The 144,179-nt window shown below is 37.1% G+C and overlaps 1 long non-coding RNA gene across 2 annotated transcripts; it reads right to left on the reverse strand.

The window, feature by feature from the left end:
* Positions 1-18,227: 18,227 nt before the first annotated feature.
* On the reverse strand, positions 18,228-83,193 carry LOC141585052 (uncharacterized). 2 transcript variants are annotated; one of them, XR_012518322.1, is made up of 6 exons: positions 82,854-83,193; positions 75,863-76,042; positions 58,078-58,238; positions 57,731-57,891; positions 44,341-44,452; positions 18,228-22,332 (listed from the first exon to the last, which is right to left on the reverse strand). It is a non-coding gene; the product is annotated as an uncharacterized LOC141585052 (long non-coding RNA). The 2 variants fall into 2 exon arrangements; XR_012518321.1 differs by having other exon boundaries at positions 18,228-22,337.
* Between the last annotated feature and the right edge of the window lie 60,986 nt (positions 83,194-144,179).

Here is a 144,179-nt window from a genome sequence, read left to right on the forward strand (position 1 = left end):
ATCCTTACATTTTCAGCAGTAAGAATGCTGGAGTCCTCCTATCTGGTCTCCATGCAACTAGTCTTGGTTGTTCTGAGACTACCTTCTGCCTAGAAGCCAGACAATTCTTCCAAAATGCTAATCAGTGCACCTTAGTTTCTTTCTTAGACTTAGTCCTATTGCATTCAGCAGGATGGCCAACAATGATGTACAAAGAATGTCCTGAGCTATCTCATGCTTATGTCTCAAGCTCCATCTTGTACATCTTGATAGCTCAAGTCTCTATCCCTGCTGAAATACTTGTGATTCTTTTTTAATTATTATTATTTTGTTGCTGTTGTTGAGACAGAGTCTTGCTCTGTCTTCTAGGTTGGAGTACAATGGCACGATCTCAGCTCACTGTAACATCTGCCTCCTGGATTTGAACCATTCTCCTGCCTCAGCCTCCCAAGTAGATGGGACTACAGGCGCATGCCACCACACTCAGCTAATTTTTGTATTTTACTTGAGATGAGGTCTCACCATGTTGGCCAGGCTGGTCTCAAACTCCTGACCTCAAGTGATCCGCCTGCCTCAGCCTTTCAAAGTGCTGAGGTTACAGTCAGGAGCCACAGCTCCTGGACTACTTGTGATTCTTATACAAACACATGTTGTTTCACTTATTTGTGTCTAGGTAGAGCTGCTCCCTCTCATTTCCCATTGGGTAAACTCTAACTCTGATCTGTCCTGCATAGGAATGGCCACGCAACCATCATACAAATGGTTCTGCTCTTAGAGCCTCCTGTTATGACACTTTGTGGTCTCACTTATCCCTTCATCCCTCCCACTGCCCTGCAAGGCTTCTGTTTGCTTGTCTTTTTCCTCCTGACTCTTCCGGCACGGTAGAAACCATGAGGAGACCTTAATATTCCTATCCTCAAGAGGTTCGGGGCACTTTGCATGCAGCAGGTTCAAACATAGGATATTTGATGTAAATTGAAGAAATAGTGAAGTACATATCTATTTTACTGGGGGTGAAAAAAAGTGTTTTGAGGGATAGTCCATTCCTATTATTTTCAAAACATAACTACTAAATTAAAAATAAATAATTTGTGCTTTAAAAAAGGATATCCGCTTTCTTCAGACGTTCACATTGAACACTATACTGAGATTCGGGAAAGATTTAAGCAGTTTCATAGTCACTAGGGGTCACTCTTATAATTTTGAATCTTGCAAACCTATGTAGGTTATTTTCCTTAGAAAGATTTAATTTCAACGCTCCCCTGGCCCTGACTCATACATAGAAATATTCCAGTAAAGATACCTGATGGGCGTGTCTGCCACCTAAATTACCTAAAAGCTTTGTTTACTTTTTTGGTTATTAACCATCCTCAGAATGGTGTTGTTTCATGTGTTGAAGAGAAGCAGCAAGGTAAAGTGAAAACCTGATAGTCAAAGAACTTATTAATGAAAATTTTCATAATATTTCATCAGTTATATTCTCACTAGAAAATTTCATGTTAGTATTCTTACGTTAATGGTTACAGACTTTTCAGAAGGTTATGGAGAGCCTTGCTCTTGTAATGTGTGGATGAGCTTCCTGTGAATGCACCGCTAAATTACCTGCAGAAATGCAGAGACACTTGGCTTTTCTAACCACCGAGTGTCATCTCAGCAGGATTCTTAATCACAAATATGCTGAAAGAAAACCAACAGGCATTTGCAAATGACAGGAGAGCAGCAAAAAGAGAAACAAATCTCTTTTTAACTGTGCTATAATCATCTTTATTCTTGTACCCACTCCCAATCCTTCCAAGTAATTAGTACGTGGCAATCGATCATGGCTCTTCAGGCAGGCACCAGTTCCGGTGTATGGTGTTTGATTCACATCTCCCAGGAGCAAGAATTAAGGAGTTAGGAAAAGACAGGACAGGCAGGAAGTGGGGTAGAATAGATAGAAGGCTCAGAACGAACAAATTTACCCCTTTACCTGCCATCTGCAGCCAGATGACCAGGTGCCTAGAGTGTGTTCTCAGTAGTAATAGGTTTGGATGAAGAAGGAAAAATTTGCCTTTAAGAAATAAGTTTGAGCATATAAGAAGATTGAGAAAAATGACCATAGGCTTTAAAGCCAGACTATCGGGTTGGAACTCTATCTCAGCTACTCAAAAGCAATATAGCTATAAGAAATTTGTAAGCTTAAAATTTTCCACTTTTATAATGGGAGAATGATAAGGACAAAATACACACACACATCTATACATATATATACAAGTATATACATATGTGTATATGTATATGTGTATATATGCTTGTGTGTGTGTGTGTGTGTGTATCTCCAAGTCTAATTCCTGACCAAAAACGTTGATGATCAAAAAGACTTCCTTTCTTTTTCTGCTCTTTTTTTATCTCTCTAATAAAAAGTCAGCAAATATTGACCTAATGTACGAATGGCGGACAAGAATGGATATTTGAAAATTGGATCTATTCCAGAGTGTTTAGTTGCCATAATACTATGGAAAAACCTAATTTCCACACATTCAATCCCTTTGAAAGGCATCATAAACCATTTATTGATTTTTAAAAAGAGAAATAAGAAGAAAAATGTTCCAATTTAATATGAAGTCAGGCCATCCAATTACAGTTACAGACTTGAGCAATGGGTCTGCCAGACCCTCTAGGTGGGCTCAGCTGTACTGAACAACAACAACAAAAAAAACAAAAAGGAAAACTCACAAATTGGAAGCTCTTCAATTCAAAGATAGGGGAAAACCTAAAGATCTTAAGCCTGAAGAAGAGATGATTATTGCGTGCCCTAATACTGGTCTCTGCTGGTTCCGAATGCCTCATGCTAGGGTTAACTTTGTGTCCAGCCACATGTATTCTATAGCCTCCAACTATAGACACTAGGAAGAACATTGTGCTGAAAGCCACAAAGCACAGATAGGGGTAAAAATTTTAGTAGCCAACATAGAGAGCAGCTTCAGCGAGAAATTCAAGGAATTGTGCTTATTATACTTCTAAGGCATTTACCTAAGAAGTGTTTAAAAACACTAGTGCTCTTAATCTTTATGATCCAAAAAGATAAACATTCTATCTGGGAAATCCAATTTTTGTATATCTTTCACCAATCTTAAGGATTTTGAACAAGCAATGCTGCCATTTTTGAAGTGGATATCACAGTGCTTCTGTGGATAGAGAGGCATAGAGCTCTGTGATGGACATGACTTTGCATGTACAGAGATCTGATATTGTCTACATCACTAATCTCTAAGATGACTTTCCTATTGTCTAAAATTGGATAATAGCACCTCCTTCTCAGATGTTTGGTAGAGATTAAAAAGCAAACCAAATGAAAATGCATTTAGATGTCAGTACAATGCCTAAAATATTGGAAGCACTAAATAAATAGCAGCTACTATTATTAATAGTATAACAATTATCAATATTATAAAACAAACAATTTTTTTTTCTGCTGTAGTTTGTTTCATGAGGAATTGCAGAGATTTATCTATCTACTCTGCTTGCAATTCTAGTAGCTGCCACTATCAGCAGGACAAGGGTCATACCATGCCTGGCCTCATTTTCCTTTGTACTATTTGAAAGTATTTGCAAAAAAAAAGTTATAAATCAATTATTTTTAGTTCACATGGAGGATATAAACAAGGGGCTCCCTGTATTTCAACATAGCTGTTGTCTCTAGAAACAAAAGAACAGACAAGATGATCTGCAAGATTCTTTAGAATCTAGAGGTCTTAACTTCCCAGTCATTTGAATTTCTTCAAATGATGCATACTCTGCACAATGCTCTTGGCTGAGTGAATGGAGTGTCTCCAGTTAGTGCCAAAAAAAGAAATGTCTTTCCATAAAGTTAGAGCAAAAGCACAAACAAAGCAATTTCCTTATTCCTAATTTTCATTCTTGATGTGATGCGAAACTGACCTCATGAACAAACTGAGCTGCATATTTATCATTTGAAAAGAATTTGAAATGGCCTATAATTCACTTCAAATATCCATATCATATCTCAGTTTCTGGTTTGTTTTTGTATAATTATATATCTTCACATGTGTCTACATATATCCTAACAACCCTGGTTAAAATATAACCAAAGAGAAGACAATTATTATATTTTTCGTTGAAAATATCTTGATGAAAATTATCATCATAGTATATTGGGGCAAAACCTCATCTCAATGAGGCAGATAAATTTATGACAGGTAAGAAGTTTTTGAAAGGAAAATGTAAGCACCAACAATTGACTTTTCCCAAGTCATTAATCCATTAAGCTATTCATCTGTGCTTTTTGTTCATTGATTATAGTAGAGGACCCATTATTGACCATACTACATGTTAGATATACATGTAGGGACATAATGTGTGTAGGACGTAGTCAATGAATGTAATACATTCCCATTTCAGAGGAGGAGATATTCATGCTCTCAGGCAGTTGTTTGCCTAGTTCTATAAGGAATGCTTTAAGAGATGCCTGCAGCAGGTACACAAGAGGAGCCCAAAAGATGAGGAAAAATCCCCTGGTTGTTATCAGTAAGGTACAAAATTTTAAAAATAGGTGTTATTTCAGTTATATCTTCAAATAGGTATAGTTACTCATCAGATAAAAAAAATTGCACTGGGCTGATCTTGGCTGTAGTTTTGTTAAATATTATTTGATCAGAATAATGAAATTCACTTTAATTTTTATGGGCAGTTTTTGTCTTCTTACTATTCTGATACATTTGGAAATAAATCAGAATAATGTAATTACAGAAATGAAATGAAAGACACTATATTGTTAAAGCTAAAATATAATCACTAACATTATTGAGGAGCTTACTATGTACTGAGAATGACATCAAATGTTCTGCATACAAGCATCTCATTAAGCTGGTTCAAGATAATATGAGAGGCAATAGCAATTCCTATTTTATAGATGAGGAAATTAAAGCTCAGAAAGGTAAGTACCTTTCCCAGAGTTACATCTGATTGAGACTCAAATCAGGGATTTCTGATTTTTAAATGTTTGTTCCTAACAGTTATGACATACAACATTTCCCTATTACCCAGCCCAGCATTACTCAGAGTGTGAAACACTGAGCAGCAGTAGCAGCATTAGCTAGGAATATGTTAGAGCTGAAGAATCAAAGGTTCCACCCCAGTTCGTCAGAAAAAGAATCTGGATTTAACCCAGATCCTAGGTTGTTCATATGCATAATAATGTTTGTGAAACATTGGTTTAGTCTACTCCCTACTACTATAAACGCAATACAAATTATTGTTTGCCTCCTGCTTCAAGAGCAAGAAAACTATTTTATGTGGCAGTTTCTTCCACTTGCTAACTTGCTAAGGAAGCCTGTCTACCTGTAGCAGAAACAAGATGCCCTACCTGTAGTGAGTATACTTTCCTTTTGGCAAAATGGGACATGCATTCCACAGCTCTTTCATGTGTCAAACCTTCACCTATGTGGTTCCAAATGTGAATACATAGAAGCTCTTTTATTCTTCATGTTCATCTAATTACCTCAATTTCTTTTATTTTAATGATGTCATGTGTACCCCTCATTTTTGTGGTTCCTCATTTATGGGCCAATTGTAAATCAACATTGTCCCTCTTAAAAAAAAAAAAACTTATGCAATGAACTAATGCAGATGTGTTCTCCCTGAGAGCAAATACAGTTAAACAATCACTTTCTGTGATGTGAATGTAACACCAACATCTACAGCATCTCATGAAGCCAGTGATCAGCTCAAATGCCAGATGCTATTTCCAGATACCAAAACCAATCATCTCCATGTTATCTCTATTTATGGCCAGATTTGAAGACGGCCCCATGCATACCCCTTCACATTTTGCCAGGGTGTAGGAAATCATATATCTGAAAGTCAGTCTTTCTTGAAAACTCCAGTAATTTTCTTCCCTGAGAGCTTCAGACATTTGGACAATCACTGAGTAATTACAAATTTTCATTGTGAGTCATTTAGGCAGGACTAGCAGGATTCATAAATGTAGGAAAGATCTACCTTTCACATGTCCTTTAAAAAATGTTAGCTGAGCATCTAGGCCCTAGGGAAGCAAGCATGAGTAAGAGGCCTTGCTTATGGGAGGACACAAACTGGAGAAAGAGAAACAGGTAAGTAAGAAGATTATCATCATAAAAAGATTGTGCACATTTCTAAGGGGAATAAATGATGAATTGCCTAGTGGAGGAGAAAGAGGCTTCACAGAGAAATGGCATTTGAGCTGTCATATAAGGATGATTTTGCTAGTCAAAGAAAACAGAAGCCATTCCAGGTAGAGGACCAGGTTGTGAATAGGCAGAGAAAAAAATAACATTATGATAGAATATTTAGAGAATAGTGAAGAGTCTAGTAAGTTGGATTTAGGAGAAGGGAGAGTAAAAGCTACAATTTATTGCCAAGTAATATTTTAAGGAGTCCTTGTACAGTAGACCATGTATTGGGAATTGTATTCTTTACACACAGGGGAATCATGAAAGCTTCTTTTTAAATAGAGGGTATTACAATCTCATTTATGATTGGAAGTAAAACTCTGCTGGTAAGTTGGACAATAGATTTGAAAGGAGAGAAACTGAAGGTTGAAAAGGGCTCACTGGAGGTTGGAACCATAGTCCATAAAAGAGTTGGTGAAAGTGTTGTCTGATCAATGCTTGTAAAATGTATCATCCAGATATAAATGGCCAAAACACATTAACAATAAGAAAAGCTTTGCCAACACAGCTGTTTGACTCCTAAACAAAACAAATGCTTAAAGCTCCTGGAAATTATAATAGAATTAATTTCAGCTCCCTAACAGTAGGGAAAAATCCTCAAGCACATTTTCTGCTGAGCGTTTCACTGGATGAACGAACCAGAAAGCCTGAGTACATATTGTTAATGAAATGTATAAATATTCTACCCATTCAGAAGAAATCTGTACTGTAAATCCAAGGGTAGAAAAAAACAGCTTTGAGAATAAACACTAAACGAGAGGAAAGTCAGATCATATTCAGAAAGAAATATAAACACATAAACCCCTGTGTATTATAACCAAGCAATCACTTAACCAGCAGGGAGGGAAAGTTTATAAACCCAACAATCTCACTGGGGTTTTTGAGGATTCTAAATGCAACTCAAATTACTTTACAATTTCCAATATGTTTTCCCACCCAGTGTCTCATTTAATCCACACACCTCTAAAAGATTGCTGCTATTGTCCACATTTAACAGGATGAGAAAAATTTACATTCTGAAAAGTTGAATAACATATTTAATTTTCAAGTCTCTGTGGTATAACAAAGACAGAAACAAAGGCTTCCCTTAGCGTAAACCACAGAAATTGCCAATTGTTAGGTTAAAATGTTTAAATATTGGTAACAATGTATGGTTCAATCTAATAGATTCCAAGTACAGTGCTCTAAGATTATCAATCAACATGTAATTTTATTCTGGTTCCATGATTGAGAAGGCAAATTAATTCAAAATATCAATTGAAATGTCAAGTAAAATGGTTCTAGATCTCATTTCAGCTGCTCAGGAAACTGGTTCATACTTGTCACTGAAATGCATACTAAACTTAAAGAATATATATTTACAAACCTTCCTTTCTCTTATTTTTCTGAGTGTCCATGAATAGTCTCATTACTCATAGATTATCATCTCTATAATATTGCAGTTTAAAAGATAATATGTTAAAGTCATATTATGTGTGATAATATACATAGCTATTTGTACATGTAAAGCACATATAACTATTCTATGCTTTGTTCCAGTTCAAAATATCCTTTTTATTAACATGTAGCATTTTATGAGTTCCTTTTTACTTCCAGGTTTCTGGAAGTTAAAAAAAAAAAAAAGTCGATCAGTAACATAATTTGTAAAGATGAGCCTAGGTCCTATAAATCATGATAGCTTATGATAAAAAGTGATATAAGATCCCTTGCAGGGAGGACCCAATCAAGAACTTGTTGAATCATGTCCTTCTGCTTATAAGGTGAAGGCCACAGATTTCTAAGAACCTTAATTTGTTATTTGTTTCTAACTGAAAGAATGTGCCTACAACGGGTACAAAGAATTCTCATTATCTGAACTTCCATCTCAGCCCTTGAGGAAGTTTGCTCCACTAGTGACCTTTAACTGGTTTGTTTCCTTAGCTCACTTTCTAGTGGCTGCATATGGTGACCAAAGCTATCCACATGGGCATACAGCCTTTGCAAAGCACTTAAGTAGACCCAATCCAGTATCCACTGAATATGTGCATTTACAGCATCAATCAAAGATCAATCAGATGCAAAAGGCAAAGCAACCCATCTTGAAACAATTCTGAATATAAAGAGGGAGTATATTTATGTTGAACTGAAATACAGCACCAGTAATTAATAGGCCTTTGGTTTCCAAAAATTTCAAATAAAAATGTCTCTTCCTGTTTCACCTGGCATCAAGTATTCTACACTGGTCTTATCCCCCCAGACTAAAATCTGCACCAGCTCTATCATCTGTTCCTTATATGATATACCGTGACTTCTCTCAATAACCTGACATTTTCGTCTGATATTCCCATGTGATTTTAAACATAGTAATCAGGAATGCCTTTCTTCTCACCTAAAGTAATAACCAAACTATGTTGCTCTCCCACTTAAAAGCCAAAATTATTTTTGAGTCACCTTGAGAATAAAGGATGAAATCTTGCCTGTCACATTTAATGCCCATGATGTTATATGTCATAGTACCCCGTGACATTGCACCTCTGCAGAAAAGCCTTGTTTTCTTGCTTCTTCTGGCTTTCCGCAGGCTGTGTTTTTCCCTTTTCTCATAGAGAAGCCCTTACAAAACTCAACTCAGGTCACCTCTTTGAATAAGTCTTTCTTTATTGACTGAGGGTCAGGTAGGGGCTGTTCCAGTGTCTTTCACCCTCTCCACTCCTGCTACTTACCATACAGTAATGCATTTGGAAGTTTCTTTCTCTGTCTTCCTCCCAAACATGCACAAATGGATTATGACTCTGAGGGTGGACACTGTCTCTTCATCTCATGTTCGTTAAGTAAACAACTTAAAACTAACACAGCTTAGCAGTTGGGGAGTGACAAAGACTACATACATAGAGCAGACTTTAATGGGCTGTAGACTGTAAATACTTGGATCTTAAAATGGTTCGATTGATTAACAATCCCAGTCTACTGGGCCAACTCATTCACCAGGTTGGACATGGGTAACCCTCTTGCAAAAAAAAAAAAAAAAATTGCTTAAAAACCCAAAAGGTGATTTTTTGTTAGGAGTTACTGCTCAGAGAGGGGATGTGTTATGGTTCCATGACTAGAGAGTTGTCATTTCCCATCTCTGAGCTCCCACACAGTCTTAGTCCTTACTACTAAAATACATACATACACACACACACACACACACACACACACACACACTTACTTCAAAGCCATGCTTAAAACTGGAAGAAATAAAGCTCTGTTGAAGATAAGCAAATGATATTCTGCTTTCTTTTCCTTTTTATTTTTACCTGACAATGTCAGGGTGATCTTAACTCTCAGGATTTTAAACAGTTTGAATGCACTTCTTAAATACCCAGCCAACAAGACAAAACGTGAGACTTCAGTTCAGGAGGAAAATGGTTATTCTCTGAATAGGATTAGGGTGGCTTCCAGTGAGATGGCAATTTGATCACGGAACAGCAAAGTCAGAGAAAGTGTGTTTAGAGGAACTTCAAGAAACAGAGGAAACTAAAAGCTTCCTTATTCTGAACCAAAGGATGACAACAGAAGCCATCCCTAAAAGGTGAAAAGATTTATAAATAAGTATATAGTAGCCCTGTGCAGAATCTCTAAGATTTTCCAGCCCCACTCCCCTACCTAAATACTAATTTGTCATGGAATTCAAAATCCTTCATAAACTGGCCCCTTCTTAACTCCAAGTCAACTGATGTAGGTGTGATTTAAAAATGTAAGGATATGCAGATTCACACCCAGAGATTCTATTTTAATTGGTCTCAAATGGGACTTGGGCATGGACATTTTTTAAAGCTCCTAGCTGATTCTAATGCTTTTCCAAAATTGAGAGATTATGCCACAGCCTCAGCTCAACTCTGTCTTTTGCTAGTAACATAAATAGCAGTGTTTTTAATGTAGCATTTAGATGTGATATTTACCTTTATTAAATGATTTGCTTGAATATAAATGACACTTGTGTCTGTCACCTGATACTGGCTCTATACTAACTGCTGCTTTAAGTCACTAGGCAGCCTCAAGAAATAATAAATAATAATAATTATAGACAATGTTGATTGATGTCCTGTTCTAAGCACTTTAAAAGTAATAATTCTTTTAGTCTTTAAAATAAGCTGACTTAACTACTCTTATCGTCTCATTTACGTTTTACAGATAAGGAAACAGAGGCTCAGAAAAGTTGGAATACTTGACTTATGACCACAGAGTTAATAAAAGAGAAGATTGTGCCCTATGAAAACCAGCAATTCACATTGACACTTGTTCAGAATGATTTGATAATCACTCAGTACATTAGGAGATAGAAAGGCAGGTCCAAGACTGTAGGCAGTGGTGTTAACAAACCTGGTTTAAACTCGACTCTGTGGCTTACCAGATGTGTGCCCTTCCATAAAATATCTCAACTCTTTGACTTTCATTTTCCTTATTTGTTTAAATGGGGATTTCAATGGTTTCAACCTCACGGTGAGTTTACTAAGACCATAAATACCTAAATAACTTAGCAATAGAGACTCATAGAGTTCAATGGCAGAAGAAGAATTAAAACCTAGACATTTTGATTTATAATTTCATTTCCTTTTTAGTATAGTATCTATTATTTGAGAGCCAGGTTAGAAGTACCTCTAGTACTTAAGTAAAAAACAAATATCTTCTAACTGTGTGAACATAAGACCCAGTACCGATAACATACCAATTATCTGTAGGTGGTTAGCTTAGGTGCTTAAACTAGTTAATGAATTAACTAAAAACTCGACGGGGATCCTCTTTGTTAGTACTTTTTTTCCTTTTTTTTTTTTTTTTTTTTTTTGGAAAAACACATGGAGACTGCCAGTGACCTATCAATCTGCAGATCCCGACATGAGATTTTGCAGCTTTTAAGGCCAAGAACCCCTCTAGGGTCAGATAGATGTTTCTTCCTGCTTTACACTGCATGCCACTACATAAGGATTTGAGTCATTACCATGACCACGAGGAGACCCAATTCTAGCTTCTGTGCTTTCTGATTGACCCCCTTTCTGCATTATAAGCACTTGGTCTTCATTATGTTCTGGAAAGCAATGAACCACAGACATTACAAGGAGACTTATAAAGGGGACATATGGTTTATGTGTAACCTCATCTATAGCTCCATTCACCTGCAGGGCATCTGCTCTGAAACTACAGTGTGTAGCCAAATAGTAACTTCATATAAAAGCCAAAACCAATTATCTTATTTTATTAAGCTTGGGACATTTCACTTTTGTCTGAATGAGATAATTTGGCATTCAGTACTTCAATGTGCTAGTAGAACTTGGTCTTATTGAAAATAAATTGAAATTCTATTTTTCTGTATTATACAAAACACGCTGCTCTTCATCGAGGCAACCTGCCATTGATTTTCTAACTATGTTTTCAATATATCCAATTCATGATCTGAAAATTAAAATATTATTTACCTTATGAAGAATTTACATATCTACTGATAGCTAATATAATTATCTCTAATCCTAGTACTATTCTGTATGGTCCTTCAATTGTCACAGAAAATCCATGAGATAGCATAATCATACTCATTTTCAGAGAAGTAATCTAAGCAGGGGAGGGAAAAAAAAGTTGCCTAACTCACACAGCTAAAATTCCTTTAACCACTGGACTACTTTAGCTTTCTCATAATGGTCTCGCTGTCAATATGAAACATAAACTATTTCTTTATCGTTTGTATTTCAGACAGATAGAGTCAATAGAATTGGTATGGACTTGTTAGGCTATCTGAGATGTTAAAGAGTTTGGGGATGCTCATAAGTGATTTACATGAGTGTGCTAACTGGAAATAACCAACTTCTTAGAAATAATCATTGAGGAAATGATGAAACCAGAATTCTAGCACCCCAGATCAGGACACTGCTATTTAGGCTTTGCTGAAAACTTGCTTTGCCACGAGACATTCACTTAAACCCACAGCTTTTTCTTCCTATACCAAATACAGAAAATAATCCCTGTCATTCATATCTTCAGAGGTGTGAAAGACCAGTTGAAATATTTACTGTTTCTTCAAGATGTGCTCTGTGGGGCTCTGGAATTGCAGAAGGGGTCTGAGAGCAGGCAGTGCCTTGCCTACAATCTCTCTGCTCCAACCAGTACAGTGACACTTCTAATTCTTTAACATTTTGGTGAATAAAGGCGCGAATAAAAAAGCAGTTCTAAAAATAATTGTTTTGAAGCTAACAAATAAGCTTCAAAATAATTGAGATGGTGCTTGTGAAAACATGCTTTATGGTTTACAATAAGTAATGGATATCTTTTTTACTCTTAGGTGTTAGCATAAAATGTGATCCAGGTTTTTATTCATAGAGAAGCATTAATGTCATAGAAAAAGCACTGATTTTGATATGACAGAGAATGCTGCTAGGCTTCTGTGAAACAGAATGAATATATGTCTTATATATTATATCATCATCACTATTATTATAAGAAATTGGCTCATGTGATTAGGGATGCTAAAAAGTCCCAAGATCTGTAGACTTGAGACTTTAAAAAATGTGGATGTTTCAGTTCAAGATAGAAGACAGGAAATACCTGATGTAGTCTGACAAGAGGGTTTCCATTTTTTTAGAAATGGGATCTTGCTATGTTGCCCAGGAAGACTTGAACCCCTGGGTTCCACAAGTAATCCTCCTGTCTCACCTTCCCCAGTAGCTTGAACTAAAATACACTGGGCTCCAAAGGGCCTTCTTACTTATGGGAGGGTGATAGAATTTGGATATTTGTCCTTTTGGAATCTTATGTTGAATTTTGATCCCCAGCATTGGAAGTGGGGCCTAGTGGAAACTGTTCGGATCAAGGGTCAGATCCTTCATGCACAGCTTTGTGCTGAGTGCTGAGTTCTCACTCTATTAGTTCCTATGATAACTGATGCTTAAAAAGAGCCTAGCACCTTATGTTGAATGGAATTTCTATTTCTAGGTCCTTGAGGAATCCCCACACTGTCTTCCACAGTGGTTGAACTAATTTATACTCCAACCAACAGTGTAAAAGTGTTCCTATTTCTCCCCATCCTCTCCAGCATCTGTTGTCTCCAGATTTTTTTAATAATCACCATTCTAACTGGCATGAGATGGTATCTCAATGTGGTTTTGATTTTCATTTCTCTAATGACCAGTGATGATGAGCACTTTTTCACGTTTGTTGACCTCATAAATGTCTTCTTTTGAAAAGTGTCTGTTTACATCCTTCACCCACTTTTGAATGGGTTTGTTTGTTTTTTTCTTGTAAATCTGTTTTAGTTCTTTGTAGATTCTGGATATTAGCCTTTTGTCAGATGGGTAGATTGCAGAAATTTTTTTCCCATTCTATTAGTTGCCAGTTCATGCTAATGATTGTTTCTTTTGCTGTGCAGAAGCTCTGGAGTTTAATTAGATTTCATTTGTCTATTTTGGTTTTTGTTACCATTGCTTTTGGTGTTTTGATCATGAAGTCTTGCCTATGCTTATGTCCTGCATGGTTTTGCCCAGATTTTCTTCTAGGGTTTTTATGGTGTTAGGTCTTATGTTTAAGTCTTTAATCCATCTAGAGTTAATTTTAGTGTAAGGTGTCAGGAAGGGGTCCAGTTTCTGCTTTCTGCACATGACTAGCCAGTTTTCCCAACATCATTTATTAAACAGGGAATCCTTTCCCCATTGTTTGTTTTTCTCAGGTTTGTCAAAGATCAGATGGTTGTTGATGTGTGGCATTGCCTCCAAGGCCTCTGTTCTGTTCCATTGAACTATATCTCTGTTTTGGTACCAGTACTATGCTGTTTTGATTACTTTCCTTGTAGTATAGTTTGAAGTCAGGTAGCATGATGCCTCCAGCTTTGTTCTTTTTGCTTAGAATTGGCTTGGCTATGTGGGCTTTCTTTTGGTTCCATATGAAGTTTAAGGTAATTTTTTTCCAGTTCTTTGAAGAGGGTCATTGGTAGCTTGATGGGGATAGCATTGAATCTATAAATTACTTTGGGCAGTATGGTCATTTTCACAATATTGATTCTTTCTAACCACGAGCATGGAATGTTTTTTCCATTTGTTTGTGTTCTCTTTTATTTCCTTGAGCAGTAGCTTGTAGTTCTCATTGAAGAGGTCCTTCTTTACAGCAACACAGAAAGGAGTAAGACAGAAAGTCAACATTTTTTTCTTTTTTTCTATTCAGACCTTTAGCTGAGAGGATGAGCCTGTCTACATTGGGGAGAGCAATCTGCTTTATTCAGTCTAACAATTCAAATGTTGATTTCATCCAGAAGGATCCTCACAGATATACACAGAATAATGTTTGACTAAATGTTGGCCACCCCATGGCTCAGTCAAGCTGATGCATAAAATTAACCATCACAGCTTTCTATTCTGCCACTTCCTAAAAGGAACTGGATAAATCACTTAAACTATTTAATCATTAACACAATGAAGATAAGAAATCATACAATGTAGGGCTATTTGGAGAATTAATTGTGACATTGTCTATGAAGTGTCTTTAGTATATGAATTATATATGTTTTTATTCTGCATCCTTTCAAATAAATGCCCCTTCATCTGTAAAGTGGGAATCATCTTTGCCACATCTACATATCATAAAAGATAATAAATGTGAAAGAATAAAGGATGACATAGGAAGACTTATAGCCTGAGTAAGATCATCTATAAAGAGAGTCTTAGTTCTCATGTTTCCCTACTCTGGGGACAATAGGCATGTCATAAATATTCTGTAACACATATGCACACATAGAAACACTACACAAAGTTTCCCATGTTAGTGGGCATCACAGTTCAGGCTTCCCATAGAATAGTGCTATGATGTCCATCCACCATTTTGTCAGATGCACATTGTATTTTCAAACCAAAAAACATATATATGTATATGTATATGTATATGTACATATACATATATAAAATAATCTATATATAATAAATATATATTTAAAATAATCTATTCTCAACTATCTGCACTGTAAATTTGTTGCATCCATATGTTTAATCCATACCATTTTTTGTCCACACTTGCAATTAATTTAGAAAAATATATTAGTTATCATTTAACATATAATAAATTGTGCAGAGTTAATAGCTTCAAATAATACACATTGATTAGCTCACAGTGTGGAGCAGGAATTTTGGTATGATTGGCTGCTTCCTCTGTGTGACTGCAGTCAGGGTGTTAGCAGTGATCTTCTGAAGGCTTAACTAGGGATGGATCCATTCCCAAACTCCCTTAGGTTGTTGATAGAATTTATCATTTATGAAAATAAGACCGAGGTACCCAGATCTTAATTAGCTTTCTTATAAATCACTTTCAGTCTTTAGAGGGCTTCGCAGTTCCCTGCTAAAGGTTCTCTTTAAAGACAGCTCATAATATTGCAGCTTGCTTCTACAGTGCTCTTAAGAGAGTAAAAAAAAATCTAATGTAGGTCTTCAAAGAAGATTGTGTCTCTTATAATATAAGGTAATCATGAAGCGACATCCCATGACCTTTGCTGTATAATGTAACATAATGGAAGGAATGACATTCCATCTCCTTTGCAATATTCTATAGCTTAGGAACAAGTCCTATCACCACTCCATGGGAGGAGACAGCACAGTCCCTTCTACTCTGAATACCAGAAGTCAGGAATAACTGGCAATTCTTTCAGGGTCTGCCCTGAACAGAAACAAACAGAAATATATGCAGCTCTTACAAATAATGTGGGATGGACTTTATTTTTAAACTAATATTTGTTAATAGATATGATTTTCTTCAAATACGTTAACAACATGTTCAGAGAACCTATTTACTAATGTAGACGTTTAGAGGAGGTTCTATTTCTCATAGTGGCACAAATATAATTTTAATTGCCACTTCAAAATATGAATTTATATACATACACATATATATTCAGTTCCAGCAAAAGTTGAAACATTCAAAAAATAATGTGGTGAATTCTTAAAGACACTATGTTCTCCCAGTGCTGATATACACTTCGGCACAGACTCTCTGATTCAAGCATGCTTACCAACTACATGGAGTACAAGCACTGTATATTTCTTTTATGGAAAATTCAATTTCCCTATAGGAAAATAAAGCATTTGTTCTTTTTTTTAAAAAAAAAAAATCTCAGCACTATTTTTTAAAATTACTCTTTGTACATGCAGCTGACATGCAATTTTACCCTAAAATATGACGTATTTGAGGAACACTGCTCCCCTAATGAAAATAATGATAATTTAGATTAGGTGGAAGGTATAGTATTTATACATTTTTTGCTTTCCTCTTTGTGTTTTTCTGGGTGGCCTTAATTTTTTGGCAATAAGCTTTTTTATTTAAAAACACAGGAAAGTAATTATCTTTAAGTCATTGTATTGTTAGATACAAAGTATTTAAAGGCAGGAAAAACATGTTATCCATTCGCACAGCTGTTAAAAAAAAAAAAAAAAAAAAAACACATTTGGTACTGCTGACCAGTTTACATGCAGACTGTAAGGCAGACAATGTTAATATGGACTTATAACCATGCCAACAGGCCTGTGTCCAGCACAGTTTTTGAGGTTCCCTTGTTGCTGGGTCAGTAATGTTAGAGATGACTGTGTCTGAGTCATAAACCACATAGTGACATATAATCCAAATTGAGAAAGCGAAAAGGAATCCTCCAGTGTACATCACAGTCTAAAATGAAAATAATGAAACTCTCTTTGAAAATACTGGACATTTAAAAATGTATTTCTCAATCTCTTTCCCAGAAATACTAAATCCCACTGTTTTCAATCAAATACATGGAAACCCTAAACCAGAATTTGACTGTGTAGTTACAATCTTCCAGCATTGACATTTCCAGGACTCTATTTGCTTTCTCCTCCTTTGTTACTTTAATTTGTTACTATTGCCAGAAATGTAAGTGGGACACATTCAGAAACAAACAATAAACTTTGTACATGAATAAACCCTTAATTACTAACTGGGAGAGATTGCTTGGGGAAAGCTGAACTGGACAGAAAATATAGAATTGTTATAAAGAGCATTTACAGGTGCTGGATGTCACTTGTATACACGTGCGATAAAACCACACTTGGAAGAGTCATAGATCCTGTGTTGACATTGGATTTGAATTATGAAGGCATGGGAGATGAATATTTGATTCTCTAATAGGGTTCTTCTGCACTTATCAACTTCGTAGATAACATATGATCACACACACAAATTCACACACACATGAGAACATAGACACACAGTTTACAACATCTTTATTGGAAACATATTCATGGTATAAGAGGGACATTTATAATTGGTCTCTATATGTTAAATATAAGGAAATATTAAACAATGATATCTTCAGTGAAATAAGTAGAAATTTATTATTTTATAAAATATATACCACAGATAGCTGATATATTCAACTTTGAAATCTAAATTTCTTTAAATCAATCATTTTGGCTTTAAATTGTTTTGAAACATTTATGTACTTGGTGATTTACTAAATACAAATTGTTAATTTAAGTTAAAACCACCTTGATTATTGTGACCATCTTCATAGATATCAATTGCTGAAGAGTGGCCAGTTACTTGCTCTGTAGAAAAATGACCCCTAATTATACTATTTATTTATATAGTTTTTTGTAGTTACATCCTTACTGTTATTTGCAAAACTTTCGTTTCTTTTTCCTTAATGTCATAGTCTCTTGCTTCTAATTTAATGTTTCTAATATTCCTTTTGAAAGAAAACCAGTCCATCCATTTAAGGTAAAGAATCAGAGAAAATAGGCCGGGCGCGGTGGCTCAAGCTTGTAATCCCAGCACTTTGGGAGGCCGAGGCGGGTGGATCACGAGGTCAAGAGATCAAGACCGTCCTGGCCAACATGGTGAAACCCCGTCTCTACTAAAAATACAAAAAATTAGCTGGGCATGGTGGCACGTGCCTATAATCCCAGCTACTCAGGAGGCTGAGGCAGGAGAATTGCCCGAACCTGGGAGGCGGAGGTTGCGGAGAGCCGAGATCGTGCAATTGCACTCCAGCCTGGGTAACAAGAGCGAAACTCCGTCTCAAAAAAAAAAAAAAAAAAAAAAAAAAAAAAGAATCAGAGAAAATAAAATAACATAATGGCTAGAAAGTCATGTAATGTATAAGCTTAATTAACCTTAATCAATATATGCCTTTGCCTTAGTATTAAGTGCTTTTTTCATCTTCATAATTTTTAGACAAATATATATCCGAAAAGTTATTATACATATCTTTTAAAACATAGTATCTTTATGAGATATAATTCATGTAATATAAAATTCACACATTTACATCATACAATTCAGTGGAGTGGCTTTTGTTTGTTTGTTTGTTTGTTTTCGTATATTCACAGCCTTGTACAAATATCACCACAATCAGTTTTCTGACATTTCATTACCCTTAAAACAATCCATACCCATTATCAGCCAGTGTCAATTTATCTTAGAAGCCCTCAGCCCTAGGCAACTTTTGTTTCTATAGATTTGTCTAATCCAAACATTTTATATAAATTGAATAATAAAATAAGTGAGGTGTGTGTGATTATCTTCTTTCATTTAACAATATCTCCACGTTGTGGCATATATCATTAATTTATTCCGTTTAATTATCAACATTCTGTTGAATGGATATACCAAGTTTTGTTTATCCATTCACTGATTAAAGGGCATTGGGGAAGTTTCTACTTTTTGACAATTATGAATAATGCTGCTGTAAGTATTTGAATATATGTTTTTGCATGAACATATCTTTTTCACTTCTTTTGGGTATATACCTAGGAGTGAAACTGTTGGGTCACAAGATAACCACATGTATAAAACTTTTGAGGAACTACCAGATGGTTTTCCAAAGTCGATGTACCATTTTATATTTGCACAACAGTGTTTGAGGATTTCAATGTCTCCACGTTCTTGTCAATACTAATACTTTTATTTTTGGTTATAGCAGTCTTCATGTATATGAAGTAGTGTCTTATTTTTATTTATTTATTTTTATTTATTTATTTATTTATTTCCCTGATAGCTAACGTTGTTGGTGAGAAACACATTCACCTGTCCAAACCCAAAGAATGGACTTACTGGCATGAAGGAGAGTGAGAGTAAGACTTTAATGGTGGTCTTTCAAGATCAGGTGTCTGGCAAGCAGGCATACCCATTTCCTTTTCAACAAGCAATTTATCCCCTAATGTGCAAGTCCCTCCCCCAGTTCCTCATAGGCTGAGTACTACAGGGTTACAATCTTCCCGGAGGATGCCTGGGTTCCATTATCTCATAAAATTACATCTGGTCCCCTTCCCCACTTGAAGTTTCAATTTCCCAATGGCAACAATTTCCCAATGGCAAAACTCATTCTTTTTATGGATTAGAACCCCTCCCTTTTTCTCTTTCCCCTGTGACTTTTATGACTCTTATCGCTCTTCCCAGATGTCTGTACTATGTGGCTTGTCACGTCCGCAAGGGAGCAGCCTCTTCTTGCCTGGGCCTGTTTTCTGAAAATGGACCACTTAAAAAGTACTTCTTACAGTATGGACCATACTTTTTAATGACCTCATCGGTCTTTTGTATTCTGTCTTTGAAGAAATATCTACTCAGATCGTTTGACAATAGGTGTCCAAAATCTTGTGAAGTATCTTCTACCTATTATCCTCTACTATCCTCTACCTAGGTGCACCTCCACAATTTTCTATTTCCTTTTGTAAAATAAAGTCATATTATTCAATATTTAAAAATTGTAAACTGTTGATATTTGTTTCTTTTTGATTTAATGATGATATTTAGCATTAATGTTTTTTGAGAGAGAAAAATAATGCTTGTATATAATTTGGGGGAAAAATCATTCAACACTTATGTTAGGCAAAAGTGATAACCAAAGCAGTAAGACAACTCTTTAATTCAACCTTTATAAATGGTAGCTTTTAAAGATGCTTCAATAGCCTCATTCTATTTACAGAAAAGAAATAATTTCTAGAAATTTAATCCTGAAATAAACAAAGAAATTGCAATTTTGTACATAATAGTGAAGAACTGTAAGTGGATAAAATTTCAGCAATAGGATTTGGACTAACGGGCTTATAGTATAGCCGAATAAAAGAATAAACTTTATATAGCAACTGATGTTCGTATTTTCCATCAAATGGCAGGTTTGCACAGAATGATGCTATTTTATGTGTAAATATACTTATATATTCATGTACACATGCAGTTGTCCCTTGGGATCCATGAGGGATTTGTTCCAGGATCCTTGTGGAATATATAATCAGCAGATGTTCAAGTCCCTTATATAAAATGACATAGTGTTTGCATATAACCTACACGTATCTTTCTGTATATTTTAAATCACCTCTAGATTACTTATACTACCTAATACAATGTAAATACCATGTAAATATTTGTCATATTGTATTTTTATTTATATTACTTTTTACTGTTCTATAATTTCATTTTTAATATTTTAAATTCTCGATTGAATCAGTGTATGTGAAACCCATGGTCAACTGTCTAACATACACATTTGACCCTCCATGTGTTTTTCATGAATATATGTACATATGTTATATATACGTGGCATATAATGGCACACATTCTTAAGTATACAGTGAATCACTGTATATGTAAGATATATACAGTAATCACGTATACAGTGATGTGGTTACAGGTGTTTTTCTTTTCCTTTATACTTTTCTATGCTTTGCAATATTTTCCAGACAAAATGGTTCTTATTATTTAAAATTTGGGAATGCAACTCAAATTTACCTCATTGGCCTTATGCAAAATAGTATAAATTCCACAGGAGAGAGTAAAATCTTTTTAGCCAATTCCGTGTAGAAGAGTCAAGATGTAGTCCAGAAGTTGTACATGCAGGATTCAAAATTATAGTTTACGTTTAGTTGTATATTGGATTTGAATAATCAGTGAGTGTTGCTGCCAGATTAACCAACAATATCAGCATCAATTTAGTTGAACAATTATTTTAAAGTTGAATGGTTTGGAGTAAATCTTAGTAATAAGAATACTGTGTATGTTATTTCCAGTCATGTCTCAGTTGTAATTGTGTCAGGCAACAAAGACAGTCCATTCCAGATACACTTAAAGCAAGTAATGCTTTATTCGATCTAGTGTCTCATTCCCAGGAAGAGTCTCTATAAATGGTGAGCAGAAATCTAATTTCTTATACTGCTAGTGTTCACCAACTTCACTGACCTTAATCATGCTTCAGGGTCCTCTCAGACATTAGATGAAACATGGAAAAATCTAGCATGTACTGCAAAAGGATAGGGACGTGTGCTTTACTCACAACTGCTCCCATTTTCCCAGATGACTAGCACAAAGCCTAGCATGGGGTTTCTCAAGCTTACTACTACAAACCTTCTGGGTCAGATAATTCTTTGTTTACGGGGTAAGTGGGGCTGACCTGTGTACTGTAGGAGGTTCCAAGCAGCGTTCTTGGCCTCTATCCACTGAATGCCAGTAGTACTGTCCCAGATCCAACAACCAAAAATGTCTCCAGACTTAGCCAAATTTCCTAAGTTGTAAATCATACTTATTTGAGAACCACTGACTCAGAACATTATAAAACCTAATAAACACTTAAAAATAAGTGTTTTAAATTTAAATTGAGCAAATGCATAATTATTCATATCTATTTTTCAGTTGTTGTTATTACTTCTGAATCAGACCTTCTTTTTTCACAATTACTACAATGCATCTTTATTATATATCTTGACAATATATTTTTCCCAAGTAGACCAGATATAAGACTGGGTCTGATATTATGTCCAACGGTAAGACAACATTTCTGCCTACCTTATACTGAGCTTTTAGATGGTATCTTTGCCAGTTTTTAATTTTATTGATCAGCTGAGTTCAATATAAAGTGAAGGAAACATTAGAAAGCTACTTGATGATTTTTGCCTGGCAAACACTGCTGCCCTGACCATGAGTGTCCACGTGTATAGAAACAAAATCCCATGTGTGTCTGGCTTTTCCATTTCTTCATGCATATAAAACTTTCTGTCATCTCTTCCGTGGCATTTTGTCTGGTTTCTTTCATGTTTTGAAATTCACAAGATTAGTTTTAATGCATCAATGAGCTGCACATGCAAAGCTGCTTCACACATGTGCATCACGTTAGCTGCATGGTAACTGAAGACATTTCTTCTGGCAACGTGTCATCTTACTGTTCTGGTGGGAAAGACCATAATTACAGCAGGAATACAATAAAAATCTGGTCAGATTGACATGAAATGGACACCTCTTCCTTGGGAACAAGCCAACATTTCCCACCTATGAGTAATCATCCTTAAACCCTGGTTGATCTTTAGCAGCTGTTATTTGGCCTCATAATCCTACACCACTTGGTGTTGCTTATTAGATCAAGGCTTCACTATTAGTTTTCTTTCTTCTTCTTTTTTAATATGGTCAGATAAATAGCCAAGACAATCTCTGTCAGTGGCTAGACCAACGTCATGAAATCAAGAGATGATGTGAAACAGCCATTTTGTATTATGTGAACTGGATAAACAGAAAAGGTGGTTTTTGTGAGAAAAAAAAAATAAGCAGATTTTCAGAAGGAGCAGAAAAAACACACGGGGAGAGATTGAAGCTTTTCTTCCAGTTTATAATCCCAAACTCTTTTGGAAATCCTAAATTTACCTGAGAAATGCAAAATCCTCAGAATTGATTTCCACTTTTTTTTTTTTTTGTTAAGTCAGTGTGATAGGCAGAAAAAATGACCCACAGAATTGTTTGTCACCTAATCCTGAAGCCCGTGAATGTATTACCTTATATCACAAAAAGAATTTTGTTGATGTGATCAAGGATAATGATCTTGAAATGGGAGATTACCCTGGAATATTGGACTAGACAAATCTAAATAAATGAGTTCTTAAAAACAAATAATAATTCAGAACTTTTTTTTTTTTTTCTGGCTCTGTCACCAGGCTGGAGTGCAACAGCTTAATCTCAGCTCACTGCAATCTCTGCCTCCTGGGTTCAAGCCTCAGCCCCTCAAGTAGCTGGGATTACAGGCACGCACCACCATGCCTGGCTAATTTTTTGTATTTTAGTAGAGACGCGGTTTTACCATGTTGGCCAGGATGGTCTAAATCTCCTGACCTTATGATCTTCCCACCTTGGCTTCCCAAAGTGCTGGGATTACAGGAGTGAGCCAAGGCACCTGGCCTATTTAGAACCTTTAAAGGACACTTGGTTAAAGAGAGCTGCAATTATGAATGGAGGGGCAGAGAGGCTATGTGAGGACTTTGATCTGGCATTGTAGACTTTGAAGATGGAGAAAGGAGACCATGAATCAAGGAATGTGGGCAGCTTCTAAAATCCACAAAAGGTAGGAAATGAGTCTTTCCAAAACCCGAGAAAGGATAGGATACATCCCTGATGACACCTCCATTTTAGCCTAGTGAGGCCTGTGTCACATTTTCCACCTAAAGACTTGTAGGATAATAAATTCGGATAGCTTAAGCAACTATATTAGTGGTAATTTGTTACACGATAATACAGTTAAATTGCATTTACTTCTGCTTTGTAAAAATAAAAATAAATAAGAGTCAGCAGTTAAGTATTTAATTTAGGCTCCAGAAAGCCAAAATATCCTCTCTGCAACTTAATTGAAAGAAGATTTTCCATCCTGGGCTGTGACTTTTGCTTGCAATGAAGGAAATACTTGCCCTGAAAAACAATCTATATCACCCTTGGTGAATACTATGGTGCAGCAGATGAATTTTTTAAAACAGTCCATCAGAGATGTTCTACTTTAACCTCATGCTATTGTCTGAATGTTTGAATCCCTTAAAGTGTGTATGTTGAAATTATTTTAGATACTAGGAGGTAGGGCTTTTGGAGAACTGATTAGTTGATGAGGGCAGCATCCTTATAATTGGGATTAGTGTCCTTATAAAATAAATGAAAAAGAGCTAGCTAGCCCCTTCCATATGTGAAGAGAGGATAAGAAGGTACCATATATGCAAAAACACTGAATCTGCTGGTGCTTTGATCTTTGACTTCTCAGCCTTCACAACACAACAGCCAGCCTTTGATATCTTCTTATAGCAGCACAAACTGACTGAGATACCTCAGAACTCAGAAATACGATGAACTACCACTTCCACCACTTCCATGGCTGTGTATGTTACACAGCACAAGTGATTCAGTTAGACGGATTATCTAAATTTCAATTACTTTTGCACCAACCCAATAATTGCATAGATGGTTAAAAATAGGACATTTTATCTGGCTAATGATAGAAGGAGAAACCAGAGAAATTAAGTTTTAGATGACACACTGTTCCTGATTGGAAGATGACACAGGCCTTCTGAAGAGACCTGGGGATGGCCTCTAGAGTCAATGAGAGGCCACGGCTTGAAATCTCCCAAGGACACGGGGACCTTCCAACTACAACAAAGTATTCTGTCAACAACCTGAATGAACATGAAAATGAACTTTTTCTTCAAGAGTCCAGCCCTGCACATCCCTTGATCTCAGCCTCCTGAGACCTTCATTAGAGAACCCAGTTGAGCTCACATGGACTTCTGACCTGAGAAATGTGAGAAAAGTGTAAGTTGCTTTAAACTGACAAATAGATGATAATTTGGAATGTGGCCATAAAAAACAAATACAGAGATTTTTTCTTAAAAACTAAAACCCAGTTCTATTTCTGGCTCCCCTACTTACTAACAATAGAAGTCATTAAGACTGTTAATAACTGTTTTATTTCTTTTAAGCACACATATCATGGAACTTCCCTACACACTCCGAAATTAAGTGTGATCAGTGGCTTACCTTGAAAAAGTCAATGTCAATAGAAGTGATTTGTATCAATCCACTAAGATTTTGTGCGCAGTTGTTAGCAAAATGAGCCTTTTCTGGCTGAGGTACCACCTATGTGAACTTAGATAATTACCCTCTTCCTCTGTCCCTCTACCTCCTCTTCCTTTTTTTTTTCTTATTGATCATCATTAATTTTATGACAATAATAATTATTATTATTGTTATAGAAATTTCCATTTTATAGCAGTTACTGAGCTATTATGTGGTCAGTAAAGGGCTCGTAAAGTATGTTAATTCTAACATAATGGTGAAGATCATGAGTTTTGGAGCCAATTTGACTTAGTGGATAAAAACGAAAACCCCAAAAACTTTGCTCTTCCAACCGTAAGTTCTTTCTTCTGTGCATCAGTTTTTCTGTTATTCAAAAAGAGATAATAGCACTTTCTTCATAGGGTTGTGGGAGGACAAAAAATAAACGTACACATGTAAAATGCTTAGAATACTGCCTGTCACAATCATTGTGTCATGAAGAGCCATTCTTAATATGGTCTAATATATTTTTCATACTTACCCTATAAAGTTGTTTTAAGTATTATCTCCATAAGTTTCACACCAACCCTATAAAGTTGTTCCAAGTATTATCTCCATAAGTTAAGTATTATCGGTGTTTTACAGGCACAGAAACTGAAACTCAAAAAGTTTAATATTTTGCCCAAAGTTATCCTAGTCACTCTGATTCCAAAGTCCATGCTGATAACAATTTTCTCATTGGTTCTACTTGCCTCTGCCCTTAAGAGTCAATCAATTCCTTTTTTCTCAAGACAGCAGTAAGGCTTTCACTATGTTGTATCTTTATGTCAGGATGAAATCTCCTAAGTTTCTTCACAGATCTATTATCTGTCATAACCTGAGCACAACTGCCCATCCCCCTCACCAGTTTGCTACTTCCCAGCACAAACTAAGTTATCATAGCATGACAAGATGGGCTCTATAACATGTGTTTTAATTATAGAGGAGAGTTTAAAATTACCTCTTTATTACTTTTGTTTCTCTATAAATGGGAAAATATTTGCAGACTTGTTAGAATAACCAAAAAGGTGTTATTGAAGATATCAGAAACCCTGAATTCTAACCTAGGCTCTGTCACCACCGGCTATGTGACCAGGGACAAGCCAATTAACTTCTCCAATCCCAAGTTTTCTTATTCATCAAAAGAGGGGGTTGAATCAATAGGATATGTTTCACATCCTCTGAGACAATATGCAATGTGCTTATTGAAAGCTTTGCTTTAGTTCGTAGGTGGAGGTGGCTCATGAGAACCTAATTGGGGAAGATGCTCAGTTTTGTGCTGTGCTGGAATCAATAGTACCAGAAGGAAGAGGGCATGTAAACAAGAGCCTACTGTGCTTATTTTCCTAACAAAATATCCCAGAGTGTGAGAATTCAGAGAATTGAGCTCTGCTAGCAATCAATAAAACATGAATGCATCTTTCCGAATGCATTTTTCTCATCCCCCTCAGGTTCCCTGTAATGAGGAGATAATGAGCTCTAGACATAGCCAGGGGTGCCTGGGAGCTTCTTCTAACATCCACTTTGTTAGAGAAACTTTCGCAGCTGAAAGGCAAAATATTTTCAAGGGATATTCTGCCAACTGTGTCACGCCCTGACTTTAATATCATGATATTTTCTCAAGAATGTAAAGGTACCTACAGGGGTCTCTCTAATGGGTACTACTCAGCTGGTGCTAGGGAAAATAAGTTTTTCTGTTGCTTCATTATTTGCTTTTTAATCAAATTTGTGAAAAATATTTATTAGATAACTACAGGTCTCAACTATATAAAGCAAAGCCCTGATATCACTGTTATATCTCACATATATTTCTGACATTTCTTACTCTTCCTGCTTCTTTGAAGGACTTTTGAGACAGAGCGTCCCTTTCCTATTGCTTAGTATTTCCAACGACTACTGTATCTCAGGCATTTTATATGACTACAGTTGAAGAATATCCACAGTTCCCTGCCTGTCCTAACACAAACACATAGGTCTAGGGCAGTAAAAATATTTCATCTATTTTCTCAACATTAATCAACTCTGGCTGTCTGGAAAAAGTAAGAAGAAGAAGAAGAATGCCAGGGCAGCCACAGATCTCAGGAGGTCTTGAGACTACACTTGGTTAGTGATAATTTCCAATGTTCAAAGAGAAAGACCCATTATGTTCAACATTTACTATTGAAAAAATTTTCCTGAGTGCAACAGGGAGGAGGATGGAGATGAGGGTGTTTTGTGCAGAATATCAAAATAATATATATGGGGAAAAAACAGAAGTTGGAGACAAGTTAAATGATACATTTTTATGGTCACCTGTAGAGGCAGATGAACTCACACCCAAAATTTAAACCCAAGAGGGTTTAAAAGGTTTATTACTTACATAATTAAAAGGCTTATTACTTATATAATTTAAATCTCTGGGAAGAATGGGACAGTACTTTCAGGAAGGTTAAAATATGGCCTGAGATAGCAAGGAAAGAAAACTGGTTTTTGTAACCCAGGGTTCCTGGATTTTGGGGTATGTACTGTGAAAAAGTTCTCATTTGTAATGTTTGAACTTTGAGTTCTTGTTGTTTCAAAAAGTGCCTGGAAGAAACTCAGCCTGAGAAAAAACAAAAACAAAAACAAAAAAAAAAAAAACTTGTTGGATCCAGAGATGCCTGAGTTGGAGATGAATCATGGTGAAGTTTCCTCACTGCCATACTAAAAACACCTCTCTGAGAGGAGCTTATCTGCTATTTCCTGTACACATGACGTATGTAGGGGCATGATTAGTGATTGTATCTGCTCTGCATTTACTACACCTCTACATACAATGACTCAACTAAACAGCCTAATGAAAGCTCTATTTTCTCTGTTGTTCAAGGCAGCACTGCTTTAAGGGACTATTCCTGGTGGGTGCCCATTTTACTCTTTGCAAATAACGCAATCTCCTTATTAAATCCTCCTTGGTTGTGGTCATCGGATTGTCACAGGAAGCAAGCAATTAAATTGACCCTTTGTGTAGGTAACAGTTTGGGTTTTTATTATTAAAGGTTAGGGTCCCACAGTGAGAGGTCCAGGTGGGCAGGGATTTGCACAGTTTTAATTTCCTGTGGGGGCCAAACGAGGAAAGCTTTTTTATGTTTTTTCAGATGTGGAGCACGAGCAGGTGAGTCTAAGAGCTGTCCATAGTCCAACAACAAGAAATAGAATCAGACTTCTCATTCCTACTTCCTTAGATGCAATTTTAAATTGAAATAAGGTCAGAGGTCAGAGCGCATAGGTTCAAATCTCAGCTTAACCATTTATAAGCTTTTGACCTAATGAAATGCACTTGACTAAATCCCAGCTGATTTTCTTTCTCTGTCAAATGGAGTCAATGTTACTATCCATGCATAAGATGGCAGAAGATTAACAGAGATGTTGCCCTCAAGCTTTTGGTACTGGATTATAGTAAATGTATAGCCCATCGTTACCTCACCATTGCCTTTCTACTGCTACTGTTTTGACTACAAGTACCTCTTTCCACTGCTATTTTATCTAACTTTTCTTTATAGGATAAAATTCAAGATCTGCCTTTTTTTTCTGTGTATTTGTCCCCAGATCTGACTTTGGATTGTTCAGATGGGTTTTAAGATCTGGATTGACAATCCTATTACTAGTAAGAGAGGAAAAAGGAAGAAACTGATCAGGAAGCCAGGTTGGGTCCTCAGTTTTAGAGTAGGTCCTTGGTTAAATTCTTTCAAGTGAAAGAATAGCCTGAAAAATCAAACTGTAGGCACAGATAAGGGAACTTCCTCAGGAAGCTTGCCTAAGACATCCCCACAAGCACATAGATAAGAAAGGCTACACAGGAGATTTGCCCACGTATACCCACAATGGAAAATTTTGTCCCCTGATGCAGGCACAGTAAGGGGAACAAAGCAACATGGAGTATCTCAAGCTAAGAGCCCACATGCGCACTAGGAAGACGGGGTGGAACTACCAGAAATGTATGCCTTATGCAAATAAGATGACCAACCCCCTATGAATTTCTTATAAAAGCCTCTGTATCCAAACTGTGAAACAAAAACCCATTTTCTGGAACCCTTGTCTGTGAGAGAGAGCTATTCTTTTTCTTTCACCTATAAAATTTCTACTCTAAACCTCAACCTTTGTGTATCCACGTCTCTAATATCCTTGGCCCTGAGACAATGAACCTCTGGTATTGCCCAGACAACAAGTCTGCTTCACTAAGTATATACCCAAAGGAATATGTGTCATTCTAACATAAAGATACATGCACATGTATGTTCAATACAGCACTATTTAGAAGAGCAAAGACATGGAATCAATGCAAATGCTCATCAATGGTAGATTAGATAAAGAAAATCATATATACCATGAACTACTATGTTGTCATAAAAAAGAATGAGATTATGTCCTTTTCAACAGTATGGATGGAACTGGAGGCCATTATTCTAAGCAAACTAATGCAGGAACAGAAAACCAAGCATCACATGTTCTTACTTATGATGATGAGATGATGAGAAAACATGCACACAAAGAAAATAACAGACACCAGGGTCTACTTGAGGGTGCAGGGTGGGAGAAGGGAGAGGACTGAAAAACTACCTATCAGCTACTATGCTTATTACCTGGGTAACAAAATAATCTGCATATCAGCCCCCCATGACATGTAATATACCTGTATAACAAATCTGCACATGTACTCCTGAACCTAAAATCGAAGTTAAAAAAAATCAGGGCTGGATATTCTTACTCCCAATGGCTATGTCGACCTCAGCACTGTCAGAACACTGTGAGATCCGGACTTGTTAACATCTGACTTCTTGTAGCATATTCCTTCCTGGAAAGTGGAGCAGCCTGGTATGATACATGGTAAGGGCAGGTCCTTGTTTACTTGCTGTATTTTGCTAATTAGATTTGAACAAAATATACTCCCTCTTCTCACAGAGCATCTGTGACCGAAATTTCATGATATTTTAGCTGATGAGAAACAATTTCTCAACTGCAAATCCTAGAAGAAGTTTACCTGCAAATAAGTCCTTTATTCAGATTCAACACTGTTTTTGGTTCAGACATATTTTATCATTTAGTCTCACTTATTTTATTTTTAATTATATATAACAATTGTCTTTTCCCTAAATATGTTCTCAGAGTCAGAAAATTAGGACCTTATGTAGGGGTATTTTTTTCACCTTGGATTCCCTAATGCATTTTGTTTATGCTTCCTTTAAGGCAGAAATTCATATATGTGTTTGTCTGTATGGATGATCACTGAACAATATCAAACAATTAGTGTTCCGTGGTTATCTGTTGAACAAGTAACTTTCTGGCTGTTCCCTAGGAGCTTCTGATATGGTGATTTTTAGAATGAGGCTTAGGACACAGGATTTTAACAAGCACTCAAGGATAATCATAAAACACTGGCCTATTCCCCATAGGTTTTAAGTTATGTGAGATTTATGTTTTCTTCAACACTACAAGAACCAAGGTGTTCTGTACCCAGTGAAATCCCTAGTGGTGAGTTTGCATTCTTATGCTTATTGAGATTTTCTGGAGTAAAATAATAATCATCATCATAGCAATAGTTATAATTCATTATGTTTACTATATATTTTATTCTTTTGGCATATTACTAAACCTTACAGTAAACTCTAGTCCAGAATGTATGATCTCAAGGTTAGAGATTTGGAAACTGAGGCTAGGTGTAAGGTGGTAAGTGCCTCAGTTCATGGAGTTGAAAAATAGCTGAATCCATCTTCATATCCATGTCTCTCCGACAGCCAAACCCCTGTGACTTGTGAAGTGGATTGGACATATTTATCCAGCCACTGCTGCTTGCCCTAGTTAACATTCTCCTTGAATGACCTACAAGATCTTTAACTTATCAGTGGCTTAAGTGTCTCTGATGCTCCCGTTTAAAAATCGCAATACCCACATAAATAATTCAAGCAAACAACTTGATATAGTGGAGTGCATTAGGGCTAAAATAACCCTCCCCTTTCGACTAGTTTAGAAAACCATCATCATTTTCTAGAAATACTCTCTGGGCTTCATGTGGTGCATGGTACATTGAATTTGTTAGCATTTTGCCAGCTCTGCCATTCAAAAGAAAAAAAGAATCACTCTAGAATCACTGCAAAATCAGCGTAAATGCAGATTTAATTGGCTTTGCCTCACAAATAACCTTCTTCATGCCAGCTTTATTGCCACAGTTGGAGAAGAGCCTAACTTTGTCATCAATATACCCGCTATGCCTATTAAAAATATTCACAGTGAAAATCCAAGAGGTGTTTACTGAAAGGCTAAAGTCTGCATGAGTTGTTTTTAAACTGAATTTTTTATCCCATCAAAGGTTTATCTTCATAGATAAAAAGATGGACAGATTGATAGAGAGATCAATGCGGTTTATCTCTAACATCAACTCATAGCAACCCCTTTCTCTGATCATGCCTCCAAGTTACATTGCTCATCTCTGCGGACACCAAACATACCAAGGCCATTCCAGCCTTTGGCCTTTGCTCACATTATTGCCTGTTTGAGGGCCCCCTCCCTATCTTCATGTGGCTGACTTCTGTTCATCATTTACACCTTTGACTAAATGCCACCTGTTTACCAAAGTAATTTCTAGAATCCTATCTGGCAGGGTATACTCTTTGTTCGTTTTCATCTCTGTTCCTCATTTGTTTCATTTATGGCAAGGGTTGGCAAATTCTTTCTGCAAAAAGCCAGGTAAGAATAGTTTAGGGTTCACAGGCCCTAAGGTATCTATCACACTCCTTCAACTCTATTGCCATAAACTAAAAGCAGTCACAGACAATACGTAAACAAAGACCATGGCTGTGTAGCAATATCATTTTATTCACAAAACAGGAAGCTGGTAGGATTCTGCAAGCAGAGGTAACTGGGTGACTTTCTGGTTCATAATACTTGTTACAAATCATGGTTGGAATATTTACATTATTTTATACCTCTTTATTGTCATAATACTCATTAGAATAACAACTTCAGGAAGACAGGAGGCAGAGTGTAGTTGCACTTCATCATATTGCAATTGTACACAGTAGATGCTCAATAAATATTTATTTAAAGGAGAATATATTAGTTCAGAGGTATTTTGGTTTAATATTTAGCCATAATGATCCTTCATATCCTGCAGAATAAAGTCCTAGGTAATTATCATTAACACATACTTCAACAAACTCTCAACCTAGTACGGTGTGAGTTTGTGTGTGTGTGTGTGTGTGCGCGTGTTTGTGTGTGCACTTTAAGGCATGGTGTCACTCTGTCACTCAGACTGTACAGTGGTGCAATCACGGCTCACTGCATCCTCTACTTCCTGGGCTCCAGGAATTCTCCTGCCTCAGCCTCCTGAGTCGTTAGGACTACAGGTATACACCACCACACCAAGCTAATTTATTATTTTTGTAGAGGCTGGGTCTCACTATGTTGCCCAGACTGGTCTTTAACTCCTGGCCTCAAGCAATCCTCTTGCCTTGGCCTCACAAAGTTCTGGAATTGCAGGTTTGAGCCACTCTGCCTGGACACAATTTTTAGTTTCAGGACTCACTATCTCTTTTCCTATTACAAGACAAAAGCTGTAGCTTAGTCATGCATTCATTCTTTCATTTAGCATTAGTATTTCATGTCCAATAAAAAATACACTATAGACTGTGTTAGACACTGGGCTAAAATGGCACATGAACTAGACACAGCCACTTACTTGTGGAGTTTAAAGTCTGATGTTGTCTCAAAATACACGGGTGTTCACTTCTCCATGTTTTGCATCTGTTCGGCATGATTTCCTGTTTCTGTAAGTCTCTGCTCTCAGATTCCATGAGTAGTTGCCCAATGGTATATCTCAACTTAATTGAATAATCCTCTGACTCTCTCTCAGATCATCCCTCCATTCTCTATATTCCTGTAACACTCAGTTCCTTTTGACTTCTCATTGAGTCATAGCCACTTCTCTAAGGACCTGCCTCCTTCATTTCACAATGATTTTTGGTAAGCCCAAGGAAATAAGTGATACAAGTCTGACATTCTTCTTTGTACCATCAAGGTCAAGTTCAATGCCTGGAGTACAGAAAGTACCAAATAAATATTTGAAGGATGGGCTAGTTTTTACATTCTACCCAAAGATTTAAGTAGTGCCAAGTATTTGTGGGCTGAATTTAGAAGAATTTAACTTGAATCCAATAAAAAATTTCTGTGTTTGGATTATTATCAAGTATCTTTTTCTAAGAGTCAAATATCTTTGAGTTAAAAATCTTCAAATACTAAATGGTTTCAGACACTATCTTTTATATATTTTTTAAAATGACATAGTATTCTAAAGCCAGGATTTTAACTGGAGCAACAAGTGGAGACTTGACCCAAGGTAAAAAATTTAATAAGGAAAAAATTATATATGATGCTTTCCAGTACTGAAACTGACCTGGTGCCATGTTCTCTGGTACAGAAATAGGCCATGCTAATTTTATTTCAAATACATTATATTATAAATTTTTCTGCATAGAATCAAAAATTCCACTGATTCTCTTGATGTATCTATTTGAAGATTTAAATTCTAAACATGCAAAAACATAAAACTTTTAAAAGTCAAAATGATCCTTTAGAAAAGCCATAAAATAATAATTCCACATAATGGCTTTGAAATATTTTTGCTGAAAAGCTGTCAGATCTGTACAAAATAAGAACCCTGGACCTATGCAAATCATCTCAGCTTTAGAATATAAAATACTTCACAAAGAAAATGACAGGATTTCAGAGAAAGCACAGGTTGGTTTTCAAAGCAAATAAGAGAAGGGTTATATGCTACAAGAGCCTTCTGAAAAGGAGAAGTTTTTATGTATACTCACTAAATTTGTAGCAAAGCACCCCAGAAAGACAAGTATTTTAAAGCAAGTGGCAGGGTTGAAATTTTTCTAACTTTCCTTTATCTATTTTCACTTTTCCCAGAACATATGTTTCACAATAGTTTTATTAGCAAGTGGAGAAGACGTCACTGTCCAAAATCTGTGGTGTGATTAGTGTTATTGAATGGCAGGTTTTGTGTTACTCATGTTTATTTTATGCCTTCCCAAACCATCTGTTTCCTTGTGCTGTCTTATTCAGATAATGAGAAACAGTGACAGTAGAGGTGCACATTGCCACTACAGTGCTAATGGTTTCTGACATTTTGGGTTTGGGTTTCTATTTTTCTGAGTGGCATAGGCAAAACTAAATAACATGGTCACTCTTAGGAAACAAAGCCTAAAAATAATTCATGCATTAATTTGACTCAACTTTATTGAATATTGACTCTGCTTGAGGTAATAGACAAGAAACTGTGGTTACCAAGATGTATAAAACACTATGGCTACCCACAACAGTGCAGTGAGGAAGAGCAGCATGAAGAGTGGTCCTATGGCAAGTTTAAAACCAAGTTAGGATGAAAATATGATGGCATCATGAAGTGAAAGTGAAAGCATTCATCCTAAGAATGCACCGGAGTCTTGAATTGAGTCCTGAAGCATTAAATTACAAATATAAGAGGCAGGAAAGCTGCCAGAGAGCACTTCAGGCTAAAGTACCTACATTAACTATGGTATCCATAGAAATGTGAGAGTTTATTTTTGAGTAATTTTAATTACTTGTATTTGGTTGAAATACAGAATATGCCTTGGAAAGCAGGCAAGAATGAGACTTTGCAACTTGGTAGCAATAGCTAGTACATCTGCAGCCTTTGGTTCATGCCACGTACTGTTCACCCATTCTCTCATTTCATCTTTCCATTGAATTAGAAGACTGGAACAATTTTACTATTTACCTTATTAAGCAGATTAGGAAGCTGGGTCCCAGAGTGTTTAGTGGCATGTTAACTCAGTTGGTGAACCCACAGAACATTCAAATTGGATGATTCTCGACTGTGTAATAAAGGGATTATTTATCAAGCTGTGAACATAGCTTAAGCCAGTGGTCCTTAAAGTGTGGTTCCCTAGACCATACTATCAGCATCATATGAGAATTTGTAAGAAGTACAAATTCTCAGGCCTTATCCTAGAATTACATAATCTGAATTTCTGGGAATAAGATCCAGCAATTTCTTTACTAAAAATCCCTCTAGGTGATTCTGATGCACTCTGAAGTTTGGAAACCATGGGTTTAGGGAAGTCAACATGGATGGTACAGTACCATGGGGCTGGTAATATGAAAAAAGATGCTATGATCCTTAGGCCATAAAGAAGAGAAGGCAATTATCAGAACCCAGAAAAATGAAACAGGAAAGGTCTGTCTAATTGGAGCTGTGGCCATTAGTAGACAGGCACTATCAACCCTTGCAGCCCAGCAGGGAGGGATTACTCTCTTGGTGTCCTGAGGAGGTCCTGCAGGTGGTTTTCAATAGCCAAATCCAAGTGGCACTGCAGAGTTGGGGAGCTAGGTGGCTTCAGAGTGCAGGGGAGCTAATTGGCAGAGCAGGTGAAGGGTAATGTACAGATTCAGAGGGGAAAACAGAAGATGCCTATCACACATCCCCAAGATGATGGGCAAGAAGAGGTGAAGACACATTTTTAAACAAGGCAAGATGACTTTAGAGCCCTATTCTTAACAATTATATCATGCAACCTCCAAGTAAGAGGAGGTAGGACTAAGAGCATGATCCTCTATGCCAGGCTAAGCCGCTGGGAATAGGCCCTATGAGCAATATAGACCCTAAAGGAGTTTTAGGTGGGGGAAGACACATGGTATTATTTCTTCATGTATTTTTTGGTTTTTACTATAGTTTGGAAAAAATTACTCTCATAAGTAAGATAGAGGATGCAGAAGGGTGTGAATAGTTGATAAACTCTTTGTGCTAAGCCAGCTGAGACAAGAACTCATGCTCCAGGAATGAAGATGGAAAAATAGTCTAGTTTATTCAAATCTACATAATTGTATTGTTAAAATCTACAGGTGAGTAAGATACAGGCATGGGAATGAGACTCAGATGCTTCCCAAATTTTAACACAGGTGGGAAAGTAAATGTATGATAATTCTCTTATTATTATATGTTTGTTCTTTGTTTCTTGTTTTTTTAAAATACATATATATATATTCATTTTGCTGCTGCATGTGCAAGGAGCCGTAGGAGCTGTCTACTAGGTTGTCACATATAAAAGTTTAGAATTTATAGAATAAAATGAAACCAAAGTTACAGACTGAGAGTTACCAGGATATACATACTTGTTAAAGATAACCCAGGGTATATATACAAGATGAAGAGCCAAGATTCAACAAAAGAGGTAGCTAAATCTAAATAAAGAAGAATAATTTTGGGAAATGTAAAGAAGACTGATAATGGTAACAACAATAGTAGCAATAAAATTGTATTGATAACAGGTAGCATGTGATACATATTTCACACATCCTATGCTAAGCATTTTCTAAGCATCATATCATTTATATTTTATAAAAATAATTGTGATAGATGCTAATAGAAAGCTTACTTAATGAATATAATGAAGCTTAGGGAATATAAAGAAATTGTCCAAGATTATGCGGCTGCTAACTTGATAAATAGAAATTTAAACTCAAGACTTCGCTTACTGAGTTCAGAAAACCCACTGTTTATTTTCAGGAATAGACAAGAAAAAAACAATCATGTCAAGGAAACCATACCTGGTAAGATTTTCAAACAAGAGGGCATTTTAAGAAGGCTTAATAGCATTAATGTTTCTGTTCTAAGGACAAATAGTATATAGGACTCTGCCCTGAGGAACAGATTCAGAGGGGTTCTAAGCAGGTAATGAAAGACACAGCTAAACAGAGTGGTTGGCATGAAGGAATGCAGAAACTTCAAGTTTTCCACTATGCTTTCAAGAAGTTGGCAGTAAACCAAGGGAAGAAATGCAGCAAAAATTACTAGGATTCAAGGTTAAAAAATATACTTGTTTTGGGGATTTTTGTTGGTATTAAAATGGAAAAAGAAAATAAGTTATAGGTCAGAGAAAGGAAAATGAAGAGAGTGGATGAATATATAAAAGAATGCACAATTGATACCTAAGGTGATAAAGAAAATGGAGAGTTGATGGTTTCTTGGATGACTTCACTTTAGATCTGGCATATCCCAGTTACTGAGAGAAGCAAAACATTGCTGAGGATAGAAAACACTCCTTCCTCCCTCTCCTAGCTCCTGCCAGCCTCTAGGGCCTTGCACGATTCGTGAACCGTCCCTAACATGGAGTAATACACAAAGTAGGTCAAATGGTGAAATCCCATGCTTCTATATAGCACTATCTTCAGAGCAGGATTTCAACCATAGCAGGAAACCTCTATTTCTGAAATGGAACTGTTTTTATAGTTAGGCAAAATAACTGGTCCTACTAAAATTTAACTGCAAGGTTTTCAGAATAGAGCTCTCCTCTGTAAAAGATGAATTAGCATCTTGGTCATGGAGACAAAAGCAGAATCCCAGACCTCAGGAATGAAACAGACTTGCCGGAGATGGGTCTTCACACTTTAAAAACTTTCGTTATTTAGCTGTTCACTGTAGGAGGGAGAGTGCCAAAGACATCTTTCTGATGTGGGCCTAACCCTGGGCAGGGTACAGAGTAGACAAAGAGAAACTAGAATTAGAAATAAAATGCATTTTTTTATGATGTCAGATTGGAGGCTTGGTTAACATGCCTCATCACTTGGAAAAAGAAAGATGTGTAGAGAGTTACATGGTGATCTTTTATCGAAGAAGAAGACAGGAACTCAACAGACATAGTGAAAGACACTTTGAATACTTTGAAAGCAGCAGTGGGCAGCAACTTGCACTGTGAGTCAGACAGAAAGCTGTAAGTCTCCAGAGCCTGAATAGAGGAGAGACAGTCTCGGCGATACACACTCCCACTACAGAGCTGGCCAGTGACCACACTGCCCAAAGCAATCTACAGACTCAATGTAATTCCTGTCAAAACACCAATTTTATTATTCATAGAACTAGAGAAAACAATCTAAGATTTGTATGGAACCCAAAAAGAGCCCAAATAGCCAAAGCAATCTTTAGCAAAAAGAACAAATCTAGGGGTATATCACTTTACCTAAAGTCATATAACCCAACAAGTCTATAGTAAGCAAGAGGGCATGCTGCTGGTGTGAAATTAGACACATAGGCCAATGGAAGAGAATAGAGAAACCAAAAATAAAGCAAAATGCACACAACTAACTAATCTTCAGCAAAGCAGACAAAAATATCTACTAGAGAGAAAACACTCTATTCAATAAATGGTGCTGGGAAAATTGGATAGCTGCATGCAGAAGAATGAAATTTCATCCCTGTGTCTCACCATATACAAAAATTAACTCAAGGTGGATTAAAGACTTAAGTATAAGACCAAAACGATAAACATTTTAAAAGAAAATTTATTAAAAAATAAAAACTTCTCTGGACATTGGCATAAGAAAGAATTTATGGCTAAGACTCTGAGAGCAAATCCAACAAAAATAAAAATAAATAAGACTTAGTCAAGTAAAAAGGCTTCTGTGCAGCAAAATAAATAATCAACAGAGTAAATAGCCAACCTACAGAAGGGAAGAAAATATTTGCAAACTATACATCTGAAAAACGACTAGTAGTACCATGAATCTACTAGTGCCACAGGCTCGGCTTGTTGCAACTTTTGCCTCCCAGGAACTCTCATCAGCGAGAAAAAAAGTAATACATTTAAAAAATGCGTAAATGACATGAAAAGACATTTTTTAAAAGAAGATATACAAATGTCCAACAAACATAAGACAAAATGTTCAAGATCACTAATCATGAAAGAAATGTAATTTAAAACCATAATGAGTTATCACCTTACCCCATTCAGAATGCACATTAGTAAAATCAAAAAACAATAGATGTTGATGTGGATGCAGTGAAAAGGGAACACTGTGGTTGGGAAGGTAAATTAGTACAATCTCTGTGGAAAACAGGATGGAGTTTCACAGTGCTAAAACTCTACCATTCAATCCAGCAATTCTTGCTACTGGGCATCTACCCAAAGGAAAAGAAGTCACTATATCAAAAAGACATCTGCATTCGTGTGTTTATAGCAGCAGAATTAACAATTTCAAAGTCTTGGAACCAATCTAACTTTAGCGAAGGAGCCGATAAAGAAAACGTGGTATATGTATACCATAGAAGACCATTCATTCTTTTCTAATTTTTTAATTTTTTTTTTTTGGACAAGGTCTCCCTTTGTCACTCAGGCTGATATGCAGTGCCACAGGCTCGGCTCGTTGCAACTTTTGCCTCCCAGGCTCAACCAATCCTTCTGCCTCAGCCTCTCCAGTAGCTGGGACTATAAGTGCACCACCATGACTGGCTACCTTTTTTTAGATATGGGGTCTCACTATGTTGCCCAGCCTGCTCTCGTACTCCTGGGCTCAAGCAGTCCTATCACCTTGGCTTCCCAAAGTGCTGGGATTACAGGTGTGAGCTACTGTGTTACTGTGTGTCCAACATTACTCATTCACTGGAACCAAAATAATGTCTTTTGTAGCAACCTGGATGGAGGTTATTATCCTATGTGAAGTAACTCAGGAATGAACAACCAGTTACCACATGATCTCACTGATTAGTGGAAGCTAAGCAGTGCATAGACAGAGGCACATGGAGTGGTGTAATTGCCATTAGAGACTCAGAATCAAGGAGGGTGGAGGAGGTTCTGAGATTTAAAAAACTACCGTTTGGGAACAATGTACACCATTCAGGTGAAGGCTACATTAACAGCCCAGACTTCATCACCATACAGTTTATTCACACCACTGAAAACCACTTGTACACCTAAATCTATTAATTTAAAAAAATAACTTACTGGGCGTGGTGGCTCACGCCTGTTATCCTAGCACTTTGAGAGGCTGCGGTGGGTGGATCACCTGAGTTCACGAGTTCAAGATCAGCCTGACCATCATGGTGAAACCCTGTCTAAAAATAAATAAATAAAAATAAAATAAAATAAAAAACTTAAAGAGAAATAAAATGCAACATCAGACCTTCAAATAAAACTTGTAGAAAAGGTATCCCATTGAATCCTTCTCTAGGATCTTCCCTATAACTGAACATAAAATTTAACATTTTCAACACAAAGGCTTTGAGCATTAAGATACAACATATTTGAGCCAGATGATTTTAGATTTTACCTTTGAAATATAAAGCTACTTACTAGTTTGAAATATATCAGTTTGAATTCATAACAATCATACTTTTAAACAGACACACTATATTAAAATATTTGCATAACATTGGCCCTTAAGAAAGAAAGTAGAAGAAATGTACAAGTACATATCTGTCATTGACTAATTCTGTGACCCTGGGCAAGTAGCATAAGCTTTCTGTTTGTCATTGTTATCACTTGTAAAACAGAGTTACTAGTATTAGCAATTTTATAAGGAAAGAAAGAAAACAAAGAACTGTCGTAACATCCTAGCTTACTAAGGAAGAGCTCTGGGAAAAACACCTATATATAGTCAGAACCATTTTTTAAAGCAATGATTCTAATGATTGATTAAAGGAAAATTATCCAGAGATGAACATTTATTACCAGAATTTAACTGGGTTGACATTTGTATAATTCAGATGGTTAGGAGTAGAGACCTGCAGACCAAACTATTCCTCAAATATCCTAGGAGGAGGCCAAAAACAGAAGTCAGTACTATAGCTACTAAGCAGATTAATTGATCTGGATGGTATTATATCAAGAACACTCATGGCAAAGGTCAAGGCAGATGACAAACCACAGGAACAGGATTTAAGGCAAGAAATAGAATGCCTAAGAAGTATGACAAAAGCAAAACATATCTTCCAGTTAGGAGAAGGGATAACTAGACATTGTTTTAAGTCAGTGACCCAGTTTTTGGCCAGAATATCAGAAAAGACCAAATCCCAGTTACTCAAACCGAGGAGCAAGATCAAAAGGAGGGTAGTCACTCCTTACTTGGGGTTCTTTGAGTTTCTAGTCTGCAGCAAGACTAACTCAGTACGTGAAGGTCACATTGCCCTAGATGGGGCAATTAGACTGTCATACTCATCTGAACTTAGTGGTGACATTATTTTGTGAGTCCTCCCTTTCGTATTGCATCACATTGCTAAGAACAAATGCTACTGTTGAGGGTATCTGGAGAAATTTAGTTATACATAGATTTGAGCTACAAGCATTCTCTCATTCCTATTCACTCCTGTGTGTTGTATTTTTCATATTACGTATTTTTACTGAAACACAAACTACTCTTAACATTAACTGTAATATATCTTCACTCTAATATAAAGAGTGCAAAATAAAACCAGGACATTGCACATCAACTATAATAAAGATCTGGATTAAAACACTCAAGATAATACAATTATATTGTTCCTGTTTATAATGAAAACTATATGAATTATTATGCTTAGTTTTCAAGAAAATTGGGGGCAACTGGTAGGTGAGAAAGGGGCCATAATGTGAAAGAACATTTAATTACGTTTTTCCCCATGATTTTGAATTTCTATCCTCAATAATATTTCCCCTTAGCCCTGTTTTCTTACTCTCATTTTGTTTTTATTATTTTATTATATGCTTTTTGTTGTTAAAATGCACTTTAAATCTTTAGGGGGTAGTTTACAAATAAATGAATACTAAATAAATAAGATACATTGATAGTTTTATTTTCCTTGATATTAAAAGGATAGTGACTGATGGTAGCCTTCCTTGGGTGAGGGAGTGAGGTGGTCATTTGACTAACATTTGTATGAAGAAACGATATGGTCCTCACATTGTAAGAACAGTAAAGAAAACGGGGTAAAAATAGTCGTGAGGTTAACATAGCCACAGCACCTCTGATATTAGAACTAAATGTGAAAACAATCAACTGAAGAAAATCAGTGACTTTTCTTGCAATAATTTCTTTTCTCATTTATTTTCTCTCCAAGCTGTAAGAAGATACCTAATGTTTAGTTAAGTCCCATTGAAAGATCTACCCCAAACCCCAAAAGGGAGCTGTATTATTTAGTCACTTTAAAGTTGTCCTTGTATGAATCTCAGTGACCTCTCCTCTTGACAAGAAAGATCACCTACCTGATTTCAAAGGTGGATAAGAATGTAACTTCTACTGTGCTTCATCAGCCACATCTGAGATTAAAAAGTAGGATACATTTCACTCTCTTTGAAAAAGTTGTGGAAATGGCTGCAAATGACTAAGCATGAGGCTGAAAAATTGTAGTCAGGTTGACCCAGGGCCTAATGTTCAAGACTTAAAGATGAAAATAGGGGGGAAATTGTAAACGACAGACTCAGCAGCCAACTGAAGTCCTGAGTTAAAATTGTGTCCAGTTTCAAGGAAAAGTAATTAATGTGAAATCACTTCTTATTTCTTACCTTGCTCCCTGAGTATGATTCAATTAAATGGGAACGCAGTGGCGAGGTGTTATTAGAACCACTATTTATTTTTCGCAAATTCCATTCGCTAAGTCTGAGTATGTTATTTTCACAAGTCACTGACACCTGGAATGCTTCCACAGAAAACAGTCCCAGGGTCTGGACAGTAAATCTCATGAGGAACAAGTGAAGGGAATTTGTAATTTTTCATAGAAAAGAGAAGAGGAAAGTTCTTCTCAGCATTGGAACATTAACAAAAAGAGAAGCAAGCTGTCCAGGGCCATGCTGCTAGTAATGGCAAAACTAGAAGAAAATTATAGAATTATACAAAGAAACATGAAAGTTATCTTTCATTCAGATCAATGAAAGATAACTAACTGGATGCACTGTGACATGCTGATAGTAAAACGCACAACTCTGGTGAGTGAAGCCAGGGAGGCAAGAGAATGCTTCCCACCTCCACAGGGTGATTGTGGACTCCAGTGCAACTGGGCTGGAGGCAGTCCTGCCCATGATGTCTATAATAACTTCCCCTTGATTGTCTCAGAGACTAAATTTATTCATTCATACAAAAAGTCAAAATTTGCTTGTATCAGAAAGACGTCATTATTCACACAGAAATAGAAGGAAACAGAAGAAAATATTTTTTCTGGTTTGAGTTAGTGTTCTTTATTGCTGGGTGTCAACTGACTGCCATTATGTAAGTGAAAATAACTTTCAGTCTCATTCCAGTTGTTTTTAACAAAGAGAATTATGGGCAGCAGCCTCAGTTTGGTAGCACTTTCAGCTTATTCAATAAATAAGTTGATAAGGGAAAGAACAGCATGGCTCTGGTGTAGGAGGTAATGTGCTACTTTCTCTGTGCATCCTGACCTTCATCCACACTACAACTGATTATATTTTTATAACATTTCACAAATGGCCCTGGCCATCACTAGCAGCACACCCTTGAACAACTTCCTTCTTTTTGTTGACTCCCCAATGTTGAGAAGAACTTTCCATTTTTTTTTTTGCATTATCATACTATACATGAAGTACAGAGAAAGAAAATAGTGTTCCACCCCTCCCTTTAGAGAGGGCTTTATGTGTAAACACAAAATTTCTGCAGAAAATTGTAAGATTATAAGTAATAGGTAGTACCTTGTTTTCACTCTGTCTCTGTTTTCCCATCTATACACTGAGTGTGGATCACATAATAATTAAGGTTTTTTCCAGTGCTGAAGGAGTCTCTGTGACTGGTTCTTAATCTTCGGCACCTGCAGCTATCACTTACCCTCTCTTGAAAAGGTGGGTTTCCCAAGACATCAGCAGTATCTCACTGCAGCCTACAGGCACGTGATAGATCAAGGGTTCTCCATGGGTGTTGAAGCTTCCTGTGTGTTCACAACAGTAAACATCCCTCCCCAACAGTTGACTTATGTCTGCTTTTTAAACAATTGCAACAGATGGTTGACACTTGAAGAGAATGTATAATTAGCTTTGCAATCTAACACTTCATTCTTACTTGCTCTTTCTCAAAGGAGAGAAGCTGTGCCTTATGCCACTGGGTCTAATCTGTTAGTTTAATCAGAAGCAGTGCTATGTAAGTTCTCAGGAGACATGGGCTGTGGGAGGATTCCTAATCCCAGCCTTTTGAGGACATTAAAAAAAGCTGGGAGGGGGTGTAGAGAGAAATCTCAGTACTTTTTAAAAGCTTATGCTTCATTCTCATTTGTCTTCCAAAGGAGGAAAGTTTTTATGCCTTTTTCTCTCCTTTCCTCCACCTCATCTCCCTCAGCCTCTGCTTCTTCATCAGGGATAATGATTCCTAACACGGAGGCTGCTCTGAATACTAAATGAAATAACTCCTCCAAATGCCTAGCAGAGAACCTGACACACGGCATACACTCCACAAGGAACTGATATAGTTCTCTCACTATAGAGAAACTCAAGTGACATTAGTTCCTATTTGTTTTGGCACTGTTAATGTGATTAGAGTCCCTGAATCCATCCACTTAACCCGACACCTTTCTCAAACCTACGTTCAAGGAGGAGCCTCTGTCTGTGTTTGACTTTCTCTTCCAGGGCATCTTCTCTGCAAATGTCACTTCTCCACTTTCTTAGCCAAGATGTCTCCTATGTTGGCACACATCCCTGGAAGTGAAGAAATTATTTTACTTTCTTTTAATCAACCACTCCTATTTCCTATCAGAACCTATTCCAGATTCTGCTATGTTTACCCTTCTCTGAGTCAAAACTCTTAAATTGAATATACCACTCCCTACAAAGTTTTAATTTATAGAATAGAGCTATCACTACCCTACTTGTTATTTTTATGATCAATTTATGGGTATTTTTATATGCAACCACCTCCAGCTTGTCAGAGAACTATGCCATTTCAGATAAAAGAATGATATAAGAGTGGAAGGCACAAAGTTGTCAAAAAATGGAACTTGGCATATCAAAAGAGAATAACTCCACTTCACTCAAAGTATCATAGAGCCAACGGACACGGTGGGGTGTGCCTGTGTCCCAGATACTCAGGAGACTGAGGCAGGTGGGTAGCTTAAGTCCAGAATTTCAAGACCAGCCTGGACAACACAGCAAGACCCTGTCTCAAAAAATAATTTGTATCCTAAATCCATCAAATGACTCTTCATTAGAGAAATACTGCATTTATTGTAAGAAAGATTACATGTCACCAATGGCCATGCTAAGATTTGGTAATTCAATGAACCTTATACAACTCAGAGAGCAAATGGTTCATTCCTTTAAGAAATTTAAAGTCTTTAGGTAAATACTAACAAAGTACAATCTAAAATAATTTACAAAACTCAAAGAAAATAAATTAGAGAAAATATATAGAAAGTCGTTAGAATGATTTTAAGAATTGAATTGCCATAGAAAAGAAACGTATTTATATTGAGCTTTGTGCTAAGTAATTCGGATACTTTGCATACAAGCAATATGGTAACATATGCAATGTTTTTAGCACAGAGAATGTACATAGTGAATGCTTAGTAGAAGCTGACTTTTATTATCTACTTCAATTTCAGAAACATTTCTCTTTTGCAGATGAAGAAAACTGGGCTTGAATATTTGGGTAGTCAGGCAAACAAAAAGACAATGTGACAAGATCGGGGTTTCAAATGAATCTGCCAGACGTTAAATCCCATCCCTTTTTCCTGCTATACTATATGACTTGCTATTGAAACTAGGAGGGCTTTTCCTTAAGAGAATGCCTCATTGCTTATTCACGACCTATCTGGGGAGAGATAAACACAATTTCATCACAGGTAGAGGACACTTGAGTTCTGCTTCAAGTGATACTTAAGCCCATTGTAAGGTTTTAGCATGCATCAGATTCATTCACTCATTTAACAGATATTTAATAGGCATCCCACTCTGTGTTTAGAACTATTCTAGGCACTAAGAGTGCTATGGAGAAGAAAGTAGACATTCATCTAAAACACAAATATATGAAGTGAGCTTAAATATCTGTTTCTGCTCAAAACCTTTGACTCAGAATAACAGCTCTATTCCTGGTCAAAAAAATTGTATTTATTTTTCTTGAGCATAAACTCTGCATCAGACTTCATAGGTATTGTAATACAGTGATAAAACTTTTGGCTTCACTTATTAAATATATACATAATCATAACAAAATTATAACATATATGACATAAAGATATAATTACAGCATCTTCAGAAAAAAAGATCTTTATTTTGAATGTTTTCCAAATTAATTAAATACTCCCACACATATATTTAAAAGTTTTCAGTAATTCTACATACATATTGTTTTATGATTTATTTTTAGGTAGAACTTAATATGCATATAATACAAGATAAGAACATTTGCAGTACCCTAAAAGGCTTCCTCTTGCCCTTTCCAGTCAAAACTCCTTCCAGAGATGAACTGATATCTATCACCTACATAAATTTTTCTTGTTCTTGAACTTCATAAAATTGAATTATATAGGATGTATTCATTCTTGACTGACTTCTTCTATGTAACTTGTTACATCTTGCTTTTAATCTAGCATTACATAATAAATGGTTTCTTCATCAGATTTCATTCAATAGAGATTTATGTGTTACTAATCACTGGCTTAGAGACTGTGCAGGGATAGTCACTATCCCCATTATGATTAAATAATATAATGAGAGTCCAGCAGATAAAATAAAAAGAACATTTTAAAAAGCTGATATCATGTCATTATAAAGACAAAATAAATCATTGGTTTAAAGTGTTTGATTTCACAAAGCCATGTTAATGTTGGTGGTGGGTACAATCATTATTATTTTATTATATTGAGAGAAAAAGGCAATTGTGGTATAACTATGAAAATGCTTAAACAACCAAAGTGTTAGTAAAATGCACAAGTCAAACTGATGTCAAGTTGATGTGTTAAAACTTCATTCATAGGTGAAAAGCCCTGGTACGTTTCATCTCATCACTCCAGACATTCAGTTCAATTGACCATTTGTGTAAGAATTTCCTATGTTTTTAAAATCATGTATTGTTTATGTGGTCACACCTATAAGATTTTATCAGATTCACTGTTTTGTTTGTTTGTTTGGTTGTTTGGTTGGTTGGTTGGTTTTTTTCCTTTAGGAAGAGTGTGGCTGGGCAGAAATGACTGCAACATCTATGTTAGAAAATTTGGTTATGACTTCAGTTTTTATTGAAACATAAGAAATCAGCTGTCAAATTTGAAAAGAGATCCACAGATAATTTAAAAGTGTGATTTTGTTTTCTATTTGTCTTGTAAGTCCCAAGAATACAAGTGTGAAGAAGATTTTAAGTTATTATGATAAATCTGTTCCATTCATTTAGCTCACTAACCACTTGGACAGACAACCTCTTCTACCTAAAAAGTGCTAGGTAGTTTGAACATTCTCATTTTCACTAGGGAACGGTTATGGTTTTGATATCAAAGTTACAGTAACTGAAACAAAAAATATATGTTTGAATAGTTTTTCTGGCCTTATTTATTTTTGCTTTCACCCTCCAAAAGGAGCCTATTCTAGTAGTGAAAATAACTCTTCACTGAAATCAGTGGATGATCAACCCCATTTAATTATTTCCCAGGAGACATTTGCCACCTCTTTTGTTTCTGCTGCTCCAAACCCAGAAATAAAAATGCCCAGTAGTCTCTCCTCCCACTTTTTTTGGTAACTAAAACGTGACCAGTCAATGTTTTTGCTCAGGTCTTATAATCTTCCCTGAGTAATGAGAAAGGTGTAGACGCTTCAGCATTTATTTTGAAGTGGAGGCAGCAGCATCCCTTTCTTAAGTTGAAAGGCAGAGCTAGAAGCCAGGATGGGATCTTTATTTGCTCTTAGCCAGCCTCCTCTGGTTCACTCGCCTCCCTGTGCATTTGCTGATATCCTTCTATTGAACTTCTTTCTTTTTGAGGTAACTGATGGTTTCTCACTGCTTGCAAATGAAAACTTAATACAAATATTTCAGCCTTAAAAGAAGAGGCAAAATAGCAGTATATGCTGCCAAATCTTTCTATTCGGGAGGATATGTATGTCAATGTTTTGCCAGAACAAAAATGATTAAGACACAGTTCTTGTCATTGACTTCTAGAATTTTTTTGACCTAAACAATTATTGTTTTACACACATACACATACACACACACACACACACACACACACACACACATACACAGGCTGAGATTAATTTATTCATTATTTTTTGACGTTAACACAGTATAGGCCAAATTTCTAATGTGCATGATACAATGTGAAATTATGTGTTTAAAAAATGACAATGATTGCTCTTCATTTAAAAAAATGAAAGAATATTTCATAAAAGCATTACATGATATAAATTTATTCTCAGTTATGCAGTTCAAGATGACAGAATATAAATATCTTGTAAAAATCTAAGTATATTACAACATGATTGTAGACACTAACTACCTAAATTTTGATATTATAATCAAAATATGATTCACATCAACAGAGTTATGAAGATAAAACTTCTCTGTAAATTTTTCTTTCATAATAAAAACAAGTGGTGATTCTAGACCAATACTGTGCTAAAAATCAGTGCTTATTTAAATCTAGCCAGTGTGTATATGTGTGTGTGTATATATATGTGTGTGTGTGTGTGTATGTATGCAAAACTCACACATGTTGATCAAATAAAAAATATAATTGAATATTTGAACAAAGATGACTTGACCAAATGCAGTTCCTGTAGGAACTAACTATAACACAATTTCACATTTATGAGACTCCACTTTGTTATGATGAGCCCTAAGTGTGCCATGGGAAGAAATTCCCCACAGCACCTGTCAAGTGGGTGCTTCTGTCCAGGACTAAAATAGTCAATGAGTGATACTAAGATACAGAGACTGTGCCAAATCCATAGTAAAGGTTAGAAGCATGTGTTATGACATGACACAAAACAGATTCCTTGAGGCCCAGCTCTGCCCACTTTGATACATCACACACATCTGTCTGGTATTGCAATTACAGTCTTGAGTAGGTTAGCCCGTAACCCCTCTGACCTCAGTTTTTTCATTAGTCATATGGAAACACAATTACTATTTCAAATTTATATGCTATTTGTGAAGATTAAATGAGGTATCTGACATAGAGTGTGTAACCCAGTGTTTATCACATAGAAGATGCTTTGCAACTGCTGCATGTTATTAGTATTAGTGTCACTCATTTTTTCGTTGTTACGCATTCTTTTGTCAGTTACTAATCTTATTTTTTCTTACTCTGTAATTTATTATTACAAGAAAATAGCCAGATTTTAGAGAAGCTGAAAGATAGTGAATATCTAAAATAGATATGGCCCATAATTTTATTTAAATAAATGGTGTTACACCTAATTGCAGGAGTTCAAATATGTCATAACCCAATGGTCATCATTAAATGTTCCTATATACACAAGGGAGATCCATGAAATAAACTAGGGTTTTCAATAGTTAATCCAGATTAATGAATTTGTTAACAATGATTATTTCTACCAGATGGCCTCAATTCTAACTGAAAATTAAACAGTAGCAATTGGGAATCAACATTTTGGTTCAGAAATGATCATATTCTACAAAAATTTTCTCTTGGGTAGCATAGCCTCTGGGAATGAATTAAAATGCAGTATTTTTCAAGAGGAATTACTGACAAGCTAATAGATATTAACATAGAAACAGGTCAAACTTCAATTCTTTTTTTTTTTTAGTAAAATTATATGCAAAAAGCAAATTGGAGTTTTGGACAAGTCAGAAAGAGATGCATTGATCATGCTGGACGTCGGCATTGTGTATCCAACCCCTTCTAAATTCCAGTGATCAGGTGGGGTTTGTTATATCCTTAAGCATTTCTGGAAGGACTTTAAAATAAACAGAATGTGATGGTCCCAGCAAGGAGGTAAAAGGCACTTGATAGATAATTAACAATAAAAGGCAAAAATCAGTTAGACAAAAAGATGTTAGAAGCATCATCCCTTTTTGTTTGGATGAATATTTTTCTTTTAGTTCGCCCAAACACTTCACTTTTTATATAAAACTGAAAATATTTTTGATTGGAGACCAAGCTCCAAATATTAAGCCTATGTATGAGATGTTACGACTCCATTCTTATAGAATAGCTGAATATACATATACACCATCAAGGGATATTGTCAGTGATTAAGGTAGACTAAGAAACAAATTATAGATATTTAAAAAGGTTTTTCTAAGCCTAAAATTATTTTTCTTGCTGTTATAAATGAAGAAACTGATAAAAAAAAAAAGAGGTTAAATAAACAATTCTCCCAAGATCTGGCTGTTAGTAAATGTCAATGTGAGGATTTGAACTGATTTTGGCCTAATTTAAGAAGCATGACTCATTATTCTATATACCCATCAATATGTACAGACGTATATCTGTTTAAATATTCTCCAAAAAATATGACATTAAGACAATATTCAGTTGATAGAATCTCAAGATGTAATATATACTTAATTATAATTTTAAAATTTATCTTTTTATGTTTTAAGCTACCTATAGGTAGTTCTTAATGTGTTCCCCTATGCATTAAGAATTCAGGCTTATTTCACATTCAGTGCTGCTTAATCTATCCTATAACCTGGGAGAAATGAATTGCTAGGGAATTTTAAATTTGTTCTTCAGTACTAGTTAAATGAATCCCTCATTTTTTAAGATTGACTAATAATCAGAATTGCAGATGATCTGTATTCTATTATTAATATAAGAGACCTAATGACACACTACAGAAAAAAAGTATATCAATGAATCTTCTTGGGAAATCAGAAAGAAATTGAGCTTGTCCATTGCTGTCAGCCTGACCTTCAAGATATGACAAGATGCCAAAGGGGGGAAAATTACCTAAGATTTTTAGAAACTCAGAGACATAAAGAGAGTATTTTGAAAAAGAAAAAAAATCTACTTCTTTCCCAATTCACAATTAGGGTTGCATAATGCTTAAATTCTGTGTTATTTTATGTGCAGACAGTGATGGTTGAAAACCATATACCTACTCAAAAATCTCAGACCAAACATTTATGCATTTATATATATATATGTATTCTCATCTCTAAATTTATCCTCTATCCTTGTAATTAAACCACCAGACAGGAAGTCCAAAAAAAGACAGAATAGACATGTTCCACTGCTTCTTGTTAAACTGAATGCATATGTGTATACGGCAGGATCTAGGGTATTGAATCTTGTTTTTTTATTCAAGATGTTATATTCTTCATAAAACTCAATGGTAAGGTATTTCTTGCATAGGGAGTGCCTGGGGTAAGGTGTGAGAGAAAACAAATACATATAGTACCTCCTGTACTGTGCTCACCACTGTTTATTTAATTCTCATAATACATATTATCATTGCTTCTATTTTACAAATAAGGAAGTTGAGGCAAAGAGTACTTTACAGTGACATAGCTGTAAATAATGGAGCCAGGATTTTAACCCAGATGATCTGTCTTCAAAGTCTACTCCTTTCCCTATCCTATGCTAGATAGCATGCCTCAGAAGCTATTCCTTTCTCAGCTTTATCATGTTGCTACAAGAGTTTAAAGGCATCCACAAAAATTGCCCAGTGAAATGTCATTAAGGAGAACTTAATTTTATACCGATCATTTTGAATTGAATCCACTGGCTATCTCTGTGGTAGTTATCACTTTAGTTTTCAGTGTTCTTACTGTAAAATGTTAATACTAATATCAACCATAGGCTTGTACTGAATATTAAGCATCAAAAAATATGAAACACCTATAAAAGGACCTGTAACATACAACATACTTTAAAACTATAATTATTTCCCATGAATATTGATTTTGTCAACTCTTATAGTGAATAAAACAAACTATTTTCATTCTTCCAAGATAATAGTATACATCATGAATCATGAATCACATTAGTTGTGAGAAATAAAGCAGTCAACTTCCTTTAGTTCATTCTGTAGCCTACAGGAAGAAACTTGATGGGGACAGGAAGGAGATGAGGCAAGGTTCCATCTGCCTTACCTACCATGAGCTCTAAAATAGATCCAACATCAAAGAGCAGAGTATACAGGGTAGGCTGTGAAGCATTTGGAAGAAATATTTTTTTAGTTTTATTATAAGAGGAAACAATGTGGAATTCACTCTTTGTACTAGGAAAAGGCTATGTAAATCTGGAAACAATATTTTAAGAGAATCATGAAACTCATGAATAGTTTCAGAACATTTTTTGCAGATATTTCAATCCCTTTTCAAATGGTAGCTCATGCATTACAGGACAGGAAGGATAGGTCAATTAAGTGTTCACTTGTGTGGAAGTGTACAAATGTCATTGCAAGAACAGACTCTCAAAGCTTTTACTGCACTCTTCCCTTTGCACGGATAAAGACCCTAATATGACTTACTCATTGTCTGTGAACTTTTAAGGCACTGGGGCAGTGGGACAAGCATGAAGCTTAACTCATGTTCATAACCACTAGTTAATCATGTTACTTTGTGCAATCTCTCTAAACCTAACTTTTTATCTTTGCTATTGGCAAAGGCATAATAAGGTACCCATATTAAGGAGTGCAGAGATGGACAGCAGCATACAGGTGCCTCTAGTTGTGGATCTCTAGCAGTCAAGAAAACATAATTATTTAGATATTACTGAGAAGCTATTATGTGCAAAGCACTATACTGTGCAGAGGAAATGGAATAATTAGATAGGCCCCTACCAAAAATTAATTTAAATGAATGGAAGAGTTTGAATAGGGTTTGGAAGGACTAAGTAGGATTATAAAATAAATCAGGTGACCTAGCTTATTAAGAATCAGTACAGGTTTAAGAAATTCACAAGCATTTCTTGAGGTCTTTGGTAATGCCAGAAGACAGATCCAGCCTTCTAAAGATACACAATGATTTCTGAGAAGAAAAATTCAGGAGGGAGGTGAAAGAACTTGGATCATTGGTGGGCTTCATAAATTAGGTTAGACTTGAAACATACATGATGTCGTGCTAAATCACTCATGTTCTCTGACTATTCCCCACACATATTTTTACATACCTACCTTTTTTCTATTTTCCCAGGCAGATACAAGTTTTATTAGGTAACAAAAAAAAAAAAAAAGAAAGAAAGAAAGAAAGAAAACCCACAAAATAACTATAACACATTTATCAATATGATCAGCCTGTTTTTTTTAAATTCCAAAAGTCATTAACTAAACTATAATTCAAATAAGTTGATTCTGGGGCATCTCAAATTTTCCTAAGATTCCTTCTTCTGAGGAAATACTAAGAACTGATTAATCCGAATAAGGTGTAAATCCAGTGTTAAAATATAACTGAATTGTACGATTAATTTTACTTTTCCCTGTTTTCTCCATTTCTTCCATGAAGTTATACAAGCTTATAACAGGATTCCTACTGTTATGTAAAATGTTGTTCCTAGAAATACTACCTTGTCCTATACTCATAAATTATTTCAGATTTCTTATACACATCCTTCTTCTTTTGTCTTTATTCTATGCAGTGGACATGATCCTGAGGTTGATTTTCACTTGTGGTTGGCACTTTATATTACTTGAGCAAGATATGCCAACATGAAAATAAGATACAGACTTACTTTCTCAAGGTATTATATAGGTATAGAGATAGAGAGATTGGCAGACAGAAAGATACATACATGCATACAAAGATACATTGATAATGATATGGTTTGGAACTGTCCCCACCCAAATCTCATACTGAAATGTAATCCCCAATGTTGGAGATGGGGACTGGTGAGGGATAACTTGCTCACAAGGGCAGATTTCTCATGAATGGTTTAGCACCATCCCCATTGGTTCTGTTATAATAGTGAGTTATCATGTGATCTGGTCATTTAAAAGTGTGTAGCTTATCACCCTTGCTCTCTTGCTCCTCTTCCGTCCATATGATGTGCTGCTCCTACTTTGCCTTTCCCATGATTATAATTTTCTTGAGATCTCCCCAGAAACCAAGCAGATGCCAGTGTCATGCTTCCTGTATAAGCCTGCAGTACTGTGAGCTAAGTAATCCTCTTTTCTTTATAAATTACCCAGTCTCAGGTATTTCTTTATAGTAATGAGAGAATGGACTAATACAAATAGATAAAAAATATATTATATATATATTTAGATAATAGATATTTAGACAGATAGAAGATCTGGGTAAGATCTTATCTCTGTGTCATACCTCTGGGAACTTTAGATACTCGTTGCAACTCAGCCCCACATCTGTAAAATGAAAATAGGAGTACCCATATGATAGAGTTATCGGGAGGATTACACAAAGTAATATAGGCAAGTTGCCTGGGCGACAGGCAAGTACTTCACTGGTATTTGAGAAACACTTATCAATCCTTCTTGATCGGTTCTTGAAATGAACATTATAACTGAGTATCTGCATAAGAATATATTTCAAAATAGAAATAAGTATTTAGAAATGCTTTTTTATCCCAGAATCAACTTCTGGGAAACATAAACTGTTTCTTAATTAATTATCTGGAATCATTATTCACCTTTAGTTTAGCCTTTGTTAATTGCCTTAGCATCTTTAGATCCCAGATTCCAGGTCCTACTACCCAATTCTCAAATTTTGGGATTCTCATAAATAATTTCAGATTCACTTAAAGTCACTGGTAAAAAAAAAAAATCCAGTACCTGCATGACCTTGACAGAGAACATGTAAACAGATGTTAAATGACAGAGAAATGTTATATCTATATGTTGACATATTTATATATAAATGTTAACATTTCAGTACTTGAGCTTCATATATCCTATTGACTAACACTACTAATAGAATCATCAGAAAACATTCATATTTTTAGTAAACAAAAATTATTTTCATACTTACAGCTTTATGTGATTTACCTAAAAGCCCTGGAGAAAACCTGGTATCAGCGTAATTTTATAGCTGAAGATACCAAGGATAAAAAACCAGAACACAAAGCTATTTAATGACAGACTGAAAACTTAGATCCAAGCCTTCAGAATCCAAATCCCTTGGAAAATCTCTACACTCCGTCAGGTTAACTATCAAAAACTTTTAACTATCAAGCTTCCTTTAGAAAATAACAGGTTTCAGTTTTTTTCTTTCTTCTCTTCCTTTCTTTTTTCAAACTGGTAAGAAATATTGAGGCCCAAAGAGTAGAAGTTTTTGTTTATATTATATAAAACTAATAAAACATATAACATGTTTTTCCCCTGGTAATATTTACATTTTATATATAATGGGTTGCCCTCAAACTCTTCATGAGAAGTGTTTACATAATCAGCCTAGATATGTAGTAAGCTGTACTGTCTAGATTTGTGTATGTACACTCTGTCAACACGTGGCAAAATAGCTTAAGGATTCATTTCTCAAAAAATATCCCATCATTAAGAGACTATGACTGTGTATTAGATAGATAGATAGATAAACAGACAGATGATAGACAGATATAGATACCTCTATCAATAAATATATATGTATCTACATATTTATGTAATGTGAATAATGTAAATATAATTCATGAATATAAAATAATATGAATATAATTTGTTTACTAAAACAAAAATTATATAGATACAGATATATATAGATATCTCTATAGCTATGTAGAAACCTATATGTTTACAGAGTAGAATATATCTAGATTTATATTTTTATATATAAATATAGAGAGATGTAGATATCTATACATCTCTCTTTATCTGTAGATATCTATCAACAGATAGGTGATAAATAGGTAGGTATAGATAGATAAATAGATAGATAGATAGATAGATAGATAGAGGTGATATATAGATAGATATCTACAGATAGATAGATCACTATCAACTTTTCATTATCCATTCATCCGTACATAGACTTTGGGGTTATTTCATATATTGGCATTTGTGAATAATGCCAGAATAAACTTCAGAGTATAAATAATATCTCTTTGAGATCTTGCTTTCAATTCTTTTGAATACTGTATGATTCCAATTATCTGAGGTATCTGAAGTACTCAAACTCTTAGTAGCAAAAGGTAGAATGGTGCTTGCCAGGGGCTGTGGGGAGAGGGAAATAAGGAGTTCACTGGCTGTAGAGTTTCAGTTATGCAAGATGAAAAAGTTTTAGAGTTATGTTATGTACAATGGACATAATTAATAATACGGTATTCTACACTTACATGTTTATTAATTAGTTTAAAGAAAAAGAGTATCAGTCCACTTAAGCTATCGTAAAAGCTTTCTCTCAGGATAAATCTGTGTTTTGTTTGAGTAATATGATTAGGGGAGATATAGGTTGTTTATGTATCATGTAATTTATGTATTTTCAAAGATTAAATTGTATCTTTAATCCTTAAGTATGAAAGAAAATTTCTAAATCCTTAAGTATGAAAGAACATTTCTATCTCCTTCAACATCTATACAATTGTTTGCCCGGCTTGGTCTTCCCCATCTTCTATTGTAAAGGTCACAGATGACGTCTTTTTACGACCATAAGGGCCACAGGCCTCCTATCCAATGGGAATTGTCAGTCCAATCGTTCTAGGGTTATTTTAGGCAGACTCTGAACAAGTTGAATAATAATTTTTCTGTTCTCTTCTTCAGCTGGTCTTTCCAGGCATATGTTAAATAAGTTTTCAATTATTGCCAGAAATCCCAAGGAAGTGGAACTTACTTGTTATCTTAACGGTGGCTGAAGGAGTTTTAATGTCATCTGCTGGAACAACAGCTGAATGTGGGATGTTATATAACAGTCCCAGCATAACATTTATTGGGTAACAAAGTCAGATGTAGGCTGGATATGTTAAAAATAAGTGAACTCATGTTGTATCCTCACGTAGAAATTAATCTTTGGTTTGAATCTAGCAGGATCACTTTTATTTTCATTTGAGTTGCCATTGATTGCAAATCCTTTACCTTTATTTACAATTTTTTTTTATTATGAGATATATGCCAAATTTACTCCAAAATGATTTACTCAGTATTATAAATAGTGGGTATGCATGTACTATAAATATTTACAAGTATACACACAGAAGTTATAAATATAAGTCAAAACTATTCTACATATAATAACCTAAGAGTCAGAAGTTCTCTAATACTAGCTTTCTATATTTATAAGTTCAAGTCATTAGGTTTTGATTTACTATTTTTAAATGCAGTGTGCTTGTGTAAACTATTTTGAAGGCCTGTACAACATCTAAATTTTTCTAGTTTAGATTTCTAATAATATAATACTATTTTTCTAATAATAAATTATGATTTATTTTTCACATTATAACCCCTGCAGCAGCCTTGAAAGAAAAGTAGCATTACAATGTTCCAGATCAAAAAGGTAACAGGGCTTCTCAAAAAATCATCAGTTGGTAGACGATATATTAAGAAAATACGATCAGGCCTGTCTGTCTTCAATACCTAATTCTCTCTATTACACCAAATATCCACTCACAACATGGCCCAAGATTTGGAAAATTTCCTGCTTTTGTTCCTAACTTATCCTATTATAGAATATAAAATATTTCACAGGTATTAGGAGAACATGACACATCTATTTCAATACAAAACTCAAGAGTTAAAAATTGGAATCCACAAGTGGGAAGTTCTTAAGCAAGATCATCTCAGAAATTTCCCTGAACATTCTTAGAGGCAAACTTCTATTCCTAGTTAAATCCTGACCATCAGCATGAGGGTTAATTTCAGTTTTTCTCATTTTTAAAATCCCTTTCTAGCTAGAAATCCAGCCTCAAAAGCCCCCAACTAATGGTCTGAGTCAGATGACTCAGCAGAGAGCAAATATTATTCTATTCTCCAGCACTCTGTTACCTTTCACTCCCTCACTTTTCTTGCTGCAGTGAAAAATGATTCCTATAAAGGAAACCAAAATAGTAAAAACAGAAAGAAACTGTAAGAAATGCTGCTTAACAATTTCCAGTCGCGGCTGGGGCTTGGAGAAGTTGAAAAGAGGCCCAGAACACTTACTTTTCAGCCATGCCTAGACGATGTTTTAGTTTCAGTATCAAGAGAATCATTTCCATGAAGGAGAGCTAAAGGAGACTGCAAAATCACATGTCTTTTCCTTGATCAGGAGCAGGAGCATTGTGCAGGGATCAGGCAGTCCCTGAAGAAGTCCCTGAAAGAAACTGAATATAAAAAACATGAAATACATGGGCTTTCTCCTCACCCACCTCCTTGCTGCCTCCACCCTCAGCTCTAGGGTCAGCCCAAAAAAGGCGTCTGAGTTTTATGAGAGATGTATTCAGTAACAAAAGAACAAGATTGAGTCTTGATAATTCAAGAAAATGTAACTTTGAGAAGGTTAAACTTACCATTTTTGGAAGCAGGCGTTCCTTCCAGAATACACATGAAAAGCCTGGGGACTTCTCTGTTTTTGTGATACTAACAGAGAAAGAACTTCGCTTTTACTAAGTCAGACTCTCATTATTATTATTTTTTTCTTTCCATTCTTTGCTGTGATCTCAGGGTGAGACTGAAAAAAAGCAGAAAAAGAAAACACAAAGTATTTTTTTTTTAATTTAGCATCATGGGGATTCTTTTTGTGTGTTTAAGTCATTATTGTACTGAAAAAAAAAATGCCAGCTCCACTCCTCAGAGTAAGAAGAAGCTGTCGATGCCTTTCCAACTCACACCACCACCTCCTTATCCACCCAAAGTCTTTGGCGAAACCATAAATATATATCGATTTGTTACATTCAGTTCTTGTGAGAGTTATATCAAATACAAAATGATCTTCCTTTAAAAAACATTCCTCCCAAAGATCAAACTCTCAAGTTTACTGAGTTATGCATGGTTGAGAACAAATAAATTCTCTCTGATAGCACTTAAAAGTGCATTGCTAAAGAATCCTGGAGTAAATGGTTAATGTGTACCAAAAGAATAGAGTGAATTAGGAACACTGACCAAAATCACTTTCTGTAACCTGTATCATTTTGTCCTAACTACCAGGGAAGTTGTATTCTTCAGCATGGTTCCAGGTTGAATAATGCTGGAAGGTCAAGTTAGATATCCGGCTATTCCTCTCTGGCACATTCATGAGGGACATGGCTTATAGAGAATTTAATGAGAAACATTCACAAGAAGGATCTTGGGAAAAGAATTTTTTAACTGTTACCTAAGAGAAGTGTAAGAATGAGATGGTAATGGTAAAACAACTTGAAAATTATATTAAATGTTTGAGGAGTCTGGCTTAACATACTGTGGTACAATCCCATAATAGAATGCTACCCAGCACTAAAAAGAAAGAAACTGCAGGTAATTCAACAAGTTGGATGGATTTCAATGGCATCACACTGAGTGAAAAATGTCAAACTTTGAAAGTTAAATGCTAGATGATTCCATTTATATAACATTTTCTAAACAATGCAACTCCAGCAATGGGACAACAGATCAACGCGTTGCCTGTAGTTAGCTCAGAGGAAGAGGGTGTGGCTATAAAAGTAGTTTCTTTGAGTGGCAGAACATTTCTGTATCTCAGTTGCATAAATCTACGCAGGTGAGAAAATCTCATATAACTACACACACAAAAGTACAAAAATCAACACAGAAAGAAAAAACAGTACATGGCAAAACCTAATGAAATCCAGGTAGACTCTAGTTAATTGTATTGTGACGATACGAATATCCTTGTTTTGAAGACATGCAAGAGTTATTCAAATGTTTCCATTAGGGAAAGCTGAATGAAAGTAAAAGGGGAACTTTCTGAACTAACTTTGCAATTTCCAGTGACTCTATAATTGTTTTGAAATGTAATTTTAAAAAATCTTGGGATACATTTCTGAGAGCATATACATCCATTCTTTTAAAAGCATTTTTTTTTCTAACCACCTATTTTTATGTGAAGATTTTAGATACACAGAGATAAGGCATGATGAGAACACAATGTAATCACAAAATACTAGTGGGACCAATGGACAGACGAAGCCAAAATTAAACTATGCAGTGGTGTGCAACATGGCATACAAAGTTTTTGTGAGCACAGTGGAAGTTGTGAACATTCTCTTTCTGGAAGATTTTCTAAAATTAATAGAAGTGTGATGTTTTGTTTGACCTTCAAGACGGAATTGTCAAGTAGACAGTGATTGTGGCATTCCTTTGAATAAGAATAAGAAGCATTTTATCCTATTGTAGAAATTGTCCCCCAGTTTATTTAGAAAAGTGATCAGTAGATTTTTTAGAGTTCAACCAGTTGCTGAAAACTGCTGTTTCTGAAGAAATAGGCCATAATTACAAAGCAATTGAGGTGATGAAAACGAAACATATTTTATTGAAAGATTTTTTTCTTCTTTTATAATGCCTTTTTGACAGTTTTCCTGGTTTGCTGTTTGGCAAAATATGGCACAATAAGCCTCCTTCTTCTAAAACAGCAAATGGATTAATGGATGCTGGTGCTGGTATCAGGTTTAGATGGACCTTATGATCTCATGACTTTACCCCAGGTCCTCATTCAGAAGATCACAGATATCAAGTAAACATATGGTAGAGGATGACAAAAGTGCCTCAATTAATCGGTTCCATGCATACCTGAAGATTGAAGAGACAGTATTAGCATGGAACAACGTCACACTCAAAGACTGGACAAAAGCTCAGTCAACGTCTCCGCTATTTTTTTCTCTCATGATAAAGAGCATCTGTAGACAGAAGACTATGTAAATATAACTTAAAAGGAAATAAAGAGGACAATGGAAAGGATGAGGTGTGATTTTTTTTTAACTGAAACACGGTTTCATTCTGTCACCTAGGCTGGAGTTAAGTGGCACAATTATAGCTCACTGCAGCCTCAACCTCCCAGGCTCAAGCTATCCTGCCTCAGCCTCCTAAGTGGCCGGGATTACAGGCGTGTGCCACCATACTAATATAATTGTTTTTTTCGTTGTTGTTTTGTTTTGTAGAGATTGGGTCCCACCATTTTGCCCAGGCTGGGCTCAAACTCCTGGACTCGAGCGATCCTTCCACCTTGCCTTCCCAAAGTGCTGGGATTACAGTCGATGAGCCACTGTGCCTGCCCCATGTGAGTTTTTAAAGGTAGTGCTGCCTGGCGATGTGGCTCTGGTTATACCAATGCTTATTCCCCACTCTTCACAGGTATGTGTAATACAGACACAACAGAAGAAACATGCAGTTCCACTTAAAAAAATATATTTGACAAGGCAAGAGAAAAGAAGGAAATTAGAAAGGGCTAGAGAGAAGTATATTAAATGGATTCTTTCTGTCAGGCTCTGTGTTTGGCACCATATCAAATTCAACCTGCCTCATTATACCAAGGGGTATAAAACCCATTTCCAATAAGCCTATTCAGTTTACAATTATCATTACTTTTTAGATTAAGAAACATATATCATTTTAACATTGCTGATCTAGCCATTTTCTTTCACAGAGCAGATCAAGTAATTTTAAAAGCAACTTGAGGCCCAGCGCAGTGGCTCATACCTGTAATCCCAGCTGAGGCAGGTGGATCATGAGGTCAAGAGATCAAGACACCCCTGGCCAACATGGTGAAACCCCGTCTACTAAAAATACAAAAATTAGTTGAGTGTGGTGGTGCATGTCTATAGTCCCAGCTACTTGGGAGGCTGAGGGAGGAGAATCTCTTAAACCTGGGAGGTGGAGGTTGCAGTGCATAGAGATCACACAGCTGCACTCCAGCCTGGTGACAGAGCAAGATTCCATCAAAAAAAAAAAAAAAAAAAAAAGCAACTTGAATATAATTCCCCCTTCTTAAAACTGCTCAATAAATTTCAAAAACCCTTGATAAAGTATCAGTTATCTGGTTGGCAAAGCTTTGCAAAGTGTGGCTCTGCTTAATCTCAAGGTTTATCCCTTTCTTCTTCCATCTCCCAGATATTATCTTCTTATTTTCAGGTTTAATCTCTTTCTTCTTTATTCCAAATAAACATAGACATTTTACATGTGTGAATGTGTACAGTCTCTCAGACCTTCTCATTTACCTCCCCACATTCAGATCCATTCATCAGGGGAAAAAAAAGCAAGCCCTCTTCAAATACTCTGTTGCCTACCACTAAACCCACATTCTGTCTCTGCGCAGTTTATATTCACCCTTCAGGTCTCACCTCCAAAAAGCTCAGAAGCTCTTAATGCTCTCTAGTTCTTCATGCATTTCTGTCTTAAACTCATTTGTGAGTTTTCTGCACAAGTAGAAAAGTTGTCTTTGCCTATTTCACTTCTAGTGGTTGGAACAATAAGTGACCCAAAGTTCTATTTTCAATCAAAGATCATCAGATGGTTCAAGAAAACAAACTCATTCTGATATCACACGAACACTAAAGTGTCACAGACAGTGCATGATTCTGAGTGACAACAGTCAGGAAGTAGCATCAATGCACACACACATACACACATACAGGTATACTAACAAGGTTATATTGTGTGGCTGTGTCCCTACCCAAACCTCATTTTGAATTCCCATGTGTTGTGGGAGGAATCCAGCTTCAGGTAATCGAATCGGGGTGGGGGTGGGGGCAGATCTTTCCCTTGCTGTTCTCTTGATTGTAGATAAGTCTAATGAGACTTCATGGTTTTAAAGGAGAATTTCCCTACACAAGCTCTATTCTTTTGTCTGCTGCCATGTAAGATGTGCCTTTTACTTTCTGCCATGATTGGGAGGCTTCCCCAGCCACATAGAACTTTAATTCCAATAAACCTCTTTCTTTTGTAAACTGCCCAGTCTCAGATATGTCTTTATTAGCAGCATGAAAGTGGACTAATACACAAAGGATCTTCATGATTAAGAGCTTGGGAATCACTAAAAAATTCCTAAGGCCCCATGTCAACAAGTGGAAGTATTTTCCCCTTACAAGCCAGGAATATATTTGTCCATTCATCAGTTCATTCGTTCAACATTTTTTCATACCTGCTTTGTGATCATGTTAAGTGGCCCAAGGACCTAATATAATTATAATTAAAAACTCCATGAACTCAAGGTGCTCAAAATTAAGTGAAAAACAAATTATAGTTCTGGGTCAAAAAGACACAAAAAAGAAGATGCTATGAGCTGAATCATGTATCACCTCAAGAAATGAATCATGTATCACCTCAAGAAACTATTTCCAGTTGTGGTGTGTAGCACATACCCTTTACCTATGTCCAAAAAATTATATAAAAAGTAATATCAGTATTGCAGAGAATGTCTTCTGTGCAGTTATATTAGGTATATGTTTTTGAAAATTTATTTTCTTCTTTGTTCCTCTAATTATGAATTATCTGTTTTCTACATTCATTCAATATGTCATCCCAAGTTATGTTATGAGGGAAAGGATGGGGAATGATTATGTCAAAACACACACATCTAGTTCTGACATTGCTGATAATTAACTGTGTGACCTTGGGCAAGTTACTCTGTTTTCTTGTTCTTGGCTGTTTAATTTATATAAATCTAGACAATCTAGATCGGATGACTAAAGATGCCAGATGTAAACAAATGTAATCTTTATTGCCTAAAGAAAGTGTTTCACAAAGTTGGAAGACTTGCTGTTTTCCACTTGGAATACAATTTAGAACATCTATGGTCTTTGGTTGACATTTACATTTGTCTTTTCTTTTTTATTCTCAAGACAAAATGCTCTTTATTTTCTCTTTTCTGTTGTTAATGCTTTGGTATCAATGCCTTTGGAATCGTTTGTCGCTTGTCCATTGAATTGTATGAATTTCCCAGAAATTCTTCAATTCTATTCCATGTCAATTTGCTGGACAGACGTTTCCTTTTAACATTTCTATAATGGGGAATATGGCACAATAATCAAAGAACAAATTTGTCACCAGTCCAGAGAACTTTTGCATGCTACTTGATTTCAAACATAAACTTCAAAAAGTTTGGGAGATGCTGGAAAATAATAGCAAAAATCCTGACTGGACTCAGAGAAGACAATCAAGCTTTATATGTGGCAACATCTAATTCAAGGTTCTCACGCCCTTTTTTCCAGAGAACACTGGCATGGTTAAGAGAGAGAAAGAAAGTGAGAGAGGGTGGGTGAGGGAGAGAATGTTAGTTACATCTGGCTTTGTTATTCACTATATGAATTTGTATATTTCTTGGGGCCTCAGTTTCCACACTATGCCGTAAGAATATTGGCATAAAACAAAGATTATTAAGCCTATTTTTGTAAGCTTGAATTGTTACACAAAATAAAATACCTGTTTGGAATATATACACACATATAAAAAAGTATATGTACATAATAATATATAAAACAAAAATGACAAATTTACAATTGAAACGGTGGTGGTATCAAAGCCAGAATTACTGAGCATCTTTCTTCAAATTTCAAGTCCATCCAAAAAATACCCATGTTAGTTTATGTGCACGTGTAGTCTTTTGCATACACACAATCAGGGTTGTACAGTCCATCAAGACTTTTTTTTTTGTCCAACGATTTTTAAATCAATAGTTAAAATGATTTTTATAAAAAGGTTACAAAGTTATAAAAGGAGTCACTTAAAACTGCACTTTCAATGAATGTCACTAATGTTACTAGATATTTACAAATTGCTTTAAAAATAGACTAATTGATATTTCCATTAGCAAAGTACATTCTTGCATTTTATCCAGCAATTCGAATTTTAGTTATTTTCTTCTTAACTTATGCTAGTCTCATAGGTATTTCAAAAGTCACTATTATTTTAAGTTTCACTGACTTCACTACCATAAAGGCAGATAAACTCTCATATGTCTGTTGAATTGTTAGATTTGTTCTTTGTGAATTGCCTTCAATGTATTTCACTCATTTTTATATTTTGTGTACATTAAAAATGTAGTGTATCTTAGGTATGGGAATTACAATTTTTCAAATCTATGATTTGTATATTTTCTTTTTATGGTATTATAACTCAGAAAAGATTTCTAACTTCTATATTTTCAACTGGGCCTCAACTTTGAGTATTCACATATAAAGAATGGTTATATAAGAAGTTCTTAAAACAGTCTACAATGCTCTATATGACCTCATTCCATTTTACCTCTCAGTATTTCTCCAGTTCTTGAAGCCATACACTGACTTTACTCTCCTGTGTACACACACACACCTTAGAACGTTTGCACCAGCTCCTGACTCGGTTTAGAGATCTGTGATCTAAGACATTTTTCTGAATTACTAGTCAGTTTCATCAAGTCTTGGCTCAAATGCAATATTTTTCTTTCTTTCTTTCTCTCTCTCTCTCTCTCTCTCTCTCTCTCTCTCTCTCTCTCTTTCTTTCTGACAGGGCCTAACTTTGTCAGCAAGACTGGAGGGAAGTGGTGTAACCATAGCCCACTGCTGCCTCAACCTCCTGGCCTTAAACAGTTCTCCAGACTCAGCCTCCCGAGTAGCTAGGATGGCAAGAACATGCCACCATGCCCAGCTAATGTGTTTTCTTTTTTTGTGGAGATGGAGGTATCACTGTGTTACCCAGGTTGGTCTTGAATTCATGTCTTGGAGTGATCCTCTTGCCTCAGTATCTCAAAGCACTGGGATTACACATGTGAGTCAATGCAGTGGCCAAATAGTATATTTTCAATGAGTCCTACTTTATGGTATTGCAAAGAATCATAATCTGCCCTACTCTTTACCCACCCTCTCTGGCCCCGGCATTTACAATCTCTTTCCCAGCTTCACTCTATACTTCACAGCCCTTGTTATCTCCTGGTAAAATAGATTGTATAATTATTTATTTTGCTTGCTACTTATTGCCTCCTATTTATTCAACATGGAGGTCCATGTTTCATTTAATTGTATGCCTCAAGCACCTAGAATTACACCTAACAGGATTCAATATACATTTTATGAATGAAAGATGTATTTACTTTCTAGTTTATCATCAGAGATTTTTGACATCATTCTTTATTACCATTATGTTTGCATCTAGGTTTTCTTCTAAATGAGTTTTATTTTTCTGCTTAGTTTGAAAGAGTGGTCCACTTTTATTTATTTACTTCCAAATGAATAAATGTTGTTCCAGCTCAATTTAATAAACAGGACATGTATCATTCCACTGAATTAAAGTAACATCTCTAGTACACATTAAATTACGACATACTGGGATCTAGTTCTAGAAACATTCTGGTTTTTTTCACTGAATATTTTGTCCATTTCCATACCAAAGTCATATCAATTTGATTACATAACTTGAGAATATACTCTCTCAATTTAGAACTGTATCCCTTTCACACTCCCAATTTTCTGTTCCCTTGGTTAATTTTTGTACTCAAATACACTTTTCAATTTGTAGTGTCACAGGATCCTTGGCGTGTCACTTCACCAGCCGGAAATCTCTGTGGCTGGTGCCGCTTTCTGCCTGAGTATTGCTCATATTCAGAGCTGGGCTCATTCTCCCCACTTAGCCTGGCAGGCTGCACTTGGCTCACTCTACCAGCCTGGATCCCACATCTGCCAAGGGCAAGCCAGGTGGAGAACAGAGAGGGGTGTGTGAGTGAGCAAGCATGGGGGTTCTAGCCACTGCCCCATGGCCAGGCATGCTGACTGTGCAGCAGAGCAGGCAGCTCCAGGCACTGGCACAGGTGTGGGCTTTGTGCAAGGCTGCAGCTGGATCACATGTACCACACATGGCTTCCACTGTGGACTGTGCAGCAGAGCAGGCAGCTTCAGGCACTGGCACAGGTGTGGACTTTGTGCAAGGCTGCAGCTGGACTACATGTACCACACATGGCTTCCACTGTGGACACCCACATCACCCACAGTGATGCCCAGAAGCCTGAAGATGCCAGGAACTGCAGAGCCCCAAAGAGGTGTCACAACCCTGGCTCAGGGACACCCTAGGTCTGTGCTCCCTGAAGGGTAGCAGTTCTTCTCTCCTTCTCATCACAGGCAACATAATCAGCAGAGTGTGTATTTCAGCCCTGTTTGTGTAACAGCTCCTTCAGTCCAGCCATTCAGCAGCTCCCGAGTTCTTGTCCTACATCCAGGAAGAATGAGGTAGGCAGACAACTGGAGGATGAGAAAGGTGGAGAGAAGCTTCATCGAGTGACAGCACAGATCTCAGGAGAGCCAAAATGGGTAACTCACTTCTGCAGGCAGGTTGTCCCAACAAGTTGTGCAGCTCACAGCAGTGTCCAGCTCTCAGCAGAGAGGAGAACTGCAATGGGTAGCTCCTGTCCACAATTGGTAGTCCTTACATCTGTACAAGTCTGGCTGAGTCCAGGGTTTTTACGAGCTCAGAACAAAGGACGTGCATGCTGATTGGTCCAAGGGTAGCCATGGGTGGGCCTGGAAAAAGCACCATAAGTTCTCACTCTGGGCCAAGGACTCCACCTAGAGCTGGCAGCCTGGACCCCAGTCTTCAGGCCTGGCTTGAAGGTGGGGCTTTACCTAGGACCTACACCTTTCTGCCCAGGAGCCTGCCTCCGTCCCATCTTCGATATGCCATCTACAGCACCCAGGCTGTTCACACTGAGGGGCACCTGTAGGCCCACACTGAGCTGCCCTCAGTCCACCCCTGGCCTCCCTCCTGCACTCCTCAGTGCCCAAAATCTGGAGGAGGCCAAGGCGACTGGGGAACTAGCATGTCAGCGCTGTCCTGAGTGTGCACAGTCCCGGCCAGCTCACTACAGCACCTGGGCCTGGCCTCAGCTTTGCTCCAAAATCAGAGCAGGTGCCAGAAGCAGGGAGAGGCCATAGAGTGGAAAAAGGCACTTCTGAGCCTGTGGGGGTGGGGGCTTCCTGGACCCCCAAGAGCACAGGGATGCCCAGGTCTGGAGCTGTAGCTGGGCAACTGCAGCCGTGCCTGGGAGGGTGGAGCTCCCTGACAACTCAGTGGTGGGAGAGAAGCTTCTGCCTGTTACCAGCTCCCAGAAGCCCCACAAAGTGCACAACCCCGGCAGCATCTCCCCCACATAGCATACAATTGTATTTATCTCTTGGGTTTACTGATTATATTTTACTTATCCTATCCAGAATTACACTCAATAAGGTCAAGGGTTTTGTTCCTTTTATATATTTATTTATACCTATCTACCAACAAGAGGGCCAAACACAGGTTAATGACTAGTAATTCCTTGATACATTAAAGAATCAACTATGATTTCTAGAAGTAGGTTGTTGAAACACTGGAAGACTATTGTTACATGTATCTTTTCTCCATTAACCTTACTAAATACCGTATTAATTCTAATACATTGTTTTAAATTCTCTAGGTAAACAGTAAATTCACCATCAAAACAAAAGATAATTTCAATCTCTTATTTCCAAGTGTTTATAAATAATTAATGCTTTTCTCTTATTGTCTATACTTTTAAATCAACCTAAAACATATGTGTCTTTACTAGCCTGCTGATACATATAACAGACAAGTCTTACATTTTTATATCCTAAGAATACAATCAAAAGTCAACAGCAATTTCCAGGGCAATACCTTTCTAGTTTTAGCCCTTGTTCTTACTCCATTTAACTAAACAGCTAGTCCTGATTTCATTTATTGTTTGTACTTTTTCCCTTTGGACATGGTCCTCATGTTGTTTCTATGGATCAATCTTGAATCTCTTTAAGACTGTGAATCATGTAGTTTTTGTTTCCATTTCTTGCTCTGATCTCTTGTAAGCAAATCCCAGAAATAAATAAGCTCCAATCCCAACTAAACAACACTGACATCACTTCCAGTGTCCAGATGGGTAGATATTATTATCTCTACTGGAGAACACAGTAACAGAAACTCAGTGGGTTAAAGCCACTTGCTCCATTACAGCTTTTCTGATATTTTTATATAAAAATCCACCTAAAAATTCCTCAAAGTGAACATAAATGCAGAAAAACTTAAATTGTTATAATCCATACATCTAAAGTTATATTATACGTTGTAAAACAGAATATGTAAAACAAAATATTAAATAAATTATATTACAGAGAATTTGAAATTTAAATTTAAATAATTTTTTAAAATTCAATTGATGATCTTACTCATTTGGGGTCATTTTCTCTTTCTGGACGACTGTACCTGCCTTTTGTAGCAAAATTCTAAAATGAGTCCCTTTTGGTTAAATTAAGTATCTATCTTTCATTCCACTACTGCTCATCATTTCTAGTATTTGAATTAGCATGTTTATACATGCATATATACGTGCATACATATATACATATATTTATGTATATATATAGTGTGTGTGTATAATATATGGTACTTTCTGAAAAGTGCTTTATTGCCTTTGTACATACTGTTTTCACTCCAGGCAATGCCCCAAACCTAGTTGTCTCCTACAATTCCCCTAGGATCCAGGTCGGATTACTTTCTCCCTGAAGATTTCTGTATAAATGGAAACCCAAAGATTGCAAGTGACAGGATATCTGAAACTTACTAGATTTGGCAAAGGCAAGTTCTCTGACTTTACGAGTGAAAGCTGATCACTCCATTCTCTACACTCCACTTTACCCTGAACTCTTTCTCAAATTTAATTCTTTCCTTGGATAAAATATATTAGAAACATATCTTATTTCTTGATAGATTGAGATTTCACACCATGATTTTTGGTCCGTGGCTCTTAAATAATTGCATCAATTTGCATAAACCTTTAACAAATTGAATTTTAAATTTGAGGAATGGAAAGAAAAAGAGACAGGGGAGAAAGAAAGTGAGATAGAAAGAAAGGGAAAGCAAGAGAAAATTTTGATAAACTCCAAAAAGACGAAACTTCTGTGTTCTGAACTTGTAAGATGAAGGGAGTGCTATTTATGAAGCACAGTTTTCTGTAAAAATAGGTTTATATTGATTTTGATGACTTTTCTTTTTTATACCCCAAGCATCTGGTGAATATTGTTGTTGAGTTAAAGCTTGGTGCCTCAAACTGACAGTAACTGCAGTTCAGTGGATGAGCTAGACCTCTTATGAGTCAAAAATCCTAGATCATAAATCTCAAAATAACAAACATTCGTCAAAAGTTTTGTGGCACATTTTTTTTCCAGTTTTAGTTCCAAATGTTCTAGTAAGATCTTCCAAATAAATAGGCCAGCAAAACCTATCATTGTATTTGTCAGACAGCACAACGCACTTTTACATTGTGAGAATATTTACACTACTCTTAAGATGTTCCACAATAGTGCGAATCACGGATTTTTAAAATACATTTCCCCTAGAGGTAAAACATATGTTCATTTTTTTTAAATGTGCACACTGAAATAGCTAAAAGTGTTTTCTGAGTGGTAGCATAATAGGTATTTCTTTATTTTTACACAAAACAAAACCTACAAAAATATTAGGAAATACTTGAATTTTGAGACACATTTAAATTTTAGGGAAAAAAATATTTTTCTTTTCTTCACTGAATGTGTTGTAAAACCTGATCAGAATAAAGGTAGCAGGTATTTGAAGACTCTAAATAGAAAGCAACAGCCACACTGAGGAATAAAACAAGAATTTAAGTACCATTGAAATTATGTTTTCTCCCCTTTTAGTGTCTCCCAGCCTATACTTAAGGCAAAGCCATAACAGAAATTAGGCTGTAGCCCAAGCAGAGAGGGCTGAAAAATAAGCTTATAGTTCATACAGGAGATGGAAAGAGATCCCTTCACATTCCTAGGTAGTAGAAAAAAACCTCCTCTTTTCTATTATTTTTCTTTTCTTCATTCTGTTGTTCCTCAGCCCAGGATAGCCCATAGGCACTGAACACTGGAGGGAAAACCATGAGTCTCAAGAGGATAAAATAAACTTCCTGATTATTTTTTCTTTCTCTTTTCTTCTACCACTTGGCCCCAGATGCAGGTGCATTTACAGGCAATGGATGGCAGAACAGTGTAAGTAAAGCCCCAGATTTCTGGGTGAAAATTCCCAAAAGGAATCTCAGGGAGCCATAAAGTATGAGAGAAATGAAGAGAGAGGAATTCAAAAAAAGGGACATCATAGGTTTGTTTATGAACTTCTGGGATCACTCATGAGCCATTCCTGCATGATTTTGACCGTAAGCAGTATTCATTATGCTTGAAGAAATAACCAACGGGATAGACCACTCTAAAGTTCCCAGACGGCCATACGGTAGAACACACAGGAAACAGTTCTGATTAATTCTGCAAAAACTTTGAAAACAAAACTGACTACTTAAATATTGATTCAACTTATTTTTATAGGACCATGAAGTTTACTTTTATTCTTAGTGATTTTTTTTTAGTGTATGGCTTCTCAGGAACTAGTTCCTTTCCTGAAAATTGTTAAATTTATGTGTACAGAGTTGTTTGTAATATTCTCTTAAATTTTTGTAGTGCCTATGTGGTCTGCAGTGATAACCTTCCTTTCATTACTAATATTGATGATTTGTTTATTCTTTTTTGTCAGTCTTGCTAGATGTTAATCAGTTTACTTTTCCAAAGAACCCCTTTTGGTTTTAGTGATTTTTTCCTATGTTCATTTCTGTTTCTATTTCACTGATTTCTGCTATTATTTTTTACTTGTTTTCTTCTCACATTCATTTTTTTGTCTCTTATTTCTCTATTTATTTTTTAAAGTTGGAAGCCTAGATTATTGAGTAGAAATCTTTCCTTCTTACAAAATAAGAATTCAATGTTATGAGTTTTTTCTCTGAGCACTGTTTTGTTACATCCCAGAAAATTTGATGTGTTTTGGTATGACTGATTTTATTTAGTTCAAAGTATTTTCTGTTGCTCAGATTTAGTTTCTTTGGGGTGACTGAACAGAGGACTGACATTTCTCTCTGGTTGCTGACTGGATGCATCCTCCATTTCCTAACCATGTGGGCCTGTCCATAGAATAGCTCACAAAATGGCAGCTGCCTTCCCCCAGAATGAACAAATAGGAAAGCAAGAGATGCTGAGCAAGACGGAAACAAGACTCTTTTTATAAACTAATCTCATAAGTCACACCCCATTCCTTTTGCTAATTTTTGTTCTTTAGAAGCAAATTATTAGTTCCAGCCTAGACTCTAGGGGAGGGGATTATAAAGGGCCGGGATACCTGAAATGGGGTATCATTAGTAGACATTTTATAAGCTGCTGCTGAACAGACAAACAGAGCACAAACAAACAAGTCAATGATGGAGGCACTGGAAAATGTGATACTGAGGTCCCAGTCACAACACATGACCTAACTGGGTAGACTGGCCTCTCTCAACATGCCATCAAAGGCAGTGTCTATTCTAAGCTATATTGAAGTAAGGACTCATTTAGATATGAACTCAGATTTCTTTGTCACACTTCTGAGTTTCTGTACCTGGGACAGCAATTGAAATATTAGCACTTGCACTTGGCTTGCTTTTTTATTTCGTTTTAAGAACTGGCTCTGCTCCACTTTCTTCCTTTGATTAAAGAAAAACACAATCAAAAACTGCTTTTCAGACTATTTTGCTGCCTTCCAAATGCGAAAGGTTTTGAGTTAGAGAAAACACATTATACATTTTTTTTATGGGACAGAGGGAGCAGGACAAAGCTACTGAAATCCAAAGAACATCTCAAAGCCACATGCAAATGGCCGAGCAACATTCATTGTGTCAGTGAGACTGCTCTCCAGAGCCATGCAGTTGGAAACTTCCGGGTGAAGCTAACGATGGCTCTACCTTTCCATTTCCTTCTATCAGAGGCTAATCAAGGATTGTGCCATAGAATGAGTTCTTGAGGTTAGCGTGGATTTTCTGCAAATGCAATCTCATTTTTGAAGCTTATTACATTTTCCTGTTTCTGCATTTAAAAAACATAAAGGAAAACTATACATTCCAAGGGCTTATTTCATGCCACAAACTGGGCTGAAGCTGAAAGGAAAACCTTTTATAGTTGATGTATGAGTTGGAGAAAATAGGTCTTTTAATGCTCATAGTAGTCAGAATTTATATTTATCTCACAAAATACTTACTACCACTCTGTGAGGTATGGCATATAATTCCTCCTTTACAGATGAGGTATCTGAGGTTCAGAGGTTGCATGATTAGCTCATGTTAAGCAGAGCAGGGCTGAGGCATGCTTCTCATTCTAAGTCTGTCTAATGTCAAAGCCTGAACTTTTCCATGAGTTAACTCTCTTTAAAAAGACTAAAAGTGCTCAGTTTAACAACAGATCACACACTAGTAGATAGTCCACCCTTTTTAATAGACTTTGTGGATGTCTGTTACTTTCTAGACAATCATGTCATGAACTGGGAATAGAAACTGAAATAAACACTTCAATATCATTTTTTGGAAGTTCGTGAATCCAGGGGAATGTTCAACTTGTAAACGAATATTATCATCAGTGTAATAAGAACTAATTAAACATGATCAAAGCATTATAAGAGCATTAAAAGTTAGAATAAGCTTTATAAGCAAGGCTAGTTTTGTTTAATAGGATATATATATCCTCTGATACCTATAACTTTTAGCATTGTGGAGTAATATAGAGGAGATGCACATCATTTAGCTGTAATAATCTTAGTGTATTTTAGGAAATAATTGGCTTCTGCTGTATCATATCATTGAATGAATAAACAGGTAAATCTATGGTCATAATTCTAACAATTACTTGAGAAGTAGATCATGCAGTGTTATGGGTTAATTATGGTTATGCATATGTCTGGCTTATCCTTAATAAATAACTGTAAGATTTTTAGGAGATATCTGATAAATATCTAAACACAAGTAGCTTTTAACATGCTAATTAGATGTCAATTGTTTTACAAAAATAAATACAAACATTTGTAATGATAATTGAAGTTGAACTTGCTATGATTATTTATTCATTCTAGTTTTCAAACATGTTAATTACTGCAGCTGGAGAAAACCCCATCTTAAATTTTAAGAAATCCTGCCTGGGCGCGATGGCTCACACCTGTAACTCAAGCACTTTGGGAGGCCAAGGCAGTTGATCACCTGAGGTCAGGAGTTTGACACCAGTCTGTCCATCATGATTAAACCCCTTCTCTACTAAAAATACACACACAAAAAACCAAATCAGCTGGGCGTGGTGGTAGTCGCCTGTAATCACAGCTACTCATGAGGCTGAAGCAGGAGAATCACTCGAACCCAGGAGGTGGAGGTTGCTGTGAGCCAAGATTGCACCATTGCACTTTAGCCTGGGCAACAAAAGTGAAACTACATCTCAAAAGAAAAAAAAAAAAAAAAAAAAAAAAAGACAGAAAAAGAAAACCCATTAACTTGTCTTTATGGGCTGAATATGTACTCCTTGTAAGATAAGCTAGTTTCGGTATATATTCTGTTCACTGCTAGATATGTTTAATGACTTGTTTTTGGAACGGATAACTGAATAGATGCTCACCTAGGAATGGAGGGTTTGGAGGAAATAAAATAAAAGGTAATTGAGCAAAGGGGGTTAAAATTGACTATCAATAAAACACTCATTATGGGAGAATAATAGCTTACACATCTTTTTATAGCCTCAAGGTAAGACTAATTTTCCATGAACATCTTTCCAGCTGTACCCAGTCTGAATTAGCCATTTGGTTTTCTGAACTTTCACAGCAAACTTCTTAAAACACCCACATAGACTTGCCAGTTTCTCTCTTTTGGGTTTTCCCCTGGTCTCAGGAACCTAGGCTAATATAGATTCTTGAGTGGAAATATATATATATATATTTGGGCTATGCCCCTTTTAAGTATATATTGCAATCTTTCATAGAGAAGGTAATATGCCCTGTCAGAAAGAGGGGTTATTTTCTTATCAACTCTCTTCAATATCAGGTAGAACTTAGCTTCAATCATGATTACATTATCAACCACCCCAGACACAGAGGGACATTAGATATAGATTAGCAAGCCCATCTACTGTTTTTTAGGCACAATTATAAGATTATAAGCCCTCATTTTTTTGTGCAGGAGGGAGAAGGGTCTTGCTCTGTTGCCCAGGCTGGAGTGCAGTGGTGTGATTATAGTTCACTCTAACCTCTAGCTCTTGAGGTCAAGCCACAACAACAGGTGTGCATCACCAGGCCAAGTTAAGTTTTTCAATGTTGTATTTTTGTTTTTGTTTTTCCTGTAGAGATAGGGTCTTTCTGTGTTGCTCAGGCTGGTCTCAAACTCCTGGTCTCAAGCTCTCCTCCCACCTTGGCCTCGCAAAATTCTAGGATTACAGGCATGAGCCACTGTGCCTGGCCTCGAAGCCCTCCAAGCCCTCCCTTTTTAAAGGTCAACATCCTTTAATTGTCCAAGTCTGTATTTTCAACAAAGATATTATCCTGACTTTCCTCCTTGCTTTGTCTAGTTTTTCAAAGAGCGTATGTGGTGATATGGGTAAGAGCCTGCATTGCAGTCATATAGAAGAAAACCTGTCTCAGTTATAGATTATCTGTGTAAAACTGGGTAAGTTAAAATAATGAATTGAAGCCAAATTTCCCAATCTATAAAATGAGGGTGACACTAGCCTTAGTTCATAGTATTATGAACTAATGGTGTTCATAAAGCCCTTCATCTAAAATCCGGGACATAATAATAAAAGCCAACACTTAATTAGCCTTTGTCACAAATCAGACACCATTCTAATTACTCACCCTGTGTCCCCACCCTCAAAAAAATGTATGGCCTACAAGGACTCCATATTAAAGACAATGAAATTTAAAGTATATAGGGGTTAAATGTCTTGCCCAAAGTAATTCTAATAGTACCAGAAGTAGGGCTGTAGCCTAAACACATGGTCTTCAGATTATTGTTCTTACCTCCATATGCCTTGCTGCCTAATCTAGGGTCAGCTGCAGATATTACTTGTAATTACTAATTCCTGATTTTTTTCAAACATCCCTAGTGAGACTTTATTGTAATTAATTATGTAATTAATTATATAGCTAATTATATAAATGGATTCCCTATTAAAACAAACAACTTGTGAACTATGGCTGGATCCTCTGTGGTTTTTTTTTTGCCTTACGGTTCTTAAATGGTCCCATATTTGATAGTCATTGACACATATTGTGAATAAATGAATATATGTGGTACCTCTAGTTATGAATATATGTGGTACCTCTAGCACATGTACTCTGTGGACTCATATCACACAGCAATTTGTTCATCCTGGTTCATATGTGGAAACCGTCCCATGCATCAAGCATTGAACTATGAAAACTTCCCATAGAAGCATTGATTAAATTAATTATATCTGAGTTACAATGCTGTAAGCACCGGGAAGTACTATATACTGGCAAATATGTTTCATCCAAGGTAAGACTTTTTACTCTCACCATGTAGTCCAGCAGACTGAAGGTTGCAGAGATTATGTCATTGTCTTCTGTCTATACAGGACACAGTCATAACTTGAAACCAGGTCTCCTTCTTCTTTCATGTGTTTCACATAGAACTGCATGCTGTTAAATTTCAGCTCTCAGATGAGGCTTAAACCAGGCTTTCAATCTGAAATCGTCCTAAAAGAGCAATTAAGTTACCTAATTATGTCAAATAAAATACCCTTACATGGTCTTTAAATTATTTTGCATTGGTTCTATTTTGTATAGTATATTTTGTTGTGTTCATTATACATGGAAAGGTAATTATACCTTTCCTATAAAATCCAAGGAAAGATCCTATTTTAACATATTGATAACTTAAACATAGACATTGCATGCACAGATAGTCACAGACAGTACTGAACACAATGCATAAATAACTCTTCTAGGTAAATGGATATATTTAGACGTCCCTGTACCAAGAGAAAACCTGAAAATTTCACTATTTCAGGCTGTCTCCTCTTCTTTGCATATTTTCTTTCTTCTCCTGGTTCAATAACTTGACCTCTTTGCTCAGTATAGACATGACTGCAGTTAGCATGTGGAACCATCATTCTTTTAACCTTTTCTCAGGTTCTTATAATTATTTAACAAGACGCTTTGTAATTAATTCACTTCCTCCCTCCTTCTATATGACCTTTCCTTTCCCTGGAGTTAATACACATTTGCTACTTAGTAAATGGACTCACAATTCATTCTTACCCTATCCTCATCTTCAAATAAAGCACCTCTATCCCTAGATAAAAGCACTTCAAATATTATTTTGCAAGGACCTTCATCATGTGGCCCATAGAGTTGACTGCCTTAAAACTTAGAGTATCCTAAGAATATTTAAATGTATCCTTTGTCAGCCACCCCTTAAAAGTGAAATATAGCTAGGCTTTTCTTTCTGTTAGACATTTTATTTATGTAATTCCAGCTAATGTTCAATAAGACTTGGTGAAATACTGATGATTCTACTCAATGTACAGACATACCATCATGTGCCAGGATATTAATGATCTCAGAAGTAACTTCAGGCAATGACCTAAAGGAAGGTGGAAGAAAAACACCTAGCTTCTTGGCCTACCTGTTGGGTCAACTCTGAGACATGTTCTATACTGTCTCTTAGAGTTTCCCACTGGGACTGAGCCTCAGTTACGCATAACTGTAACCTGCTTATTAAAAGATCCTTCATTAACTATTAATCCTTCCCAGTCTCTGACTCACTACTAAGCACTCCCTCTTACTAAATAAGAAGGTATTTCCTGGGATCTCTTTTCTTAAACCCTTGCCTTGGGTCCATCAGATAACAATAGACCACTACTAGAAGGTAGAACTCAGATGTACAGGTGTAAATTTGGGTTCATCTGTGTACAAAGCTCACACCTGCACCCATACGTCCTACGGTGCCCTCGTTCAAATTTCGTACCCTTGTTCCAGTGATTTTCTTCCTGGTACAGAATTCACACTGACAATGAATGCTCCCACCTTAGAAAGCTCTGATAAGGAAGTGGTATCTTATAATTATTTATTTATTTTTTTGTTAACATTTGGGCTTAGGCCAGATTCTTGTCCTTGGCAGAAGAAAAATCCCCTTCTTTAAAGCAGACCTGGAAAGGTCAGTCTTTGAAGATGCAAAAGGGATATTTACCTGGCCTCCAATTCTTACGTCCTTAGGTGACCTCTGTGGAGAGTCACTCAGATGTGTGCCAACAAAGCCTTAGCTGCTCTCTGCTGTGCACTGAAGCCCATAACATGGGAAGAAATGGCCCTGCTATTCCATTTAAATAAGCACTGAGTCAGCAGCAATAGCACTTTGCTAATATTGCTATAGGAGAATTCACTGAAAGCCAGTGTGGCATTTGAACTCCATGAGTCTGATGGCAAAATACAGACATACAAGCATGGACAGATAGAAATAGATATAATGGATATGTGGGTGTGTGCACGCGTGCATGTGTGTGTGTTTTCTAACAGCTATTCAGAATTGAGAACCTCCTCTTTCAAGTTTTAGATTGTACTTTAAAAACATCTTCAGAGCATATTTTAAATGATAACTTGAAGAATAGCAGATGATGAAAATGACTCTGAAGAATGTCAGTATCTTAACTGCATATTTCTCAGCATCTGATGTATGTAGTCCATAGTAGTGCACCCGAAGAAGAAAATACAGAAATAGTTTTTAATTGAGCTGAAGAAAGGAAAGAAAAATATCAGGTGAGATTCGGTCTCCAGATTGAGCATGAGGAAGCTGGTTTCAGTGGAACCAACGATAAAGGGAGGATGAGACGTGACAGGCAGGGATAAAGGGCTGCGTGGGACAAGGTAAGATTCTTGGCTCCATCTTTAAGGGAACTTCAGAGGCAGGAATGCATAGTAATGGTGAAAAAACATTTGTAAAGACCAAAGGTTCAAACTCAAATTTCAGCATTCTCACCTGTATACAACGTATGTAGCTGATTAAAGTTGCTAACATCTCTGTGTTAACTTTCATATTGAAAAACAGAGGTAATAATACCAATTTCACCAGCAAAATGCCCTAACAAATAGATGATTCAAAACACTTATTTTTAATTTTTTCCTCTGTGGAGAATCAGATTCATTCATTACTCAGGTTGCAATTATAGTTATTATTATTCTTAATAGTAATATAGTTGACAACTTATATTTTATAATATACTTTTATTGAAACTATAGGAAATGTCTTTTTCTGTGTTAAAACAATCCAGAATTGATCAGAAAGGTAGTATTACTGCAATTTTACTGAACATACATTTAAAGATTTAAAAAATGTTAAAATGTTCTCAACAGATCTTGTCTAATTTGTAAAATGCAAAATGACCTGATAGCTATAGAGCTGATGTATAAAATTTTGAGTTAAAAGTGATCCTGGCCGGGTGCGGTGGCTCAAGCCCGTAATCCCAGTACTTTGGGAGGCCGAGGCGGGTGGATCACTAGGTCAAGAGATCGAGACCATCCTGGTCAACATGGTAAAACCCCATCTCTACTAAAAATACAAAAAATTAGCTGGGCATGGTGGCACGTGCCTGTAATCCCAGCTACTCAGGAGGCTGAGGCAGGAGAATTGCTTGAACCCAGGAGGTGGAGGTTGCGGTGAGCCGAGATCACGCCATTGCACTCCAGCCTGGGTAACAAGAGCGAAACTCTGTCTCAAAAAAAAAAAAAAAAAGAAAGTGATCCTAAGTAAAACACAGTAAAACTAAATAAGAGTACTTGGACTTCATTATTTAATAACTGGCAACTTTAATATGGCTTTACTGTATTTTTACTGTGTTTTTGGCTTGTTTATGACATAAGGAAAACACACATTCATTAAAATAAAAGTATTTGGAAAAGAAAATAATATTTAACATTTTTATTTTCTTTTAGGATTTTGTGTAAGTTTGTGTGTGTTACCACATGCATATGTTATATACTTGGCTTTACACTTTATAATAAACAGTGTTTCTTAGATTTGAGTAATGAATCATCTCTTTTCCATAAAGAAAAATATAATTTTCTCCGACTGCTACAAATATGTCCTTTGCAGCCTAGGAATAGGCTGTTTGAGAAACGGCACCTTAAGAAAGTTAAATCCTATCAGGAGAAATAATTTCCACTGAAAATCATTATGAAAAAATCATTATGAAAAATTATCATTATCATTATGAAAAAATGCTTTGCATTTACAACTATTAATTATTTTAGGTAGTAGTTCTGTAGTCACAAAATGAACACACATACACACACACACACACAAACCATACAACCCTAAGGCCATTGTATATTGAATATTTTTTCCTTTCCATTATTTGAAAAAAAAAATACATATACCATTTCTTCAAAAAAGTCTGTCTTTATTTGAGATTGCTTCTAGAGAACAAGGTCCTAAAATTAGAAATAAATGAGTTAAAGACGTATCCATTTGCAAGGCACTTAACATATGTTAACATATTTACTTTTGGAAATATTGTGTGGTGCTACTTGTTCCAATCTCTGGTAGTGTATTGGCATGTCTTCCTTTGGGACACAAAGCCTGTTGTACAAGCCAGGTGTTCAAAGTGACAACTCAATGTGCAATGCTCATAATAACTATTTTTGCAAAAATCACTAGAAATTAGTAAAACCATGTGACTGTCTTTTAGGCTTCAAGACCAGTGCCATTCACAGCTAAAAACCGTGGCTCAGCACTTCCCTTCTATCTCTCATCCATAACTAGGAATTCTAGGTACTCTGGGAAAAATCTTTCTCCAAAGCTCTTCTAATGCTCATGGATCCTGTGAAAGGTTTGAGTTCCTTGGGACCACTCCACGTATCTTTTAGCTTTTTTACTGAGAATCATGTCAGAGACTGAGTCTATTAAAGGGCTGTTTCAGGTTGACTCATTCAGGTTCCTGACTAAATATTTGCAGTTTAATTGTTGGCATGCAGAACAGTTTCTGAAAGAAATTTCTGATGGATATGATTTGTTCTAGTCTTGGCTCTGCCACTATTAGATAGGTGAACTTGAGCAAGTCTCTGTCTCACTGAGCCTTGGCTGCCAACTTTGGGACATGGGACTAATTTAAAGTGATGCCTACCCTATACATTTTTATAAAAATCAACACACTATTAGGTCCTGAAAGACAGTGAACAGATGAAATTTAACTTTGAATTACCTGTGGTAAGCTAATGCCTAGCACAAAACTCTTACCATTAGAAATTCTTAGGATTCGATTCATTAGTAATTAAGTCAACAAACATTTATTGATTACTGACTGTATGGCAGGCAATGTTTGATGTATTGAAGATATAGTAGTGAGAAAAAGATAAACTTGTCATTGTTTTCTTGAAATTTACTTTGTGGTAAATGTTCTTTTGGGAGATAGAGGGTTAAATAAATATATTACATATATGAACACATATATTTGGGTATAACAGCATATATTTTAAAATAGTTTTATATTGAATCATATTTAATTGCAACACATTGTTTAAGTACAGAAAATAAATTGCAATATTCTTTTCACTGGGAAAGAAATCTAGGCAGTTTGAACTTTAAATGTTCATCAAATTGTTTTTTGTAATTATTATACACATCAAGGAGTGTGTTGTTTCAATATTTAACTTGCCTTTAAGGTAATTCTCTTTTCTACATATTTTTTTTTTCACTGACATTGAAACTTCATGGTAATATTGTACAGAAAGTGTCCTTGGTCATGGTATTAGCCGTGCTTATGATGGTCGAAGAAAAGTATTTTTAGAAGAAAAATAGCCTTGGTGGCCTTGTATTTAATTGGCAAAAGCTGGAAAATACTGTAATGTAAATAGTGAGATTATATATATGTTCAATTAAACTACATGCTTGTCCCCCAATAAAGGACAGAAAACATGATGGAAATTTTGGGGACCAGATTTTAGCTTATAATAAGCTAACCACAAGTAAACATATTTTTTAAAAAGCGATGATAACAACATCCTTTTGCCATGCTTGTGTGTATGTGGGTTCAGGTGCACCTGTGAACATGGAATAGACCACTTCAGATGCTGTGAGTTCACTGAGAAGGTGTTAAGCATGAAACAATCACTTTCTGTATGAGGTGGTTATAAAAAGCCTTCATGAGTAATTTAAATAACATGACAATGTAACTGTTCATGGCTAGTCCAGTTTTAACCCTCAGCACCATGAAATGAAGTGCTTAGGCAGGTATTCGGTGCTATGATGAAAAGTTCATCCACACGGACAATTCAACACCTGTTTACTGAGCACCCATAATATGCTTGGCACTGAGGCTACAGAGAAGAATGAGCTCCTCAATCCCCATAATGAAAAGATGATTCCCATTAGACAGGGGCAGGAGCTGTGGTTTAGAAGCTGAAGAGAAATGGATTTGAGTCACAAACCCTTTATTTACTAATCATGGGAACTTAATCATTCTCTCTGCTTTCAAATCATCAGGTTTACCAAAATAAAAAATTCACAAGCATTCACATAACCCATGCTATTGAGCAGATGCATAGACCACTCTGTTTTTCTAAATCTGCATTTCTGATAAAGTTCCAGGCTGAGAGCTGAAATTGCACCATTTCGAGAGAAACATGCCATTCTCTGCTTCATTAGTCAGAAAACCTGAAATTGTTATATATTAGCTAAAACAACAGCAGCTGATTTTTCCAGGCCCTCCAACTCTGCATAATGCATTACTTTTCAGTGTGTTCATTCATCATTCAGAAATACAGTATATCCTAAAACTGACTCAGGCTAAGAAAGGAGATTTTATTTATCATAAGGTTAAAGTTTTGATAAAGATATGTATTGAATTTTGTGGTAAAACAAATACAAAACTTCAGAATGAGTGCAGTTTGATTGGAAATGACATACAATTTTAGTAGATCGTGTCCACATGCTGTCCAGTACTAAATTACAGAATGATGTAAAAGTCACTTGGTGTCTCCCACAGTCAAACTCTTTATCTTAAAATGGGAAATCATTCACCTTTCTTATCAGGTTATTGTAAATGTTAAAATAGATAATGTCACTCAAAATCATAAAGCATATATATAAACACATACATTTTTTCTTTAGAAGTGAGCATGTATCTAGCACATAATAGACATTCAAATGAGTTTTGAATACATTAATACATTTGCTCAAGATTATAATAGAATACTTATTTGAATTCTTCCAACAAGCAATTTTAAGTTTGAAATACAGACATAAGAATATTTAATTTACTGATTACTTTCTTATGCCAGAGGGAGTAGTCATTTCTGTGTCATTAGGCTAGAAATTAAACTTGGAAACATATCAAGAAAGAAGATATTTTAGTAACTGATGAAACATTATATTAAAGTTAACTTTTTAGATAAAACTGAGGTTTTTACAAGTCTGGTAACTGAAAGCCATAAAATAGTAGCATCGGCATACAAATATTAGCACCACTTTTTTACACAGATGGAAAAGAACCAAGAAGTTTAGGGGACTTACCTGAATTCTACATGAACAGAGACAATGTCTTGGATACAAAATGGGGTGATATTACTGGACTAAAGAATGCATCAATTGCAAGAAAAAGATTCCATAGATGTCATCTTCATCTGTGTATCTGTTAAACAGAAGTAGAATTTTTGTGTGTGTGTAACTGAGAGCACTGTACTTTTGAGATTGCAAAGAATCCACTCTCTATTTCATCTGAAATATTATCCATATGTGTTTCTGGGAAAAAAAATGTGTTCTAGTCTGGTGAGAAGTCTGTAGCAGCTGAAATTTTGTTAAATGCTAATTGTGTGCCAAGCGTGCCGTTAAGCTTTTTGCACACATTATCCTATTTAATTCCCTTTGCAATCCAGTGGCATTATCATTATTATTGCTATATTACTAAATAAACTAACAAAAAACTATAATCTGAAGCTTTAAAAATAACATGTCTAAGATTACATTGTGACAAAATACAGAACCAAGTCTACCTTCAGAATTTACAGACCTTTTATATTTAGGGAGGATGCTATGTTGCCTCCCAGCATGCACTTGTAATCAGCAGTTTATGACTCAGAAAATAATTTAAATATAGGATTGTGTTGTTGTTCTTTTTGCTGCTGTTGTTATTGTTGTTAAAGCAAGTTCATGCTGATATGACTTGAGTCAGAGGAGGAATTAGAGAGTGTAACACATAACTAAGGCATGTTGCCAAGGAAACCCTGTTGGCAAACCAAGTTATCATGGAGTTTAGGAACATAAAGGCACTTACTTATCTGTAGCCATAATTATTTTCATGATCATTCTATAGATAAACGAAGAGATATTAGGTACTGTAACATTCCAGAAAGGCTAAATCATGGGTTGAACAGGAATTTTTTTCAAAGCTGATTTTAGATGTTCAGGCACTTAACACATCTCCTTGAGAAATTATAAATCATTAATTGAAACTTTCTTGGGAAATTCTAGAGAAGCCGCATTGAGGCCTTTTAATATCAAAACGTCTATGAAGCCCCAAGGTAGCCCTTAACTCAAAGTCAGCAAACAAGGTTCTGACCCTATGAGGTTTCTGAACCAAAGTTCAGGTAGGGATGAAAGTGCTCCTTAAAAACTAACTAGGAAAAGGAAAGAATGTATATGATGGCCCAGATATCCATGACCTCTGTACCATCATTCAGCTGGGAGCAGCTACTGTGCTGGATATGTAACATGTAGAACAATCAGGAAATTTATTCAGGTCTGACTTTGCTATAGGCAGTGCTTGTCCTATCTAGAAATTCTGTGTTCTAGTACGTTGCTGCAATTACTTTTTGGATACATTTTTTTGTTTGCTTTATATGTATATTTGCTTTAAATATTCTTCTCTGGGAATAAATAAAGACTTTTCTCGTGAGTGTGTGTGTCTTTGTGTGTGTGTGTAATTCTGATGCTATCTCCTCATATCTGAGAACTTCCAAAAATTTTACCTTCCTGTAGTTGTGGGAGCTGTTTCTCTTCTGGCTCTACGAATATCCTCAAACTTCTCATTTAATTACCTAACATCTCTTTTCTTCTTCCAATTATCTCATTTCTCACATCCTTCACTTTAAAACATCCTTTTCTTTCCATCAGTATTTATACAAAATGCAGTCAATTCTTAGCCTCTCTTATGCAATTAGGTGAAGCTTACATTTCAATTATAAGTGTTTAAAGCTACCCCAAGAACATGAGCTCTTGGCTGTCCCATTTAGCCACTGTCCACAAACACAAAGTTCTGGAATATAAATCTGTCCTTGATCCTGTGATCTTGCAATGTAACATTTGCAGCCAAAGGCTTCTCTTGTTCCATCAGTGTGTTTCAGTTCCTATCTTGTATTCTGTGTCTCTGGTCACTTGTGCAGACTGAATTCTCAGGAGCTAAGACAAGAGCTTTAGATTCAGCATGATTCTTCAAAAGGCCTGTTTTCACCAATATTTTACTGACTGGGTCCACAAAAATTGTCTGTGCTTCATTTTCAGTGTCTTTCTTGGCCATGATATCTTCAGATTTCCTGTTTAACTGTTTCATATTCATCTCAATGAGTCCTATAAAGTCACAAATCAAAGGAAGAATAGTCTTTTGGTGGCAGTATAAAATTAGAAAAGATTGGCAGACAGCACCCAGTTTTAATACCTTCATAGAATGTGTTTCATAGTGCCCGCTGCACAATTGCACACACAAAATCTCAAAGCCCATAGCACATATATCAGCAATAATTTCATGGAAGCAGGCTCTGGCTAATATGTGCAGAGTCTTATATTACTTTATCAAACTGTCTTTGTGTAATTAGTCTTTCTCAAAGCCTGGCATATAAATTAAGTGTCTAATTTATCTTGACTGGCCTCCGGATTGCTTGATCAGTCTATTCTGCCTCTGTGGCTCTTTAGTGAATACCAAGTAAAGTGAAGGACCCTCTGGCAACAGGGAGTGAGAAGAAGCAGAAACTCCCTTCAAGGTCAGAGGCAATTTTAAATTTACTCATCATTGACACACGGGCAGAGAGCATGACATTCCTTCTGATGACAGCAATCTTCATTGGGTGGGGAGGTGGGGGGTCATAATTGATGTCCCTGGTGGCAGGTTACTTTGTATCATGGCTGGTGAATGATAAAGAAGTACAGCGCAAGCTGTAAAGTCAGGTTTACCAAATGAAATCAAATTAAAAGTAAATTATACTTTCCTTCTCATTCAACACCATTTCTCATAAGCCACTTATCAATACAACTGCAATCTGTACAACTGTAACAGACAAGTTACACAACTATTCAATCCTGATAAAAACAAAATGACTCCTGTAGCCATAATCATTCCTCAAGAGCATTTAATTTGTGGGCTTTTGCATTATTGCTATCAAAACAAAATCTTGCAGCTTTACTGGAATACATAAATCTCTTTGATTTAAGGATATTTTATCTCTCTTTTTCGCAGATGAATTTGAAATGGTGCAGAGTTAAATTTTTATGGAGTGATTTCTGGGGGGAAAGGCTGGCATAATTTTCAGCATGGGACGTTGTGTTCTGCTGACAACTCAGAAAGTTTGAAGGAAATGTTTAGCTCACTAGATAGTCTCTCTCAGAGTGTATTCTGTGCAGTTGCAGATGCATATCCAGTAGGATCATGTGTTCCCTTCTATATATGAGGATGCACATTCATTATGAATGTGTGACCTCTCTCCTGACTTTGTAACTGAGTACACAAGAGGGTAACAAGAGGCTTGGATGCATGAAATAAGACTATTTGGGCAATCATCTTGTAACTTTCTACCAATGAGGATTCATTCTGCTTTTAGAAATATGTTATGATTGTCTATGGAAACATGTTTCACAGTGAATTTACCAGATCTGTTTTTGCCCCAACTCTCCAAAGATTTGGTGACTTAGTGAAACATCTGAGACTTGATGGATCTTCCAGATAATGGGGGCTGACCAGACACTACACCTCAACTCTGGCATTACCTGATTTATATTAATGTAGCAATTCCACATGCTTCATTTGGGGAAAAAAAAAACAAAAACAAAACACTCTTTTAAAAAATAGAGAACAAAATATATACTGGCTTTAAATATTCCCTGGTTACAGATCTACCTGGCGAGTATTGGAGACCATAGAACCAAGACGATTTTTCAAAGGGAAGCACCCTCGTGTCTATGTTGTTTGATATTCAAATAATAAACACTTCTCTTTCTAGAGTAAGACTATATAGAAGTGCAGTACATGTGGAAGGTAAAAGGCGTAAGGTTTTAGAAATGTGTAGATGTGAGCTACAGTCTGTGGAAGTAAATGCTATGGCTATGTAAAGATGGTTGATTCATTTCCAAGGCAAATGCCTCAACAAAGAATGTCCATTATCGACTTATTAAAGAACAAAAATGCCAAAGTTACCTTCTAAATACATTCTATGGTATTTAGAGTCATAAAAGACTCAATAGGAGATCCACTTTAGGACTCTAAATAAAATAATCAACTGTGAAAACTGAGGCCAGTGAAAGAAAAATTACCTTCCTAAAGTCATACATTAAGTTTATAGTAAAGGGATTGCTAAAGCATTGGACTCTTAAATCTCAGTCTTGGGACTCTATCATTTCATCTGTTTGTTTATTTATCAGGCACTGTGTTAGGGCTTGGGATTCAAGGAAGATAAATGGAAACAGATATATCTGTTCGACTGGCCTCTGGTCAGTTGTGGAGCCAAATATTAATCAAATACTCAGGCAAATAAAGAAGGTAAATTATACATAATAACAATGAGAATATGTGTAAAGAGAGAAGGTCAAGAACAGAATAATTTATTTCTGCAAGCAGATGGAAGGAAGATGGAGTGCATGATTATGAGACAGGTTGTTTTCTGTCATGGACTTTCTTGTAAACATTATTTAAGATGAATTTCAGGGATTAGCCCTTCCCACTTAGCATTCTCTGACTTTCCCAAGATGATTTGGCAAAAACAGTCTCAATTGTTCTATTTGCATATCTTCTTTACTACAATTTGGGATTGCATGATCAGTCTTTCCCATTAAATAATCAAGGGATTATGAATGGGAAAGGATTTTGTCTTACCTACTGTTAAATTCTTACACAGTATGCAAACATACTTTTATTTTCAGGCAGGAAGGAAAAAAAAAAAAAACAATAGGATAGTAAGAGAAAGTCATTGGAAGCAGACACTACTTGAGGTCCAGAATACATTCCCTTGGCCCCCCTAGTTTCACCATAGCCATTGGGGGACAGCACTTTGCAAACTTCCAGCATCCCATCTCAAGGAACCCTGTGGCAGCTTTTAGGCTTTTTCCAATGTCAAGCAATTGCTCATCTGGTAACATAGGCACAGCCTGAGAGCAGGGGAAGGGGAGCTCATTTAACACCTGCGGTGGGGGGTAGGGGGTTAATCCTCAACCAAAGAGCTGCAGAATATATTGAATAAATGCCCACATTTGATCATTTTCTAGAACATTTTTGTGGAACGCTTTACATGGTTCCATAGGTCAACAACAGGATTGAGTCACAGTTGTCCATGACGGTAAATACTTCACTAATGTAAACTTTACTGGCTTTCTTCCTTCCATTGATCACTTTCTGTTTCTTCACTCTATTTCTTTAGTGTTGTTTTTGTTTCTTGTTTTTGTGACGGAGTCTCTCTCTGTTGCCCAGGGTGGAGTGCAGTGACGTGATCTTGGCTCACTGTAGCTTCCACTCCCAAGTAGCTGCCTCAGCTTCCCAAGTAGCTGGGATTACAGGTATCCACCACCACTCCTGGCTAACTGTCATATGTTTAGTAGAGACAGAGTTTCACCATGTTGTCCAGGCTGGCCTCAAACTACTGACCTCAAGTGATCTGCCCACCTTGGCCTCCCAAAGCGCTGGGATTACAGGCGTGAGCCACTGTGCCCAGCCAACGTGAGATAAAATTTTAAAAACAAAAAACGGTAACAAAAATTACTGCTTGTGTCCAAGTCTATGTCACAGGCACTGGAGAAAGCAAAGAGGCAAACTAAGATAACCTTTTAAGTGGGAGGAGTCACAAATTAATATCAGATCCTGCAGAGGGTTTTGGTGAACCTATTATTTTAAAACATTAGCATTAATAGGACACTGATACTCCTCAAGAAAGCAGGTGTAATTGAATTGCTGAGATTTATAACATAAAGGGTATAAGTTGAAATATAAGGAATTGTGTAGAGCTGGAACGTACTTTTGGTTCTTAATCTTGATTGAACCCCAGTATTACAAAGGCTTACAACTTGCTGATACTGTAGATCACCAAACGATAGTTCTCTGGGATGGGCCTCTGGTATATATGTCTTACTAGAAAATGAAAGCAAATAAGCAAAAATTTCTGTAAGATATTTTGATGGGCAACAGGATTAATAAATACTTGGATGGTTATCATTAAAAAGTTTGCTGGGAAAAATATAACAGAAGTTCACATCATAATATGAATAGATCTTAAAACCATAGTGCAAGAAAATTCTTAAAAATCAGGTGAAATCTATTGTATAATACAACTTATGTAAATAAAAAGGCATGTACACAAAAAGTATAGTATTTATACATAACAAGAAAAATATATACACCAATATTTTGGAATCATTGTTCATGAGAGGATGAGAAGGATGTGCATGAAAAAGGAATAGAAAAGGCAATCAGTCAAGCAGGGGACGAAACTGCACCGTCTAATGAAGAATGTGCAGAGAACTACTAAGCATGATTAACTCATCATATTATATCTGTGTCCCACTCTCAAAAATATTTCCTGAAAACTAGAAGGAGATATTTATCATAGATTATGTTAGTGCAAATATTGTGTACACATGTTACACTGATACACACACATTACAAGAGGGAAATACAAAAATCTATAGCTCAATTGGCTGCCAGCACCAAATGACCATTGCCAATAATCAATCATAGATATAAATCTTCTTCATCTATTGCCTTCGTAAAGAATGTGCAGATAATCAGTACATTCTCATCTGTCAAGCAAATCAGTGGTAGCCAGAGCTAACAAAAAGCCAAATCTGAACATGAGAGATAAAATGATAAGATTGGACAAATTAAGTGAGGTGAGTTCAAAGGAAAATATCTCAGAGACTGCCATGATGTAGGAGAAAAGCAGAATACATGGTTCGGCATGGGAAGAAGTCTCCAAGAGGAGGCAGCATCGTCCAGCATACACGATTCAGTGATATAATATGTATTCTCACGTGCTTGATCTTGGTATCTACTCAAAGTTTACAATCCCTTCTTTCCTTCCCTAAATATAGGGAGGCAGGGACAGAGGGTCTCACCTTTGTATAGGGGAACTTAGTTTAGTATCAGATAAATTACTTTGTTTCCTATTTATAGATTATTTTGCTTTTTGAAACAAAAACTGGGCATGATGGCTCATGCATGTAATCCCAGCACTTTGGGAAGCCGAGGTGGGAGGATCACTTGAGCTCAGGAGTTTGAGTCCAGCTTGGGGAACACATGGAGAACCATTCTCTACAAATAACTAAAACAAAACAAAACAAACAAACAAAAACCGAACTGAGTGTGGTGACAAGGGTCTGTAGTTCCAGCTCCTCAGAAGCTGAGGCAAGGGCATCATTTGAGCCTGGGAGTTCCAGGCCACAGTGAGCTGTGACTGTGCCACTGTACTCCAGCCTAGGTGAAAGAGCGAGGCTCTGTCTCCCCTCAACAACAACAAAAAAGAAAGAAAGAAAGAAAGAATTAAAGAAAGAAAGAATGAAAGAAAGAAAGAAAGAGAAAGAAAGAAAGAAAACTGAGGAATATGATCATCAAACCTCTTTAATGTCTCAACTAGCAATGTATAATAGTGGAATGATGGAGATGATAAAACTGGCTACATACTTTTAATACTAGACTTTCCATCTATGAAGTCACATGTGCATATAGGTAGATAGGCAGATAACTCTTCTCAGCTCATGCAGTTGTCCTCTTTTCAGCTGTGGGTAATTTCAATATGGACATTTTAAAAGTAGAAAATTAGTACATGAAATCCAAATACTCACTGTTATTTGGATTCACTTAGTTTCACTTTATAGTACCAAGGTTATTCTCATGCAGGCAATATTTTTAGTCATCATCCAACTTTGAAATATTTTCAATAATTTTAAAAAATAGCTTCAGAGGAATACCTGATATTGCATTTTCTTAAATGGATGACACCTGCCCAAAAGTGTTTTTAGTACTCATATCCTCAAGTAAGATTCCAAATAATGGTTTTAATGCCTTCTCTCAAGCTTAGAACAGTATTAACTGCTGATGGAAAACGATCTACCAGCAAATTAGAACAAAGAACAATAAAATGATTTCCACAAATGTGGCCATTTTTCTACCAAGCACATTTCTAAGAAATATTAAATATGATGACATGCTAACTATATTATAAAAACTTACCTAAAAGGACTATGTGTGGTAGTAGTAGCATCTTTGATTTTAATTAGAATGATACAATAAAATAAACAATATTAGATGATATAGTTCAATTAAGGAGAAAATGGTTAGGCATATTTTGTTCTGAATCTCATTTTTTCACTAGCTTAATTGTAGTACAATCCACCTCCTACCCTATTCCAGCGTAAGTCAAAGAACAGGACTTACACTGTTAATTTCTTAAGAACTTTGTAATATTCAGGTATAATACACTAATATAAGCAGTGCAGTTTAGTTAACATAAAGTCACTTCTTCCTGTAGTAGCAGTAACGGGGGAAAAAGTGCCACTTCAGTTACAATTAAACCAGGTTTCCATGCTTAGCTTAACATTAAGCAGAACCATGTGTGGAATTCTGCAGAGAAAGTAAAAAAAGAGGTAACTGTGAAATATGCTGATCTGGCTACAAAGTAGTTGGTTCAATTTTCACATGTACAATAGCTTCAGCTGGTTAAAAACTTAGGCTTGTAATTCCTCTACAACCTACTATCTTGTGACTCCTCTGCCAAGGAAGAAATGTCTCAGACTGTGAAATTCAGGGAAATTCTGGTTTGTGGAATTTGCTTAACCTTCTCATAACTCAGATTTCTCATCTGAAAAAAAAAAAAAAAGACTCACATGATGATTGTCAGGATTAAATGAGATGGAACCTGAAAAACACTTAAAAGGGAACGCTCTATAGGAGTGTTCAAAAAATGTTAACGATGATTTCAAAGCAACATTTAAAAATAAATGAATAAGAGCCTGAACTCTGCAAATACATGTGAGATGCTCTGGGGCTGTTTTTGCAAATTTCTTTAAAGTCCAGTATATGAAAACAAACAAAGACATCCTCTATTCCATTCCTTTAAGTCACTATGTAGTTTATTATAGCCCAAACAAAATATAATTTAAAGATATAAAATAATTCTGAGGTTGTTTTCCTGCAGCAAATGATCAACAAAGCTGTATATATATTTTTCTAAACTGACAGTAAATATGCCCATTTCTTTAATTTATAAATTGGCACTGTCATTTAGTTTAGAATATATATATTATTATTTAGAATGTATATCCTAATATAATTATATTAGAGTATATTATTATTAGACTATTACAGGACAGGCCCATATTTAGAGACATAGAATACTCTGTTTTTCATTGCATAAATGTTCAACTACTTAGACTAGTTACAATTGACTAAAATATGTGAGGTATGTCAAATAAATACACAAATAATTTTATGATAATTAAAAAAAATTTTTTTTGGAATATTTGCCTTTACTTCTTGTGCTCCCCTGTTATAAATGGGTATAAGCACAACCTTCCTTGTATTAATGGTAATTGGCCTTAACATCTTAGCTCCTCTTTTAATACTGTTAGATTCTAAACATGTAGACTTTATCCCATGTAGCCTGTGTCTCTTGAGGGGCAGAATAAAATATACTAGGTGCTCAGTACTTGCTTATAGAATAAAAGAAAATAAGAGACATATCTGAGCAGGTCAGATATATCATGCTGCTCCTGAGCACTTTGCACAGCACTTTTTACTTGGCGAATTAGAGGAAATGCTGGGAAAGGAATGAATATCAGTATGCCAAAGAAATAAGGTAAGATGCTTTCAATCGAAAGTGGGACACAGTTTTTATTGAAGTGCTAACAAATACCATAGAATTGGTAACACAAAATACACTTTTGAAAAGGAAAAATATCTGTAAACTATTAGAAGGAGGCCCATATTCTAATGAACTGTAAATCTATAATCTTAGCAAAGAACAAGATGTCTTTCTACTTGAGCTCTGGAGTATCCACTTTAGGGTTAAAATGAAGAGTTATTTGGCAGCATGTTGAAACTAATTTTATGATCCATCAGTTAAACTAAATCTCAAAGTCAGTAGTAAAACTTTTGTACAGCTGCTGTGCTTTCATTTATATAATGGAAAGCACTACACAAATATTTGCTGAATGAATCAATCAATAAACCAACAATGAATAATTGTTGGACAGATGACACCTAGAAAATCTAGCTGGGTCAATGGGAAAGAACTATATAATGTTGAAAAGCTCAGAAAAGTTAAATCACTGTTTCAAGTTCACAAAAAATTTACAATTCATATTCTGCCATCTAAACTTTAGGGTAGGGTTCTTTCTAACCAATACTCCTGAATCTTAAGAGCCATTCATTGCTGAAAAGAACTCAGTATCATTGGGCATTTAAACTGCATCCTTAGTGCTAAAATCAGACTGAAATTTTGAATAATGGCACTGCCCTAGTAATCACGAAGCAACATTCTCCTTGGAGTCGATCAAATGTTTCCATTAGCGAAAATCAGTGGCAAGACACTTTTCCCCTGGAGTGACATTTCATGCAATCATTTTATGCTTTAACAAGACAACTTGCATTTTATAACTTTGTAATCCCCAGCTCCCCTCATTCTTTCTTGACTTTGAAAATGTCTCTGAATTTATTGCCAAATAGAAATTGCTCTGAGAAAGAATAGTCATTGTCTATGAGAGAGAGAGAGAGAAAGGGCGGGGAGAGAAGGAGAGAAAGAAAGAGGTTCTATATATCATCAGTTTCATTGCAGAATTGATAAAGGCATTTTAGGAAAACTAAAACACAGAGAAAATATAAGGAGTCTTCATAAGCTGAATTAAAATATTTCCCTTGTGCTAGAGAAGAGTAACTCAAATACAACCTTGAAAAATAATCTTTTATACTTCTTAGCATAGTTTAAGAAGTATTGCTAATTTTTCAGGTTTCATATGTAAGGATATGTAATCATACTGGGTAAAAATGCAAGTCGTATAAATCAGAGTGCATACAGTCTTGTCATTTTTAATTTTAATGGTAAAATGAGCATAAATTTGAGTGAGTTCAAGTTAGAAAAACACACAAGTAATGATTCAGAGAATCATGAATTTGCTATCTCATAATCCTGACCTTGGAAAGTTTCCGGAGACAATTCTAGATTTTTTCCTAAGGAATATGGTTTCTTTCATTGTATATTGTAATTAATTTCTATAGGCTTGGGAAATAAATGGATTGTGAGGCAGAAATAATGTGCTAGTTTGTAATGTCTTACAGTGCAAAGGCTAACTGATTTTTATGAAACTGTTTTGCTAACAATCATGATTAGTGTTTTCAAATTCTGTACGTATCACAATTCATATAAGATAACCATCCAGCATGTAATAATAGCTCTGGTCAATTTATATGAATACATATATATTAGTTTTGGCTATGGGAGAGTAAGAGGAGTGATATCTACGTTTGCTAATTTTCTTGCCTTTGCTTCATGTATTAGCTTTGTTTGATCCCTATCTGAGCTTCATTTAAGTAAATTCTTACTCATAAAAATGAGTCCTTTTTATATGGCCAAACAATTGCTAATGGTTAAAATGCCTCTGCCAATAACAGAATTTACTTAGAGTTGGTCTAAATCAATGTGTCAAGTCACTGTGGCTTTTCTAAATGTCAATTCTATTTAGACATGCAGAAAAAAATTAGAATGCATATTTTAAGTGACATGGAATTGGCATAACAGGATCTGCTACATTCAGGATGACTATTCTTTCTTATACCATATCCCTTAAATTTTATGCCATGGAATATCTTATGAACCTATGCATATCAAATATTTTTATCTAGTTCAGAAAGCTATGAAAATGATAACAAATAATATTTAGGATGATATGCCAAATTGCAGTTTTAAAAGGTTATATTGAATCTCACAATAAGACTGAGAAGTGGATATCATAGTTAGCATTTCATGCACATGAAGTAACTGGAGCTACAAGACATTTATGAAACCAGTTAATGATAGGGCAGCAATATGAAGCCCCCCAGAGTCTGTCCCTTGCCCAGGCTGGAGTGCAGTGGCACTATCTCAATCTCGGCTCACTGTAACCTCCGCCTCTCAGGTTCAAGTGATTCTCCAGCCTCAGCCTCCTGAGTCATTGGTATTATAGGTGTGTACCACCACGCCCAGCTACTTTTTGTATTTTTTAGTAGAGATGGAGTTTTGTGGTATTGGCCAGCTGGTCTTGAACTCCTGACCTCAGGTGATCCACCTGCCTCAGCCTCCCAGAGTGCTGGGATTAGTATAGGCATAAGCCACCACACCCAGCCCCTTTAAATTGATTAATAAATGATTCTGTCTTTAAGTCATTACTCTCTTCTCAGATTTAATGAGGAGCAGTCAAGTAAAAGCAGGACACTCCTTCAACACTTTGCTAAAAACTGACTCAATCGAATATCCAATTTTTGTTGCTTACAAGTCCTACCTTCCACTAAACACCAGAATACAATCACAATTCAGCCATATTTTTGTCATTTTATAATAAGGATGTGTTTCTTCCATTGTCCAATAACATGTTCTTTATTTCTGTCTGAGACCTCACCAGATTGGCCTTAGCCATCCATATTTCTACCAACATTCTGTTCAGGACTACTTAAGTACTCTCTAAGAAGACTGAGGCTCTGTCTACAGTGCTCCTCTTTTTTTTCTTGTCTCTCACCAGAAATACTCTTACAGGTTCATTTATGGCAGTGTAGGCTTTTTCCAGCATGCACCTCAAAACTCTTCCAATCTCTGCCCATTCCCCAGTTGTAAAGATGCTTCCACATTTTTAGGTATTTATGATGGCAGCATCCCCATTTCTCAGTGTAAAATTTCTATTTTAGTTTGTTCAAGTTGTTATAACAAAAAAGAAGCATACATTAGTATCTCATAAACAAAGAAAATTTATTTATCATCGCTCTGGAAACTGGGAAGTCAAAGATCAAGGCACCAGCCAATTCCGTCTGATGAAAGTGTCTCTCTTGGTTCATAGATTTATAAATTTTCACTGTGATTTCACTTTGGGAAAGTGGAAAGAGAACCCTCTAGGATTCCTTTTATAAGGCACTAAGCTCATTCATGAGGACTTTTGCCCTACTCACCTCCTAAAGGCCCAATTTTCTAACACTATTGTCTTGGGATTATGATTTCAAAATATGAATTCAGATCATTGCAACCTCAGCAATAAAAATTGCTTGTTAGCCTGGACAACATGTTTTTGACTGCCCCTTACATACTGCACTGCATTTTCTTTGTTTTAATTGAAGCCCAGTACCCTCAGTGAGGGAGATGATGGTTCTTACTAAGAACAGGCCTGCTCAATTACCACTCAATACACTGATAAACAGAAAGCAAATGGCCAATAAGAAATGATTAAAAGTGCAAGTCTCATGTTAGGTGCTCCAACTACACACGCACATGCACACACAACACACATACGTGCACACACAACACACACATATACACACACATACACAAAGACATGAGAAAACTTTGGGAAGTATGTCTATTACTTTGATTGTGGTAATGGTATCATGAGTGCTTGTATATGTCCAAACTCATCAAATTGTACATATTAAATATGTTTTATTCTTTATATATCAATTATGCTTCAATAAAGCTGTTAAAAAGAGAAACAATTAGATGGAAAAAATGAATCTGAAATTGAGAGCATCTGCTGAATTGGTAACAAAAATTACTCTGAATGGTTTGAGAGAGAAAACATACTTCGAGTTGGGGGTGAATTAAGGACATGAGAAATTATACTTTTAACACTTCAGTGGTGCCATAAGATTTGAGAGTCTCTCTGTTTCACAGAAGAAACATCTTATCAGTGGATAGAAGTTTTTCTTTCTTTCTCATAAGAATTTCAAACTATTTTTAGCAAGTCTGAGAGTTAGGCATTAACAGCCATGATGTCTGAAAGCCAAAGAGTTGTTTTATGAATAGATAGATCATTATTAGGACTCCTTAGGGTGCAGAAGAAGAAAAAAAAATCATGTACTATATTGTCAAGTCACTGCATATTATATGAAATGTAAAATATATAACTCTTACTCTATATAAATACACCTATGTATCATGTCTTTATTCTAATTTCAGAGCAGCACTAACAGATTGCATTCATTTTAACTATAATTTTTGCATTCATTTAACAATTAAAATAAACTAAAGGGACTAATATTTAATCTCAGGTTATCAAATTGTATGCTTTGTCCAAAGATACCAGAGAAAATTAAAGGTTTATGGTAGGATGCTGAACTACATGCTTATAAAGTCACTGTTAACTCTGAGTGTCTACAACTGTCTAGTAGATCAGGCTCAAATTGGATAGTAATTATAACAATTATATTACTCACATCTCCTTCAGTGACTTCCCACAGAAGTCAGATTACAGAACTGAATGCGGTGGAGGAAGAGGTTTTAGGATTTCCCGTGGAGAATATATTACCTACAGAACTCCTTACTCAATCGCAATCTGCATAACAATGACTTCCCATTCTCTTCCCCTTTCCTCATCTGAAATATTGCTTCAGAATCTACCAAAGTTGACCTCTCCCAGAAATGCAACTGAAACAAATCATCTCAATTCTCATTTTCTTTAATTTTTCAGGACTATCTAACGTGTAGACAGTCTCCTTTTTGCAACTCTCATTGCTGTTGCCCTTAAGTTGGTTTAATAATAGAATAAATGATTTTGAGGTAAAAAAATATTTTATATGGTTGTTTTTAAATTTCAGACCAATGTTGTTCGTATCTATTCTTCACTTTATGACTTTGGAAAGCTTCTTAACATCTCTAAGTCTCAGTTTCGTATTTGGAAAATTTGGGTAATAATAGTGCTTACATTACAGAGTTGTTACAAACAGCTGGGTGCAGTAGATCACACCTGTAATCCCAGCACTTTGGGAGGCCAAGGTACGCAGATCACCTGAGGTCAAGAGTTCAAGACCAGCCTGGCCAACATGGTGAAATCCTGTCTCTACTAAAACTATAAAAATTAGCTGGGCGTGGTGGTGCATACCTGTAGTCCCAGCTACTCAGGAGGCTGAGGTCCATAATCACTTGAACCCAATTGAAAGAGGCTGCAGTAAGTGGAGCTTGTACCATTGCACTCCAGTCTAGGTGACAGAGCAAGACCCTGTCTCAAAGGAAACAAACAACAACAACAAAGAATAAAATAATACATATTAAGTATTTTACATGTACCCTGGTGTCTATTAATTCTCTGGCAAACATGAACTAATGTATTTTCCTTTAGCAAAAAGTAATAGAGTGAAAGAAGAGACTAAACACTCCCACATCCTTTAGATAATGCAATGAGCTGGAGAATAGTTGGGATCTCCAAGAGATCATAGGTCAAGTGAGATATTTCACTTATGGGAACTAACTCAATGTCTGGTACATTATAGGCCCACAAAAGTCTTATATATTCATGGATGAAACAAGGTCTGAGCCAGGCTTTAAAGACTGTTGCTTTTGTATGAGCAGAAATGATGGGGCAGTATTTGGATGACACACCCCTTATACGAAGACTCTTCTATCTTTTGTTGAATACAAAGATGTAGCCTCAAAAGATACTTCTACTTTAAGCCTCCAACCAAGTTTTATATAAAGAGGTTCAGTGTTTTTAAATGTTATGTTCATATTTCATCCATCAATTTGCTTTTTGACAGGTTTGCTGTCAGCTGAGTGTAATGTAAAGGTGTAAAAAGATTTCTTTTATGAGTGAAAAGATTCATAATTCTTAACTGTTATTATCACAGCAAATCACTCTAAATGAAACCTGGAAATATTTATTGGTGTAAAATAGGAAGATTTCTGTGAAGTTGCATTGAATAAATGTCTACTTGCGAATATTTACTGAATCTGATTTATCTACCCCACCCTTCCCAGTCTATGTCACTGCTTAAATTCAAATATTTATTATTTCTTCCTTTTTTCATGGCAACCAAATTCCAAATTTTTCTTGCCACCTTCTAACTTCAACATACATTATGTTACTTTTCCTTGAACACAATGATAATCATCTCCTTCTTTTTGTTAATTTGTTTTACATATCTCACCATGCCATGCTTACTGAATTATAGCCCTACCATTTGGGCTCATTTTTCATAAAACTCCCACACAAACTATATTCTACATCCACAGTGTCCAATGCAGCAGACACTAGCCATCTATGGCTACAAAGCATTTGAAATGTGACTAGTTCACATTAAAATGAGCTGTGAGTATCACATACACACCAAATTTCAGTAGCTTAGTTCAAAAAATAAGAAAATATCTCATTAATTATTTTATTATCAATACCATAATAAAATGATGCTACTTTGAATATATTGTATTAAGCTAGATATATTCTTAAAATCTATTTTACCTCTGCTTCTTTTCAATTTTTTGGTGGGTCTACTAGAAATTTAAAATGTGTATATGTGGTTCACATTATATTTATTTTGGACAGAATTTTCTACAGATAAAAAGAACTAATATGTATGAATTAGACACTTCTCATTTTTGTTCCTGCTCTTGGACCTTTTCATATAAAGTTTACTGCTTACATTGAACAAGCATTTATTGAGTGACCACTAGTTATTAAACACTTTCGTCTGTATTGGGAATACAGAAAAGTTAAGGCAGATAACTTCTGACTTTCTTAGAACTTACATTTTCCCCCCAATTTTTAAAATTATACTTTAAGTTTTACAGTACATGTGCAGAAAGTGCAGGTTTGTTACATAGGTATACACGTGCCAAAATTGCTGCATCCATCCCCACTTACATTTTCATTTGAGATATCAAAAAAAAAAAAAAAGCAAGGAAACAAACGTAACCATAATAATTTCAAATATGATAAATTGCATGTGAACAGGTGGCATATTTGATAATTCCTGGAGAGTGGGACTTCTTTATAGTTTCACCAAAGAAAACCTTTATGAATAGGACACATTTGAAGGAAGATGAGAAAAATGAGTGTCAGTATTTTCCCAATTTGTTTGAGATAGATAGATAGACAGATGTAGATAGATAAAGAAATATATGGTGTGTGTCTAAAAATAACTACATGAAGATAAATAGCTTTTAATGTAAATACACACTCTGATTGATTGGTAGTGGCTGTCCAGAGGGCTGTCATTGATTAGTGATGTCTACCAGGGTCTATAAAACATCAATAATGCAGACTGTATCATGTATTTGTCCTGGAAGACCTATAATCATACATATCAAATGAAGAAACTATGCAATACTATTTATTTCACAATCAATGTCACATGATCCTTGGGGTGTCACTTCATCAGCTGGAAACCTCTGTGTCAGTGATACCTTCTGCCTGAGTATTCCTTGCACCTGTTGAGCTCATTCTACCCACTTGTCCTGACAGACTGCACTTGGCTCATGCTACCATCCCGGATCCCACATCTGCTAAGGGCAGGCCAGGCACAAAGAGGTCACCAGTGTGTGGGCAAGCAAGTGCAAGGTCCAACCACTGCACACAGTCAGGCATGCCAGCTGCTGCATTGGGGCAGGCAGCTCCAGGTGCTGACACAGGCGCCGGCTCCATGTGAGGCTGCAGCTGGACCAGATGCACTGCATGCTGCTTCTCTTGCAGGCACCCATGTCTGGACAAGGGGAACAAAGTAACACCCAGAAGCTTGGAGATGCCAAAAACCGCAGAGCCCCAAGAGGGTAATCACAGCTCTGGCTCAGGGAGCCCCTAGGTCTGGGGTCCCCAAAGGGCTACAGCTCTTCTCTCCTTCTCATTGCTTGCAACATGGAAAAGAGTGGGCGTGTTTCAATCCTGTTTGTGTTACAGTTTTTCAATCCTTCCATTCAGCAGGTCCAAAATTCTTGTCTTGTGTCCAAAAGAATGAGGCACATGGACAACTAGAGGGTAAGCAAGGCTGAGAAGAGCATTATTGAACGAAAGAGCAGTTCTCAGGAGACCCGAAGTAGGAACTCCTTTCTGCAGGCAGGTCCTCTTGATGAGTATCCAGCTCTCTCTTGAGAAGAGACTTGCAGTGTTTAGCTCCTTTCTGTAGGCAGGTCATCCCAAAGTCTGTGTGAGTCTGGCTGAGTCTGGGAGATTTTATGGGTTCAGAAGGGAGGAAGTGCATGCTGATTAGTTCATGGGCAGCAATGGGAAGGCCCAGAAAAAGCACCATAAATTTTTACTCCAGGTTGTGGACTCCACCTGGAACTGACAGCTTGGCCTTCAGGCTTCAGGTTGTCCCTGGCTTGAAGGTGGGATTTCTCCAGTGAACCACCCCTTTCTGCCCAGGAACCTGTCTCCCTCTGCCATCAACATGCTGTTCATGACTCTCAGGCTCTTTATGCCAACAGGTACCTGCGGGCCCTGGAAGAGCTGTCATGAAACTCCTGCTCAGCCTCTCTCCCATGCTCATCAGCACCCAAAGTCCTGAGGGAACTGAGATGGTAGGAAGCTGATGGGTCAGCACTGCCCCTAAATGTGCACAAAACCTGCTAGACTGTGACAGTAGCTGGGCTCAGCCACAGCTTTGCTCTCCCCTGGAGTGGGCACAAAGAATGGGGAGAGGCCAAGCAGTGAGAAGAAGCACTTTCAAGCCTGCAGGGTCAAGGGGCTTCCTGGGCCTCCAAGAGCACAGGCATGCCTGGGTCTGGAGCTGCAACTGGGCAGCTACAGCTGTGCCTAGGGATGTGGGGATCCCACCTGGAACACCTAACCCTGGCCACACCTCCCCTGCTGCAGCCAGTGGGCTGCAGCCCACTCCAGAGGGGCCACCACAGCCATCATATATATATATTGCCAGCTCTGCTCCAAGGTTTATTTTCGATGTTTGTGATCAAGTGAGGTGATCCAGAAATTTAGTCTATATAACCACAAAAAAGAGACAGTTCATTGTACAGAGCCTAAAATATAATTAAGCTGCAGATCCTTAATAAGTTTTCCTCATTATTCTCTGTATTCATGAAAATTTGTTAATTGCATTCAATATATTTTTACTCACCTCAAATTTGGCCAATTCTCTTTTCATCAGTTTTGCATCTGGGTATCTGATGGAGCCTTGGACCATCTGTGAGGCAGGTGTTCTGCTTATGCCTTACAAAATGATGCAGAAAGCAACACAGGATGCACACCAACAGATGGTGTGAAGTAAAAGAAAATCTAGAAGTAGCGTGAACAAGGGAGAATTTATTCAACCTATTATATGCTAAAATAGACATGCCCCTGAGTGACTTTTCTTATTATTCTAATAATTATCAAATTTCTCTTAGGGGCAAATTCTAATGACGCTGGTTTTTCATAACCTGGATAATTTTTCTTATGTATGCAAAATTTTATTTTATTTTTTATTGCTAAATAACAATTGTACATATTTATGAGGTACATGTGATATTTTAATACATGCATATAATAATCAAATCAAGGTAATTAGGATATTAATAACCTCAATTTCTTTGTGCTGAGAACATTCCAAACATTCTCTTCTAGCTATTCTAAAATATACCTTAAGTCATTGTTAACTATTGTCAGTCTATTGTACCATCAAACACTAGAACTTATTCCTTCTATCTGGCTGTAGTTTTGTACTTATTAGCCATCTTGTTTTCATCCCCTATTACCTTTACTCTTCTTGGCCTCTAGTAACCATTAATCTACTCTTTACCTTCATGACATCAACTTTTTTGGCTCCCATATATGGAGAGAACATGTGACATTATGTCATGAAGAATGTTGTATGCCACGCAAAAGAAGCTTCCTCACTGAACTATGGGACAAAATATTCTGGACAACTAGTTCTACCTTCCTCAGATAATCAAAAATAATAGAACTCTGAAATACTATCAGACTTTTTATGTATTTTGAAATTCATTCCTGCCTTTTGTAAAAAATTTGTTTTAACTTTTTGCTAATTTTAATATATATTCTTATAATAAAATAATTATTATTAATCACTTGATATTCTCCTTTAGCACAAGTTATTACATTCATATTTCATTAAGACAGATAAACATTTAGCAAAGTTAGTAAAAACAATATACATACTTTATTTATTTATTTGTTTATTTTTGAGACGAGTTTCGCTCCTGTTACCCAGGCTGGAGTGCAATGGCGCTATCTCGGCTCACCACAATCTCTGCCTCCTGGGTTCAGGCAATTCTCCTGTCTCAGCCTCCTGAGTAGCTGGGATTACAGGCATGTTCCACCATGCCCAGCTAATTTTTTTTTTTTTTTTGTATTTTTAGTAGAGACGGGGTTTCACCATGTTGACCAGGATGGTCTCGATCTCTTGACCTCGTGATCCACCTGCCTCGGCCTCCCAAAATGCTGAGATTACAGGCTTGAGCCACCGCGCCCAGCAATATACATACTTTATGAATCTAGCAAATCATTATTTGGCACCTTTGTGTGTCAGACCTTGCTCTAACTCATAGAGAATTAACATTATGAGAGGGATTCTCTTAAAGGGATAGGATGAGGGGAGCCTATATTATAGAAAAAAAATTATAATATGAAGTATAAAATTTCCTTAATATCACAGGCAAAATGTTATGGAAACACAGAAGGTACATTTATTGATTTTGCCTGGGAATTTCAGAGAAAACTTTACAAAGGAGATAATTTATAATTTTTTCTGGATACATTAATAAGAAATCTGGCCAAGTATGTTGGTTCATGCCTGTAATCCCAGCACTTTGTGAGGCCAAGGTTGGAGGATGGCTTGAGGCCAGGGGTTCATGATAAGCCTGGACAACATGGCAAAACTCCATCTCTACAAAAATAAAATAAAATTAGTTGGGCCTGGTGGTGCACACCTGAAGCCCCAGCTACTTGGGAGGCTGAGGTGAGAGGATTGCTTGAACCTAGGAGGTTGAGGTCACTGTACTCCCCTCTGGGTAACAGAGTGAGACCATCAAAAAGGAAGAAAGAGGAAGAAAGGAAGGAAGGAAGGAAGGAAGAAGAAATCTATCACTATTCACCACGGATCAAGTAGGATGGATTGGGGCATCTCTAGACAGCACAGATAGATTGGTTAACTTAAAGATTATTTAGCGGCTCATACCTGTAATCCCAGCACTTTGGGAGGCCGAGGCGGGTGGATCACCTGAGGTCAGGAGTTTCAGACCAACCTGTCCAACATGGTGAAACCCTGTCTCTACTAAAAATAAAAAATTAGCTGGGCATGGTGGTGCATATATGTAATCCCAGCTATTGGAGATGCTGAGGCAGGAGAATTGCTTGAACCTGGGAGGCAGATGTTACAGTGAGCCGAGATTGCATCATTGCACTCTAGCCTAAGCAACAAGAGTGAAACTCTGCCTCAAAGAAAAAAAAATATTTAAAGCAAAACCAACAACAAAATGGAATAAAACAATGACAAATACTCTGGGTTCTTTTGCAAGACAGGAGATCAGGTTGTTTCATGTACAGTGATAGAAAACTTAAGAGAAATGGTAGGTGGAACTAAGTTGTTAAGGTCATTTGAGTACTGAGTGTTATTGCTCCATAGATGGTTTTAGTAGCCTAAGCCTTTGGAATCTGAGATAATTGGCATGATTATTTTATTAGGAAAATTTTAGGTAGTGTTATTCATAGTCCAGTATTAACAATATCATAAGATTCATCCCTTGTGCTGCCCAAACATTATTCAGATAAGGCTCATTTAATAAAGATTTAATAAGTATGTCAACCCAGCTTTCCCCAAATCCTTATCCTTCTCTTTTTTCCTTAAAAATTCATACAATGAAAGAAGCAGAAGACCTTTTCATGTGCTTTGTCCAGAAAATCCTCTCAGTTTTTTATATTCTTAGTTCTTTGTGGCAATCTGCTCTATAAATGAGCCAAACAATGGTCTCTTGGTATTACTCCCTAGGTTATTTCTTCACGGCAAATTAATACCTGCCATGACCAAACTGAAAATTTTATGCTCCCAATTGTTTTAAAGATAACCGAAACAACTGGATAATGAATTGTAAATATACAGCATGGAATACTATACAGCCATAAAAAAGACCAGAATCTTGTCCCTTACAGCAACATGGGTGCAGCTGGAGGCAATTATCCTAGACAAATTAATGCAGAAACATTACTAATTTATAAGTGAAAGGTAATTAGGTACTCGTGGACATAACAATGGCAACATTAGACACTGGGGACTACTGGAAGAGAAGGAGAAGGAAAGAATTGAAAAGGTAACTACTGGGGCCGGGAGCAGTGACTCATGCCTATAATCCCAGCACTTTAGGAGGCCAAGGTGGGCAGATCACTTGAGGTCAGGAGCTCAAGACCAGCCAGGGCAACATGATGAAACCCTGTCTCTACTAAAAGTACAAAAATTAGCCAGGTGTGGTGGAATACATTCTTAGTATCAGCTACAAAGGAGGCTGAGGCAGGAGAATTACTTGAACCCTGGAGGCAGAGACTGCAGTGAGCTGAGACTGGCCACTGCACTCCAGCCTGCGTGAAAGAGTGAGACTCCATCTGAAAAAAGAAAAACAAAAGAAAAGAAAAACTAACTATTGGGCACTATGTTCAGTAGCTGTGTGATGGGATCAATTGTGCCCCAAATCTCAGCTCATACTATACACCCTTTTAACAACCTTGCACATATACCCCCTAATCTAAAAGTTGAAATTATTAAAATAAATTATCCAAATAAGTAGACTTTTAGTCATTTAGAGGCTACCTGTTTTGTGTACCCACAAAGTCTTTTACTACATCTGTTGGCCATTAGTAAGGGAGAGACTGTGGTTTTAATAATCTAAACCAGCAGTCCCCAGTCTTTTTGTTGCCGGGGACCTGTTTCATGGAAGACCATTTTTCCATGAGTGGGGAAGGGAGGATGGCTTTACGATGACTTAAGCAAATTCAATTTGTGGCACACTTTATTTATATTGTTATTATGTTATAATATATCGTGAAATAATTATATAACTCACCTAATATAGAGTCAGTGGGGGCCCTGAGCTTGTTTTCCTGTAACTAGATGGTCCCATCTGGGAGTGTTGGAAGACAGTGAAAGATCATCAGGCATTAAATTCTCACAAGGAGCACACAATCTGTATCCCCCTGCTGCTGATCTGACAGGAGGTGAAGCTTGGGCAGTGATGCAGCCATGGGGAGCAGCAAATAATACAGATAAAGCTTCACTCATCTGCCACTCAACACTGTACTGTGCAGCCTGGTTACTAACAGAGCCATGGACTGCCTCTGGTCTGTGGCCTGGGCATTGGGGACCCCTGCTCTAAGTCACTATTGCCCTTCAGAGTTCTCTGACGAACTCCTTATTATGCTTCTGAGGATCACCACCTATACTAGGAAGCCTATCTTTCATCCTCCTGTCTTACTGGAGTTTCCTTATGAATCTCTCTTCTGTCCCTGTAACCATAAGCCTCTGGATGACACCCTGCCATAAAGGAACATCCCTCTCATGGAAGCATGTCTGAGAATTGCTAAATGACGCTTTTTGTACACAACTGCCTCTTGTAGTCCTATAGTTTTTCTTGATCAGCCTCCAAATCCCCCAAACACTCTACATAGTCTAAGCTGCTAATCCAATATCAATACCAGAAAGTTTACCATTGAGCTTGGATGCGCCCAAGGTCTTTCAATGTTACTTGTCACTGGGATGCGATTTCTCTCAAAGAACAGTAGAAATTAATAGTGGTACAATGAGGCAACTGAAAAAGTAATCACAGGGAAAGAGTTCTGCAAATTTTCCTGGCTGAGACTGACTGGTTCTGAGTTTTCATATCCTCTGCCACCTTTACATTGTTTCTGTCCTGATATTACATATCTTGCAATTAATACTGCCCAGCAGCACAATAATATGTGTGTGTGTGTGTGCATGCATGTGTAACAGTTATATAAATAAGGATAAATTTATATATAGTCAGTAAACAGTCAATAAGAAGGATGGACTGGAGACAGAGTTAGAAATCAAGACTGAGTATATTTGTGGCCATAAAGAAATTTTATGGAAGAGTAATATAGCCAGAATCAATGAAAGTGTTCCAGTATCAAACTAGGATGCAATAGACAAGAACTTTCTAACTTCAAAATGTTCTTTTCTGGCAAAAGACCTTCTCTGTCCATCCTAAGGGAAGGTCATTATTCAGGAGAGTAATTTAATTCAACATTTTGATTTCAAGATTAACCCTGGGCTGACAATCTAAAAGCATATTTTATTTTTAAAAACACTATAAACTACTACAATTTTACTATACTTGGCTGCCTGAAGATTCTGCAGGAAACCATTAGGAGCTGACAAAGTGAATCAAAAGATACCTTTCTATGTAGTCATTTCTACCTATATGGTATTTATTTTTTTTATGAAATGTCTTGCTGGTGACAAACTACAACCAATATGTTCATCCTCATATTGCCAGACTGAACTGAAGTATCATAATACAGTGAAGTGAATTAATTCAGTATCTCTAAATACCCAGATGATTTATGCATAGGGAAAATAAAGGTATTTTGCCTTGGCACAAATGATTTTAAAAGATTTTGATAAGCCAAAAGCTTAACCGTCACTCGGCACTTGTCAATTTCTCACCACTCTAATTAATCATTTTTACCTCTGCAGTATTTATTTTTTTCACAGAATGTCTTGCAGGTGACAAACAGAAACTTAGGAATTTCTCCAAGCTTTCATCTATAAAAACAGTATTCAAACCCCATTGCTATCTACATCCAAACACTGCCCTTGAAAGAAGTACTAGGCTCCAATTTCCCATAGTTGCTTTCATTATAGCATTTCAAATGTGCCACATACTTGCTCCTGGTTGTACAAGCCCACCAAATTTACTCAAAAATTTAATATGCAATAAATGCAATGCTCCAATTGGGGATGAGGGAAGACAACGGCAATGCTGATGGTCTCTACAAGTTACCCTGCTTATGCTTAATTTTTACTTTTCTTGCCCCATTGATTTCCAGCTCATCCTCAAAATAAGAGCCAACCATTTTGTCAGGTGGCATTCAGGAGTCCTGCTTCCCTTGTGGCTAGTGTTTTGGTTGTTTTACTTTCCATTCTATGATAAAAACCACTCTCTTAGCCCACCCTGGAGAAAAGTAAACCTAAGACATAAAAAGTTTTATATGTAAATAAAGTGGTGGGAAAGAGCAAGAAAATGAATGAAAGAATGAAGAAAGGAAGGAAGAAAGACAGAATGTGAGAGAAAGGAAGAAAGAGACTGAGCTTAGAGGTGGCTGTATAATCTAAAAGTTCTTTGAGTGTCCACACCATTGTATGGCTTCAGAATTTATCTGTTGTTCTATTTTTTTCTGATAAAACATAAATTCTGATGCTTATATTGCCACAGGGGAGAAAACAGACTATGTACCTTTTATCTCATAATTGACATGATGGATTTAATAGTACTCCTTGATCTATTCTAATCTGTTAGTTACATATCTCCCTTTGCTGGGAGTTAGAAAATTATGTTTGGAACAATAGGCTGAACAGGATGGGTACTCAGATGTAGGTGGGGGGAAACCTTATGTTTTAACAATAATGTTCCTTCCCCAAACACACATATAGACACACAATCACGTATGTTCACAAACACATTAGAAACTACTTTGTCTAAGAATATCCTCACTAGCAAGTCTAGTATTTTTCAATTCATCTGTAACACTTAGGGAAGAGTAAGAAACCAAAGGATAAAACTGTTTCTTGAGCTTTTAAAAAGGGCAGCCAGTTGGGAGGTGGCAAAGAGAAGAGTCTCTTTCATATCATATGCCATATTTTAAACCTGAGCGAGGAGGCTTCGCAGTGAACAACTGTCTAGTTAATAAAGTGGTGGAAAGCATTGGAGCTTGAAATTATGGATCACTTTTGATTAAATGTAGCTCACAAAGAGTAATCCCTGGCTTTCAGTGGCACAGTCCCCACTATCATAAGCAAAAATGTAAATGCCAGCACTTGTTAAATCTAGCCTGAGCAACAGCTGAGGATCACCCTGGGGATGATCCACTTTAAAAAATAAAAATAAAGAAGACCTACAATTCTCCTAAAAAATAATTAAATGTTTACCAATTGGCAGGGTGGTTAATGGAATTTTGTTTGGTGTTTTCCTGTGTTTCTGTGGAGCGGTAAGGTTTATAGGCATGATCGTTAAATTTGGAGTTCAAATATCAGCTAGATTCCATTAGGTATTAACCGTGATTTGACATCAGTGAACTGATATCTCTGAGCCTCTACTTTCTTGGTCTAAAATACGGACATTAAAATGCAGACACTCCTAAGGATTGCTGTGAGTATTAAATATGATAATTTATGTTTAAAAAAAGTCAAATTTCCTTCTTAGAATGTATTAGAATCTAAGTGTAATTTATTCTCTGTAGTAATCTGAGCTTCTATCCCAGCACCTGGTGTGCAATGAGTGCTCAATAAGGGAAAGTTGCTATTATTACTATTGTCATTACTTACTATTATATTTGTTTTGTTAATTTTTCTAACACTATTATTCTACTCTTTTGTTCAGGATCAGAAAATGAGTAGAGGTTTTGTTTTTGTTTTTTTTTAATAAATGTTATTACAATGTCCCAAGAAGAAATTGCTTTTGATCTTGATTCATTATACTTTTTCTATAATTTTATTCATTTTTATATTGAAATTCTCTTTTTGATATATTTTAACCAATCTTTGTTTATGGGGCCCAAGACCCCAGCATCTTATAATAAGTTGCCTATGAAAAGGTGACATAATTTTTTTATTAGAAAATCAAAATCAATAAATCACATTTTTTTGCCCTTAGCAGAGGTTAAGTGAACACATCATCCACAACATCAGGTTTTTAGCTCATTATGAAGCTTATATTTTCAGCAGTAAAATTGACTTTTTTTCAGTCTTCAACTGTTAGTATAGCTGGAAAATTTTGTTGATTTAAATCTGAGGCTGTCAGGATGCTAGATCAGAATACTGGGGGTCATGAAGAGTGTAGTATTTTCTGCAAAGGATTCGGGGTGCTGCCAGGCACAGGCAGAAAGTATTTCTGGGGATTGCAAAGCCAAGTTTGTGCAGTCTGGCTTCAAATCCCAGTGTGGAGCAATGCACTGGTTTTTCTGGGGAGCTGTTTTATATTTGCCCACTGTAATACTCTTATTAATTTAATCATTCATTCATTCATAAAGTGTTCATTGAATGCTAAGTCCCAGTCATATTGAGTATTTTAGATAATGGTTTTTGGTCTCATCCTTCATGAAGTTTATAGCCTTCAGGGTGATACATAAATATATCCATCCCTTCTTTGAAGAAGTGTCTATTCCAAGTGCCTATTCCACTTTTATTTATTAGATTTTTTTTTTTTTTTTTTTTTTTTTTTTTGCTATTGAGCTGTAGGAGTCCCTTATATATTGCAGAGAAAAACTCCTTATCAGATGAGTGATTTACAAATATTTTCTCCCATTCTGTAGGTTGTCTTTCACGCTATTATTATTTGTTTCTTTTGCTGTCCAGAACTTTTCAGTTTGATGTCATTTTACTTATTTTTGCTTTTATCGTCTGTGTTCTTGGTGTCTTACTTACAAAATCATTGCTAAAACTAACATCACGAAGTTTTCCCTTATGTTTTCTTCTAGAGTTTCAGTTCTTATATTTAAATCTTTAATTTATTTGAGTTGATTTTTGTTTGTGGTACAAGATAAGGGTCTAATTCCATTCCTCTGCATGTGGATATCCAGTTTTCCCAACATCATTATATTGAAAAGACTATTATTTCCTCATTGGGTGTTCTTGGAACCTTTATCATGTGACACGGTCAAGCCCCCACAAAACTGCATACCTGAACCGGACCTCGGCTTTCTGTTGACACTGCTCGCTGTGACCCCTAATGTGACAGGTAAGCAGTCCAAACTCACGCCATCTTGACCCCGGCGACTTGTAATAAGTAATTCAGGTCTGTAATTTCCACCCTACCCAGACAATGTGTAAACTGAGGCTTACCTTGACTCCTGTGAACCAGTTCAGTAAAGATCGGAACGTCCCAAGCCCCCAGGCCCTCGAAGGTCCGGAGCCCGGAGCCCCTCACCCTCACCTCCGCCCAGGAGGTGATTTCCAGAACCCGCGGCCCTCGGGGCGTCTGAAGCGCCTCACGTTTCCTCCCGAGGTGGTTTATGGGTAAAAAACGGCCCTGACACCCTCCTTTTGGGGCCGCGGGTTGGAGAGACGCGAGTCCGTAACGACCCTGCAATCTGGCGTCCTTTTGTCTCGGTGTTGACTCTCCGCTCGCTCCAGCACGTTTTGGAGGTCCCACCGAGATTCATCCGGTCCGTCAGCAGACGAAAGCCGTCTCCGGTCCCCGGGCGGCCACTCCCACCTCAGGGACCTCTGGGGAGGCGCCCCGAGAGCTCCGGGCCCGGGCCCGGAGTTGCCGCCCCGTGGAGGACGACGGGTAACTACCGGCCCACGTTCACCCGACATCCCTCAGGGTCCCAGGAACCTCCAGCGGTAAGTGAGGTCTGAGAATCCGGGGACCGGTCCCGCAGGGTGGCCTGAGTCGGGGGGGCGGACGCGGTCACTGCAACTCTGACCTGGCAAACCAACCGTGAGATGTCACCGGAGGGTCGGCTCACCTCACGGGAGGCTCGGGTCACCTCAGGGGACGCTCGGGGAGGCTCGGGTCACCTCACGGGAGGCTGGGGTTACCTCAATAGAGGCTCAGGTTCCCTCAGTAGAGGCTCGGGTTACCTCATGGGACGCTCACGTCACCTAACGGGAGGCTCGGGTTGCCGCGCTGGAGGCTCGGGTAATTTCGTTTTTGCGTGTTTTCCATGACCTCGGTGTGAGTGAGAGAGTGAGTGTGTGTATATGTAGTGAGAGAGTGAGCGTGTACATATGTAGTGAGTGAGCGTGTACATATGTAGTGAGAGAGCGAGCGTGTACATATGTAGTGAGAGACTGAGCGTGTACATATGCAGTGAGAGAGTGAGCGTGTGTATATGCAGTGAGAGCGTGTACATATGTAGTGAGTGAGCGTGTACATATATAGTGAGAGAGTGAGCGTGTAATATGCAGTGAGAGAGTGAGCATGTGTATATGTAGTGAGAGTGAGTGTGTACATATGTAGTGAGTGAGCGTGTACATATGTAGTGAGAGAGTGAGCGTGTACATATGTAGTGAGAGTGAGCGTATGTACATATGCAGTGAGAGAGCGAGCGTGTACATATGTAGTGAGTGAGTGTGTACATATGAGGTGAGAGAGTGAGCGTGTACATATGTGGTGAGTGAGCGTGTACACATGTAGTGAGTGAGCGTGTGTACATATGCAGTGAGAGCGAGCGTGTACATATGTAGTGAGAGAGTGAGCGTGTACATATGCAGTGAGAGTGAGCATGTGTATAGGTAGTGAGAGTGAGCGTGTACATATGTAATGAGTGAACGTGTACATATGTAGTGAGAGAGTGAGCGTGTACATATGCAGTGAGAGAGCATGTACATATGTAGTAAGTGAGCATGTACATATGTAGTGAGAGAGTGAGCGTGTACATATGTAGTGAGTGAGCGTGTACAGATGTAGTGTGTACATATGTAGTGAGTGAGCGTGTACATATGTAGTGAGTGTGTACATACGTAGTGAGAGTGAGCGTGTACATACGTAGTGAGTGAGTGTGTACGTATGTAGTGAGAGAGTGAGCGTGTACGAGTGAGCGTGTACATATGTAGTGAGAGAGTGAGCGTGTACATATGTAGAGAGTGAGCGTGTGTACATATGCAGTGAGAGAGCGAGTGTGTACATATGTAGTGAGAGACTGAGCGTGTACATATGCAGTGAGTGTGTGTATATGTAGTGAGAGCGTGTACATATGTAGTGAGTGAGCGTGTACATATATAGTGAGAGAGTGAGCGTGTAATACGCAGTGAGAGAGTGAGCGTGTGTATATGTAGTGAGAGTGAGTATGTACATATGTAGTGAGTGAGCGTGTACATATGTAGTGAGAGAGTGAGCGTGTACATATGTAGTGAGTGAGCATGTACATATGTAGTGAGAGAGTGAGCGTGTGTACATATGCAGTGAGAGAGCGAGTATGTACATATGTAGTGAGTGAGCGTGTACATATGTAGTGAGTGAGCGTGTACATATGTAGTGAGAGAGTGAGCGTGTGTACATATGCAGTGAGAGAGCGAGTATGTACATATGTAGTGAGCGTGTACATATGTAGTGAGAGAGTGAGCGTGTACATATGTAGTGAGTGAGTGTGTACATATGCAGTGAGAGTGAGCGTGTGTATATGTAGTGAGAGTGAGCGTGTACATATGTAATGAGTGAGCGTGTACATATGTAGTGAGAGAGTGAGTGTGTACATATGCAGTGAGAGCGAGCGTGTACATATGTAGTGAGTGAGCATGTACATATGTAGTGAGAGTGAGCGTGTACATATGTAGTGAGAGAGCGAGCATGTACATATGCAGTGAGAGTGAGCGTGTGTATATGTAGTGAGAGTGAGCGTGTACATATGTAATGAGTGAGCATGTACATATGTAGTGAGAGAGTGAGCATGTACATATGTAGTGAGTGAGCGTGTGTATATGTAGTGAGAGTGAGCGTGTACATATGTAATGAGTGAGCATGTACATATGTAGTGAGAGAGTGAGCATGTACATATGTAGTGAGTGAGCGTGTACAGATGTAGTGTGTACATATGTAATGAGTGAGCGTGTACATATGTAGTGAGTGTGTACATACGTAGTGAGAGAGTGAGCGTGTACATACGTAGTGAGAGAGTGTGTACATATGTAGTGAGAGAGTGAGCGTGTACATATGTAGTGAGAGTGTGTATGTACATAGAGTGAGCGTGTACATATGTAGTGAGTGTGTACATACGTAGTGAGACAGTGTGTACATACGTAGTGAGAGTGAGCGTGTACATATGTAGTGAGTGAGTGTGTACATACGTAGTGAGAGAGTGAGCGTGTACATACGTAGTGAGAGAGTGAGCGTGTACATATGTAGTGAGAGAGTGAGCGTGTCTCAGGGCTGGAAGGCTGCAGGGCTCGTGTGGGCCTCACCTGCGGTTCCACGGGGGCGTCAAAAGGCATTACTGTGATTCATCTCAGGACGAAAGATTCTGAGGTAACCAGGCCCGGGGTTGATAGGGGTACACCTTAGCCAAGATGCTCTGAAACATTTCTCCTGGGACATGCCCGGGCAGCCATCAGACCCGTCTCCCCTCTGGGGGCACCCATCCTTTGTCTGTCAGTCCTGTACGTGGCTCTGTCTTTACTGTAGATTCACCAGTTTTGTTGGACTCCTGTTGGCTGATACACAGCGGTTTAGACCCGTTGCTATTGAAGTGGATAATAGTCTCCATTGGCTAAGTGACCATTGACTTCAAGGAACTCTGATTGAGTTTACACCCCTGGAAATAATTCTGTTCTCTTTCCTTTTCTTCTTCTTATCCTATCATTGAGGCCTCGTTCTTCCTTTTTTTCACATCCGAGAGAAAATTCTGCCCCGGACGACTTGAGTGTAGTTTTTTTTTCTCTGTCTTAGGGAATCAAACTTTAAATAAGAAACTACCAGCCCTCTTTGCCCGTTTAGGGTAAAAAAGGAGTAATTGTCTCTTCTGTCAAAAGAAAAAGAGATAGAGAAGAGAAAGAGAGAAAAGAAAGTAGGGGAGGGGAAGAGGAGACAAGAGACAGAGACAAAGAAAAAAGAGAGAGAGAGAGAGAGAGAGAGAGAGAGAGAGAAAAGAGAGATAGGGAGAGAGGAATTTAATGCTTTTTAGGGTCCCTGTGTCAAGGCTACCAAAAGCTGCAGGGGCAAGGACCTCCCAGCCAGCCAAGCCGCTGCTAGCTCAATTTTAAACTAACGCGAAAAGCATTTTTTTTTTCCTTTTTCTCTGCCGTCCGCCAGCCCCGCCCGCCAGCCCCGCCCAGCTTTCAGGCAGGCCACACCGCCTCAGGGTGCAGTATTTGCATTCAAAAATAGGGCAGAAAGCTTTCTGACTCTTTGTAATACAAGTGACCTGTTAGCACAGTAGTTAAGGTAAAGGGTCTGCAACTGCAAGGTTGTTGTTTCAAATCCTTAGTGAAGCCAGTCTTAAATTAGTGAAATCTCTTGAGGGGAAATTCAAAAGCTAAAGGAAAAACCAAGTGGGGTCCTCTAGCTCCCAGCCTTGTACTCCCCTTCAATGCATGACAGCCAACTTCAAGGTTGGGTTTTCAGGCCAATATGGGGTAAAATAAACCCCTGGAAAACTCTGCTCCTTACTTAAACTAAAATGACCGTCTTTTGGAACTGGATGGCCTTACACTGGGACCTATGACTCAAAAAATTACCCAGACTGTATGGAAAATGGTCGCAGGATCTCCTGGACACCCTGACCAGTTTCCATACATTAACCAATCGTTGGATTTAGTCCAACAACCCCCTCCATGACTAAAACGCTGCATAAAACAGGCTGGACTTCAGGTCATGCTAGCCTACCCAAAGAAAGCCCCTTCTGGGCCAGCCATTCTCCCCGCCCCAGCGGAGGATCAGGAATTACCTCCACCCTACTCAAGGCCCTCTGAACCAGGGCCTCAGCACTCCCCTGGACAGTACCAGTAACCAAACCTTGTCCCCAGTGCACACTGGCAGTGGGGCTCCACACTCACTGGCAGTCCTTCCTCTCCAAGAGGAGCCCCCAATGGGAGAAGACAATCAGGGTCACCCATTCTTTGTTTACATCCCCTTCTCATCAAGTGACTTATATAACTGGAAGGTGATAGAAATTAAACAGAGGGCCGAAACACCAAGTTCTGGAACAAACTTTAGTAAGAACAAGGGAAAAGCTGCCGGGCTGCACCCAAAATTGGTGCGCAACACCCGTGGTGTGGCCAAGGAGATTTTTATGGCCTGCAAGCTGGCACACACATCCAGTGTGAGTGGCTGTGCAGGAGAGGGGCTGGGGAACTGCTAAGTTTAATAGTTCCCGGGAGAGGGTCATGCTAGGAAACTGCTAAGAGAGTTCCTGGAAGGGGGTCGTGCTGGGGAACTGCTAAGATGGTGAGAGGGGAAGGGTTAGGAGCCTGCTGAGATGGAAAGTTCTTCAGGAGGGGGTCATGCTGGGAGGCTGGAGAACTTAAGGCAGCAGAGGGGTTTTACAATGGAGTAAGGTCTGTCAGAAGGCTCAACATCTCCGTTCTCTGAGAAGCCCCAGGCTTTGACAGGGCTCTTAAAATCTGTACTCCAGACTCATCGACACACTTGGGATGACTGCCAACAATTATTACTGAGTATGTTCACCACAGAGGAAAGAGGCAAAATTAGACAGGAAGCCCTGAAGGCCATCCTAGGTCCAGGGAGAGGAACAGTAGGAAAAAAACAGAAACAAAAAAACTGGGACTGAATCGAAAAGGTTTTTCCCTCTACCTGACCCCAGTGGGACCCCCAACACTTTGGGGGTTCACCAGGCTCTGAACACTTTCCACCAGTATCTTTTAGCAGAGGTTAAGGGGGCGGCTAGGAAGTCCATCAACCTCTCCAAGGCAGGAACAGTGACTCAGGATCCACAGGCGTCTCCGGCTGCTTTCCTGGAACACCTACAAGAGGCTTACCCTATCTATACTCCTATAGACCCTGAGGCCCAGGAAAGTCAACGGGCCATTAACTTAGCCTTTGTCTCCCAGTCAGCCCCAGATGCCAGGAAAAAATTACAAAAACTAGATGGATTCCAGGGAATGAATTTGACCCAATTACTGGAAGTTGCTCAGAAGGTTTTCAATAACATGGATGCTCCTGGAGCCATACAAGACAAAAAAGGTTACTAAGGCAGTAATAGCAGCCCTTCAGAAGACACAAGTCATTCCAGAGGGCAGGGGGCCTTGCAAAAGGGCCCCCCGGGTCCCCGGCCCCCATTAGGAAGAAACAAGTGTGCGTACCGTAAAGAAGAGAATCATTAGAAAGAATAAGTGCCCCGAGAGAAAAAGAAGTGTAACGTTCAGGAAAAGCCACTGAGGGCTATCCTCAATTTAGAATGTCAGAATTGACCCGGCAGGGGCTCTTATTTACTAAGCCCACCTAGGTCTTAGTTAATAGGCTCTCTTAAAGAGCCCAGGGTCACTTTAAGAGTTGGGGACAAACCTGTCAGCTTCTTAGTCAACACCAAGGTGGGCCACTTAGTCCTTAGCCTCTGGAACCACAAACCAGTAAAAAACAATTATCCAGGGGACCACAGTAAAAAACAAAACAAGCCCTTGGACCACCAGTTGACTTGTTGATCTGGGAACAGCACTGTCACCCACTCCTTCTTAGTCATTCCAAAGTGTCTGTACCCACTCCTAGGACGGGACTTTATTCACAAACTTCAAGCAAATATTTATTTCTGTGAGAGTCAGGCTTGCCTCTCAATTCCTTCTCCCTTGGCATCAGGGCCACCTCAGCAAATCCTCATCACCTGTGCTCTGTCAGAGGAATATCTCTTGTAGGAAGCTTTATCCTCAGAGGCAGATCAACCACCAACACCAGACCTCCTCTGCCAGTTCCAAGAGAATAAACCCAGAGTGTGGGCTGAGACAAATTCCCCAGGCTTGGCAAGTCACCGTACCTCAGTCGTGGTCCAGCTATTGGCAATGGCAACTCCAGTCCAGGTACGACAATACCCCATGAGCCAGGAAGCCAGATGGGGACTTGCTCCACATATAACCAGACTCCTAAAAGGGGGGATTCTTATTAACTGTAAGTCCTGGAATACCCCTTTGCTCCCGGTCTTAAAACCAGGCACAAAGGACTATGGGTCTGTACAGGGCTTAAGGGATGTAAACAAATGAGTGGAAACTGTCCACCCTATGGCTCCAAATCCGTACGCCCTCCTAAGTCTCTTGGGCCCAGAACACCACCATTATACTGTCTTGAATCTCAAGGACGCATTCTTTTGCATCCCACTGGCCCCTGTTAGCCAGCCCATATTTGCTTTTAAATAGACTGACCCCGATACTGGGGTCTTGGGGCAACTCACTTGGACAAGACTGCCTCAGGGGTTTAAAAACTCCCCCACTCTGTTTAATGAGGCACTTAGCTAAGATCTTAACACCTTCTGAGCTGAGTTCCCCAAGTGTACTCTACTCAAACACATGGATGACTTACTTTTGACTACAAAAACCCAGGAGGCCTGTAAAGAGACCACTCAGTCATTATTAAAGACCCTACAGACTTTGGGTTACCGGATCTCAGCTAAAAAGGCCCAACTCTGCCAACCAAAAGTTACTTATCTGGGTTATATCATAGGGAAGGGCAACCGGGCACTGACACCCAGCTGAGTCCAAGCAGTGCTGCAAATACCCACCCCCACCATGAAACTCCAAGTTCAAGAATTCCTTGGGGCAGTAGGGTACTGCAGGCTATGGATTTTGGGATTCGCCAAGATAGCCAAGCCTCCATATGCCTGCACTGGAGGAAATCAGCCCTTGACTTGGACAGAGAGCAACGGGCTTTTGACAAGCTCAAAACTGCCCTGACTATGGCCCCAGCCTTGGCCTTGCCAGACATCTCTAAACCCTTGTTTGTGCTTGAAAACCAGGGAGTTGCTAAGGGGGTGCTAACCCAGACGTTGGGACCATGGTTCCAGACAGTTGCCTACTTTTCAAAAAGACTTGATTCTGTAGCCTCTGGGTGGCCAGCTTGTCTGAAATCAGTGGCAGCTACAGCCCTGTTAGTCGAGGAGGTGGACAAACTAACCTTGGGGCAGGAGTTAAACTTAGTGACACCCCACACGGTGGAGTCACTACTCCTTGGAACTCTGGGAAAATGGAAGTCAAATGCCCTCATAGTTCAATATCAGGCCTTACTTTTGGACCAGTCCTCCATAAGGTTTTTAAAGGCTACAGTTTTAAACCCTGCCATGCGGCTACCTCATAGTGAGTCAGAGAAGCCCATACGTGATTGCCAACAGACAATGGACGTCCTCCACGCTGCTCAACTGGACGTCACTGACGTCCTCCTACAGAACCCAGAGGAGGTAGTGTATACAGATGGCAGCAGCTTCATGGTCAATGGAGTCAGGTATGCCCAGGCTGCTGTGGTCACTCTCAATAGGGTTATTTGGGCCCAGGCTCTTCCTCTTGGAACCTCAGCCCAGAAGGCAGAACTCATAGCTCTGACAAGGGCCTTAGACTGGGCAGAGGGAAAAACTGTTAACATCTACATGGATAGCTGATATGTTTTTGCTATGGCTCATGTACATGAAGCCATTTATAAAGAAAGAGGACTACTTACCTCAGAAGGAAAAGCCATCAAAAATAAATAACAAATCCTAGCCCTACTAGAGGCTATGTGGAAGCCCAAGGCAGTGGCATTAATACACTTCAAAGGACACCAGAAGGGAGATTCACCAGAGGTGAGGGGAAATAGGGTGGCTGACCTACAAGCCAGACAGGCAGCCTTGGGACCAGTAAAACCTCTGACTCTTTCTGTAACTCTGCTGGCCCCAGCCCTGCCCCCACCCCTACATACTCACCTGATGAAGAAAACTTTGCTAAAGAACAAGGGGGTACACAAGATTCCACAAAATGGTGAATTCTGACAGACACAAGGAATGTGGTCCCCAAGGATCTAAAATGGGCCGTATTTAAGGACACACACCAGGCCACTAACTTAGGACAGACCAAACTAACTGAGCTGCTAAAAGCTAAATACTACATTCCCCATTTACATGAACTTATCAAGAAAATTACTACTCAGTGTGATATATGTGCCCAAGTAATCCAGGAGGGAAGAGGTCTAGCCAGGTAAGAGTAAGAATCAGAGGGACTAGCCCTGGAGAGCACTGGAAAATAAATTTCACTGAAATAAAACCCCCAGCAAATAGCTATAAATACCTCCTAGTGTTTATAGATACGTTCTCCGAATGAGTCGAAGCCTTCCCCACTAGGTCCGAGACTGTTTTGGTGGTCACAAAAAAACTATTACAGGACCTTGTTTCTTGGTTCGGCCTCCCTCTAATGCTGGGGTCAGCCAATGGGCCTGCCTTTACTGCACAAATTTCTCAGGCCCTGGGTATATCCTGGAAATTACACTGTGCCTATCATCCCCAGAGTTCAGGGCAAGTCGAATGAATGAACCGGACCCTAAAAGAAACCCTGACAAAGTTTATTTTAGAAACTGGTGAAAACTGGGTCAGCCTGCTTCCTTTTGTCCTCCTCCACGTCTGATGCACCCCCTACCAAAAAAGCTTCTCCCATTTTAAAATTATCTTTGACAGGCCACCTCCCTTACTCCCCAGACCCAAGGATGCTGTACATGCTTAAGTTCATAACTATACACTCCTTAAGTCCTTACAGGCGCTCCAGTCTGTTCAATCCCAGGAACACCAGTTCATTAAGGACACCCGTCCCACCCCATTAGACCTCGCAGACCAGCCAACACACCCCTTCCAACCCAGAGACTCTGTCCTTGTTAAAAGATTTGCCACCTCTGTCCTCACCCCTATTGGAAGGGATGCTTTGGCCTTTGGCTATGATAATAGAGAGAGTTTAATCTTTTTAAAGTTTGAATCAGGCTTGCAGAATTTGGTGGAAAAATTAAGGGAATAATTAGGGATGAAAATGAGATCAAAATGGCAAAATTGGAGAGCACAAAGTAATAAAAAATGTCCAGAGGCTGGTAACATGAATGAGGCCGCTCTGGGCAATTACTAATGTGCCTTCTGTTGCAACTGTCCGCTCTTCTCATATTGTCCTTCCTTTCTTTAAAGTAAATATCTGTCCTGATGGTCATCTTCTTCTTCACATCATGCCTTGAGCCCTCAGGCTCTTTCAGTGGCAACTACCTGGAGTGCATACCTGCCATCTCTCACATCATGTTCCCCACCTGCTTCAGTCCTCAGAAAATATGTCAGGAGCCCTTGTCATTTTTTATTTGCTCTCACCAGTCGAATACATCAAGGAACTGTGTGTGTGAAGTATTGTTTTGGTGTCCTCCTTGTGGGAAGCCCAGGACAGACACTCAGTCTTCACTTCCATCTTTGTCAGGAAATATTAAAAGGACCCCAGCCATTTTAACCTATATCCTCTATTTAACCTCTCTTCATCACTTCCAGAGTAATCTGGATCTCAGGTACCTATGGCATGGTTCCTGGGAATATAAGTTAGTCATCAGTTCTCTTTCTGTTTTTCTACAACTCTCTTTCCATGAACATTTCTATGGTTCAAGAAAATGCACACAAATAAAAATATATTTTAAGGAATTCTACAGGATAAATTATTCACTTAGTTTTGCCAACTCTGGGTACCACAATCTTATTCTGATGTGACATAAGATTTGAAGACAGTTTCCAAAGAAGTCATGCTGAGTTTATGCTACTCAGATGCATTCGCTCTTCTCCAGTTCTCCTGTTTCCAGCCCCAGGAGAAGACTATACGTCTCTAATTCAGATGTGATCATGGACATTCTCTTATCAACAGAATATGAGTGGATATCATATGGGCCTCCTCCAGGTGAAAGTATTTAAGAGAGGGCTCCCACTCAAAGGCAGATCAAACATAATAAGGAGCTGAGCCTCCTACCCACGTATCATAATATGTACAAGAAATAGCCGTTTCTGTTTTCAATCACTGATGTTTTACTGTCTTTTACTATGCATGACTTAGTATAAACTGGCAAATATGGAGATATTTCAAAGAGGTCCTGAGGCTTTGGGAACCCTTAAAATAAGTTTTTCAATGATACATACTTCACTCACTGTCATACGAAGAAGCTATATAAAAATTCTTGTTAAAGAATCAAAAGTTTTATGATGGCACTGGAACTACATTACTTCTCTGAATGTTCAGTTTAATATTAGTTTAAGTTGAGGATTTAACTTAATACTGTCTAAAGTTTCTCCCCAATCCATGACTCGATTACTTCTCTACATGCTTTGAATTCACACCACCATTCCCCACCCCACACATGGAAAATTACATGCACTGAGTGTGTGTAAAGTCGTTATTTAAATGATGGAATTTTTCAGCAGTATGTTGCCAAAATTATTGTGTTAGCATGGATAAGCATGAATTTGACTCTTCTATATAAAACAAACTTCCTATATATGTGTACTGGTATATTTTCCATATATCTGAATGTCTTCCTATATATTTGCCTCCAAGTCTCAGCCTTTCCCTGTGCAGTATATATGTATATTCCATCCTCTCATTCATTTTGAATTTTTTATTTTTTCTTAAGGAAATTTTATATAGACTATCCCTTTTCAATTAAGGACAAATTCCCTTCACATAAACAGCAAAACAACTTTATTTTCATTTTCATGAGACTAAAGTAGATAACTATAATTTCTTGCTGAGATTATTGCACTTGGTGACCTTACAATTATCTATCCTGCTCCTGTGTGCTCTTCGTATTGCTAATGGTATTTTCACACAAGACAAAGTCCAAGAAGAGCTTGGAAAAAAAAAAAAAGTATTTATCTTATTGCACCTACTACTGAGCTGCAATCTTGACTTAGGTGTTAGGTCCATTGACCTAAGGGAATTCGCTTATATGGAATAGTTTTCTTTTGCTTCCAACAATTGAAGTATTGCTCTTCAGTCTTCTATATTCCTGATACAAATACTCCCCTGGCTAACTTCTAATGGTTTCTGAGAGCCCACTCAGAAGGCCATTTTCAATTCTAGGAAACATTTTCTTAACTCTAGAATGGGTTAATTTCCTGCTATTCACCACAATTTTCCTGGCATTTACTACTATTTGTCACACTAAATTTGTATTTTCAGTTTACGCATCTGGATCTTCCAGCAGAGTTGATGTTCCTTGAGAGCAAAGCTTAACTTTTGTTCATTTTATAGGTCTAAGGCAAATCTCTTCCCCTCTCTTGAACTTACTCTCCTTACCTGAAAAGAGGCCTCATATTCTTTCCTCCTGACAGCTTTGAGGCTTATGAAAACTGATCTAAGATAATGGACATAAAATTAGTGTATTAACAATAAAATACTGTATAAGTAGAGGTGGATATATTCCAGTTCCTAGCACATGATAAGCTTTTAATAAATGTCAGCTGGTGACAGTGCAAATTGAAATCTAAGCAGCATGTGTTACCTAAGAAGGTTAATCTCTACTCAGTCACTCAGATTCTATCAAGAGCTAGATCACATCCAACAGCCATGCATTTTCTGTTCCACAGAACCAACAGGGATAAGCAATATCCTGGTGACCTATTGAAGGAGTAATCCAAAATTTGAAGTTTCTTTTTGGCTTGTTTATAAATAGTTCAGTAAAGACTTTGGATCCCTGGGTTTTTTATTCTATTTTTTGCACTACACAGTTCATTGTTACATGCTTGCATGCATGCATGTATTTACCACTTTCTTTTTAATAGGCAGGAACCTGGGGCAAAATGTATAGATCTGTAACTGCTTTTTCTATCAATAGTTCCACTGATCAGTGAAAGAAGTAGATGGAAAAATGAAACAAAACAGTGAAACATACACCCAAATGAATGAAACCACACACTGGTAATAAGGAGCTCCAAGTGAATGCTCCCTGGGTGGAATGTTCTTAACAAAAGAGAGGGTGGCCCAAAAAGCATTGGACTGGAGGGTCAAAGCAAGATATTTCAGAGATAAAACAAAGTTACTTAGGTTTAAAAAGAAAATGATTAGGAAGGTATATGATTTTTTGGAGAGGGTGTTCGAGGGCACAGAGACTTCAAACAGAAAATTTCTAGCATGTAAAAGTAAAGGTGGCAAGAGAGATTCCATGAGGCATTTAACATTAAGGGAAGTATGTGTGTTTTAAGGAACCTAAGGCTTAGCATTGATAGGGAGCTGTTGTTTTGTGGTCAGAACAAGGAGAATTTCCAAAATCCCTCTAAGTTGGCCACTTATATTTGAAAGTACCCAGTAAGTTCACCTTGCCCACTTAGTAAACAGTCAAATTATCAAGACAGGGAAATTGCCAAAGAGAAAGAGTAATTCATGCAGATCCGGCTGTTGGGGAGACTGGAGTTTTATTATGACTCAAATATCAGTCTCCCTGAACATTGAGGGATGAGTTTTTAAGGTCAATTTGGTGGGGAGTGTGGAGAATGAGGGGAGGAGTGTCAATTGGTTGGATTGGAGATGAAATTATAGGGAGTCCAAGCTGTCCTCTTGTGGTGAGTCAGTTCCTGGAAGGGGGTCACAAGAGCAGAAGAGCTAGTTTATCAATCTGGGTGTTGGAAGCTGATCCATCAAGTGTAGGTTCTGCAAAACATCTCATTCACTGATCTTTGGTTTTACAATAGTGATGTTATCCCCAGGAGCAATCTGGGGAGGGTAAGAATCTTGTAGCCTTTAGCTGCATGATTCCCAAACCATAATTTCTATTCTTTTGTTTAATTTGTTAGTCCTACAAAGGCAGTCTAGTCCCCAGAGGAGAAGCGGTTTGCTTTAGGAAAAGGCAAACTTTTTTGATAATCAGAAAGAAGATGAGGTTGGCCAGGTCAGATTTCCACCACTGTCTCAGTCACAATTCTGCAATGGTGGTTTTTATATTCTGTGACCAGAAATGAGGCCCATTTCAGCAGAATTATATGACCAACTAATACATTAGACAATTACTTAGTGAGAGTACGGAGAAGCAATGGTGGGTCTATAAACAAATAAAGAGGCTAATATTCCTCGGGCTTAAAAAATATAAACAAGAATCAAGGCTGTAGAAAGATTTTAAGTAATTAGCATAGCAGTTTTATTTATTTTTAATACAAAATCTTTATATTTCCCTATGTAGTTAATCTACAAAGGAATCATTTTCTAAGAGATTTGCCAATGTTTCATCTGTCATGCCACCTCTGATCATTTGGGACAAGTTTCTTGTATCACTTTGTTAAGAAAGATTCAAAGACTGTATCTAGCCTCTAGGGGCGGGGTGGGGGGGGAAACTTGAATGGGTGATGATGTATGTTATGGCCAAGGTAAATAGTGCCAAGATGAACCAGAAATATGGTGTCTCTGTTTTCCATGTACATTCAATAGAATGGAACAGAGATGTTCTTGTTTTAGTCATGAGTATTTGAGAGTTCTAACAGGTCATTCCTTTGCTCTTTGCACCATCTTCATCCTGCCTAATATACTGGTCAAGTATCTCCTAGAGCATTTATTTATTTATTTGTTTTGTAGTTCAACAACATAGTCATAGCTCACTGCAGCCTCAACTTCCTAGGCTCAAGCAATCCTCCTCTCTTAGCCTCCTGAGTAGCTAGGACAGCAGGCCTGCACCTCCATGCCTGGCTAATTTTTATTTTATTTTATTTTTGTAGAGATGGGGTCTTCCTTAGCTTCCCAGGGTGAAATTGAACTTCTGGTGTCAAGCAATCCTCCTGCCCCAACCTCCCAAAGTGCCCGCTTTTAACAGCATGGCTGGTGTAGTAACATCATGCAAAATTCCCAAAGTGCTGGAGCACTATGCCCAGCCATCTCCTAGAACATTTAGATCTTTGAATAATAAAGCTTGCAAGCCACTGTTCTAATTAAAACACTCTTATTTTATAGATGGAGAAACTTTTATCTAATCATGGAGCTGCAACAACTATTTTCATGAAGAATGTTTTCAAAACTGGGGTTAATGCTTTGTTTTTAACAGATTACTTTGCATTAACAAAGAATACAAGGTGAAAAATTCTCATCTCAATAGATTTAAGAACACAGCTTCTGACTAATGAAATATCTTATGATTTCTAATTGGTTTAGATGTCCCTAGTCCTTCTTAGGTGAATAATATCATTTAAATATTTTCAGTAATTTTCTTTTAACAGGCTTTTAAACTTAATGTTTCTCCCTTGCTTCAGGACAACATCTTTTAATTGCTCTAAATTATCAGTGATGTCTGTAGCATTTTCACTGAACCTGGATTGATTTCAATTAACTTTCTCATGCTTTTGCATAAAAGCAGTCTTTTTCAATTTGCCTAATTGGATCATACAACCTCTTAGAGCTGAGGAATGACAGTCGTTTAAAGGTTGAGAAAGGAGACAAAATCAAGGTTGTTTACTGCCTAATGTTTCCTTCTGGAGTTTTCAGTTGTGCTTGATCAAGGAAGACCATTGGCTAAGAATGTGGCTTACCATTGAAATAGGCTATCCCACTAACGGAGCCCTTTGAATTTCCCAGGAATACATTTTAGCTGCAAGGGAATGATCAAAGAGAATTTCTTTAAACCCTGTTTAAACAACCCTGCCCCAATGAAAACACTGTCCTCTTCTCATTTTTATCTGCTTGTGGATTTGGTAGAAGTGATAGGCCCAATGTCTTCTGCACTCATGTACAATGTGGGGAGAAAATAGAAATCTGCTGGTGCTTTTATTCAGGATTGTTGTTGGATGATGAGATTTGGGATTAAATAGCAGCAAGCAGTTTTTCTAGAAAGAACAAAAACACAGGTGTCCCAGAATCTTGGAGGTTACAGAAATTGATGCTACAAAATTTAAGGTGAGACAAAGTGGATGATACAGAACCTAGAATGAATTGAAAAGAAATGGGAAAAAAGAGAGAGAATGAGGCAAGATTGAAGAAAGTTAACTTTTAGTGACACATTTAATAAAGCCAAGAGAACCAACTAAAAAACAAAAAAAAAAGAATACCGATAATCCAACAGAATTAGATGACTAACTGCAAAATTACCATAAAAAATCCAACTTTCTAAAAAAGAAAAATAGAATGAGAATAAAGAGGTTCTATTTAATCTTCCATGAAATTGTAATATACCTATAAGTAATCTTTTAAAATGTGTGAGCTCTATATGATGACAAAAATAACACTTAGGTCTATAAAAAATTAATCATTATTTTGGAGTAAAACTTAATGTGTTAAATAAGTCAGTTATCCTTAAGTTAATCTAAAAATTATATACAATTCTAGAGTAAGTTGTAAGTAGAACTTGATACTTAGAAATAGACTCTAATTGATTCTGAATCATAAGCAAACAGGAATAGAATGATTGGGAAAAATAATGAGAGAAAAACTCATATCCTGAGATAACAACATGAATAATAGATATTATATGTAAATGTGCATATACAATGTATGTATATATGTGAATAAAACATATATTTATATGTATTTCAATTTTTCTATCAAATATAATCAGATTGGTCATGAATTTATTTTAAATACAAATCAAAATAGTAGTAAGATAATTGTAAATAATGCTCCAAAATTATAGACAGAAAAGACATTTCTAAATAAGGAAAAAATGAAACAAATTCCTAAAGTCACTAAATAAAGACTGATATGACTACATCAGAATTCAAAATTTGTTTTTGACAATGAGAACACATGGACACAGGGAGGGGAGCACTACACACTGGGGTCCATTGGGGGGAAATGGGGGAGGGACGGGGGGATGGGGATGTGGGAAGAGATAGCATGGGGAGAAATGACAGATACAGGCAAGGAGACGGAAGGCAGAAAACCACACTGCCATGTGTGTACCTATGCAACAATCTTGCATGTTCTTCACATGTACCCCCCAAACCTAAAATGCAATAAAAAAAAAAGAAAAAAAAATTTGTTTTTGAAAGACAACCCTGCAGAAAAATAAAGATTCAATAGGAAGTTGGGAAAAGCATGTCCACTTTTGTTGTTGTTGTAAACAGATGAAAAGATATTTAGACTAAGTCAAAATTTAAAAAATAAAATTTCAACCAAAGAAGATACCTTTTGTACAAAAGTAATCCTATTCAGTGAAAGTGTAATAAGCAAAAAATTCATTTTGACACACTATATTCTATATAAATAAAGGTAGTAACCTCATCTAGATTACTACTTTCTATTTTGTTGGTTTTTTTTTTTTTAATTTTTTTGAGATGGAACCTCGTTCTTGTTCCCCGGGCTAGAGTGCAATGTCATGATATCAGCTCACTGCAACCTCTGCCTCTGGGTTCCAGCAGTTCTCCAGCCTCAGCCTCCTGATCCTGAGTAGCTAGAACTACAGGCCTGCACAACCATGCTGGGCTAATTTTCATATTTTTAGTAGAGACAGGGTTTTACCATGTGAGCCAGGCGGTCTCTAACTGCTTACCTCAGGTGATCCACTCACCGCGGCCTCCCAAAGTGCTGAGATCAAGGGCGTGAGCCACCGTGCCTGGCCAATTGCTGTTTTGTTGTAAAGACAAGAGACTGTGTATCAATACGCTGACACACATAGCAAAAAGGCTTTTGTAACAACAACAAAAAAATCACCAACTAGTGGCAACAGAAATTAATTTTCTCATATTTCTAGAGTCTGGAAGGCCAATACCAAGGTGTTTATAGGTGTGGTTTCTTCTAAGGCTGTCTTTGACTTGCAGACAGTGCCTTTTCTCTGTGTCTTCCCATGGTCCTGTCTCTGTCCACAGGAATCCCTAGCGGCTCTTTGTCTTCAAATCTCCTCCTTCGAGAAGGCGTCTAGATAGATTGGATTCTAGCCCACACTAATGGCCTCATTTTAACTTAATCAACCATTTAAGGACTCTATCTCCCAAATATAGTCACATTCTGAGGCACTGAATTTTTAGGGGATTAGAGATTCAAAATACAAACTTTGAGAATACATGATTCAGTCTAGAACAGACTGTAAACAACCTGAGTAGCCATCAATGGAGTATTCAGTAAATAAGTCATGGTGCATCTCTGTAATAAACCCATAGAGATGTGTTGCATAATTAATCCATTCTGGCTCACATGAAATGCTTTTCAAGATGCATTAATTAAGAAAGTGTATTAATATAAGTTAAATACACTAATGTAGTAAAAAGACACAGAATTTGACAGACAAATGCACAAACACACACACACATACAAATACGCATGCTCTTAGGATTACCTTATCACAGGATGGATAGACAATGGATTGGGATAGTGTTCACTTGTAGAGAGAGAAAGGGACATATCTCATGACCTAGGGATGGAAAAGCGATTATTTTTGATTGTTTATTATTATTTTTAAAATGTATATGCATTATTTTTAATGAAATAGAAAAATATTTAAGAGGAGTAGTGATTCTAAGACTTGTAGAATGTGCAAAAAATGATGATGATGTCCTTAACAGAGAAAATGAATGCAGAAATAAAAACAGTAAAATAAATGAATTTGTGGAAGTCAGCATCCATGACACTCAAGCACTTCTTTCTAAAGACCTTTGCAGTGATATTGTTATAGTGTCAGTCTTCTGATATTTTAAGTAATCAAATCTCCTTCAGTAAGGTTATGCCCATGTAATATTAAACTCCATAGTAATGTCAGTACTATTATACTGAGCTGCCAAAGTGTTACTTCACTTGTGAGACCATATTCCGCTAGACTACACCACAGACACATTAAAATGAGTGGAATATTAAATTGACCATCACTCCACTACAGAATATGTTATCAGTCTCCATTATAACGCAATGCAGCTTTCTTGAGGGACCAGGAAAACTTTTTGGTATTGTTGGTAAGTTTCTGCTGTCGCTTTCATGTTGGTAGATATTTAATTTAATTATCAGGGTTGAATGAACTTGGTGCAGCTGAGTGATAGCTAACTGCTCTGTGGAACTGGAGCCGTCCACAAACAAATTAGCTCTCCAGATGTGGAGGCTTATAAATAATCATGCAGGTGCTGTCTGCCTGTGGGTGTAAAGGGGAAATAGGCATTGTGAGCAATCACTGAATATTTTCTGTAATAGTAGGGAGAGCATTTGGATGCAGAGAACTATTTAGTTTTTTTCATCTACAGGAATGCCCCTCACATTATTTTCTATTTTAAACCCCGTCTCTATGCAATCATAAATTTATCTTCATCTTATCTTTTCTATATGTCCTGTGTCCATTTTCTGACTCACCTGTCTGTGCTTTTGTTCCAGCTGTCACATGTAAACTATGGAAAAGGTTTTATAAACGATCCTTTGGTTTCAGTCTCATCCACTAAAATCCGTCCATGCCCCCCAAAAAATCTATAATAATATAATCAATCAAATAATTATCTTGCTCAAGATTATTCTGAGGCTGCCTGTTGACTAAAGGAAAGAACCTCAGATAACTGTGCCAGAGACTTCATAATATGATTCTTATTTCTCCCTCCATTCCAATCCTTTTGAATTTCCTCTTTTATGCTTTATACTCCAGAAATTCTGGAATATTCCCAGTGCCCTGAATGTGTCCAATATTTTTCTGGTCTAGAAAGATCCTAAAGGAATTGTATTTAAATATAAGTATCTAATGAACTCTCTCGTCTAAAGACTAATATACAAATATGTATTATATATTATAAGAGATCTATATATATAATATATTTGTATGTATTATAATAATGCATAATATAATATTGATCTCTTAAGTTTTGCTGCGAACAAAATTACTGGTAATTAAAGTAACTGGTAATTAAAATTACCATGCGTCATAGCAAGATAGATTTAGCTTGGATTACCCTCCTACTATTAGCAACTTAACTAATGTCACTCTCTTCTTGCCATGCTGAATAGACGTTAACAGGGCTGATATCAAAGCCTTGAAATACAGGCAAACAGAGAGTGAGGACATGGGTGCTTTAATTTTGAGCTTAGTGATTCTGATAATTTCTCTGTTAAGATCTGATTAATAATTTCTGCAGATCTAAAAAGTTTATGTTATTTTTAAAAACTAGAAAATTACTATTGTCACACATTTACTGATATTCCAAGCATGGGATACTGTAATGATTCAATTATTATCACTTATGGGTGGAGCAGAGATGTCAACTATTGGCTGGAGGCAGCAGGAATTTCCCTCCTGCAATTTCTTACTGCCTTTTGTTCCATTGTTTGGCATTACAAGTAGCAATAGAAATAGGCATGGAGACACAATCCCTAAAAGTCATTTTGTTTTATTATGTTTTGGTATATATAGATACATGATTTTCCTGTTCTTTACAGTTAACTGAGAGGGTCCCATTTTCTATTTGGACTGAGAACAAGCATTTTCTTTGTTGTAAAACCAGGGTGTAGGTGTCATGGAGATATTTAGAATAACAGATGTCAAGCACATTTGAACAGACTTTGTGAGAGACAGATTTGAAACAGGACTTTCAGGAATGTCAGGTGATCTTCAGACTTCCCCATGTCATCTCAATGGACTATGTTCTACTTCACCTGTTTAGAATAGCCACTTTTGATTGGTTCACTAGTACAACCTCAGTAAGACACTGAGCATCAATTGAATTACTACTCTCGTTTTAAAGCCTCCATTCACTCCCCCACAAAAATATGTTAGTACAGTCTCTATGGAAAACAGTGAAGAGATTCCCTAAAGAAGTTAAAGTAGAACTACCATTTGATCCAGCAATCCCACTACTGGGTATCTACCTAGAGGAAAATAAGTCATTATTTAAAAAATACACTTAAATGTGCATGTTTACAGCAGCAAAATTCACAATTGCAAAATTGTGGAACCAACACAAATGCCCATCAATCAACAAGTGGCTAAAGAAACTGTGATACATGATGGAATACTATGCAGCCACAAAAAGGAATGAATTAATAGCATTTGCAGCCACCTGGATGAGACTGAAGACTATTATTCTAAGTGAAGCAACTCAGTAATGAAAAACCAAACATTGTATCTTCCACTGATAATGTGGAAGCTAAGCTATGAGGTTGCAAAGGCATAAGAGTGATAAAATGGGTTTGGGGGACTTGGAGGGAAGAGTGTGGGGCAGGGAAAAAGACTACAAATATGGTGCAGTGTATATTGCTGAAATCATGGGTGCATCAAAATTTGACAGATCACCATTAAATAATACTCATGTAACCAAATATCACCTGTATGCCCCAATAACTTATGGAAATTTTTAAATATATATATATATTATAGTAACTTCTACTACGTCTCTATTGCTTCAAGACAGTAATTGTCTTAGTTGCTTATTTGCTACTTGAGGACTTAAATCTTATACTTTTCACCTTTGTACATGGGTACCCTAGCATAAATTCCTACCATGTAGTAGTTGGTGCATACATTAAATTCCAGAAAGGATTACTAAATGCAAACAAAATTAATGAATGAATTGATGAAGAATGAATAAAAATGATTTCTTCCATTTGAGTTCTATGAAGAGGAGAAGAGGAGCTTAGCATAAATAAATATAAATAATTGGTATATATGAAGAGAGGAATTTGGGGGAAAAAGAGATCTTGTCTGGTTGGGCATGGTAGCTCATGCCTATAATCCTAGCACTTTGGGAGGCCAAGGCAGGAGGATCACCTGAGATCGGGAGTTTGAGACCAGCTTGACCAATATGATGAAACCCCATTTCTACTAAAAATACAAAATTAGCCGGGTGTGGCTACATGTGCCTGTAATCCCAGCTACTCAGGAGGCTGAGACAGGAGAATCCTTGAACCCAGGAAGCAAGGTTGCAGTGAGCTAAGATCATGCCACTGCACTCCAGCCTGGGCAATAAGAGTGGAACGCCATCTCAAAATAAAAGAAAAAGAAAGAGAGAGAGAGAGAGAGAGAGAGAGAGAGAGAGAGAGAGAGAGAGAGATCTTCCCAGTAAAATTTTAATTATTCACAAACAAAAAGTTAAAGTTAAAATAATGAAAACAAATAGAGGAGATGCACAGAGAGAGTCATCAATATATCTTCACATTGTCCATCTAGATCTAATTAAGAAAAGGAGGAAAGGACTGCTGAGGTTTTCAGGTTTGAAGTCAAGTGGTTTGTATTGTTTTGTTTTGTTTTTTCATGAGGTGTTTCTTGGAATGCTGCTACCAGCCCATAGTGCAGACCTTTGAACTTAATTCATAAAATGGAAAAGAGACAAAAAAAAAAAAAAAAAAAGAGGTCAGAGCTTAGGAAGTTGTATAGAAACTTGGAGACAAACGATTTAGTTCTGGCATGTTGAGTTTTGCTAACTTCTTATTAAAAGTCACTTTATCCTTTATCCCCCTAAAACCCATGAAGCTCATCTGAAAATAAAAGGATGTGTATGATAAGATTAAATTATAAAATGATTAATGACAGTAACAGTTGTTAATATTTATTGGATGATTACTACATAGCAAAATCTATACTATGTGCTTTACATAATTACCTAAAATAATTCTCAGCATAACACTTTGATTCAGCTGCTGTTTTAGCACACCTATTTTACAGATAAAACAATTAAAGTAAGTCATAGTGTGGAATTTGTGCTAAGAAATTCTAACTATGGAGGCCATTCTGAAAACATCATATATCCTGTCTTAAAACAATCTTGTTCAATTATTTTGAATCATTATCTGCATAAATATCATATTTTTCATTCTTTCTTTATTGATTTTTAACTTGTTCTTATTTTTCAAATAGGGAGTCCATGTGAATCTTCCTAAATATGCATAAGTAACTACTGATTTCTTAGACTTACCGTTGAAAAGTGCTCATTTGAGCACACTGACAGCAAAGCTATTACATTCTTTCTTGATATGTTTATAAATGTTGCTAACATCTATTTTTAGCAACAAGAAGAAACTATTGATAAATATATTAATTGAATAGAGAAGTGATATAAATATAAATATATTAACTCAGGTATATTTTTGTCAATGTAATGCACAAATATGTTTATAAAGGTTTTGAACATTTTCAACGGTTATACATTATACAAAAGACAATAATTTGCCATCAGGGAAGTGCAGGCAGCTAAGTTTGTGGTATTTAATAGTAACACAAGCAGAAGCAGAAACTGCGAGTCTTGATTAAAAGTCTTCCAGAAGGATAATTCTTACCTAGGTATCTTGCTCCAGCTTAGGAACTTTTATGTATGTGTATGTATGTATGTATGTATGTATGTATGTATGTATTTGAGGCAGAGCCTTCTCTGCTGCCCAGGCTGGGGTGCAGTGGTGCGATCTTTGCTCACTGCAACCTCCACCTCCCAAGTTCAAGCAATTCTCCTGCCTCAGCCTCCTGAGTAGGTAGGACTACAGGCATGCACTGTTATGCCTGTCTAATTTTTTTTGTATTTTCAGTAGAGAAGGGATTTCACCATGTTGGCCAGGATGGTCTTGATCTCCTGACCCCATGATTCACCCGCCTTGGCCTACCAAAGTGCTGGGATTTCTGGTATGAGCCACTGCACCCAGCCAGGAACTCTAAATATAGCTTTCCAGAAATTAATTTGGAAAAAAATATCTATTTAACAGGACAAAAATGGTCGACTCTGAAAGTTTGAACCAAACTTGTTAGGCATTCAAAAGACATGGAACAAGATAATGAGGATGGTGAGGAACCTTAGAAACCAGAGGAAAGACAGAGGTTCTCAAGTAGAGTGGAAAACACTAGAGTCAGAAAGTATCATGGAAATCTATGCTTTGACTGGTGAATCAAATTACAGCAGAGATTTTAGGCATTACTGACATTAGAGGCCAGAAAATCTTTTATTGTGGAGTGCTGTCCATCACATTTTAGGACGTTTAGCATCAACTCTACCTCTACCTTCTAGGTGTCAATGGCACTGCACCTCCAGTTGTGACAACTCATTGTCCGATTTCCCCCTACAGTGCAAAACCTCTTCCAGTGCCTACCAATTTACAGACTCTATGATTCTGTAACTACTCTCTAATTCCAAAGTAGCCTACGTTAATATATCAAGCATATATTACATACAGCCGGTGTACTGGTTTTGTTTAAAATGAATCCTGGATTTCCTATACTATCCTCTTGTCTTTTGTGCCTTTTATAAATTATTTCACAATAAAAACTGACATTCATTTAGTCCATTTGTAAAACTAAGTCTCAACAGTAGGAAATTATCGATTCAGAACAGAATGTACTCTCTGTAATCCTTAACAAAGTAACACTAATATAATTAGCAATAAAAAATGGGATGTGGGTAAAATGTTTCACAGTGCTAATTATATTATATGCATAAAAGGAAGTTAATCCATACTGCCTTAAATATGTGGGTAAAACAATGACTAACCTCTTAATTATTTTAATAATATATTTTCTAAATTTCAATTGGATCTTTTAATAAATTATACTCCCTGATGTGAAAAATATCTTTCTTTTTCTGAGACAATCTCTCTCTCTCCCCCCCAAAACCCCCCAAAGGCTGGAGTACAGTGGCATGATCATAGCTCACTGTAACCCCCAACTCCTGGGCTTAAGCAGTTATTCCTCCTCAGCCTCCTGAGTAGCTAGAGCTTCAGGGATGTGTCACCACACCCAGATAATTTTTTAATTTGTAAAGACAAGGTATTGACATGCTGCCCAGGTTTGTCTCAAACTTCTGGCTTCAAGTGATTCTCCTGGTTTGGTTTCCCAACTTGTTGATTTTACAGGCATAAGACACTGAGCTCAACTGAAACATTTTTAAATTTAGCAATTATTTTAGTTTTTCTTAAGATTCTTTTTATCCTAAATTTAAATAAAAGAAATAAAGTACATTTATTTAACATATCAGTACTAATAGAAATAAATTGTTTACAAATATTACCTAGTCATGTTTGTAACCATCGAGCATCTTCTTCTTTCTTCTGTTTTTCCTTCTGATTTTCTATTCATTATATATATTTTCATGTATCCATCCATCCATCCATCCATTTATTCTTCTTTCCATTAATCTCTCTCTTTCTCTCTCTCTCTCTCTCTCTCTCTCTCTATATATATATATATATATATATACACACATATAAGACAAATGCACTTGTGTGTTCATTGCTGTACTATTCACAATAGCCAAGACAGAATCAACCTAAGTGGCCATTAATGGTGGATTGTATAAAGAATATGTAGTAAAGGGACCATCGAATACATATATATATATATATACACACACACACACACACACACATATTAACAGGGAAAGCTCTGTTTACACGTATACATATATATGTATACATATATATATACACACACACATATATATACATATTTATATATATATACATATATACACACACACACACACACACACACACATATATATATTAACAGGGAAAGCTCTGTTTAATGACTAACTTACAATGTTATTATCAAAATATTGATCAAGTAATTTCTGGATCCAAGTGTTTAGTGCTCTCTCTTGTTTTCATTTTTCTTTTTTATATTAATCAAAATGTTACATAAACATAAACATTTGTAATACTGTTCAAATTATTCTGCTTTAAATGGGAATAAAGAACAGATAGAAGAAAATAGTAGTTTATATAATCTATTGAGGATCTGGGTCACAAGGATTATTTCTTATAAAACATGGTAAATAATGTTTTCTTGAAATAAAAGAAAAAGGCATTCATTCTAAGCAGAATAAAAATTTCTAAAGATAGTAATGTTAAATACTTTGTTCATCTTCCATGACATCCAACACAGGGCCTATGTCGCCAAATCTCAAATTTCATATTGTAGCAGAAGCCAATCATACTCAGTCAGATTCCTATTTTTTTTCCTCACAATTTCATGTTCCATACAGTCTTGACTTTGCAACTTGTACACTCTTCTCATCTTGCCCTATTTGTATTTGGTATTCTAGATTAATTTTTATTTTCTGCTTTTGAAGAATTTTAGGAAGCTGGAGGTAGAAAATAAAGTTCACTATCAGATCATGTTATTCCAGGTCTGGCCTTTGAACTATAACAGGCTAGTGCCAATCTCTTGATGGTGGACACTTTGCACTTAAGAGATACAAATAAATCACTGGGCAAGATGGTGTAGGGTACATCAATGGATACAGATGTTATGCATTTATTACTATGTGTTCTGTTCCATAAGCAAAATGGCCTGAATCAGCCTCTATGTCCTGGTGATAGGCACAAAAAAAAGGAAACACTAGTTTTAGACATCATCTCTTTCAGGGATTATCTTTGTATCTAGCATTGGCATGTATCAATTAAGCGTACTGTGAGAAAGAGTACTTAAAAAGATTCATTATTCAATTTCTTAGATAAAAGATTCTTTTTTAATTGAGCATTTTCCGTGATACTTCATTCACACCTTTTACTGGGCCATGACATCTGAGGCATGTTTACAAAGAGGCAAATCAAGGCATATAGCATTCAATGGCTTTCTTCCTCTATTTCAATGGCACCAAGCTTACCTTTATTCTCAGTTCCCCTGGTCATATCGATTGTCTTTTCTTGGGCACAACTATTATATTCCAACTTTCTGGCTTCCATCTTTCATAAGGCTCATGTTGGTTGGAGGTAAGTAAACATATGATTTATGATTTATGGAAATAGAGAAGTTAGAGCAGCATGATGGATGTAAACATTTCTTGGAAATCTACTTTCGGTGAAAAAGAAAAAAAAAAATTGGATTACTGTAGCCAAAACTTGACTGGTACTTCACAAATAGAAAAACACTGTGGTATTGCATTGACAAACATGGCATTAGAGTTCCTCAGTTTAAGGAAACTACCTTGTTGGAGCAATTTACCATTGAACATGGAGTACCTATGGCATGGCTAGAAAAAGATATAAAAATTGTAGAAACAAAACAAAAGAAAAAACTGGGCATGAGAAAATAGTCGGTTTCAGTACTTTGTATAGACAGGAGAAAGCTAGAGGAGAAGATAAATTTAGAAAAGAAGAAGCAAATTGGTATGTTCAAGTTTGAAGGCAATAAGTCTAGGCAGCCAGTGAAAACTGTCCAGGGAAAAGTGGTCTCAAAACAGGAATTTGAAACAGAAATGTCTAATATTTTATTTCTTATATTTTTTTGTTTTGTGATTTAAGTAGAAACTCGTTTTTTTCTTTTTTTTTCTTTTTCTTTTTTTTTTTTTTTTGAGACGGAGTTTCGCTCGTTACCCAGGCTGGAGTGCAATGGCGCGATCTCGGCTCACCGCAACCTCCACCTCCTGGGTTCAGGCAATTCTCCTGCCTCAGCCTCCTGAAGCTGGGATTACAGGCACGTGCCACCATGCCCAGCTAATTTTTTGTATTTTTAGTAGAGACGGGGTTTCACCATGTTGACCAGGATGGTCTCGATCTCTCGACCTCGTGATCCACCCGCCTCGGCCTCCCAAAGTGCTGGGACTACAGGCTTGAGCCACCACGCCCGGCCGTTTTTTTCTTTTGAGACAGTCTTGCTCTGTTGCCAGGCTAGAGCACAGTGGTGCAATCTCAGGCTCGCTGCAACCTCCACCTCCTGGGTTCAAGTGATTCTCCTGCCTCAGTCTCCCAAGTAGTTGGAATAACAGGTTCATGCCACCATGCCCTGCTTTTATTTTTATCAGAGAGGAGGTTTCACCATGTTGGCTAGAATGGTCTTGATCTCCTGACCTTGTGATCCTCCCACCTCAGCCTCCCAAAGTGCTGGGTTTACAAGCATGAGCAACCCGCCAGGTGAAACTTCTTTTTTATAGTCTGTATACACAGAGAAATCAACAGCAGAATTATTTGGAGTAATAAATAGAGTTGCTTTCCTAAGGGCTAAAGCAGTGTTGGAACTGGGACAGCAGGTACAGAAAAAGTGAGACGTTCTCTAATACAGTTGAAGGAATAAATTGTGAGGGAAAAGTTCAATCAAATTCATAAAAGGTCAGAGTTGGGAGACAGAAACTTGAATCTCCCTCTGAATGTAAGATAGCAAGATGATTCTATTTTATCTGAAAATCAAAAGACTGGCCTAAACTAATATTTGAATTATTTATTAGACGTTACTTATAGATATTTTCTAAATATAACTTGAAAAAAAAACTGAACTGGCTTCTGTCCTGTCGGAAATATCACTGAATGAGATTTAGGAAATATAGATTTTAATGGAGAGAGTCATTAATTTTCTCAATGATTTGACCAAGTTAAATATTTTCTGTGATCTCTCTCCAACTGTAAAATAGAGGCATCTGACCAGATGTTCTTTTCATTTCTTTGAATCCATAAAGGATTCCTGGAATGTGTCAATTATATTGAATATGACATAATCAACCTGTTATTCACAGATTTGCCTTGTTCTCTCTATAGCTTTGTAAACGTTTTTTTGTTTGTTTGTTTGTTTTATTTACATTAGTAACATTCCTGATTTTTTAAAAAGTGGGCAAAATACTTCAGCAGACATTTCTCTAAAAAAGACATATAAATAACCAACCATTATATGGAAAGATGTTCAATATCACTAATAATTAAAAAGTGGAAATCAAAACAGCAAAGAGGTTTCAACTCACACTTGTTAGGATGAGCATCACAAAAAATCTAGGTGATAATATAGAGAAATTGAAACTCATGTATGCTGTTAATAAGAATGTAAAATGTACAACCACCGTGGAAAACAGTATGGAAATTCTTCAAAGAATTAAAAGTAGAACCACCATATCATCCAGGGATCCCACTTCTGGGTATAGATCCCCAAAAACTGAAATCAGGATCCCATAGATACATCTGCTGTCTCGTGTACATTGCAATATTATTCACAATAGCCAAAATAGGGAAATAGTCTAAATGTTCATTGACAGGTGAATAGATAAAGTATGGCATACACACACACACACACACACACACACACACACACACACACACACAGTAGAATACTACAAAGTTGAAAAGGTGAGGACATCTAGCGGACATTATGCTAAGTTTAATAGCCAGACAGAATGACAAAAGCTGCATAATTCCACATATAAAATAGACCAGGCATGGTGTTTCACACCTGTAATCCCAGCATTTTGGGAGGCCTAGGCAGAAGGACCACTTGAGACCAGTAGTTCAAGACCAGCCTGGGTAATTAAATGAGACTTCCTTCTCTCCAAAAAAAAAAAAAAAAAAAAAAAATCAAAAAATTAGCCAGGCATGGTGGTGCACATTTGTGGTCCCAGCTACACAGGAGGCTGAGGCAGGAGAATTACTCCTGAGCCCAGGAGGTTGAGGCTGCAGTGAGCCATGTTATTGCCACTGTACTCAGGCTTAGGAAACAAAGTGAGACCCTGTCTTAAAATAAAATAAAACAGAACAAAATGAAATGAAATAGTCAAACTCATAGGAACAGAGAGCAGAATTGTAGTTGCCAGGGACTGAGAGGGGAAGGAAATGGGGAGTTACTATTAAACCGTAAACAGGTACAAAGTTTCAGTTTTATAAGATCAATCAGTTTTAGAGATCTCCTGTACAACTACCTGCCTATATTTAATAATATTATACCGTGCACTCAAAGATTTGTTAAGAGGATAGATCTCATGTTAAATGTTCTTAAAAAATTAAAATAAGCAAATATAGCATTAACATTCATGCTAACACAAAGGTCATGAAACATACATTTTGAAGAATGTTTTTTTCTTTTCTTTATTTCTATCACAGTAGCAATGGTTCAAGCTATGTGAGCGATTTCTAAATGAATACATCTGGGTAATAGCATATCATTCTGTGTGCTGCATTACCTGAAAGCCTTCAGGTCTGTGGAGGGGTTGAGTGAGTTTTTGAGCCAGTCAAGCCATTCAGTCTTGGAGCTTAACAGTTTGCTCCTAGTTTAAAGACATCTTCCTCTAGGATACTTTGTGTAGCTGCTACCCTTTTTGTCTTTGCAGCTGCAACTCTCTAATAGCATGGAGCTTCCTCTAGGCTAGCTCAGCAAATTCTGCTCATTTAAAAAACATCAATCTCTTGGCTGGATTTACCTTCCCTTCAATGACTATAATTTGATTGTTTTCATGCTGTCAAGTGATAGATAGAACATTCAGAGGGGTACTGTGATTCTGAGTACTAGTGGAAGACTCTAATGATCCTGTCTTTGTCCGAGAAAACTATTAATTAGCTTGTTCTCTCTCTCTTTTTTTAAATCATGATTTCTTTCCTGAATTGATGAAAAGCTTAAAAAGGTAAACAGATTCAACATCTGTATCTAGGCTTAGTGTATAAGGCTCCATTGTATTTTACAAGGCAGTATTATAGGATGGTCAAGGCAAAGAACAAAGAATTTGGCATGAAATAAACATATGTCACATCTTGTTCTGCAGCTAGCTGTGTGACCTTGCTGTGTGGCCTTGGGCAAAACACTTAGCCTCTTTAAACCCAGTTTTTATGCAACAAATCCAAAGCAATTATGGCACTTGCCTCACAATATAGTTTTGAAAATCAAGTTAGTTCATAGGTATACAGCATTCAGAACAGTGCCTGCCACAGAGTGGCCCTCAATTAATACTAGCTGTCTTTCTTTATATTTTTACGTGGATGTCATTATTCTATGCAGGTGAATTATGGGAGGACATCAAAACTTTGGCTGTATAGACATCCTTCAATATATCTACTCACAGTTGCCAACAGAAATCATATTTCCTGTATCCCAGGCATTTACTGCTTACAGCCAGTGACATACCTGATGCTAAATACTTGGTTATTTGCTGGTCCAGCCTGCAGATTTTGCAGAAACATTTATTCATATGCACAAATCCTTAGTACATATCATTTAATGCAAAATACAGGTCTCTCCAAACACATCACTTCTGATCTATCCAAATTCAATGGATATTCACTGTGACATCATGTGATGTCTTTTCTTAATTCAGTAAAATCTTTCATAAGCCAAAAGACTGTTTTTTTTTTTTTTTTTTTTTTTTTTTTTTTTAAGACAGAGTCTCACTCTGTCACCCAGGCTGTAGTATAGTGGAGTGATCTTGATCACTGCAAACTTCACCTCCCAGGTTCAAGCAATTCTCCCGAGTACCTAGGATTACAAGCATGAGCCACCATACCCAGTTAATTTTTGTTGTTGTTATTGTATTTTTAGTAGAGACAGGGTTTCACCATGTTGTTCAGGCTGGTCTCAAACTCCTGACCTCGTGATCCGCCCACCTCTGCCTCCCAAAGTTCTGGGATTACAGGTGTAAGCCACTATGCCTGGACCAAAAGACCGTTAATTAACAATGCTGAGTTTCTTTTGCAGGCTAATTCATTCTCTCAGGTACTGCTCTGCTATTGCATGAATTGTTGTTTTTTTCATGATTTGTATGTATGTATAGCATTTTAATGCAGCTGTACCTTTTACAAGGTTACTTAGCCCTGTTGGTCTTTGAGATCCTGAGCAATGCTGTGTTATCTCTGAAATGCCCATGTCAGTGTCTTATTATCCTAGATGGAAAATAAATGATAGTTTAATTTACCAGAGTTGAAACAAACCTAGCTATAAAAATCTTAAAAACCCCAAGTCTTAGGGTTTTAATCCAATCCACTACTTTCCTATAGACTGTTTACATTTTTCATAGTGTGAATAAAGAGAAGACCCTGAAAGTACATTTTATTTGAAGAAGAAATCAATATGCCTATGTGTGTAATTGGATCTTATTCAAAAAGTTCCATGGTTAGGATTTACCATTGCCATAGGAAGGGAAATAAAATTATTGAACCACAGAATTCTGAGCAGGAAAGTGCCTTAAACTTTGACTTTTCTAGTATTTCTTGTGCTAACAGTATCAGGATCAAGTACTACTAGATTAAAATATATATGTGTGATGCCTAATGACATACATTTTAACATTCTTCCTCAGTAATTGCATATGCAAAATAAATTGGAGAATTGCTTGTCTTGTTCAACACACTTATAACACAAATTAAGAAGATACTGAAACCCAAGTAAAAGACGTTTAACTGAAATTACCTTTCCTAATCTCTTTAGTCCTAGCGTGATTTGGACCGAATTTGGCCAATGGGAATGCTAAAACCATCCCATCTTGTCATGTCAATTTCTCACTGTGAACTGATTCTGTCAGCCCACATGGCCCATACCCCTAATGTTGGGAAAATTTTCATCGTTTTTCCCTAGGAAATCAAGTATATGATAGAATCCAGCATTATAATATATAATTAACAGGTCGTGGTTAGCCTTAGAATCAATTTGCCTTTAAGAAAAAGGTACACATATAGTCACACACACAGGCACACACACACACACACACACACACACACACACACACACTGTATGAGAATAAAAAATAAAACTTTGTTATTGGGTTATGTCTTCTCTTTATCAGTCAGACTACTTTGTTCATAAATCTTTGGATAATTGGCTCTGCTGTGTCCTAACTCCATGAAACCAGGCTCTCAGCAGAGATGATTTATACAATTTGACCTCCCTGAGGATATTTCTCTGAGTTTTGCTCTTATATTTTACCTAAAAGTTTTCAGCCTAAAAATAATTAATAAGATCTGATAGCTAGACAGAAAATGTGGACTTGAACTGCTCTTCATGAAATCATGTTAAAATTCAGCTCTTTTGATTGCAAGATTTAAACAGCTAAGTGTAAATGGATGAGTACCAAATAGACATTTCAGATCCAGATACCCTTCTATACCTGGCTCCGGAAACTCTAAACCTGACTGTAGAAAATACATCATCTTTGCTCCAAAACTCTATACCTTGAGTAAAGTCATATACCAGGTTAAGCCACCCTCTCTGTCTCTCCCTTTTCCTTACTCCTGGCTGGCACATCAAGTAATGCTGGTTCTACTCTCTTCACTATTACTAAAATCAAGCCTTTCTCTTACCTCCTGAAATCTTGTTCTAGTTTAGTTCCTTATTTGTTTTGATTTTTTGCAACTAAGTCCCCCAGGTAGGCTCTTTGTCTTCAACGAGGTTTTTTTTTTTTTTTTTTTTTTTTTTTTTTGGCAGTTTTCTTTCAGAAACATGCCTCGGAATCTGTCATTTTTCTTCCCTTCCTTCCTCTCCTCACTTCTTTTCCCCCGCTCCCTTCCTTCATTTATTCTTTCTTTACCTTCCTTCCTTCTTCTCTTTCTTCATTCTTTCTTCCTTTCAGAGCTTTCTATAATGAAACTTCTCATTTTCCAACATGAAACTTCTCATTTTCATTGTTACTGAGGTAAATTCACAAGATCTACAATCAAACATTATAAAGTAAAAAAGTGACAAGTGACTACTTGTCACTTAGTGACAAGTAGTGCATTCACAGCATTGTTTAATCACCACTTCTGTTTCCAAAATATTTCAGTTATACAGAAGAAAACTCCATACCCACTAAGCAGTTGTTCCCCATTCCTCCCCTTCTCCCTGCTCCTAGCTAACAGCAACTGGCTTTCTGTCTCTATGGATTTATCTATTTTGGATATTTCCTGTAAGTGAAATCACACTATAAGTGACCTTCCATGTCTGGCTTCTTTCACTTAGCTGTTTTTGAGGTTTAGTTACACTGCAGCATGTAACAGTATGTGATCCTTTTTTATAGCTGAGTAATATTCCAGTGTATGTGCATACCACAACTTACTTACCCATTTATCTGTCCATGAACATTTGAGTTGTCCTCCCCTTTGGCTACTGTGAATAGTACAGCTATGGAAATTTCTGAATACATATTTGCCTGAGTACCTGGCTTCAGTTTTTCTTTTGGTATGCACCTAGGTTTGAAATTTCTGGATTATAGGATAATTTTAGGTTTATATGTTTTCCATAGTAGTTGAACCATTTTACATTCCCATCAGCAAGGTGCAAATATGCTAATATATGGTTTCTCAACACTTGTTATTTTCTTTCTTTCTGCTTTATTTTTGTTGTTGTTTTGTTTTGTTTTGTTTCTTTGAGTCAGTGTCTTCCTCTGTTGCCTAAGCTAGAGTGCAGTGATGGGATCTCACCTCACTGCAAACCCTGCCTAGTTCAAGCAATTCTCCTGTCTCAGCCTCCCAAGTAGCTGGGATAACAGGCACCTGCCACCACGCCAGACTGATTTTTGTATTTTTGGTAGAGACAAGATTTCACCATATTGGTTAGGCTAGTACAA

This window comes from Saimiri boliviensis, chromosome 1, assembly GCF_048565385.1.
Source record: "Saimiri boliviensis isolate mSaiBol1 chromosome 1, mSaiBol1.pri, whole genome shotgun sequence".
NCBI lineage: Eukaryota > Metazoa > Chordata > Mammalia > Primates > Cebidae > Saimiri > Saimiri boliviensis.